The sequence below is a fragment of the Toxotes jaculatrix genome, chromosome 4 (genome assembly GCF_017976425.1).
Source record: "Toxotes jaculatrix isolate fToxJac2 chromosome 4, fToxJac2.pri, whole genome shotgun sequence".
NCBI lineage: Eukaryota > Metazoa > Chordata > Actinopteri > Toxotidae > Toxotes > Toxotes jaculatrix.
In genome coordinates this window covers 7002033-7140750 of record NC_054397.1, presented here as the reverse complement: position 1 = coordinate 7140750, position 138718 = coordinate 7002033, and the positions used below count along the sequence as shown (strand labels likewise).

Below are 138718 nucleotides of genomic sequence, written 5' to 3'. Positions count from 1 at the left end.
TGTATAAATGGCACCCTGCCTGACATGAGGGTGCACAGGCTCTCGGGCCTGTTCGGGGGACATTGCACAGCCTGAGAGAGGAGCATGAGAGTGCCTGGAGGCTATGTGTTGTCAGCCACAGTACTCATTGTTGCATCACCTATTAACCTGTCCATAATTGTTGGCTGTGTGCGTTGTTCTGTTTGAGTGTCAGCCACCATGGGGAAGTTGTTTAAGTCCCCTGAGTGAAGCTGCAGCTCATCAACAGATCTGTGAAGCATGCTGTCCTCCTCAGAAATTCCAACGGTTGAGAATAAATGCAGTTAAATCACAGAAACTATCAGGATTTCAATGATTTGTTTTGGGTTGTTTTTTTTTTAAAGCAAACTTACTTTTCTTGTTATCTGTGAAAGGAATCTGCTGGCCAATGGGATGATCATCATATGATTCCTCCTTGACAAAGATGAGATCAGGTTCCCTCTCCATCAAGTCTATTTGGTCATCTCTGTTCACTAAAGAAGTTATTGCACTGAAGCTGAAAACCAAAACCAGTTGGTAAATGATCCACTGACCTGTACTCCCATGCTTGTCATAGCAGCAGGCTCCATTGTGTCTTTACTGTGAGAGAGGTGTTTCTCTTCTCTCCAAAAGTCCATACATGCAGAAAATGGGTTGATTTGGTGATTTCCAACCGCGACAAGGGGGCATGGTGCCCTATTGGACATTACTGTACAGAGGGGCCCCGTGACCCCAGGGGGCATGGTGCCCTATTGGACATTACTGTACAGAGGGGCCCCGTGACCCCAGGGGGCATGGTGCCCTATTGGACATTACTGTACAGAGCCAACCAGTAGTCGGAACATTTTTTTTATCCCATAAAATGCAACGTCAGCGTACCACAGCAGCATGTCCTCGCAGCTGCAGGTGGCACAGAGTGGAACGCACTCGATCCCACCACGTGATTCACATGACAAACCGAACCAATCAGGTAATTCGTATGACGTCTGAAACACTCACCTGCTTCAAACGTCACTCAAGTGTTTCAAATGTCAGTGACCAAACCACACGTTGGTACAGTGGTTCAATACAACTGCCTCATGCTCTGCCGCGCATGTGTCGGAGCGCCGAGTGTTAAAGGACCATCAGTAGGGACGACTCCCACACTCTTCCAACCTAACCACCACCTTCAGTCAGGGTGCCGTTTCTACATGCATATGCTAGTGGTGCATGCAGGGAGATGGGGACGGCGCAAACTGGTCCATACATGCAGAAAATGGGTTGATTTGGTGATTTCCAACCGCGACAAGGGGGCATGGTGCCCTATTGGACATGACTGTACAGAGGGGCCCCGTGACCCCAGGGGGCATGGTGCCCTATTGGACATGACTGTACAGAGGGGCCCCGTGACCCCAGGGGGCATGGTGCCCTATTGGACATGACTGTACAGAGGGGCCCCGTGACCCCAGGGGGCATGGTGCCCTATTGGACATGACTGTACAGAGGGGCCCCGTGACCCCAGGGGGCATGGTGCCCTATTGGACATGACTGTACAGAGGGGCCCCGTGACCCCAGGGGGCATGGTGCCCTATTGGACATGACTGTACAGAGGGGCCCCGTGACCCCAGGGGGCATGGTGCCCTATTGGACATGACTGTACAGAGGGGCCCCGTGACCCCAGGGGGCATGGTGCCCTATTGGACATGACTGTACAGAGGGGCCCCGTGACCCCAGGGGGCATGGTGCCCTATTGGACATGACTGTACAGAGGGGCCCCGTGACCCCAGGGGGCATGGTGCCCTATTGGACATGACTGTACAGAGGGGCCCCGTGACCCCAGGGGGCATGGTGCCCTATTGGACATGACTGTACAGAGGGGCCCCGTGACCCCAGGGGGCATGGTGCCCTATTGGACATGACTGTACAGAGGGGCCCCGTGACCCCAGGGGGCATGGTGCCCTATTGGACATGACTGTACAGAGGGGCCCCGTGACCCCAGGGGGCATGGTGCCCTATTGGACATGACTGTACAGAGGGGCCCCGTGACCCCAGGGGGCATGGTGCCCTGGTAGCCAACTGATGGTCGGAACTTTTTTTATATCCCATAAAATGCAACGTCAGCGTACCACAGCAGCATATATAATAATACTGTCTATATAATAATAACAAATATATAATAATAATAATAATAATAATAATAATAATAATAATAATAATAATAATAGAAGACCATGTTTGTTACTTTGCTTGGCTGATTGTGACCCTACATAATCTTCACTTATATTTTGTGTTGTGAAACATTGAAATGGTACGGGTACATTCATGAGATGTGCTCTACAAATACAGATTGATGTCATTTTCACATGGTACTGGTGCAAATACAGATTATAACATGGTATGTTTTGGGCTTCATTGGTAAATAGGTTTATGTGTACGTGGGTAAAGAGGGTGTGCTTGAAGAACAGGGCAGTGACTGTGCTTGTGTAACTGTTTATTTGTAACTTAGTTTTTATTAAGAAACAACAGTTTTTGGACTCAATCGGTTTCTTCTTTTATAAACTATTTCCCCAGCCTTTGAAAAAACCTGTTCAGACGGCACAGAAGAGGCTGGGGTGTGTGTGTGTGTGTAACGTCACTCTAGTGCTTCAAATGTCAGTGACCAAACCACACGTTGGTACAGTGGTTCAATACAACTGCCTCATGAGCTACCGCGCATGTGTCGGAGCCTCGAGTGTTAGACGACCATCAGTAGGGACGACTCCCACACTCTTCCAACCTAACCACCACCTTCAGTCAGGGTGCCGTTTCTACATGCATATGCTGGTGGTGCATGCAGGGAGATGAGGACCGCGCGAATTGGCCAATTTCCCACACAGTAATATGATAGATAATAGAAAACAGCTTAGCGACGCAGATGATTTTCACACAACCGGGCTTTAAGGGTGTGCTTGAAGCCCGGTTACAATGTGATGCCGCCCCGGGCGGCTGTCAGGTTCGCCCGTGCCAAAAACCGCCACTGATGTTGACGCTTAACACGGCGGAGTCTCAGACGGTTTTTAGACCGACGGACGGCACAAAATCCTTGTCCCCGCTGTCTCCTCCGCACACACCGACAGACGTGTCCGATCCCCCAAAACACCGCTCAGCGCGCTCTACTAAATGTGTATTTATAGTAAGTGACCTGCGTGCAACTCTTTGTTGTCAACAGCTGTTCTTTTATGATTCAGATACTCTCTTACTGTAGTCTGACTGCGTTAAGCTGAGACCTTCCAGCACCTCTGGAGTCACTTTTAACAAGAGAAACCCTCGTTAAATATTTTTTAAAATGAGACGTTTAAATGAATAGCTGTTCTGAGGAGACTTACCGGTAAACAAGTTTTCAGCGGAGAAGAGTGTATTTCGTCACAAACGGTAACCTCTAAGAAAAAACAAAATGTTTTATTTGCTTTTTTTGTGTGTTTTTTAAAAGCCGTAGGACCAAGCTGATAAATTCGCATTCCTGTCACAAGTTATCTTGCCGGTGTAGTCCGATCCCTATGTACCGACATACCGACTACTTTCTCACTTGCACAACAACCAATGTTTACATCAAGCACCCAAATGTTCACATCAAGCACACACAAATGTTCACATCAAACACCCCTATTTATTTATATGTATTTCATGTTGTCTTGAAGGGAATGAAAAACAATGAAGGGGGTAGGATGAAGGAAGTGATGTCAGAAAAGAGGCGGGGGATACAGTGGTAGTGAACTTCAGTAAATGTACTTAGTTTAAAGCACTGATATACACAGGATAGACCTAAATTAATAAGTGGAGCATGCAAGGAACAAGATATGAGATTTAGGACCATAAAGACTTAATACACTAAACTCATTGGTGCCATAACCTGACCTTTAGGGTGTGTGTTATAATGGAGCACGTGTCATTCTGACACAATTAACTAGGCTTACATGATTTTACAGCTGCAGCCACCACTAAGGTCACCAATTAGATGATAAATTTCCAGCTGCAAATACCAAGTCGTAAAGGTTAATTCATCCAATGAATAAAGCGGAGAGTGTGTGTGTGTGTGTGTGTGTGTGAGAGAGAGAGAGAGAGAGAGAGAGAGAGAGAGAAAAGGAACCAGGCGCACAGGGCAGGGATAGAGTTTCTCCCGGTAAGAGATCTCTTTGACCGTCATAGATTCGGTTTCTCCTCCCCTGTGACTCATGCGTCAATACATGCAACATTTCACTAAGAGAAACAGAGTTTTTGTCGGATTATGATTTTCTTTGACTTTTCAAACTATAGAATAAACTCATGGTGATCTCCGCGTGCGCTCCGCGGTCGCTGCCCGGCGTCGTGTCACCGTCCTCGGGGCAACATGGGCTCGTAAGATGCCTTCTCTGTGGAAACGGATAACGTTCTCTGTGGCCTCGGTTCTCTGTGTCGGCTCGGTGGTCCTCTTGATCGTGGCCCTGTCCACGGAGCGCTGGGTCACCGGACGGATCCTGTGTAAAACAGGGGCGGAGATAGTGAACGCGTCCAGTCCGGAACTGGACCAGTTCATCGGGGACATTTATTACGGCTTGTTCCAGGGAGGAAAGAGCAAGAAGTGCGGGCTCGGGAAGAGGCGCTCCAAAATATACAGTAAGATCAAACAGAGCACATCAGCCTTCAGAACCTATCTGTTCAGTCGTGTTCAGACTTATACCAAAGCTCATGTGGAGAACCAAACGGTTTAAAAACAAACATGCTAATTATATGAATACAGAAAAAATATGTAACATAACCACGAAATTGTGGAATGATACTTTTTAACGCAATCAAATAAACAATATTAGCTACTGCATCCACAACAATAGAAGTTCAGCAAAACAGGTCTTGGATATCACGAATTACCAGTATTATTTATGATACTTGTAATGTCTTTTGTCTGTGCCTATAAAAAGTGGATTAAAATCATTTAAGATGTGTTGAATTTCTGCATTGATCTTCTCATTCAGAGGACATTATTGTTCATTTTTATGTCAGTCATGAAATATGTGCGATAAGCACCAAACAAGAGACAGACTGCATCCACACATTATACTTACCTACAAACCAACTCACAGAGCTGATAATGTGTGTGTTCCTCTGCTTCTGTCTGATTGTCCAGTTTTCCCAAAGCTCATACGAACATTGAACGGTGGCCTTCACATGATGGTGATCCTCTTCTTGCTCGTGGCCATTGGCTTTGCTCTGGTCAGCCTGTCTTTCTGTATTTACAACGCACGCAAGGTTCCCTACCAGAGCATCAAGGGGCACAAGGGACTCTACCTGTGGAACTTCATTGCTGGTATGTGACGGGACTTTGTCTTGTTTTTCTTCAAAAGCTCGCACAAATATTGGTTTGTTTTGCACCTTCTTTATTCCCAGTTCTTGGCTTTTGAGCAATCCATTTATCTCTCACAATTTCTTTCCCATTTTCCGTATTTCCTGACTTCTGCCCACCCCGCCCGTTTCCAGCTCTTTTCGGTGCCCTGGGTGTTTTGTGTTTCCTGGCAGCCTTGAGGCACCACAGACTGACCGAGCGGGTGGCAAATTATCAGGAGAACCTCTTCGTCCTCGTCGTCCTGGATGACAGCCTGGACTGGTCCTTCTGGCTGGGTGTAGGCAGCATTGCGACTCACTTTGCCGTCTGTGGGGTGGTTGCCATGAGCCGGATCAAGCTTCCCAAACCGGAGATCAAGAAACCTGAAGAACCCACGATCTCTGCTCTGGACCTGCTCTACTGAAGGACCAAACAAGACACGTCATGTTAACACTTGCATACATCACAAGTGTTGACTTGCTTCCTCAGAAAGCTACCTGGGCTCTAAGGCAGCTATGTGAAATGATGGAGTGGATTATACTCCTGGAATAAATGAACGGTCTAGTCCAAAATTATCTAACATTACATCCTCATTTCAGATGACTAAAAACTCTTTTAAAAAAAGAACTTAAATGGAAAAAAGGGAGAAACCACAGGAAGAGCAATAGAGAAGTATGGATAAACAGAATAATAATATTAGGTAAATAATGTACAAAACTAAAATGTTAGGTGGTGAACTGTATATTGTCCTCTGAAATGATGCCAAGCAGCTATAATGTACTTCACCAGAGGGGTCACAGGACACAAGCAAACACAGAAGACACTGATCAGAGACTGTGGACAAGGCTTCCCCACCACACTGCAGACAATGTGAAATCACAACCAAACTCAATACAGATTTGACACTATTTATGACAGATGGCTACAAATATCCAGTCACCTCTCACTTGCAGTCTCAAATACTACTGACAGTTGTGACCACAGACGAGGCCGACAGCAACTGTTGGTCTTCAGGTCTGTTTGTTTTTTCAAAGAGGATAATATTGAACTGAACTCGTGCATCCAGAACTTAACCTTTGAGCTCTGAACACCCTGTGCTGTATATTCTGTCTATAGCTGCGTGTGTAAATACATTATTTTTTCATTGTAAAAATGGAATGTCAGGAACAGAAATGTTATGGTTCACAGAATAAAGTCTGAAGGATCTGAAGTTAATCTTTAACAGTAAATATCTTCACTGTAATTTCTTGTAGTAAGTTAGCAGCAACAATGCAAGCATGAACATTTATTTCATAGTGAGTGAAGGGCTTTTATATAATCCTCTTCAAATGAAACTTTAAGTAAAGATGTTTGATTTTCATTCACTTTGACCTTAGAAAATCAGTCTGAAGCAAGTGGCTGCTGTGCAGTTCAAAGTAAGAATGATTTTGTGTATGCTTTAAAAAGTCAGTGCAAATAATTGGTTTGATCACAGTAAAGGGACATTTATGAAAAATAATAGCTTGGTTAGACTCTGGTGTTTTGAGTTGGCTGCATGTCTTCTCTTCTTTAAGAAACTGGAGCTGGAAACTAAAAAACCTCTGACAAACATTTATTGTATCAAACATCAAATAAACAGTTGCTTACAGTGTGAATTTCTTCTTGATGTGTGTTTTGTTAGATTTATAACCTTCCAGGGCTGTGAAGCTTTGGCTTTGCTGCTTCAAATTTCATGTATATCTATAAGGAATTTAAACACTGCCTCTCCCTCAAAAAATGAGAAATTGAAAAGCAGATCTGAGCTGAGTGGCAGCACACTTGCCTTTAAGTGGCTGATTGACTGACTAAATGTTTTAATTGTGCCTACTGTGGTTTTCACTTTTTTTAAAATGACACTTTATTGAAGTCAAATATTGACAAGCATGTTGAAAAAGTGATGAAATAAAATTTCACATACCTATAGCACGTTATAACCTAACATATAAGTAAAACAGAGAAGTTAAAATAAATTATAAAGACAAATAGACATTTGTGTAAAAATTACCCAAACGTGATTTTTAAAAAATGAAAAAATAGATATTCACTGAGACCAAATAAAGTGGAAAAACATATTAACGCTAAGAGCAATTAAATGTTTCAATACGCATCTGCCGCCAGGTGGCGACAGTGACCCACCCTCGTCGCTTGTTGGTGACATAATAAAAACGCGACGGTGTCACGGTGATCTGCTGCCTGTCGCACATGTCTGCGACCTTTAAATCTCTGCATCAGTAATTAATTTGTCTTTGCCAGTTCATACATGTCCAACAGATGACAATGCTTCTTCTGAGGGGAGCTGTGCAGGCGGCGGTGCGGACAAACCGCTGCAGGTCATTTTCTGTCTCACAGACTCACCTGAACCAGAGACAGGTGAGAAGCCTGTCAAGCATTTCCTGAGAAACAGCTGAGAGAGAGAGAGAGAGAGAGAGAGAGAGTGTTATATCAGTGACTTTAAGAGGTTTCAGTCCATGTGTTTATGTCTGGGAGCTGTGTGTGTTTGTTCAGCTACATTCAGAGCATCAGTGTGTGGGTGTTATATCCTTGAGTGTGTGTTTCCCTGGTTAACCCATTGTGTTTTGTGTGTGTGTGTGCAGGGTTTGGTGTTGGGAGTGTTTGAGAAGGAGGGAGCGGAGGGCAGCCTTCATCTGACAGAGGCAGCTGCAGGGTTTGACCAAACTCTGTCTGGAAAACTCTCTGAACTACTGAAAATGTGAGTCTTCATTACTGACAGAAGACCTTAACGTTTTATTATGCTTTTTAATTTCGTGAGCGGAAAGAAATTTAATTGGGTGAAAGGTTTTTGGCACCCCCTCACTCCAAACACTTTTTGTTGAAAGATAACAGACTTTCTATTCTTGATTTAGGAGTTTTCAGCCACTCTATCTCACAGTTCACTTCAAGATCTTGGATATTTTTAGGCATTATTGCACACACAGCGTGTTTAAGATTTACCAACAGAGTTTCAATGATGTTCAGGTCAATGGACTGTGAGTGTTGTTTCAAAACCTTCAGGTTGTGTTGTTGTAGATGTAGATGTAGAAGCCAGTTCTCTTTCCAGGACATTTCTGTGTCAACAGCTGCCATAGTAACATGGCAGTCTTTAAATTTGTCAGGGTTGTGTGAAGACTGAGATCAAAACACAACTAAAGTAGTTCCACCAAGGGAAAATATAATAGTGCATTCCTAATAGATAGGAGGAAAACACTATGTCTAAACTAACTTGTTTCAGACTGGTGTCTATTCTGTTTAACTTTTTTTTTTTTTTTAAAGCTCTGGACCTGCGCTCAAGAAAGGCAAAAGCAGAATATTTTATGGACTCCACAAGGTAACAGAGTGTGACAACAGATTCAGAAAAACACATAACATGACAACGTCTGAGTAGTTACATCTATTCTGCATCTTCTCCAGGACTTCCCCTGTGTCGCAGTAGTAGGACTCGGTAAGAACAACGCAGGAGTGTGTGGGGCAGAGAACTGCGACACCAGTAAGGAGAACATCAGAGAGGGAGTGTCAGGTAAGACACATAACCACTGCTCGTCTTAGTGTTGTCTATGTGGAGGATTTGACTGGAGTCTGGTTGATATCTGTGTGTTTTTCTGCGTGTGCTCAGCTGGCTGCCGGTTACTTCAGGACCTGGAGGTGAACCATGTGGAGGTGGACGGCTGTGGTGATGCCCAGTCAGCAGCTGAAGGTGCTGTTCTGGGCTTGTTTCAGTATGACCAACTCAAATCCAAGAAGAAGACCAAAGTAACTACACAGCTTCATGGAAGGTACACTGACAAATGTAAACTTAAAATGTTTTTGGAACGCTCATATCAATGCACTGTCATGTTACTGTGTGTTTGTCTGTGTGTAATTATTCTTAGTGCTGACTTGGCCGGGTGGGAAAAAGGAGTTATGTATGCAGAAGGCCAAAACCTGGCACGGCTACTCATGGAAGCTCCGGCAAATCACATCACTCCCACTGCGTTTGCCAACACCATTGAAGAGAAACTAGCACCACATGCTGAACGAGTCACAATAAATAAGAGGTTTGTGCAACGTTCATCATCATTACTCATCATCACTGGCATTGCTTTAGACAGTACTCAGAAAAAAGAAGTTACAGTCTGATCATGTATGATTTATCTACTGTGTATGTATTGTGTTAGTTGAAGTGGAATCTAATCTTAGTAGATTATACCCTTAAGAAAAATTAATGAAACTTTTTTCTTTCAAAATTGTCACTTGTTTGACATGAAAGTTTGTGTTTTTTATCCTTTTGTGGTCTGGGGGTTGAAGAGGATTTGTCTAATAATTAATGTGTTAATGCAGATCCCAGACTTGGATTGAGGAGCAGCAGATGGGAGCGTTTCTCAGCGTGTCTAAAGGCTCAGAGGAGCCTCCTGTCTTCCTGGAACTACATTACAACGGTTCACCTGACAGCACGCAGGCCCCACTGCTCTTAGTGGGCAAAGGCATCACCTTTGACAGGTAAAGCACAATACATGCTCCCATTAGGGAATCTAATGGACCTACTCTTACTCACTTCGTTTAAACCACACAGTGCTCTCATTGTGGTCACCTGTCCCCTCTCTCTGTGTTTGTAGTGGTGGTATTTCTCTGAAGCCATCTTCTTCTATGGATGCAATGAGAGCTGACATGGGCGGAGCCGCCACCGTGTGTGCGTCCATTGTCACAGCAGCAACTCTGAAGCTGCCGCTCAACATTATTGGTGAGTTTTGACACATTTAATTAGCCTCTAGCACATTTGTTTGTATATTGAGTGTGCTTATATTATTCATTTAATGATACTAGAATGCCTATAAAAAGTGATCACGACCCATTTGGAGTTTTTTAAAATGTTTTTACTTAACTTTTTATCAAAGAAAATGTCTAAACTTGTCTAATTCAATCAGGTCTCGCTCCTCTTTGTGAGAACATGCCCAGTGGAAAGGCCACTAAACCAGGTGATGTTGTAACAGCCAAGAATGGAAAAACAATCCAGGTGGGCGAAATTGAAGATAGAAACAGTGATCAGAATCAGAATCTGAGTGTGTTTGTACTTTTGTATGTGGATAAACAGATGAATAGATTTTTACTGTTCTCTCCTCATACAGGTTGATAATACAGACGCAGAGGGTAGACTGATTCTTGCAGACGCACTCTGTTATGGACACACCTTCAGCCCCAGAGCCATTGTCAATGTTGCCACACTAACAGGTGGGATTTTTTATTATTATTGTTAGTTATTGCTTTCATTACTGACTTGTCTGGCACAGTTTGAACAAACTCTGGGGCATGTGCTTGTTTGGTTTGGTCATTTTTTGGTTGTTTGGTGTGGATTTGTTTTTGTGGTGCTAAAACAAAGCTGACGAACCACAGTTTGTGTGATAGCAGATATGATATTATCATGAATTTTAAAGCTAAACTGACATTAAATCCAGTCAGAAACTGACAAGCCGTGTTGCACCTGTGTCTCACTTTTCATTAAAAAGTGAATGAGTGAACGTAGCGACACCCAGTAACTGAGCTCCCATACCAAGGTCCATGATGTGAGAGTCTTATCTTAGTTGCCTTCTCGACTGTTAATGCTCATAATGATTTATTTCCTGAGCTCTTTGTGACACCACAGAAGGTTAATAAACACATAAGGCACAGGCAAATGCATTTGTGTAACTTGCTGTCACTCAGTGGAATATTATTTCCCTATGTGAGTTCATGTAGGGCTGATGATTCCGGGTGAAAGTCACTAAATTCAGTCACTGAGTCACCTTTCAGTCTGTGTTACTTCATGTCCACAGCTCTTGGTTTGTTGGTAAAAAGTTGGTGTGATCACAAAATGGACCATAACTAAAAGACAACAGCTGTTACGGACACACTTAACTGAACCACAGGTGTGAAGGCGATCTTATTACATTGCACAATTGAATGAAAGGTATCAGGTAATTAATAAACATTGAATTGTGTCTTCTTGTGTCTTCAAGGTGCCATGGATGTAGCTCTTGGCTCAGCAGCAACTGGAGTATTCACAAACTCTGACTGGCTCTGGGAGCAGCTGCACAAGGTATTGTGTATGCTCCATAAACACACACACACACACACACACACACACACACACACACACACACACACACACACACACACACACACACACACACACACACACACACACAGGCAGTGTCTTAGTCTCTCAGGTCCTGTGTTGATGAATAGCATGCATCTGTGTGTCTCTGTGTGTGTGTTCTAGGCCAGTGTTGTGACTGGTGACAGAGTGTGGCGGATGCCTCTGTTCCAGCACTACAGCAGACAGGTGACTGACAGCCAGCTAGCTGACCTCAACAACATTGGCAAGTACAGCCGGTACGTATCTCACTACACTCGGTTAGCGCCTGCAGCTGCTGCTGGAGGTGTCGGAGTATCAGAGGAGTCTGTTCATGGCTTTATTTACCTGCATTTGAGTTGTTATGTCTGTTGTTTTCTGTCTAGTTCTGGTGGTGCATGCACAGCAGCTGCATTCCTGAGAGAGTTTGTCACAACTTCTCATTGGGCTCATCTGGACATCGCTGGTGTGATGAGTAACAAAGATGAAATTCCTTACCTGAGAAAAGGCATGTCTGGAAGACCAACACGTACGCTGGTTGAGTTTGCTGCCGGGCTGGCCCACCACAACTGAGAGATGGATATGAAACCTGATAACATACAAGACTTTCCAACCAAGTTCTGGAGGGATTCAGCAGCTTAACTCCAGGGGTCAAACTGTATAATTCCTTCGAAAAACTAACAATCGAAATATTATATACCAATATATTGTGAAACAGTTTAGTTAAGTAAATTTTCTTGAGCCCCAAATTAATACACATTTTCTTCCCCATACAGTTGTGATTTCAGCTGAAAGACTTGAAACTGTGTAGAAACTACATAGTAGATCAGATAATTTATATGTTGTATAAATAAACTCTGTACGTCTATAATTAGGTGACTGAGGATGTGTGTTTTTTACAATTGGTGTCTCTTTGGCTGTGTTGTCAATGCACAATAGATTTCCATTAAAAGGCCAAAAGTATGTGAACAGACTGTTTTAGTGAGGCAGGACTTGGATGTTGGGGGATGGTGCCTGGCTCACAGGCTGTTTTAAATCATCTCAGAGTTGTTGGATGGTGCTTACATCAGGGTGGGAAAACCACAATTGTATAGACCTCGTTTTGTTGACAGTAGTATTGTTATCAGAGTATAGTATTACCAGAGAAGGTAGGATTTATTGCAGCACTGTTCTATTAGACTGCATTAGCTTGTCAGGTCAGCAGGGGGCTGTCCATATACTTTTGGCCAGGAAGCGCACACATCAGCTGCTTGTGCGCATGTGTCAACCAAGTGGAAACAAGAATCACGCAGATCAAGATGGCATCGTCCATGAGTGGGATGTTTCCCGGTCAGCAGCCGCCCAGTGCGCATCCCGTGGGGGGTCCCGGTGGACCCGGGCAGTCGGGCTTTCCCGGTACCACTCCCAGGGCTCAGGGAAACAACACGCTGGTGGATGAACTGGAGGCTTCTTTCGAGGTAGGAGACTGTTGTGCTAGCTTCCGTTAGCTGTGTGTGCTAACTGTTGTTAGCCAGCGTCAGATGAGGTTTGTTGTTTTGTTTGTTACCTGGCGTGACTGCAAGCCCAGGAATGCAGTGTCTCTGTCTCTGTCCCTGTCCCCCGTCAGAGGGATGAGAAACACCGGTCTCATTTCATGTTGAAATACGGAGAAAAACACACTCAGACAACTGTAGTCTTTGCTAGCGTTAATGCTAAGTTTGATATATCCTCCTTTAAAATCCTTATAACACCAAAGTAGCCAGCTCCCCACGTTAAACCAGCTAACCATTAACAAAACACAGTGGCTCAGGCACATGGGTTACACTGGTTATTGTCAGCTAACATTATTATGAAATTTAACCTTTTCTAATTGTGTGTAATCCCTGAACGCATCACAAAGATATGGACAACAGTACAGTTACATCTCTGGTTCCCTGCACCCACAGCTTTTTCCTTTTGCACAGTAGGAATCACATACTGTGGTTCTGTCCACAGGGGCTGTTTTTCATGGTTTGGGCTAGGTTTGGACCAAAAACAAGGACAAGACCAGATATTTGAAGATGTCATCATGGACTTTGGAAAACTTTACACAGAAATTTTCGGTCAGGTTTCAAAATCTTGTGGAGAGCCTTTTCCAAAAGAGTTGAACCTGTTAAAGTAGGATATTAACAGCCTGGGTTTAGAAATGGCATATTTGTGTGTCCACATTCTTTTGGCCATATCATCACTTGTCCTCTAATAAAGTAATTTATTAGTCTTTATTAGTCCTCTTGGTTTAATGTGTGACATATGGGATCAGGGGTAATTTTTTGAGGTTTCTTTCTCTCAGAATATCTTTATCTGTGCTATGACTTAGACTCGATTGCTGGTGTCTTTCATGGGGAAAACAGTTCTCATGGTTAAACAGCATTTGATATGGCCTATTCTCAGAGACTTGCTGATTCTCGTGGGTTAGAAAAACCCCCTCTACTCAAGCCCAAGGTTTATATCCACTCAAGCAGAAAAATACAAATTTACCAATGTTGCTCTCTGGTTGTATTCTGCAGGCATGTTTTGCATCCCTGGTAAGCCAAGACTATGTTAATGGAACAGACCAGGAGGAGATTCGAACTGGTGAGTGAAGCCCTGCATTTTTTAGTTGATTATGTTAGCTTCAGTTTGCATCCATGCACGTGTCATTTTGTAGTCTTGTAACTGATTTACAATATACATAAAAAAAATACTGAGCACACCCCTGGTCAGTACATATAATTGTTACTTATAAAGATCAAATATGCTACACTTAAAAAATAATAAATAAAAATAATTCATTTACTGTAAGACAAACTGTCAGTTTTGAATTGTTTAGCATTTTAGTGAATTTTCACACAAGTGTACACAGTTTTGTTGTACTGTCTATGTGTCTGTGGATCGCAGGTGTCGACCAGTGCATACAAAAGTTTCTGGACGTGGCTCGACAGACAGAGTGCTTCTTCCTTCAGAAAAGGCTTCAGTTATCTGTGCAGAAACCAGAGCAGGTGGTGAAAGAGGTAAATTATCAGACGCACTTTCCTCCTCTTCGATCTAAATGGCTCCTCTCGACCTCCCAGTTTTTACCCACAGCTGTTTGTGTCCTTGTAGGTTTTGGCTTCTGTAAAAACTGCTCAAGATTCCCAGAGTCCTTAGCGAGAACCACTGCCTGTATCTTATCCAGAGTTTCCTGGCCTTTATTTCTTAGGCCCTAATTTGCTACATGCTGTCAGTGTTTATGAATTTTTTGTTTTTCTTCTATCCCTTCTCACATTTTTTTCTCACTTCAGGATGTGTCAGAGTTACGTAATGAGCTACAGAGGAAAGAATTGCTGGTTCAGAAGCACTTGTCCAAATTGCACCACTGGCAACAAGTGCTCGAGGATGTGAGCGTTCAACATCGCAAACCCACAGACCTTCCTCCTCCTGGACCACTGGCCTTCCTGGAGCAGGCCTCTGCTAGTCTGCCCCCTGCCACTTTAAAACCAAACTAACACACAAGCGCTGCAGGAAAGTACACACCATGTATGTCATGTGCTGCCCATTATAAACCTGTGAGGAAACTGGAGAACAGTTTGGAGTCGAGGAAAATCCTTCACACAGATTGTTTTGATTAATGTAAATATTTCTGCTCGTGACTGTTTTTTTTTACTGTAAAGTTAAAATAAAATTTGTGTGTATTTTGAATCTGGATTGGAGCCTTAATTATGTTTTTCTTGTCTTATGTGTACAGTGCGTACATTTTGACACCTTTGTCAAAGAAAACAAGGTCACACTCTGGCTGTACAGTTTAAAAGGGCATTCCACCAATTTTGCACATGAAGAACAGTTTACTAGACTGAAAATAACTGTCTGAAGTCTTCTGTGACTGAGGGAGACATTTAAGTCTGCCAAAAACAAAAACAAAAAACCTTGATATCATCAGACATGGGCACTGAGAGGAAATATATTCTACCTTCTATTATAGGAAGTGTATGATTCAGCTTTTTTTGAAGCTTGACCCACCCTTGCTGATGCTAAAAGGCAGAATATCTACTTAAATTTTGACCATTAGTTGTTTAATCTGTCACTTTCAAGTCCCCCAAATGTATGGAGGTGTAACACTAAATCACTGGACTAACCCCTTTAATCACCACAGCTTGTCCTTCATGTGAAAGACTCACTTACAAAATTATTATAACTATGATGCATGATTTAAAAATATCCACTTTAAACATCAAAGTGGAATTTTGTCATTAGAGGTAAAAAACAAGACCTGCCTACAGCTTTGATTCCATGTCATTTGTATTAAATCATGACAGAGAAGTGACTTCTGAGAAGCCATGACTGAGCCTCCTGACAGCCTGTTGTCTCTAATACATTCAGTGTCTTCACACCATAACAGACTTGTTCTCCCCAGCTTCACAGCTATTGCTTGTCCACTGAGAGCACAGCCAGACACAGATCTTTACAGATGGGCTCTGGGAACAAAGCTCTGTACGAAACAGGGGTCTTGACTTGAGAAAAAAATGGGAACTGTGGGTTTACGATTACATTAGCAAACCCCCAAACTAGCTCCCATTCTCTATCTGCACCCTCTGTCTAAGATAAGATCTAATTTACCGAATTACTTAAAAATTAAAATTGACTGACAATGAAATATGATGAAGTGATCAATGCTCAGTTCATCAGTTGAGAAATATAGCAAGGTTTCTAGCTACTGTGTCAAAATTACAAGTGAATCATTTAGTGAGAGGTAGCTTTTGACTTACAACTTCAAAATTATGAAAGACATAAAAATTTCAATTTGAAATTTGACAGTTAATGAAACATTTCAGTTACTAACACAAAATTTAGAGCTTTTAACTATGGCATCTATCAGTCTATGTTATCTGTCAATATTATAAGATAGCAAGTTATTATTATTATTATTAGTAGTAGTATTATTAGCACGTCTAACTTTTCATGTACCCTTGCTCCCAGGGCCAGTCTTCCACAGCTAGAGGGAGACAGTGCTTTCTTCTGGGACGCCTTGGCTGCTCAGAGGACCGTCTTTCCCGACACGTCCTTGTTTGTGCGTTTTAATCAGCGATTGGAAAATAGCAGGTAGCCTTGTCTGTCCGCCTCTCGCACCCATATACACCCAGGAGGGAAGAGGGAGGGTGGGTGCAGAAGCAAAATCATAATAAACCTCATTCGACACGGTGGTTGGCTCCTCTCCTGTGCATTTTTCCTTTTTTTTCTGCCTTTTTTTGGTGTGTGTCTCGCCGACAGAAGAAGCAGTCCGCTGGGTACAACAGCCGGGTTGAATCGCAACGTGTTTGTACAGAGAGCCACCGCAGTCGGGCTGTGTATTTATGTGAAACAGGCTGCTGTGGTCGGGCTGCCGTCAGCCCCGTCTCGCCGCCTCTGGACAGACGGTCGCCGTGATTCACGCTCGAATTTAGACCCATTAAAGACGACATTGTGGATATGGAATGGTGCATGCCGCTGGGCCAAGTGTTCAGCCTCTGAAAAACACCGGAATCATGGACAGTCATCCGCTGTAAGTGCAAAAAAAAAAAAAAAAGCTGTGTGTGTGTGTGTGTGTCTGTGTGTTGACGTTTCCCAGTGGCTGCTTGACTGATGGTGCCGCATTGACAGAGACAGCGGCCAGCCGGTGTGGCTGCTCGCTGACCGGGGGTGGGGACCGGGGACTACTGATACCCGGCGACTGATACCGAGCCTGTCGGTGCAGGAGCCAGCTGGAGGATTTTCTGGTTCTGTTTGCTGGTACTAACGGAGGTGTTTTTTGTTTGCGGTAGTCAGGATGTGTGTTAATTTGCCATAAAGCCATGTGTGTGTGGGTGTGTTTGTGACAGAAAACAAGGGCCACGTGATTTTTGCAGTGAGCAACATGATTATATGCAAGTGTTGTATGTTTGTATCATAAAAGAGAGAAGCGAGTGGTGTGTGCTGAGTGGTGGTGGCAAACAGTACATTTACAGTTTTGAGGTACTTGAGTATTTCCTTTTTTTTTCTTTTTACTCTTTTATATTTCTGTCCCAAAACACTCCAGAGGCAGATATTGTACTTTTTTTACTCCACTGCATTTGTTTGACATCTGTAGTTACTAGTTTCAGATTAAGATTTCACATACAAAACATATTTAATCTTATAAAATGAATAATCTTATTGTTCAGCTTTTAACATAACAGACACCCTTCATGCACTAAAAAGGTTATTGTTCTTCAACCCTTTCAATTACAGTCATGACCCTGGTCTCCTTTGAAAGGTGTGTCTTTAAATTTTACAACCAAAAAGTCAGAATGACACAGATATAGAGATGAAGAGGCATAAACATGGTAGACATGTAAGTTTTTTTTGTTTGTCTAATTTTTGTGGGTATAAAGAAGGAATATACTGCTTGTAGTACTACCTTTTTGTGTAGAAAACACTTTAGAGCTGTAGCCACAAGAGTCTGAACCAGTTCTGAGGCAACAGCGTCCCGTGTGTTTTAAAAGGTTGAAGATCAAACCAGTGGTTTCCAGACTTTTTGGCTAATGATTCTGTAATGAGCCAGTGTAGAGCTGCAGTGATTAACTAACTGACTCGACAATTGGCAGAAAAATTATCATTTTCTTTGTTAGTCTTTGTTTCTTTTTTCTTTGTTGTAAACCAAGTATCTTTGGGTTTGAGGCCGTTGGGCGGACAAAACATTTGAAGATGTAAAATTGAACACTGGGAAAGTGGAAGGGGCAGTATTCATGTTTTTCAGACATTTTATACATTAAATGTTTAAAATTTAATTTATAAAATGATTAATTATTATTAATACAGGTACGATTAGAGAGAAAAAAAAAAAAAAAAAAAGAATCTCTGTATTAGAACTTGATCTTGATTTATCTTGTGAGTCTTAGGAAGGGCCTGACACCTAGGTTGGGAACCACTGAACTAAACTATCCAACAGTATGTAAAGTACTTATAATCAGCTCCATTCTAAAAAGCTACAACAGTAAAGTGCTATTGATGCATCAGTATTAATGATCTAATGATATGCAGTACAATAATAGATCAGTCACAGGAGCCACGTTTCTGCTAAATGAGTGTTTTTATTTTTATTCCATTACTTCTGAATATAGGTAAAATGTGTTTGTGTATTTGTAGTTTAAAGCACTAAAGATGTGCAGCATCCACAAACTCAGATCTACTGTACTGTATATTGCATATTAAGCTTCATGAAGGTGGAATTTATGGCAGAGCTTTTGGATGGACCTGCCTTGGATTGTGCAGGTGTTCCTTAGACATTGGATTAACCTGTTAGAGAGTCCTGGAGCTGAAGAGATTGTTGTTAGGCTCATATTGACCACGCACCTCCTGGCTGAGTTTTAACAGTTGCAGCCATCCTGGATCTGCCCTCTGTGATGGGCAGTTCAATAAATAACTCTACGTAGTTGTTCTCTGTTATTGTGTGTGTATGTTTGTGTGTTTGCTTCATTAATATGTATCTGTGCTGTCGCTCTCAGGTGCACTAGACTTTGTCCACACAGTCTGGACAAAGAAGATGGAGTCGAGAGGCAAGGTCCTGTCACTTTCAACCATCGGCACATGAGGAAGGCGTTCAAAGTCATGAATGAGCTGCGCAGGTGATGCTCACTTTTTCATCTCGGCTTTGTTGTCTTGTCATCCCTGAATCCTTTGTGTACCACTGTCTAAACTTTAACTGAACATGTTTCCTCCCTCTCTCTTTCTGTATCCATCTCCTGTATGCGAATGCAGCCAGAATCTTTTGTGTGATGTGACCATAGTGGCGGAGGATGTGGAGATTGCAGCTCACAGAGTGGTTCTGGCTGCTGGGAGCCCTTACTTCCACGCTATGTTCACAGGTAAGGACAATTTTCCATTAAAGCTGCACGACATCTGGAAGTAATGTTACCTGTGTGGTGAGGGAAGGCTAATGCTTGTGTGTGTGTGTTTACTAACAGGGGAGATGGCGGAGAGCAGGGCGAAACGAGTGAGGATAAAGGAGATGGATGGTTGGACTCTGGGACTGCTGGTGGACTACATCTACACAGCAGAGATACAGGTCACAGAGGATAACGTGCAGGTAAACACACACACACACACACACACTTATACTCACTCACATTATCTTAAAAACTACGGACTCTTATCACATTGAGCAGACTCTCACAACATTTACATAGTCACACTGCTCGATGCAAACACAGCCAAATCAGTTTTTAACTAACTTTTAGTTTCATAGATTTAATTTACATTATGTAGTTTACATTACATAAAAACTCTTTCTCGTTGATTGCTGTGTTTACATGCACACAAAAAATAGCATATTAGGTCAAGATCTGAAATTGACGGTCAGACCGTTTTAAATATGAAATGGGTACTTAGACTCCTGGGAAAACAGTGCATCTTTAGCGGTGACCTAATTCCACATCAGCAGTTGTAACAAAAAAAAAAAAGTAATGAAACTCATTACACATTTTTTTGAACAGTCTTGTTTCCTGCCTATATCAGTAAATCAAACTGCCTATGTCCTTCCCCAACAACCTGTTTCAACTAAAATTATGTCACATTAGTTTAATAATAAGGAATTTCAGAGTTCTTACTGCTGTTATTTACAGCACAGCATGTAACGCAGACATGTGCATTTTACCAAACAGGTCTTGCTATAGCAGCAGCCTCAGACGCAGCAGTTTAGTGTCCTGCTTAGGGAAATAGTAGGGGCCATTTTGGGTGATTGAACCTGTGATTAAATTACTTAATTAATCTTCATCATATACTGCCAAAATGACTACTTTACGCAGGATATTTTGTGTGTGTGTGTGTGTGTATATGTGTGTGACAGGCGTTGCTGCCTGCAGCGGGCCTGCTGCAGCTGAATGAGGTGAAAAAGGCTTGTTGTGAGTTTCTGAGCTCTCAGCTTCATCCGTCCAACTGTCTGGGAATACGAGCCTTCGCTGACCTACACGCCTGCTCTCAGCTCCTCGCGCAGGCCAACAGCTACGCAGGTTTGTGTGCGCACATCTCTGTTTTTGTACAGTGCCTGTAAAAAGTATTCACCCCCTTGGATGTTTTTCCCTTTTATTGCCTTTATAAATAGAATCATGGTCAATATAATTTGGCTTTTTTGACAAGGATTTACAAAAAAAAAACTCTTTAATGTCAAATTGAAAACAGATTTCTTTAAATGAATGGCAATTCATTAAAAATATATAATGTAAAATAAGTGATTGCATTGCACTGTATGTGTACGTGTGATAGATTAACTGTTTTTCATTGCTCCACTTAAACAGGTTTGCACGTCTCCTGGAGGATGTGGGACAGTGAATGAGACAGAATGAGAACAGGCTTAATTAGTGAAAATGTGGAAATTAGAAAGGATAAAAAAAAAACTGTGTTCACCTGCAATCATAATTTTTTTTTTCACTTTATGTTTATGCTGGCAGAGCAACATTTCACTGAGGTAGTTGGGAGTGAAGAGTTTCTAAATTTGGGCATGGAGCAAGTGTCCAGCCTGATCGCCAGCGACAAGCTCACCATCCCCACAGAAGAGAAGGTACACACACACTCACTCTGCTCAATATGTTGTACACCATGGACCATATTTAGTGGGGTTTTTTGTTTGTTTTTTTCTTGTTAAAGTGCCTGTGTTCATTCTTGTGTAGGTTTTTGAAGCAGTGATAGCTTGGGTCAACCATGATAAAGATGTCCGCCAGGAGCACTTGGCTCACCTGATGGAACATGTCCGTCTGCCTCTTCTCTCCAGAGAGTACCTGGTGCAGGTATGAGTGGGCCTGCCTGCTTTTGTTGGAGCTCTTAAACTAACTCACATGAGCTTTGTTTGTGGTAGTCGGCTGTTTAACATCACTTAACTGTGGCTCATGTCTCTGGTGAGATCACACCTGTACTTTGACCACAGTATAACCATCACCAGTGCTTAAATGTCATTTTTGTTTTAACACCCCGGGAGGCTAAACGCTGTCTCTGTGTTTGCCAGCTTTCAGCTGAGCAACATGTTGCTACATATCCAGTTTATAGTAGACGTTGTCCAACTAGTTTTTTCTGCTTTTGTTGAAACGGGCAAGGTGGCAAAAACATCAGGTGATGTCTTTCTTATTTTTTAATAACTGATCATGTTCTTTTTGGGTATGAAAGGAGCGAAAACAACAAGAAACAGACAAGCAGACCAGAGTGTTTGTAAATTTGACATCCAAATTTGAATTAATTTTTTTACAGTGGCTTCACTTTCACAGAAGAACCTATGAATAAAACTAAAGTATATTATCCATTGTGAAGAGAATGTGGGCAGTGCTTTGCTTTAAAAAAAGTTTATTTTTTGTTTCTGATGTGAAAAAAAAAAAGACAAAGCAAGCATTCAGTTTGTCAGTAGAATCAGTTCGAGTCTTGATTCATGAACATATCCTGCCCAGAGTTTCCTTTGCTTTTAGTTAAAATATGTCACAACAGAAAGACATTTTGCTTAATCAGAATATGTTGTGGCATTTTGTAAATCCTGCTTGCTGATTGGCTCCTCTCCTACTGTTTGGTTGTGTCAGCGGGTAGAGGAGGAGTCTCTGATTAAGAACAGCAGTGCCTGTAAAGACTACCTGATTGAGGCCATGAAGTATCACCTGCTGCCAGCTGACCAGAGAGCTCTCATGAAGACTGCACGCACACGCATGAGGACTCCAGCCTGCTGCCCTAAGGTATAAACACCATCAGTGCTGAGTTTCTACCACAGCAGCGGGTATGAGGACTTAAATAACTAAACTGCTGTTTTGGTTGTTTTCAGGTGATGGTGGTGGTTGGAGGCCAGGCTCCCAAGGCTATCCGCAGCGTTGAATGTTTTGATTTTGAGGAGCAGCGATGGTACCAGGTGGCTGAACTCCCCACCAGAAGGTGCAGAGCAGGTAGGAAACCTTTAACAACAATAACATAAATTGCATCACAGTTACGGGGCTGGATCCTCTGAGGAGCTTGGGTCCATCAGAACCTGAAGGCCAGACTAAACCATTCACCTAATGGAGCATTCAGGTGGTCCTCATCAGCTTGTAAATCACACAATTCCAGGTCTGTTACCAAAGTGTTTCCTTTAAATTATGCTCACTCAGGTAAACAGCTTCAGTTTATCTGGTTAATTCCCATCAGTCAGCTGGTTATGTTTCTATAACCAGTTTGTTTGTGCTTTGCTTCCGTTGTTTACCTGGGCACTATTTTAGAAAATGCAGCAGTGCACAACATAATGTAAGATACTGATTCTAGTAAAAAAAAAAAAAAGAAAAAAGAAGGCTGTATTTTTCAGCAGTGTATAAAAATGGAGCAGGCCTTTTCAGCCTGATGCATTCAGTCTAGAAATGCATCTTTTAACTGGGGCACAGCTACAGACTGGGGTAACTTCTGTTTTTTGGCACAGCCTTGTGGCACTAAAAATGAGGTGTGTACCACATGGATATCCATCTCTGTGCACCATTTCCACTTTGAGGCTCCTTTAACTTTCATCCTAATAAAACCAGGTTGTTTATGTGTAGCTCTGTAGTTAATTGTGTGTTTTTGTTAATGGTCTTCTGTTTTTGTCTTCAGGTGTGGTGTACGTGGGAGGTTGCGTATACGCAGTTGGTGGTTTCAACGGTTCTTTGCGTGTACGGACGGTCGACTGTTACGACCCGATGATGGACCGCTGGACGAGTGTGAGCAGCATGCAGGACCGTCGATCAACGCTCGGAGCAGCTGTGCTCAATGGACTCCTGTACGCTGTAGGAGGCTTTGATGGCAGCACAGGTACACAACTTAGTTGTGTTGGTGTGTGGCTGTGACCTTAAAACAGGCTTTAAAAGTTTGTGTAACAAAAGAGAAATATGAAATATGTGACTGTTTATGTTGTTTTTGATACATGTTCTGTGTGTTTGCAGGTCTGTCGACAGTTGAGGCGTACAATGCCAAGACAGACGAGTGGTTCCATGTGTTACCCATGAGTACCCGACGCAGCAGTGTGGGAGTGGGTGTCGTAAATGGTGAATACAATTCCCAGTTTGGTTTCTGCAAAATAATAGAAATGCCCAACAATACAATACCATAGCCTTGTAATCAACAACAACAACATTGTTTTTCTTCACCTCCATTAGTTTATTCAGGAAATATCCTGTCACATCATGTTGGTGAATGTGTGCTTGTGATTGCTTCTTCTCATTGCCAGTGCAGTTTCTCGATGTTTTGTCGTCATGTTTCTTTTACTCTGTGATTTAATTAGCTATTGTCTAAATTGCATGTGTATTTTTCACAAAAAACAGAAAAATGAGGTAAAATGCCAAGGTGTAAATCAAAATATTTATGAAGAAAAATTACAAGAAAAACACATTCCCATAGTAATTTTTAACTAGACTGTCATCCACACAGAATAAGAGCAAATATATAAAACAAGTAGAAATAAGCATATAACCCATAAAATAAGTAAAAATAAGTTATGAAATCAGGAACAAATCAAATACTTAAATACAAAAATACTTTATAGCAAACCACTACAAAATATGGGTGCATCAACATTATGAGCTTCACAAAATTTACATTCCCTGCATGGCTACTGTATTAATGCGTTTCTGTTATTTTGTCCACTACTGTGCCTCATTCTGAGTTATGGACCACGTGCCTTCTCTGTGTGTTTCTCAGGAATCCTGTATGCAGTCGGAGGTTATGATGGAGCGACCAGGCAATGTCTGAGTACAGTAGAAGCTTATAACCCAAAAAGCAACACGTGGAGCTACATCGCTGAGATGGGCACAAGACGCAGTGGAGCAGGTGTGTGTCTGTGTGTGTGACCTTATGGTTGGTTAACTGTAAAATATTCTTATAAAATTTTCAAAATATGCACCAAAACATAGATAAATGATTCCCACAGATTTGCCATCAAACAATACAAAACAAACTGATGGTTACAAATTTAAAAAACATTAAAGAGACAAATGAAAAAGATGCATTTTGTGCTATAGTTAGAGAGTAATTCATGACCTAAACGAGACAGAAATATTTACCTGCTCCTACAAAAAATATTATTAATCACGTGTACAATGTCTTCTCAGGTGTGGGTGTGTTAAAAGGTTTACTCTATGCCGTTGGGGGACACGATGGTCCGCTGGTGAGGAAGAGTTGTGAAGTTTATGATCCGGCCTCCAACAGCTGGCGACAAGTAGCTGACATGAACATGTGCCGACGCAACGCAGGTAAGTAAGACTGGTCTGTCCGCCGGAGGTCCCAAAGTGTGAGATGTTTCTCTGATGTCCATTAATCTTTATTCTGTGTTTGTGTATGTGTGTTTTCAGGTGTATGTGCTGTAAACAACTTACTGTATGTGGTGGGAGGAGATGACGGCAGCTGTAATTTGGCGTCTGTGGAGTTCTACAATCCAAACTCGGACAAGTGGACACTACTGCCGACCTGCATGAGCACAGGGCGCAGTTATGCAGGTGTGAACATGCACACTGACAATAGCAAACAAACTGGTCATTAGAAATGAACAACATAAATTATTTTAATTTCTATGTCTGATCTGTAATAACAGTGGAACATATTCATTGCATAACATTGAGCAGTTTGCCATTAGCATACATCCACCATAAAGTGATATATGTCAGTACTAAAAAAAATATTCTTACTAATTTTGTATCACTGATTTCAGCCATATTGCCCAGTCTCATCCCAGGACTCATGTCCAGTAATGTAGCATTTGTATGCTACACAGCATACTCATGTTTACCAAATGATACATAATCATAGTGGATCTAATTTTGCTGAGCCAGCTTTTGCCTTACTGCTGTTCAGAAGATGGTATCTTTAGTCTGATGTGAGACAAAATAAATACACCCAACACTGGAAATTTATTTTGGGGTGAGCACAGGGATTACTGGGTTTTTTATGCTGATGCTGATCGTGATATGTGAGAGTTTAAAAATAACATAAAAACATAAACATTTTTGATAAGGATTCCCTTGTACTGTTGTGAGCAAGGTACTTGCTGAGCAGGTTATTTAATCTTGTCAGTGTTTTCTGCTCAACTGTGTAGAGGCGACACTTTATAAATGACCTCAAAAATATCATTTGGACTTAGATACTGGAATTTGTGGTTACTTATTGACCGACAGACGCAGACATTGTTATACAATACCTGTGTTAAGCTAAAACTGGTTAAGATGCTGTTTTCTCACCTTGTCATTTAGATGGTCGAATAATGTATTTATATTAAGACATTTTCAGTGTATAATGTATGAAAATTATATGTGTGACAATAGTAATGCACTATCATAATTTTTTTCTTTTTTTGAGGACAGGTGTGACTGTGATTGACAAGCCCTTATGACTGCTCTTGACACCTGCCACTTATTCGGAGCAGAATGTATTCTCCTGCTGAATACTCATCTTGGATCTGTCTATGACGCCAATGCTTGGATGTTGGGCAGCATTAGCACAGGCACTGACGCAGATGAAGGAAATGACAAGATTGTTGTTGTTGAGAATGGTGATGAAGATTTTTGCACTTACCTGAACGGGAGGAGCTGTAATAAACGGGTGGGGCGGGGCATCGAACCCGCGTTTTAATCCCCTCCTGCAGGACTGCAGCAGCGACTGGACAAACCAGTTTGAAGCACCACTGTACCAATGCAGTGCCATTGAAACGCTACTGAAATGAAGCTACTATAACTGCAAAGTTACTTTAACATTACTAGTGTTAACACGAATCAGCTCTGAGAAAGACCACTGTTCTAATTTATGTGAGAGGAAGGCAGAGAACGACCTTTTGGAACTGAGATCTTTGTTTCTCCTTTGTTTTTATCCTCTTGACAAGTGTGCGTGTTTGTGTGTCTTGAGTGTGCGCGTGCGCTTGCATTTAAAGGTGCTCCATAGCTTGCACATGTGAGCATGTGTGTTTGTGTGCATTTGAGTCTCTGTGTGGTGACGCCTGGTCCGACGCCGCATGAATGCACTCTGTCTGACCTCTGACCTTTACAGTGTTGCCGTGTGGCTGTTCAAGAGTGCCTGAATGTCAAACTACACCCCGCTTCCTTCTTTTTCTCCTTTGTTGAGCCTCGAGTACTGTTACCGGACGGAGCACAGCTGGATTCGGCCGCCGGAATAAGGAAATACATTTTGACAACTGACTTTAGATCGGTGTGTCGGCTGCATTAGCGCACATGAATTCAGAACAGCTATGTGAGGAGCAGTTGTAGAAAATGTACATTTCTTCTTTAAAAAAAAAGATAAAGGAAAAAAGAAGACTTTCACTGGAATACTAACTCTTCTGCTAAAGGAGAAGCCTCGTTTCATTTTGCCAAAAACAGTGACAGACAGAGGGAGAAGCTGTTGGAGATGAAAAACAGTTGGATGTATCAGTGCTTTACCGTCACCTGGCAGCCGTCTTTACTGTGGTTGTGACCACTAATGACAACGACAGCCTGAACTCACTGCATGGTCCCCATCTCTAACCTCTTACCCTTCAGCAGTACCCTCTCCTCCCTTGGTGTAGCAACCCTATTACCTACTGCACACCCTGACGTACTATGAATGTGCCAATTTTAATATGTCTCTTCTTTTCTGTCTCTCTTTATTACTCTACTAATCTGTTCTCTCTTTCTGGAAAGTGACCAAACCTACTCTTGATTTTCTTTTTTCTTCAGTCTCTTTCTCTTCCCTCTGCTCCTATATTGAAAATTGCTATAATAGTAACTGGTATCGCTGTTTCTTGTCAGTGTATTGAGGAATGTCCTGTAGGCTAATGACTTTGAAAATGTTTCATTACTTGTTTTATATTATCATTAATAAATATGCTTCTTGTATTTAAAGCTGTGAAATGATATAATCTGTTTTTAAAACTTTGCCAAATCAGTAAAACATTGAAATGGAACATGCGTGTGTGATATTTAAACAATTTAACAGTAACTCATTTGTTATAATGTCAAGAAGGCTGTGTGTTTAACCTCTATACTTCTTTTTGATACCTGCCAAAATGTGTCCTTTGTAACGAGTATGTGTGTTTTCAAAAGCTGGCATCATTTGCTTGCTCAAGTTTAAGTTTATACTTTTTGACATTTGAGAGTTTTTTTTTTATTATTGTAAAAGGGAAAAAACTTCATTTGTAGCTGCTTTAAACTGTAATCGTTAAGATTAATTCAGACATTTTATTTGTCAGAGTCTCTAAAACATTTTTAAAAGTTGACTTTGGAGCTACAATCTCTTATAATGTACATTTAAGATGGACACATGTATGACTCAAAGTTGTGTGACCACCCCATCTCTCCTCTCAGGCACTCCATTCAACTCCGCAAAGGTTATGAAAGTGGAGCTCGCCTCTGATTGGCTGTTGCTGCAGAAACCTTCAGTCTCACTATCATCACTCCATCACGCGAACCAATCGGAGAGGCGGCTCGGCCCTCCGACGTCAGTCTCCTCTCCTCCCGGCCAATCAGATCGTTCGATGGCACTGTACTTCACCCGGCCGTCCGCCTCTCGCTCAGGTAGACGGGACGCACCGCGAAGAGGTGAGAGTCTAACGTTGTTTTCGGCTACAACGGAAATATTTAGCGGAATTTCCAGCTGTAGAAGCAAATGCTGTATGTTATTCAGGCATATGAACCGAGAATGGAGGCAGAAAGTTGGGCTGCCAGCTGTTTGGATCGTGTAAAAGAGATTTAGGCCTGTGCTATCTGAGACAGACGGTTATTAATTATTAAAAACTTAATCAAGCCAGTGTGCAAGAACGCGTTACACACTAACCATTATAAGGGATGTTGATGTTAGCATGGCTGAAACAGAGAGGGGTAGTGGGATGTTTTATCTGACGAGGTCTTTTGTATGAGACTGTAACAAACTGTCAGCAGCTGTGTGTGTTAACCTGCATTGAAGTGTATGAGTAATTGCACAGTCTTCTGCCTGCTTGTAAGTAGTATTTACTGAAGTGAACAGTTTTTATCATTGCTTGATGATATGACTCATGTTGTGTTGTTTTTTTGTTTTTTTTTTTTTAATGTTATGTACTTTATCTATTTTATTGTTTTCAAGGACTTTCTGTTGCCAGCATTTTCTTAATTCAAGAAGATTTAATACACTTTAAAAGAACTTACAATGGAGTTACATGTTATATTACATGTACATTAGTACGGCACATGTAACACTGTGTACCTGTTTTACAGCCCTCTCTCCAGACCTGCAGTCACCTTAGGTTGTCCATCATGGCGGTGAACGGCACAGCAGACATCTTGAGCTCTGCCTACCTTGCAGTGGAGTATGTAGATGCAGTGCTACCAGAGAACCCCCTCCAGCCCTCTCTTGAACGGGCCTGGGGCTACATGCTGGACAACTACACCAAGTTCCAGATTGCCACCTGGGGGTCACTCATTGTCCATGAGTTCATCTATTTCCTCTTCTGCCTGCCTGGTTTCCTCTTCCAATTCTTGCCCTTCATGCAGAAATACAAGATCCAACAGGTTTGTGTGTGTTTTTGGTTTTTGGATGTGCTTTTGTTTTTACAGTCTGAGGTTGCTCTCGATAATCCTTCCCACTGTGTGTGCAGGACAAACCAGAGACCTGGGAGAAACAGTGGAAATGTTTCAAGATGCTGCTGTTCAACCATTTCTGCATTCAGCTGCCTTTGATCTGTGGGACTTACTATTTCACTGAGTTCTTCAACATCCCGTATGACTGGGACTCCATGCCACGCTGGTCAGTGAGATGACAGTAATACACACCCCAGTGTGTCATATTCAGAGTACCCTGGGTAAACTGTAGAGTAGTTTCACAATTGCTATACACACTCATTTACAGTTGTCCTAAACAGACAAAATAAATGTTGGTTCATTTGTAAAAGTCAAAAGATTTTTCAATAATAATAAAATATAATACACTGTAATTCCTTATACATGCAGTTCAACTTTTTTTGTGGATAAGTATTATAATATAGCCAATTATTTATTATTATTATTTATTTTACAGTATGTATCATGGTGTATGTTGTTGCTCGGTTCTGTGGTCCCTTGCATTAAAATGCTCTTCTCCTTGGGGGGGATGAAAAAAGCATTTTCAACTGAGCTAATGGCTTTGTGGCGTCTGATTGTTTTGTTTGGTTACCGAGATCTTCTCTCCCTCGCTCTTCCTCCAGGCCATACCTCCTGGCTCAGTGCTTTGGTTGTGCTGTTGTTGAAGACACCTGGCACTACTTCCTCCATCGCCTGCTGCATCACCGCAGGATCTACAAATACATCCACAAAGTCCACCATGAGTTCACTGTGAGTAAAACACACAATTGATAAGATAAATAAACACAATCACTCCGCCTTCTGGTTAATCTCTTAACAGTATAGTTAGTTATTAAACACGCTGTAGCTCCCATTCATATGAAAAAGTGAGTACAAACACAACATGGTATGTAACTGTCTCCCCACTGTGCTTCAGTCTCCGTTCGGCATGCAGGCAGAATACGCCCATCCTGCTGAGACCCTCATCCTGGGAGCTGGGTTCTTCATTGGCATCATGATCTTCTGTAACCATGTGTTCTTCCTGTGGGCCTGGGTGGCTTTCCGCCTGCTGGAGACCATTGACGTCCACAGGTAGGACACAGTGACAGTTTCCACATATATGTGCACACACTCTCTCTGGGTCATTTTGTCAGTCGCCCTCTTCGTCCCTCTTTGCAAGAAGTAGTAGTAAGTAACAAGTAATTGTCCGTTAATATTAATAAGATAATAAGAAAGCCTATTTTTTTCATATGTTTGTTGCATTAGTTGTATGACAAAATAGCAACTTTCCACACACATTTACTTCAAGCACTAGAGAAAAAGAGCAGCAGCAGTAGCATCACTGCATACAAGAAACAGTGAAACGATAGTTCATGTGAAGCTGCACGTTTCTCATCATGTTTTCTCTGTCAGTTGACCTCTAGGGGGCCCCAGAGCACACCAGATGCTACTGTCATACTGCGCTATGACGTGACATTGACCCCCTTTAGCTTAATATGGGATTATTTTTATGCTTTTATACTTTAAGTTTTGCAAGAGATTTAAAAAGGTATTAAATATAAAAAACTAGAAAGGCGCTATACAAGATGTGACCAACTTCAAAGACTCTGGTTGTATAAATAATATTAGAAATGTTTGGTTGATGTTTGGTTGATCAAATGAGGAAGCTCTTTGTCTTTGATTATATGTCTTTTTAAAACATTATTTTAGACTTACCTTTTCTTATATTGCTTTAGTCAGTGTCTCTATGTGCTTTGTTGCTTTCTTACCCTGATATTCTTTTATGTTAAATAAGAAACTTGTGCTTTATCTATTCTCCACCTCCAAAGCAAACAGAAAATAGATGAAAGAAAAAAAAATAAAGAAATTACAAATCACAGGAGAATACACAGAAGAGAGCAAGGGAAAAAAAGAAAAAAAACTGGATCCTTTTCTATATTCCATCTGAAAAGCATTTGTCTTGTTGGAAAATCCCTGTGCATATAGTAATTTGTAGTTGCAAATATTATTTTTGAATGAAAAACTGATTTACCTTCATTCCCTTCTTTCTCTCTCCTCCCTGTCAGCGGTTATGACATCCCTCTGAACCCTCTCCACCTGATCCCGTTCTATGCCGGCGCCCGTTTCCACGATTTCCACCACATGAACTTCGTCGGAAACTACGCCTCCACCTTCACCTGGTGGGACAAGCTGCTGAAGACAGACAACCAGTACAACAACTACATGCAGAAACAGGGCGACAAGAAGCAGCAGTAAACCACTCACCTCCTTTCACGCTCACACACCCCGTTTGTGGGAAGGAGGAAAGAGGCAGTGAGTCTCACAGTGAGCACACAGTCACTGCTTTCCTCTCAGTACACTTAATAAAACACACACTCACTAAAGGTGTACTTCAGACGAATCAGCTCTGCGGTTTGATTCTGAATCGGACTGCGTGTTGACTTCAGTCTGCCTTCTGTGCCTTTCTGCAAGAGAAGTATTGCTGTTTGCTTCTGTCAACAGCTGCTTGCTGAATAAAAACCATCAACATCCTCATTTTGATTTGCTGCTTTGCTTTGTCATTGAATGAAGGAAAGGTTGCGCCGCAACTTTTCTTGTGAAATGCTTCTGTATACCTCTGAACGTCTCAGCACTTTAGCGCTTCAGTTGAACTGAGTCATGATGACAGTTTTTACTCTCTTAAGCAGGAACTGTCCTAACTCAATGCTGACTTCTGAAACAAGTCAGACATGATTGATGCAGACCCATGTGAATTTTTGATGAAAGGGGATTGGCTCACATGGAACTTCCAAGTTGTTAAAGCCTATTTTGTTTAATACTGTAACAATAATTAAATGCTGTTTTAATTTTTACACAAAAGAAACCTTGAACATGTTTTGTTTTTCTCTGTTTTTGTCACATTAGAATAAAATATTTGAACAAAAATTTAAACAGAAGTTTGGTTGTGTTGAGCAGTTTTATTGACTGATTAACACTTGGACACATTTCTACAGAGACAGGGATCGCTGACTCTTCAGGCTTGGATGTTTAAGATTAACACCACAGATCAGAATGTTCTCAGTACGTGTTTGTGTTCTCTTGCTGTACATTCAGTAAGTGTGGGTTGATCTGGAAGTGGGTGATTTCATGAGTGTAAATACAGTAGGTTCCCTGCATCTCCTCTCTGCTGCACTGTGGACACACCCCTACAGTCCCATCCATCCAGCACACACAGCGGCATCAAGCCAGACAGCAGCAGCTGGTACCAAACAGGAAGCGCTTTATATAAGGCCAAATCTGACAAGAAAACATACTAATGAATCAATGGGCAAAATGTTCCAACTCAAATGTTGACCCCCTCCGAGACCCCCCCCCCCCCCCCCCCCCCAAAAAAAGAAGACATTTCACACAAACAGCAGTCCAAAGAACAAGTTTAACTTTTGTCTGTTTGATGGATGCTTCTCAAGGTAAACTATAAAAACATAGGAAGAATATTGTATGCATAAACTTGTAATGGTGACGTTCAGCCCCTTGGCTCTACGACCAAACAAGGGCCACGCGCTGACCACAAAATGCCACAAAGGACCACTAAGCTAAAAACTAAGCTGAGGTTGGGAAGGCCTGCAACTAATGATTATATTTTTCATCGATTCATCTGCTGATAATTATTTTCAATTAATCAATAAGGTGTTTAAGAGACAGCTGAAGTTTAACCATTGGTTATTGGTTATTATGGTTATATTGGACAGTTTGTAACTTTACTATTTGTTTGTCTCATTTATTAATTCATTTATGCTGAACGCTTTTTACAGTCTGCACTGTTCTGAAAGTATCCTCTAGAGGTATAAGTATATCTTCCTAAGACCTTATTTAATGCCTTACATCTTAAAAATATAAAATACCGCAGTCAGTCTGTGACTGAAAAAAATCTATTTATTTTGAAAACCGTGGCCGGATATGTTCATCTTGTGCCTGACTTTACGCTGGAGTTTGGCAGGGAGTCTGCGCTCAGGTACGGCAGCGCATCAGAGAGGAGGAGAGAGAGAGAGCAGAGGGAGCGATATTTATAGCCTAAAGCAAGGCTGCAGCACAGAGATAAGGCTTGGGACCAAGCCGCAGGCAGACAGGCAGACAGGGCTTAGGGAAAAAGAGGACACGCCAAAATGAAACAGTTCCTATCGGTAGTTTTATTCGGGGCCGCAGTGGTCGCCCTGGTCAGCGCGGCGGGTACCGACGGGGAGATCTCCTTCGAGTACCACCGTTATGAGGAGCTGCGGAAAGCGCTGGTGTCGGTGTGGCTGCAGTGCCCGACCATCACCCGCATCTACACCATCGGGGAGAGCTTCGAGGGCCGCGAGCTGCTGGTGCTGGAGATGTCCGACAACCCCGGGACGCACGAGCCTGGTCAGTTTTACGCATACACAAAGTATGCTTCATAATGCGGCGAGTGTGCACTCCATCCCCGCTCCCTTTGTCCCCGCTTTCCTTCGCGGTAGGAACCCATCACCACACGTTGTGATAACACAAACACATCACGCACTATTGCGCATAGCAGCTCGGCGATGCTATGCTATGATTTTTGTGCGAGGGTCATAGAGAAAGGTGTGTGGCTGATGCTGCTCATACGACCAGAAAACAGCAGGGGGGGGGGGGCGCAGGTGTGCCGTGCTGTGCGTAAAACGCTGAGCGAAGGGCCTGCTGCATTACTTCAGAGGAATCTAGATGATAGATAGTGGGATCAGCCACGCAAAGCCGCCATTTTGCTGGCTGATAAGTATCTCTTCGTGCTTATCCCGAGTCGTGATTCTGAGAAAACATCCCGAAGGCGGTGGTGGATCATGCCACGGCTCAGTGGGTCGCGTTTTTAATTAGCGATCCTTTACAATCAAAAGCAGATGTATCAGCAGTGTTGGCCGCAACATCTCGGAACAACGAGTCACACATAGCAATCAAGGGAGGAAGCATTTGAATGAATATTAAATGAACCTGTAAGTCCTGATAGGTTCAGGTCAGTTATGATCGTGGGCTTGAGTTATGTCATGACTTCCCACCATCTTCATCACACTGCTCCATGTTCCCAGGACTGGACTGCAGACGGTGTTGTCAAAGGATGTGAGACCTTTTTGTTTGAGGGACAGAGGAAATGAAGATGTGGGGAAAGACCACTGCTGTTTTAAGATGCAGTGCACCTTCTTCTTCTTCTAAAGACACACCTGATTACTAAAAAAATTAAAAGAAAGAAAGAAAGAAAATCCACTTACAGCCTATTTTGATGAGTTGATTTCTTCAAGGTCCATTTTAGGAGAATGGCTGTATCCTGAAATTCATCAGATGGTATCAAAATATTAGTTAAAGGACAACTGGGAGCAGAAAACTGTAAAATGTATCTTAAAAGACACCAGACAATATTAATATCTTCCATACACCTTTGAAAGAGCACTTTTTGTACCTGGACTTCAAAAAGCGTTTTGTAGATGGAGGGTGGGCTAGCATTTTCTTAAATTGTGTGACAGAGACAAATGCGTCTTCTCTCGTGTTTTATTTCAGGCTGGGATTAATTCAGACTTTTGATTTTTTTACTGTCTGTTTCTTCACATCTGACATCCAGTACCTGTCTCCATCTTGATAAATGGCAGACTGTAATAAAAACGTCAGGGATGGAAATAAGTCCAGAACTATATTAAATATATTTAAAACATATTATATTTAATATATTAAAGTGTCAACAAGCGAAACCATCTGTCCTCCAGGTTTTGAACCCCTTTGTCATAGTGTTTCAGTCCATTTAAAATAAATAGCCTCAAAATTTGGTGCACAACCCAGAAAGATTAGTAGTGTAAATGTGAAAATGGTACACTGTGTACTCCTGATAGTGAGAGGAACACTGTTGACACCAAGAGCCATAATGCAACCTTAATGGATTAGCCTTTAGTACATTTAACCTTTCAGAGGAACCTTTAATGAATGTCCAAGAACGGGTCAGTGACTCTAGTCCAGCTACCCAAACAGAAGCAGACATACAGCAGGAAGTGATTCATTTCATCACAGTAATCCTGAGGCAGAGTCCTCAAAAGAAGGAAGAAACTTTGCCTGTAATTACTGTATATATAGTTTACAATGTAGTTTGTGGGATTTCAACTATACGTCTCGTGTAGCATTTTTGTGTAAAGGTGTATTTTCTTTTCTGGGTGTATTTGTGTGGTCTTAATGGTCCACCGCAAGTTCTGCGTGTTTTGCAGCTCGCCTGGTCACAGAGCCTAATGACCATACGTACGTACTAAATAAGCCTGTAATAGTCTGGTGGGTGTGCGCAGGCATGAGTCACAGTAGCGATGTGGAGCCCTTATTACTACCAGATGAGTTTCCAAGCCGCTGCTTCCCCAACAGGGGTAGCACCTCCCTGCCCCCCCTCCTCTCCCTCCACCTCTGCTGAGCAAAACATCCACAGCAAGAAGGAGGGGGATGAAACAGAGAAGGAAACAGGGAGAAGAGCTCCAGAGAAGAGCTCCAGAGACTGACAGGGCAAAGGAGAGTGAAGGAAGAATAAGATGATGGTTTCAGTGTGAGGGAAAGAAATGATAAATGTGTGTGTGAGACAAGAAGAACAAAATCTGCAGAGACCGGAGACATCTTTAAGCTTCCCTTTAAGGTGCCCTGCCTAATATTTTATCTGACCGTGCAGTGTGTTGAAACTCTAAGGTGGAGCCGAAATAGCGGTTGCCGGGGCAACAGATCGGCTTAGTGCACTGAGCTGACTGGCAGCTCGTGGTTGGCTGGCTGGCTGGCTCCGGGGGACAACGGTCTTGAGCTCATGCATCTGTCAGTAAGCAACCATCTGTCATACACTGCGGCACAGGAAGCTGCCTATAGCCAAGAGTGTAAACACACTGGTTACGTATTAATATACAGTGTGTGCAGTGTAGGGCATGGGAAGTGGTGGAAAGTAACCGAGGATATTACCTCAAGTACTGTACCTGCTGATGCTATAATCATTTTCATATCAACAATGGTTCATATGACTAGCTGTATCTGACGGGGGTCAGTCGTAGTGATGAAACACACAGAGAATTATCACTCACTGTGCAGCCCCTTGGCTCTATGGACTGTGCCATTTTACTTTAATGTTATGGTACATTCTCTGTGCTCTCATCAGTGTTATAAGATGCAGTAGGCAAGTGTTTCCATTAAAAAAGCTCTAAAAACAGACTTCTTCTTAGTAGTGCTACCTGACAGCAACAAATTTCATGTTGGTTACCCCCCATTACTAGCCTGGTAGTCACATTACTTAAACAGCCTAAATTAGCTGGCTGGTTGATACCACTGCTGTCTGTCTGTGAAATAAAAGGCTACAGCCAGCACCAGCAGCTGGTTAGCTTAGTTTAGCATGAAGAGTGGAAACAAGGAAACGGGCTCCTTGGTTCCTTGCTCTGTCCAACAGTAAAAAGAAATGTCTCTTCTGGCACGTCTACAACCTTCCCATAAAATGGCTAATTGATAAGCCATCAATGGTTTTTGTTAGTTTTGGATGGAGTCAAGCTAGTTTCCCCTTTTTTCCGTTCTTTGAGTTTGCCTAAGCTAAATGGCTGCTAGAGTGGTGTGAGTCTATGAGTGTATTCTCCAAAATGTCTGTGTTTTAAGTACAGTTTTTGGATGCACACTTGAGTATCTTTGTTACTCTCATTTCTACTCTTTATCTGACAGCTAGTTACTACTTACTTTACTGATAAGCAAATTAAAGTCATTAAACTTAGCTCCCCCTTCACCAGCTACAGGATTCAAATCAGCAAAAAAAAAAAAAAACATAACTCAATAATGTAATATATACAACAATACATCTGTGCAATGAGGACTTTTACTTTTCATATTTATAGTAGGTTTGATGATACTAGCCTACACATAAATGTTTCCCTAAGTTAGATTTTGAATGCATTTACGTGTAATGACTTATTTTTAAAGTGTGGTTATGTTACTTTTACTAAAGTAAAGGATCTGAATACTACTTCCACCACTGAACATGGGCGACATGTTTTTTCATTTGAATGTGGTGTTTACATCTCACAGCTGGATCATATTTGAGTGTACAAGACCTAAAAAAGAGGGGTTCCTCCTCAGTGAAATGGGCTCTAGCTAAACTATTTTGACTCTCAGGTCTGGAACTATTTACAAGGCTTCTAATATGAAGACAAACTCTATCTTGAAATAGGTTTGACTTTGTGTGAAGGTAAAAAAAAATCATGTCAGTATGAAGCACTGCTTCACCCACCATCCTGTAGTCTATCTCATGTGGTGGAGACTGTCATATGACTCCACGATGGACTGTTTTATCAGACAACAGAGGAAGTATGTAATCCCCAGTGAGCACGCACACAGATGCCCAGTTAAAGTGAATAGCAGACTCTGCCTGCTGGATACAGTCATATCAAATGACATATATGGTATATTGAATATAAAGTGGGTTTAAAAGAAACATGTTCCTAGTAGAAGACAGAAAAATAAAGCCCAGCAGATGTTTGGACAGTTTAGCTGTGAGACGTCCATCCTGCAGAGATAGCTGAGAGGAAGGAGGAGATAAAAAAGAAAGGAATGATGATTGAAAAAACGGGAAATGTTTAGGAGTGTGAAGATGACGAGGCTGAAAAAAGAGAGGTGGTTGGAAGAATGTGCAGGGAATAAAGGAGAGGGAGAAACGGAAAGAGGATGAGAGAAAGGCCAAGGCATCAGCCAGAAGTCATTTATAATACATCAGACACTCACATGCATCCTCCTTTACCTTCTGCATCTCAACATGCTGTGTGTTGGCTGTACAAGCAGTAGTCTACACTTTAAATCCTTACCCGATTGTGTGACTGAACCACTGTTTTTTAAATTTTAATTTAATTGTCATTTTGTGTGCGTGTGTTGGTGTTCATTTTTAGTTGTTGCATTTCTTTATTTTTTTTAAAACTTCGTTTTAAAATGACTTCATAATGTTGATCATTTGCTTTAATGGTAATGTTAGGCACCTGTATCTACCACTGTGTGCTATACAAATAAAACTGGCTTGCCTTGACTTGACTTCTGTAACGTACTGGATAAAATTACAGGAACTAACCTCTCATCGGATCCAGGGCTTTGTTTATCAAGGAATTTTAATAATATCAGGGCACATCTAAAAGAACCTTGAAAAAATCTGCAGGATATAAAGAACAAATATAAGTATTGCCAGAAAATGTATAACAATGAAAGGAAAGGGGTAGAACTGTTATAGAAATGTATGAAAACCTTTAAAAAGAGACATCTCTTCCAGTCACAGAGATAGTAAAACAGATAATAGATTTTACAGATAGTAAAACAGAGAGAAATAGAAGGTTTGGGGACTTTGGCTCCTCATAAAACACGTGTCATCTGTTTTATGATCCAAAAGAGCACCTATAGGTCTCAATAGTGTTTTGAAATGTTTCTGTTTCCGCCGTATGTGTATGTGTATGCGTCTGTGTGATATTAGATGACAAAGCTGGCAGTCATTCAGAACTAACATACTAGTTGTATGTGTGTGTGTGTGTGTGTGTGTGTGTGTGTGTGTGTGTGTGTGTGTGTGTGTGTGTGTGTGTGTGTGTGTGTGTGTGTGTGTGTGTGTACACGAGCACGAGACAGGCAGACATACGCGAGTAAAAGTGTGTTTACTCAAGCTCCGAGCTCATTTGTCTCCCTGAGCACCTGCCCCTGTCAGGGTTGCCACGACAACTGAGAGCCCTCTAATGTGGCGCTTCCTTAATGACGTTGCAGCTGCAGTCATTATTACGTGGTCGCCTGGGAGACCGTATTGATCACCTGTCACACACTTCTGATAATTCCTGACAAAGCGTATGATGATGCAGTGGGTTTCGTCTGCATCAGTATCATGTTGAGCAGAAATCAGCTGGAGTTAAAGGACCTGTGCTACATCGCTCTGTGCATCTACCTCATTTTAAATTTGATTTTTTACACAACAAATTCATCTGTGAACTTTGCAAATGTGAAATTATCCTAGAGTTGAATGGAGGGCAAAACTGAAGAAGAAATTGTGAGAGTTCAGAACTGAAGAAGCCTCTTGGATGAGAGGTAAAACATCTTTAAGATCTACAGTGAAGGCCAGTTTCCCTCCATTTAACTCAACAATGACCTGGAGGACCGCAAATCTTCAGAGATGAATGGGAAATTTTATTACTTTTTCTTTTCCACAAAAAAATAAAAAAATTGGACTGTCATCTCAAAAGGGGACAGTCCAAAAGAATAAAAGCTCAGTGAGATGCAGACAGTTTGACAGAGAAGAGAAAAGAGGGAGACAACAGCAGGCTTGAAAGGAGAAAGGACATTTTGATTTGTTCCACCTACGCAGAGACACATCACACTTAGATCTGTGTACAATGCATCCTCTGGTCAAAAATGTGTGTGTATCTGCACAAAGAGTAAACAGAGCTCTTACACAAGCGTCAGTTAGTGAAAATGATAATTAATGATATTAATTCAAATGACAGAATTATTCATCATTGAGAATTTATTATTTATTTATCATTGGCCCTGTTACTTGCTGCCCTTTATATACACATAAACCCAATACCCACCCAAACACATTTTAAATTCACAAATGCTTACATGTGTTGACCTATACAGTAACTATAATCGTTTCTGTGTATGTCAGCAGTTCTACATGTGTGAAACATGTACAGCTCTGTATTCTGTCACACACTAACATGGACATCGACGACATGAAAACATGTTTCTTAAGGGAGAAAGGAAAGGTCTCTAGATACCGAGCATCTGTGTAATAGCTTGAATCACAGTAATGTATTTTGGCGTGCTTCAAAGTGTGTGTGTGTGTGTGTGTATGAACTTATGCATATGTTTGACAGCTCTGTCAGGTCTCTGAAGCCTGTAAAAACCATTCACCAACGTCAGGACGGAAAGAGTTAATTGTAGTCTTGAACTCATTAGTAGCAACTCAGAGAGGGACTAGATTCAAGCGTTTAAAAATAACCTGACTACCAGATGTGTGCTGGGCAGTGTGTGTGTATGTGTGTGTGTGTTACTCACTCATGAAGCCACTGGGATATTTTTACATTCAAATACACAGAAATCAGCTAAATATTTATTTAAAAAGATAAAAATGTGAAAATCTTGGCACGTTCATGTAAATTACTTTTAATGAAGTGAAGAGAAAGAAGCCCTGAAAATGGTCAAATCAGAGTAGAGTTAAATAAATAAATAAATAAATAAAACCAGCAATAAAAACACACGCAAAGAGCACCCAATAAAAGTAGAACCCCTGCTACAATTTGGCTTTACAAACACACACACACACATAAACAGACACACACACTCCTCACCATCTGCCAATCCTGAGCCACATTTCACGACTTGTAACTGATCTGAACAAAAGAATTTTTTTTCTCAGTGCTCAGAGACGTTCTTTGTTGTCGTATATCCACGGAAAGCCACCAATCTGTGGTTTCTAGTTGATCAAAAGAGTGTAGACTGTAGCTCAGTTTTATCCATCCTCTTTGTCATTTTGTTAAAGGACTTTTTATAGCTCCTTAGTAGCTTTACTTTATCGTCTACTATTTCTGTATGTGTATACGTGAAGAGAAGACAAGCAAGGCTAATTAGTATATGAAACAGATGGCGAGAGCCCCAATCATTAAAACACAGCTTTACAAAACACACTGCTCTTAAATAGCTCTTAAATATAAAACACATATGTCCAAGATGAAGGAAAGGAAAAGTGAAGCAGTCTGGTTATGTTTTATGCCTGCGCACTGACATGGACAACATAGGTTTATGCACAAAACAGTACAATCTGTACTTTCATGCTATACTGTCCAAGGAACATAAAGAACTGTTGTAGCAGCAACTAAACACTTTGGAAAACATAAGCATAAGTGGCGTTTATTAGGGGTGGGCAATACCATAAAATCAGGTTTTGATCAGATTGCAAATTAATCACAGGGCCACACTCACCAAAATCACTACAATACTTCTTATTATAAAAAGTGGCAGATACTTTCATGCAGTAGACACTATAAAGTCACCACTTATGCCATGTATCTGTCATTAATAGACTTCATAACTACCAAATGATTTGTCAGACAGTACTATTACTTAATCACATGCATGTTAAAACAGTCTTATCTGTACTAAGTGATCCTTTCACTCAACAGCAATGGTGAAAGCATCAAAAGTGAAGCAGATCTTTTTTTGTACAAATTCTCTTAACACTTAACATGACTTGCTAAAATCTCCTTTTTATTGCGTGAAACAGTATTTCACATATTTTTTTGTGAGGACGTTGACAACATGAAGGCTGAGAGAGCGACTGATAAGCTGTGATACAAGTGACACCCAGTGTCGGATTTATAAGTTGTTATAGTGTCCAGAGGATCCACCATGTCCTGGAGTCACACTCTCTGTGATGCAGTCGAGTCTGACCTTAGACCTGTCACTCCAGCAAGATGCAGGCAGAACAATCTGTGACAGTGTGACCCAATAATCCACCGTCTCTCAGTCATTATTGTCCAAATGGAGTCAGTGTTCAATTCTGTTTAACCCTTCAGCTGATGAGTCAGTGTGTTTGTCACTGCACTGTGAAAGTCCAGCGTTATAGTTGTGTCCAGGGCAACCTCCATAACAAAGGAAAATGCTAAGTCAGTGACCTTCTCTTGGTCCAAAAGAGATAAAGGAAATGTTTGTTTCCATGACTACAGACTAAAATTGCTTCTTCTTACAAAGACTGTGACGTATTGTGATATTACTCTGTGGGATTACATGACCAGTTGTGCTTTGGGAGGCTAAGTGTGAAAAAAAAAATCCTGTGTGTCTCATTCAGACTCTCTTCAGCCTCTCACTCTGAACCATAACCACCAAACAGATGTTGAATACATAATGTCGAACAATAGCACTGTGCGTGACGCAGTAACACAGCAAGTGTTGTTTTTTTTATTTTTGTTCCCTGCAGGTGAGCCAGAGTTTAAGTACATCGCCAACATGCACGGCAACGAGGCGGTGGGCAGAGAGCTGCTCATCTACCTGGCTCAGTACTTGTGCAACCAGTACCAGCAAGGCAACGAGACCATCATTGACCTCATCCACAACACCCGCATCCACCTCATGCCCTCCATGAACCCAGATGGCTTTGAGAAGGCCGCTTCACAGGTGACAAAAACAGACAGTGTAAACACAAACCTGATCCAAGGATTTAACTCCAGACAGATTAAGCTTACAAGACTACTAACACTGACACAGTAACTACAACTGTAAGCTTTAAATTACACATATGATTACACATATGCTGCATTGAAGAATGGCAATTTTCAAGCTCAGCACAATCTCTGTTCATCTAAACACCCTCTCCTATTTCCTGCTCAGCCTGGAGAGATTAAGGACTGGTTTGTGGGCCGCAGCAACGCGCAGGGTGTGGATCTGAACCGTAACTTCCCCGATCTTGACCGCATCATTTACATTAATGAGAGGGAGGGTGGAGCCAACAACCACCTGCTTCAGAACATGAAGAAGGCTGTGGATGAAAACACCAAGGTACACAAACAGACACACTGAAAAGACTGTATAAGTGATTTAGGGATAAGTTCTTGGCAAAAGTTATCAGAACAGGAGTAAATAGTGTATTTGTGACTATTTTCAGATGCAGATTGATGCATGATTGGTTCTCTAGTGAGTATTTACACCCACAGGTTGGTGTATGTGGGACTTAAAGCTATAACCAATATTTTTTGAATAACAGTGTATCAAATGACAATGTGAAAGGGGTCCCAAATCTGCAGCTCCCCTCGGCTTTTCGAAAGCTTGGTTTAGCTTCTCTGGCCTGCAATTTGACTGTTTTATTTCACTCTCTAACACCATACAGCAACACCATATCGACTTAAACCATATGTCAGTGTTGTGTTCATAATCTGCCTCTGCAAAAAAAAAAAAAGTTTTTTTTTCAGTATTTCAGACACAGAAATGCCTCGGACTTGTCTGCAAGTGCAGCATATATGTTTTAGTAATTTATGATGTTTTGCCTTTGCAGCTAGCTCCAGAGACCAAGGCGGTCATCCACTGGATCATGGATATCCCCTTTGTCCTCTCAGCTAACCTGCATGGAGGAGATGTGGTGGCCAACTACCCGTATGATGAGACCCGCACTGGTGTGTAAACACACATGTACACAAAATCTCACACACACCTGTTTTATGTTTGGGTTGTTAAATTGTATATAAACTGTTCCCCTGTATATGAGAATTTTTTCACTGATTTAATGAGATAAATATTTGACCCTTAACTGAAACAACAAAGATTTTATTAGTTTTTCTTCAGAATGTTGTACCTCTAATTTAATTCAGATGGAAATTGTTTCGTTCTATGGCTTCCTGTGCATCATTACACAAAGTAAACAAAATGTGTTTGTGCAAGCTCAGATTTAATGTGTTGCAGATGCAGGTGTTCAATTAATACTTTATTACAGCCGGTGTCTAAACAATCTGCACTTGTTTGTTACCTTTTCTCTAATTTCTCCTTGAAGGATCCACTCACGAGTACAGCGCCAGTCCAGACGATGTGATGTTCAAGTCTCTGGCCAGAGCTTACTCCGTTTACAACCCAGTGATGTCCAACCCTCACCGCCCCCCATGCCGTAAGAACGATGACGACTCCAGCTTCAAAGATGGCATCACTAACGGAGGGGCCTGGTACAGCGTGCCAGGAGGTAAGAAACAACAAGCTCTCACCATGTGTGGTTTTTATGATTTATAATGTGAGAAGACACTTGGTACTGTGAGGTACTGTGTCAAAACTGGGCAAGATCTGGTTATAACTGTGAAGTTTTTCTTTCTTCTAGGTTACATATAACCATGGTTTTCTATGCCTCAGTGACTCAATTTGAACTTGAAGTAAATTTATTATATCAGCTTGTAGTACAGTGTTTGTTTTTACACCTAAACACAAAAAGGATTCCTTAAATCTGGTATTAAAGAATTGTATCCAACAAATGCATTGAGGGGGATATTTTTCAGATCACATTTTAAGTTTTTAGTGCTCTCTGGTGGACAGTTTAAGCAATGGCAACAGCAATATCTGTTGTCTTGTACTTATCATTGAGCATTTACAACAGTACAGGTACTGTATATCTGTGTATATAATCTAAAATTGGTATAATTTATGTGTTGGTCAGGCTTTACTTAAAATGCTGCCTGCTACTTTTTAACAAAATATCATAATTTTTTTACCGGAGAAGCCTACCTGTCTTCTTACCTGAACTTACTGGGCTTTCATTTCCTTCAAAAATGTGTAACTATGTATGTTCTGTACTGTCACAGGCAACGTCAGTGTTCCTGCTGCTTTCACTCATTAAAGTTAGTCACCTCCTCCATCCTGTGTTTTTTTTTTAATGTACCCATTGCAGGAATGCAGGATTTCAACTACCTCAGCAGCAACTGCTTTGAGATCACTCTGGAGCTCAGCTGTGATAAATTCCCTAACGAGGACACACTGAAGACCTACTGGGAGCAGAACCGCAACTCACTTGTCAACTACATTGAGCAGGTAGGCAGTATACCAGGACTAAAAATAAAGTCCAGCATGCTCATTTGTTTTCATCTGTGTCTTTGATACGGCTAACCCAAAAAACAAAACCAAGGTGCTCCATCTTAAAAAAATGCTAATGCTCAACAGAAAATGAAAAAGTGCACATGTACAGCAAGTCCCCCTTTAAATGACTCAAGCTGCATTTTCTGATTTGACACCTTTGTGGGCAAAGTATGGTTAAGTTTAGCTACCTAAAGCTCCTTGGTCAAGGTTGGGGAAAGATCACCTTGATGGTAAAAAGACACGAAGACACAGGTGATGGGACACAATCCATGGTCTCACTGTGTCAAAGTCACAACTACTACAACTACTACCACTACTTCCACCCTGGACAGTGGATAGTCATGATTAGCATAAACACTAGAGGTTCCCTTGACAAGGAAAGGTATGATCGGTTGCTTTAAGTAATGAGCAGTCAGTCGTTTTTCACAATCACAAAAAAGGATCCAAAACTTTGTCATCTTCCCCTTCAGAGATCACTGTACCATTTTTAAACCCCAAACAAAGATTCATCTCATCCTTTCAATCCAGCTCAATATCTCTCTTTGTGTGCGTGTGCCAACGTGTGTTGGATGTAGGTTCACCGTGGTGTCAAGGGCTTTGTGCGTGACCTCCAGGGCAACCCCATTTCCAATGCCACGATTTCTGTGGAGGGTATTGACCATGACATCACCACAGGTATCAGCATCCAGTGCAAATCAGGATATATGCACACTCCATTATGCTGCTAAGAGGCTTGAAGTGAAATGTGTGATGTTAATATTCTGTGATGCCTCCATCTTGTGGACATAGTGGGTACTGCAACAATTCTCATTTTCTCTAGTCGCTTGCTATGGTGCCTTGCTACATATATCAGAGTGATAGTAATACGTTGTCAAATTAGTCAGCTGTGAGTGTGATTATTTCCATAGCTGATCACAAGTTGGCTGCTCTGTTTGTTGCTTGATTACATGTATTAATAAGATGATCTGTATTCTGTAGCCAAAGATGGAGATTATTGGCGCCTGCTGGCTCCAGGAAACTACAAAGTGGCAGCCTCTGCTCCAGGATACCTGACTGTCATCAAAAAGGTGGCAGTTCCCTACAGCCCTGCAACCAGGGTAAGACTCAGACAAAAATCAAAAAAGTTTGTGAACATCCAGTACACATAGCGGTTTTAGTTTAAACTACAAGTAAGCCAAACCACAAATGTATTGTACATATTCTCATATTGGACCCCATCAGTAAGAAATAAGTATAACAAATTGAGGAATTTTTGGGAAAGACTTGAACTGGAAAAGATGTAAACTAAGCATCCGTATACATATGCGTACTGAAAAAGGCTGGAGCAGTGGTAAAACAGCTCTGTGAAAACAAAGAAATCAACATGCAGTCTTTGGAGAAAAAAAATTGACATCTATTTGTTAAGTTTAGGCCTTCAAAAGACACAGTTTGATTGCCATGCCATTGACCCATGGCTTGTATCATATCCTATTAGCGTACAATGGCTTGGCATGTGGGGGGTTTGTACTCAGAAAACATCATACTAAGACAATTAATACACAACACTGTATACAATTTGTATGTTGTCTTTTTACTTCTGACCTCTCATCTGCGTCCCTGTCGTTCTCTGTTTCCCTCTCAGGTGGACTTTGAGCTGGAGTCTCTGATGGAGAGGAAGGAGGAGGAGCGGGAGGAGCTGATGGACTGGTGGAAGATGATGTCAGAGACATTGAACTTCTAATACGTTAGTCTGGTTAATGATCGGACCGTCCGCACATCGATGTAATATATTCAACATTCTGTGTGCCCGTCCACTCTAAAAAAGAAAAAGAATATATTGTCTCTTATTTGTTTTGTTCTCTTTCAGTCATTATTTTCATTGATTATATTGTTTATCAATGTAACGGTTTGCCTCATACTCCTGTAGGTTGTTTAAATATCCTGCACACACACTGACAGACACAGGATGAATTTGCAGGTAGCTTGATGGCAGTGAGATTGGTGTTGATTTCTGTGGTGTTGTGTTCTTTATCGTACACGTGATTGATAACCATAGCACCCATCTATATAACCAATGAGTGACTGAGTAATTATGTATGTAAAAGAGCTGTTTACATCATTACCACATGACTCTGTTCATAAGACTTTGTCATTTTTCCTGTTTTAAATGTCTCTGTTTCTCCAGGCTTTAGTACAAATACACAAACTCTCAATCCTAGTGCACACAAAAACACACAGACTTCACTTCCCAGTAAATGTAAACACACACTCTGATAAACACTGTTTCTTTCCTGTAATATAAAAAATACAACTATGGTTTTGAGATAATCAGGGACATTAAAAACACTGTAAAACCACTGTAAACATTATATTATAATCAATCTATACAGGCAGTCTCATTTCCTGTTATTGATGTTGAGATTTTTTTTAATTGACTGCAGCACAGCTTTGAATTTTAGCACAAGGTGAATGGTTATAATATATACTGTATTTATGAAGTAGGTTTAGCAAGAACTGTCTGGTTTTTGTAACAAAAAAAATCAAAGAAAACAAGGCCATACCACATATAAATCAGTCCACCTCAGTCTACCCAAAGCCATTCCTTTGTATGTGCACTACACAGGGAAAACTATAATACATAAGGGACTGTGGCAGAAGTTGTTTTACAAGGATAAATTAACACTAATATTATGAGTTTTAGCTAACTGTATGAATGCAGTTCACCTGGTTTGAGACCACAGAAGGAATTTATTGAATGTATAGCTATTGAAACATACAAAATGTAAAGAATGAACTGATCAATAAAACTCCCCTCTTTATGTTGTCAAACTGCAGTGCTGTCGCCTTTTCTTTCAGGAGCTACCCCAGACAAAAGCACACCATTCGAGATATTTTATTAATGTGTCATATAGACACATTAGTAAGTATTTGCAAGTCAGAGGGTTCACATGGTTTTTGTTGAATGGCGGTAATGAAATGACATGACTATTTTTGTGACAATGTAGCTTTTATTTTTAATGAAGCCAGTGAAATGTACAGCGGTGGAAAAGGGTTTTTGGACACCCCATGCATTTGTGCCCACCCACAGCCAGGGGGAGGCCAAGATGAGCCTGAGAGCGAGTGTAAAAGAAAAACCACGAGCCAGGGGGCTGTGGGTGGGCACAGGGGAGGCCCAGGAGAGCCTGAGAGCGAGTATAAAAGAAAAACCACGAGCCAGGGGGCTGTGGGTAGTGATGGCTGATCAAGGCTTTGTTGAAGCTTTGACACCTGATTTAAAAAAAATGGTTCATTACCGGAGACTTCAATGACACAGTACTCGAGTATGACATCTAGTGGTCAATAAAATGAAGTGCAATCAAGATGTCATTTATTGGTTCATGAATTGTTTGGGATGTGATTCGCCATGCACATTCTTGTTCGACTACACTACATGTTTGTATGGTTTCAAGCTGACACAAAAAAATACAAATATTAAATATATATATTAAATACATAGCTCTGACAGGAATTGAACCCACGCTACATTGTTGCAAGACAACTAAACCAAAGAAAGCTGGCATCATAACTTACTGGCGACCGCAGGGCCCGGTGGCTTACTGTATTGCTGACATGTACTCCCATGCTTGTCATAGCAGCAGGTTCCATTGTGTCTTTTCTGTGAGAGAGGTGTTTCTCTTCTCTCCAAAAGTCCACACACCAGTCCTTTCCAAAAACTCCATCGATGGCTGGAGCAGGCTGCTGCTGTTCTGAAAGAAGAAGGAAATGTGAAATTGTAGGATCCTATAGAATGTTATCATAGTGTAAATATATACACCAAGATCAAATAAAGGGAGCTTGTGCAGAAAGGGAAAAGAAAGCAGTTTTAGTTCACTGTTCACACTGTTCATCACACACACACAGAGGCACAGTACACAATCATTTAAAAGCTTGACTTGGCAAACTACTTACCCTGTTGATTTACATATATCTGCTAATTTTTAAAGGCAATCCATACAAAAATTATTTCAATATCATAAAAAAAAAATTGAAAAAAAACACACGCTCAGGCTCTCGGGGGCCGGCTTGGCCCAGCACCGTGAGCGAGAAGCTTGTTCACTGTGAATGCTACAACATGAGAGCGCTCAGTCTCTTGGGGGCTTGTAAGAAGCCTTGGTGGGGTGTGACCACTGGGCAGCACACAAACAAAAACAGAAATACCAATATGTGTTGTAAAAAAAAAAAAAAACCTAATGAAGAAGAAAATTGATTTTCCCTGAATTTATTATGTGACGGTTTTTGAGGAGAAAACCCATCAGACAAACTATTTTTCAAAGCAAAGTATTTTTACATGTCTGAAGGGCACCTTTAACTTCAGCAGGCTATAACATGAGACATTAAATGCTGACTTTTTCACATCTGTCCCAGAGATATATATATATATTCTATTTATCATATTACTGTGTGGAGAATGGACAAATTGGCGCCCCCTGCAGCTGCAGGCGCCCTTGCTTGCTGAGAAGGTGCCGTGCTCAGAAGCTGTGTGTGGGTGCGGGGGACAGTTCACCTCTGGGTCTCCAGACAAGCAGTGAAGAACAGATGAGAGGAGGCAAGAAAAAGCAAAAGCGGCTGAAGAAAAAGAAATTGGAGGGATGGTCACAAAGAAGAGAGGGGTTCAGGGTTTTAAGGAGTGTCAGAGGAAAGGTTTCATTAATTGTTCACAGGCACAAGCATGTTTTTCATTGTTCATTTAAAAAAAGAAAATTAAAAGTTTTCATATGAAAATTTATACGGGCACAAGGGAGGCCCAGGAGAGCCCGAGAGCGAGTATAAAAGAAACACCACGAGCCAGGGGGCTGTGGGTGGGCACAAGGGAGGCCCAGGAGAGCCCGAGAGCGAATCAAATCCCAAACAACCCATGAACCAATAACTGATACATCTTCATTGCACTTCATTTTATTGACCACTAGATGTCCTACTCACACACTGTGTCATTGAAGCCTCAGGTAATAAACCATTTTTTTTTAATCAGGTGTTGAAGCTTCAACAAAGCCTCGATCAGCCATCACTGCAAGGCCCAGCACACAGCCTCTCTCTGTTGGGTTTTTGCTTTTATACACTTCCTCATCAGGTGGCCATCACTTCTAGGCCCAGCCCTCTTCTGACTCTCTCTTAAGAGCAGACTGGGTTAATTAATGCAGTTACTGCACGTAAGGCCTTTTTCACATGGCACTCTTTTAAGTGGGAAAAGCACAGGCGTAAATAATAAAAAAAAAAGATGCCTGAATTGCTTTAAGCTGCTTTGGTTTCAGGGTCCTGTTGTCCTGTCAATGTGCAGCCAGGCTCACTGTAACACTGCAATGTTTTACTGGAACATTTGAATAGAAAAGAGGTGTTGTCAATGTTACATGTGCTTTTCCTAAGATGACAAATGTTTGCTGTGAAGGCAGCCTATCTCAGCTACAAGGAATCACTTACTATCTTACTGTTGTGTAAAAAATTAGTTTGACTTTAGCTTTGCATACATGTGACTGTTTACTTCTACATACTCAATACAATAAACCTTCAGCCTAAAGCAGGGATGCATTGTTACCTAACTATTCACTCCCCAGTGTACACACACACACACACACACACACACACACACACACACACACAGAGCAAGGGTGGCACTTTTAGTTCAACTATGGGGTTGAATCAGCTGTTTTAGCATTAGATGCTAACTTTGCAGATCAATGGCCCTCTAGGTCTATTAGTCATACCGGCCCTATTAGCATCAGCTATTAGCATCTCCTCATCAATACCATTGATCAAGCTGCTCTGGCTTCAGGACAGAGCAGGACACCGGATATTAATCTGATCAGTCAACATCAGTCAAATCTGATGCTAGACAACAACAGGTGAAGCTTTACTGAATGACACATAAAAATCTCCATCCTCTGACTTTAGTCTCCAAAGAAGAAAACATTTTTTTTTTAAATTAGTGAAAACTTCTTGTCCTTCGAGCTGAAACAGTTTGCCAGTTGATTGGGTTGCCAGTTGACTGATTAGGTGATTGTCATTAAGGGCTTGCTGCTTTTCCCAGTTTTGATATCACTGTTAATTAAGTGTTTTATAACAGAACATTTTAAAAGGTGAATACAATACAAATAAAATGATTAAATAAAATTACATAAAGAATGGTCATAATATATATATATATATATATATATATAATTTCCCCATTGTGGGACTATTAAAGGTTTATCTTATCTTATCTTATATATATCACTGGTGTAACACTGATTTCATGAGAGGGATGATATTTTAGTGAGGTATTGTTTCATAAAATTGCACTGCATCATTGCAAGGGACAGTGCTCAACAGTTACATTTTGGAGGAATAATATGTCAGAAATTTTGCTTTTGAAATATCAAGCAAATAAGATTAGATATGCCTATTCTCTGCTCTCAGTTGAAGCTGTCATTACTCTTTCAATCCTGCAGATGACAGTAGTGTGCTGATGACCTGACAATCACAGAATAAGGTTTCAGCACAGCTTTCTGAGAGCCCCTTATCAGCCTTTGCGGCTCCTCTGTAAGGATCCACCGCCTGGTCCCGGATCATTATCTATATGTGTATTTGAGCTCTTGCATCATAGGAAGTGGCTGTTGTTAGTTGTGGAGTTTGTGGACTGTGAATGTTCCTCATTAGACAGTGGTTTCCCCTTCGGAGCCCACCGACTCCCACAAGATCAAAGTGGCTGTGGGCCACAAGCTCATATAATTGGAAAATTGTACTTATTTGTGCAAGAAAGCGCATGTAATCTTTTTCATCTGATACGTAAGAAAAGAAGCACAAAGCACAGTCACTGGCCATGAGAACATCAACAACTGTTGAGAACACAAAACAGTACATCCTCTCATCTGTGCTGTGTGTGTGTGTGTGTGTGCGTCTGAGTGTGTGTTTGGTTACTTTACTTTGAGCTAAGAAATAAGTGAGGCCAAGGATCAGTGGAGCAAACTATTAACAAACAATGACACAAGCATCCACAAAAGCACTGAGTCATCAAAGCAAATGGTTAGTAGTTAAAAGTAACACATTTTAATAGCTGTAGTCTACTTATATTATTATTATTATTTGGTAGATCCCATGGGGGGAGTTGTAGGTTTCAGCAGTGAGAATCATTTCCGCTTTCAAAAAGGTGCAGTTCCTCGGCTGCCGCTGGGGGCTGGCTCCGGAAGTGAGCAATTTTCCATTCACCCCCATGTTAAAATAACCGAGTTTACAGTTGGTGAGGGGGTTGTACCACAACCGTTTTAGTGTTATTTAGGATTAAAATTCTTACATAAATTGGGGGCGTGGTTACGTTGAGTTATAGCTCCATAGACAGGCACTGGCAGTTAGCTCGGCTGGGCTAGGCGGTTGACAGGGGCTGCAGTGTCTGTTTGTTTTCCAGTGTTCGGATAGATTTTTGTGACAATATGTGACAATATGACAATATTGTTGTAGGGTAGACTGTACTAACCGACCGTCGAAGGAGTCTCCGTTGCAGTTTTTAAGGTAAGTAAATTTCTCACTATTTTACCTGGATGTTTGCACTAATTAGCATGTATTAGCATATTTTGCTGCTGGCTTATGACTTAATTGCCGATTTATGGTCGCTGCTGATACAGATAGAGGACCGGAGCAGCTAATGTTAGGAACGCTGTTGCGGTGTGTTCCGTGCTCTCAGAGTCCGTTTATTGCAGGGTACAATTTTATTTCGGTTCATTTTTCTGTTTAAAAAGTCAGACGTTGCATGGACAGAGCAGCTCCGTCAGTGTGTAAGTTTGTGTACTTCTGTAACTGTAAGTGGATAGTGGAGGCAGCGGTGAAAGCCGGTAAATATTAAATATTGCTCCGAGCTAAGTGGGCGGGTTCTCGGCCGGCTGACCCCGGCTGACCCGTAGAGTAACCACCTCTCCGCAGAATATGGAAAATACGCTCCCACTAAAATCCAAGATGGCGCAGCTCAAATGCCCATGGTTTGGTCACCAAACAGACTCCCCGAAACCAATGGGTGACGTCACGAGTGCTACGTCCATGTTTTATACAGTCTGTGGTAGATCCTTGATTAGTTTTGGTTTAGTTTCCCTACACTCAAGTAGGATCAGTGTCCATATGTTTAAATACTTAGCTTATTTGAATAAAATAAATCTTATGCAAATGATTTTTAAGTTAACGTTCTATGATGAAAATGTTTTAAAATTGCATGATGCAGATTTGTTTTTATACCTGCATTGTAGAAGAGTAACAGGTCTTTCTAATCTTGTTCTACCCATTTTATGACAGAGGTGCTGATGAGGGGATAACTGATTCTAAAACTCTGATTATATCAACAATGGAAGACGGTCACATGGCAATATAGAACGACAGGAAAATAATCAGTGAAGCTTAAAAATATATGTCTTGTCTTTGGTGCTGATTATTTGCACTGTGAAATCATAAATTTCTTTGTCAGCAGTTAAACACGTCTGGTGGCTAAATGTTTGAAAAAGCATAAAGTTAAAAGCGCACTCCTTGTCACAGTCTGGTGAATACATTACCCACAGTACAACATGACCACTGACCATTTGGTGCTAATTTTAAATCCTGTAGTCATGTTGGATTTCACTCAACCACGTAAACTGGAGGAAAAGCTTAACATCATGGTCAGTGTCTTCTAATGAACCCTAACATATAGCTGCCAGGGCTTGAATAGGAAAACAATGAATAAAATACATTGCCCCTTTCTATCTGTATGTGTGAATGCACTGTAAGTGTCTGAAAGGTCACTGATGATACCTTCATCTCTTAAAGGTGGTGCAGGCCAACAGGTGTAGAACAGCTCTCCCCCTGTGAAGAATCTGCTGAACGTGACTGAGTGAATCTGTGAGTGATTTACAAGAAGAGAGGTACTTTGCATAACAAGAAAAGCTTTTAAGCTGATTCAGTCCTACCATTTTTTTTTTTCATGAACTGGAGGAAGACATCAATTTTCACACACACACACACACACACACACACACACACACACACACACACACACACACACACACACACACACACACACACACACACACAGAGTCTAAGGTCTTTACTGCTTATTTCTACAGTCTCTCTGAAAGGAAGCATATCTGCAGGGAGCAGAGGCCAGGGCACACACACAATCCCAAGTTCCTGAAGAAGTGCTATGTCAGCAAGGGGCTACTGTTTACATTTACACACACGTACACAGACACACACACATACAGCATCTTCAGCTCTCAGAGCAGCGATGTGGTGTGAACAGGAGAATTTAGCCTGTTGTGGAATTTAGATTCACATAAATCTAACTCAGCATCATTGGTCTTTTATGCAAGCGCTCCTTTTGCAGCAATGAAAAAAAATAAATGTCTAGATCAATTAAAAAAATCAGTCCTTTTTTATCTTTACTTCAACTGTTTTATGTCCCTAACTGCAAAATCTGTCAAGGCCAGTGAACTTTCACCATACAATAACCTGAAATGGTGAAGCGTCAATACAACACTACATGAGATTTTCATTGGAAACAAATATACTTCTACATCAGTGTTTCCTCTTTCTTTTAAGCAAATAAAGGCACAATAGTTTCATTAAAATTACTTGATAAAATAATCATTTTGTATTCAAATCAGCAACATCTCATCTTAGGACTGCTGTATATGGGAGTAGAGACAATACATTTGTCGTTATTTCAGGGCGCACGCCATAAATGAATATTTTGTACGAGTTCAATCAGATTAAATTCTTCAACCCCATCACTACAAACACCTGTTATTGTGATATCACAGGGGTGTACTTAGTTTTATTGTACACCATAGAATTGCCAATGTCAGTGCTAGGATGTTGGTTATATAAGGGTGTAATAGTTCAAGGGTCTAGTACAACTACCCCTCTGAGTACAGTCATTTTACAATCAAGCATTTAATCAGAAGCATACTATATATTGTCACTGGGACAATGTCCATCTCATCTTCCCTGTCACCTTTTCCATTATTCCTCTCAATGTTTTTCCATCTCTGTCTCGTTGCAGCTGCTGTCGCCTTTTCACGTCAGCATGCATCCTGCATTTTTCTCCCCTGCCGGTAAATTCTGGTGGCATGAAACCAAAAGCGGCCCGTCTCATCTTTCCTGACGCACGACCGTGATCATGAATGTGAGCCCCAAGCTGGCACGTGCAAACCCACACGGTCACGCCCACATGCACGAACACACATCAGGCAGCGGAGGAGAGATGAAGGTGGAGAATCTGAGAGCCCTGAGAGGTGAAAAAAAAAGAGGAAATAAGAACAGGAGAGAGAGAATGGCACGCACAGCTTGGCATTTAAACAGAGGATTTCCTCTCTGTACCTCGTCTTCCCTCTGCACTTTCTGTTTACAGAAGGAGAGACTACTTCACATAGCTTGTATGAGTATCCATGAGTGTTTGTGCATATGTGTGTGCGCTAGGAGAGTAACCTCCATTACTTATAACACAATCAAACCTAAAAATCAAAACATAATGTTTCACACTTGATCTTCATGTGATTACTGGAGGTGTGACTCATTGACTTCCTTTAAGCTTTATAATCCCACTAAGCTTTCCTTTAAGTTGCTTCAAAGTAAATACCTTCTAATTGTTTTTGTTTATTTTACACCAATTAAATTTAAGAAGTAACAGTGATGAGGAAATGAAACCTCATAGACAATTCTGAAGCCAATAAACAATATCCAAGTGTTATCATCCTCTGCTGTGCTCCTCTGTGGTGTCAGCAGACTGTCTTCCTGTGGCATTTTAGCCAAAAGGTGATGGATGTCTCTGTCCACCTCTTTGCTCCCTCTGGGGTAGTTTCATAAAACACTTAAGACACTATCACAGTCAGCAGGCCGAAGAGAAAACATAATATTTCCTTTTTTTCTTACCTCAGGTATTCTTATCATTTTAGCTTTGTCTTTATTTTCCCTCCTTTGCCTGATCTGACTCCTCTGTCCCAGTCTTTTATCAGCTGTCAAAGTTTTTGCTTTTCTCTGACCGTCTTATACACCACGTCCTGTCAGAAAGGTCTGGAGGTCATGGTAAGCAAGGACCTCATATTGCAATATAGGTCCTCATCTTACCCTCAAGGCTCAGCAGAGTTTAATGAAGACCAAAGAATCACAAACAATGACATTTCAGTTCTCAGATCTTTATTTTTTGTTTTTTTACTCTCAAGAGTTTTCAATCTTAGTCACCCATCGCCAAAACTTTCTGGTCTGTAAGATCTTTATTGTAATTGTGCCAGTGGAGTTAAATTTACCAGCTTAAAGGTCCATCCATCCATCAAACAAACACTCTGTAGACTTGAAAAGTTTGAGAGTTGCAATAGCACAACTGAGAGGTTGAGCATTCAGCTGTGCAGTTAATGAGTTTTTGAGGTTCAAGTTAAGTGTCAAGTCATGTCAGAGCAAATCGTATGTCATGTGCCAAGTGTAGGGTCCTTGAGGGCAAGTCTAAATCAAATCATAAGGTTTCATAAGGAATTCAGTGGCTAGTCCTTCTGGTCTCTTTATTCAGATCCTTAAAATTAGACATCACTTACCTTTGTGTTAACAGCTAAGACCAACTCAGTGCACAGACTCAATATTGAAACATTCAGGGTGTATATGCAAGACCTTCCTGAGTGAATCAAGTGTCAGATTTCAGAGATTTTTCAGAGATGTACAAGTTCAAGTAACATCAGGCTGAAAGCAGACTTTCACTGCCCTCTCCGATTCACAGTTTCAGGTCTGTTTCACCTCTGACCACACCCTGTATCACTGATGGGTGTGGTTGGGTGTGGGCTCTGTTTTACCTGTAACCACACTCATATATCATAGTGGATTTCCACACCCTACTCTACATTACTGCAGTAAGATGAGGAAGCAGACTGCTGGAGGTCAGGAAACTTAAGTTTGTATTATTTATTTCTTTATTTATTTTTGGCCACCTGGGGGCAGCAAAACAAGCTAGAAACACAACACCGGCACACATATACAGTATATACAACACATAACACCTTGTAGAGTTGAGGTGGCAAACATGTTTGCAAACTGTTGTTCATCCAGCAGATACACAGCATCATAAGCATTCATTTGGAGTCAGTGTAAGTTAAATATTCACTTTCCTTTTAGCTTTGTAAACTCCAACAATTTACTGTCTGGCTCTTTAGCTGCTATCATTCTTTACTGTGTTCACCAGCTAGTGCCTAACTTTGTGGCATTTGGCGCAAGCAGTGTATAGTGGATATATCACAGCTTGTTGCTAAAACAGCTGCATGCTGCATCTGGAAGGTTCGAACTGGACCAAAAACAGTAAAGCAGCGAGTTATAAAATCAAAACAAGAAGCTGAAAGACAAATGCTTTGAAAATGCTCCATGACACTGAGCATAGCTGGGTGATACTTCTGTATGGGTTTATCACTGTGAGTGACCCCCCCTTTCACATTGAAGCTAGTCATCTGATCCATTGTTAATTGTTAAGAACATTGCTCAGTGACGCTTTAAATCTTGAACTGAGTCAAAGTTCAAGTCCATAGCTCCGGTAATTAGTTATATTTTGGCAAAATTATTAAGGTTTTGTTTTTGGACACGAGCAAACGGGGAAAAGTGATGATTCATAAGAACATGGTGGGAATATGGATGAGCAGCAGAGAAGTGAATTTTACTGTGGATGTGGTTTGGTTTTGATATTAAAAATTGGACATTGCTGGAATCGATTGCAACTGGCTGAATTCATTGTGTAGGTACAGCAGTCATTAGAAAGCTACAAAGTTTTACAATAAACATTCAGCTACTCAAAAGACAGGTTTTGGACAGCATATAGCTTTGAAATTAAAGTACAGTGCAAACCTTGTGGAGTTGAGTTACTGCATATAGAATTGATGGGAAAGTGTGTTTGAAGAAAACAAAGCTAATAATAGTGCTCCAGTACCTGCAGACCACAGCACTTGGGGGAGTCTCGAGGGGCTGCTGCTCGGACTGAGGGTTCCTCCTGGTGTGTGTGTGTGTGTGTGTGTGTGTGTGTGTGTGTGTGTGTGTGTGTGTGTGTTGTTTTGGGAGTGTTGGGGGGTGGTCAGTGTGCTGGGTCAGAATGCTGGCGAGGTACTTTCACAGAGTTTCAGAGACGCACTGATCGATAAATGCTTTAAATAGGGACACAAATACCCGCACACAGCATTAATCTCAATAGCTGGATCCTATTTAAGAAGGAAGCATTTTGCTGAATAGATTGGCTGGATGGCAACCACACACAGGCTCAGTAAGTGGTTGGAGAGGCCCAAACGCCACTCAATAACTTCCCCATTGTTAATTAGCAATTGCTCAGGAGGGAAATCCAGGCCACAAACACGCAGAGATACACACTGAAACACACAAATAAAACCAATATCTTTGAAAACAAGTTTCTAAATCTTTCTGTGGAGCAACTTGGCATGAATAAATAAATAACCACTAACACACTTAACAGACTACTAAAACCACAAATTGGGGGATATCCTTCGAAACAAAGTATGATTTGAACTCTCAGCACTCTTTCTAATGAATCAGGAATCAAATTATAAAACCAGCCCTTTTAAAAAAACGTTTTCATCCTGCTCCCATCACCAGCAGAAACACTGTTACCCCAACTGATTTCTCATCAACCTTGAAGGACCTTTTTTTTGTACAAACATTCATGGTTCCCAGAGAACAAACTACACTGACTTTGATGATCCCCTGACTTTTTGTATAGTACCACCCTTGAGTTGAAATCTGATGAAATATCTGGATGAAATATCTCAGCAACTATTGGATTTAATAGTTAATTTCCATTTTAGAGCTGCAAGTCTTTATATTGCCCAGTGCTTAGGTTTATGACTAAATACCTGCAGCCTAAGATGCACTTTGTGATTAGTGCTAGTAAGGAAACGTTAGCATGCTTACATACTAAATTAAACCAGTGACTATGGTAGACATTACCTGCTAAACATCAGCGTGTCAGCATTGTCACTGAGAGCATGTCAGCATTTAACCCGAAGCACAGCCTCATAAAGCCTACGCATGGCTGCAAACTCGTGTTAAACAGCATATTATCATTCGCATCAAATTAACTTATAATAATAATAATAATATATAGATATTTATATAAGAAATTTATTTATATAAGAAAAGTAAAGTAACTGCTGATGCCTCTTTCCCTTTCCACGGACCAGTAACTGGCTCCTTCCTCTTATAAAATGAAGGTTCAGGTTGTCACCTATTTTTGGAACAAAAATCAGGAGTGTGTCGACCTACACCGCACCACTGTGTGTGTGTGTGTGTGTGTGTGTGTGTGTGTGTGTGTGTGTGTGTGTGTGTGTGTGTGTGTGTGTGTGTGTGTGTGCGTGTGCGTGTGCGCTGCCTCCAGGGGATTTGTGTCCATGGCCCGGGGCGTGTATAGTGGACAGCTTGCTGCTGGATTGATAGAGTGACGTCAGCGCGCCGCTACCTCTCCCCGAGGGCAGGATTAGTCGGGAGCAGCAGAGACAGCGCTCCGGTAATCTCCCGGTAATAAATGGGGGGAGACGGGCACGTTCGAAACTGCCAGTACCGACTGATACCGGAGGCCCCCTGAGACTCCTGAGAAGATCCCTGCATTTGAAGCGTGATGGGTTGCTTCATGACGCCGCAGCAAACCGACGCGCCCCGGGCAGGTAAACACAGCAGGTAAGCTGTGGAGACGCAGGGTGAACTCGTCTCAGGAGGATTTACCTTGACAAGGTGTTCACAGGCTGCACTGCTTGTCTGTCAACAACTGCTGCAGTTTTATTTTTACTGCTTGTGCCTGCCGTGTGTGAGAGTATTTGTGTGCGTGTAGGTTGCACTTAGGAGATTATGGGCGGTTGTTGACAACTTTACAGTCCGTGCAAAATTAAGGAAAAGACCGAAGTTAAACTGAGTGTAAACAATGTTTTCTTTAATTTTAATTTAATTAAACGTTCTTCTGCTTCATGCACTCACACAGACACACACCAGTCGTGTGGATGTAAAGGTTCCTCCACTGAACTTGTGGGTGTCAGGGATGCAGCGCAGGATCATGAACCCACATGAACCCGGTTCACTCATCTGTTGTTGACCGACCTACTGCTGGCAAGGGTATTTATGACAGATTAGAGAAGACATCATAGGTGAATGACAGACCGGCGTGGCTCTAAATGTCTGTCTGTCTGTCTGTCTAAAAAAATATTAGAAACAAAACTCAATTTCGTTCATTCAGTTCATTCAAAGACTGCTGGTTTAAAATAAGTGATCGGTGCCTCATGATGAATACCCACTGAGTGTCATAGCTAATTTTAGATTCTATTTCCCAACCACCTTACACTGTATAGTCAGGCTGGTGCGCAGGGAAGCCAATATACCCGCCTAAATCTCCACCTGGACTGCTAAATTGATGGTGTTCAACGTGCTGAGGCCTGAGACTCGCCTGTTTTTACGCACCAAGTCCAATCAAGCTTAACTGTTTTTAATAGCAGCTACTGTTAGTTTGAATCTTTTTTTTTTCTCAATTTCACTCATTCTGTAACAGAAAATGAGGAGAACAGAGGTAGTGTAAGGACCGACTTGTCATGTCACGGCCATAAAAGCTCCCTATTCTATATAGAAGTACCTCTGGGCATTTATGGTTTGGCTGTCACCTACTTGGCACCTGCCTCTAAATAACCACATAACACCCACTATGAACCGGGTCTGTAAGAGGTGATGGATACTAAAACCCACAGGCAAGTTTGTAACCGCCGTGCTACTTTTACCGCTACCGGTTTTTACTGTAAATTCACTTTACTTAACGGATCCGTGTGAGTTGAGGTCCAATAACCTCTAATGATCAGTGCTCGCTTCCTCCGCTGTCACCGCGCTGAGATGAGAGAAGAGCCTCAGAAGTTTACGCTCTTTGTTAGGTTATTCGACTGTATGCATCTTCTGGAACATTCTCTATTTTTAATGTGTGTGTGTGTGTGTGTGCGTGCGTGTCTTTGTACACAAACTTTAAATGCTCAATGAAAACTCAATGAAAAGGGACAAAAGAAGACAATGAAAGTTTTGGTTCTGCGCCACTTGGGTCGAACAGTGCAGGTATGTGGCGGTGTGCGTGTGTGTGTGCGTGCGTGCCTGCGTGTGTGTGTAGGCGGTGCGCTGAATCGGGTTCAGAGAGACAGTACCACTACCGGACACGAGTGAGCGAGAGGGGGAGAGAGAGGGAGTGAGAGAGATTACACTACGCGAGAGAGCGTGAGACAACAGTGCTGCTTGGAAATATGCGAGGCGGATGATTCTTGTGTGAGCAGCACACACGCCGTCGTGCGTCTTTACGCTCAGAGATCATCCAGTCCTGATCCCCCTCTCACCGCTTCTCTCTTTGTTTGTCCCACAGCAGCCTCACCTGCGAAGCCACAGCGGAGGACAGCGGAGCTCCTCAGCGGACACACTGCTGACCGAGAGACACCGGGACGGACAAACACATACCTCAGCGTACTTTTAACATGGAGGAGAGCCCGGCAGAATAACTTCCAGTCGCTTACAGTATCCACAACCAGACTGTCAGAGAGGAGACCGATCTTTACAATGACCCGTTAAATTCCTGCTGCCGATGCTTTCTTTGGAGAGTGGATTGACAATCTCCTAACAACTGAGGAGACGAGCAGAGGCCTTTATTCCTTTATTTCAGTCTTCAGATGGACCGAGTGCCCTCGGCACTGGCCGCTAAGATGCGCTGGATCACGCTGGTGCTTGCCGGCTTGACTTTTTGGGGCAAAGTGACTATTTCTAACTGTTTCGACTACGAGGAGCCAGACTATGACTATTACGAAGAGGACAGAGCGGAGACCATTGACTACAAAGACCCATGCAAAGCTGGTGAGTCCTGTATTTACTTGTTTTAGTTTTTAGTTATATGGAAATATGAGAAAATAAGTATTTTTGTGCGTCTGGTCGCTGTGATCATAGCCTCTTACCGAGAGCGCTGGTCCTGAGATGGCACGTGTATGTGTGTACGAGAGATGACAGAGCGCGCGTGTGTGTGTATGCACCGGTCCAGATGTCGCTCTATCCCCAACCTTCATATCGAATAAGCCATTGTGCGTGGTGATCATGTGGATGGATGCCACGTGCAGCCCGGTGACGGTCCTTCTAAGCCCTTTTCCTCCTCGAGAGACACTTTTCACCGCACGCACACTGAGCGCGTGCATCACCTGTGGGTAAAATTTTGGTTCAGATAGTGGCAGTGATGCAAATGGATAGGCTATGCATTGGCGTGTAAGCATGTGTCTGTTTGCGCGCGTCCAGATGTTAAATAAACCATCAACGAAGATGAGAAACAGCTGGACTTAACTGTACCAAAAGATGCTTGGTACTCTCTCTCTCTCTCTCTCTTTGTCTTTGTGTATATTTGTTACAGCCAACATCTATGCAGTTACATTATAATATGTCCACCGTGTCGACAAACTGGGTCGACACACTGTTTTAAAGCGCTTTATATACATTAAAAAAAAACGTATTTTCTTCAGTGTATTATAGATCTTTTATAGGTGTGTGTGTGTCATGTCTGGTGTCTCTGTACACTCCACCCAAATGAACTCATGTTTTTGACACAAAGCCTGGAGATTCACTTAAGACTTCTTATATTAAAGTAACCTTCCTTTCTTTGAGTCTTTAAGGCACATTGTATGTTTCAGTGCCATCTGTCTAATGTAGTCTGCCAAGGAGTGGGCAAAACAGTTTTCCAATATGTTACCAATACTTTAAACCAGTACTTTACTTAAGAATTTCATTTAAGAATCATTTTCATTTCATGAAATATGCTTAACTTCTCAGTGCAGCACTGTGTATCCTATACAAGAAATTTGCCTTAGCAAACTGCAGGCTGAAATTGGAAAGGTGTCATGATTCAGAGCAGGAAACAGCTGCTCAAAGAACAAATAAAGAGGACCAAGAATAAGAACAAGCATTCAGTGTCAACTTGTGATACTGGACAGGTTTTGATAACATAGATACTGTGTTCGTGGCAACGAAACGTACAGCTACGGATGCCGCTTGCCTTCATTTTGTGGTTATGTTACTGTGTGTCAGTCCCCCTTTACCATAAAGAACTGTCTTTTTCCAATCACAGTTCTTTGTCCAGGCCATGTAGGAAAGCTCAGTGACCCCTGAGGATTTTTATCACTTTACATCCTTTTATACGGTCTATGATTACACCTCGTTAGGTGGAGGAATCATCTCCTCTCCTCTCCTTTCTTCTCTTCTCCTCTCTTCTTTCCTCTCTTTCCTACTCTGTGTGTGCGAGAGAGTGGCTAGAGAAATATTGTGGTCTTGTAAGACCAGTAAGCATCTTCTAAAGAATCTTAAGATTCTTGTTTTGGTTACACCCCTTTGACTTGGCGTGTCTGTGTGCACATGTGTTTGTGTACACATATGTTCATGTGTGTTTTAATGGCACTTAATGTTGTCTGTGATGACACGTTGGACTGATAGGAACTCCACCCAGAGCACTGAGCGTCCACACATTGACCGACACACATTCCTCACATACCAAATACACAAACCTGACAACCCTGGACACTGGCCAGTGTGTGTGCGTGTGTGTTTGTTCGTGTGCACGTTACACTGATCGCTGTGTGGGTGATTTTTATGTTGATACTGCAGTCCCATGACTCTGTGGCTTTTAGTTATGCTGAGAACTTACTGTGTATGTGTGTGTGTGTCCATGTTTGGATGGGAGCCCGGCAGGTTACAGGGAGACAGTAAGTCTACATATATTTGAGTAACTGAGCGACTCCTGTAGGTTAAAATAACACAGGCAATGTTTTTATTTGCTGGAAATATCAGTGTACATAAGGAATGCAGTTACAGTGGCAAGGAAGAGCAAGTGAACCCTCTGGAATTACCTGAATTTATAAATAAAAATTTCTTAAAATATAGTTAGATCTTCATGAAAAAACACAAACCATTTAAACCTATAACATACAAGCTGTTGCATGGTTCTTGTTCATATTGAATACACATTCACAGTGTAGGCTGGTAAAAGCATGTGAACCCCTCGGCTATTGACATTAACAAAAGATAATTGGAGACAGGCGTTGGTCAAACCAGTGAAACAAGACTGAAGGTGTGTGTTAGAGCTACTTTGACTTGACTTACAAAAAAAAAACAAACGCTCAAATATTATGAGTTTGCTGTTCACAAGAGGCATCTACTGCTGTGAACCATGCCTCGCAGAAGAGATCTCAGGAGATGTAAAATTGTTGATTTGCATAAAGCTGGAGAGGGTTACAAAGAAATCTCAAAGAGTTTAGATCAGGCCACAGTTAAACAAACTGTCTATAAATGGAGACGATTCAGTGCCGTGGCTACTCTCTGGAGAAGTTGGCGCCCAGCTAAGATTTCTCCAGAGGCACAGTGTGTTAAAAAAGAAGCCCAGAGTAACAACTGAAAGCTCAAAGGAATCACCGGAGCTGGTTAACATCTCTGTGCACAATTCGACATACGCAAATCATGGTGTGAGGAGGAAGCCGCTGCTGATCAAAAACCTTAGCAGTGAGCCTGAAGTTTGCCAAAGAGCAGCTTGACACTCCGCAGTGTTACTGGGAAAATGTTTTGTGGACTGATGAAGGTTGAGCTGTTTAGGAAGAATGTGCAGCACTACGCATGGCGTAAAAAGGGCACTGCATACCAACATGAAAACATCATCCCAAAGGTGAAGTGGTGCAGATGGAGGTAGCATCATGATTTGATCCTGTTTTAATCCTGTTCCCCTGTCCCGACCACACAATGAGTTCAGACAAGGAAAACATGCCTTTTGTAGTGGACCAGTCAGAGCTCAGACCTTAACCTGGTAGAGGTGTTGTGGAATGACCTCTGGAGAGCTGTTCACACCAGATGTCCTAAGAATATGGCTGAGCTGATGGACTTTTTTAAAGAAAGAATCGTCCAAAAATTCTCTTGAATGTTGTGTGGGTCTAATCTGCAGCCATTGGCAGCTCTTGTTTGAGGTTTCTGTTGCCAAAATAGATTCAACCAGTTATTAAATCCAGGGGTTCACTTACTTTTTCTATCACTGTGAATGTTCAGTGGGAGTGTTCAATAAGAACTATAACTGTACATGTGATATTAGCATAACCGTATTATGTTTGCTTATACTTGTGACTTAAGATCAAATCTTAAGGGAAACTGAAGGGCAGAACTCAACAAAGGTCCCTGTCTGGACTTGAATGGGGAAACATCAGTGTTAAAGGGCATGCATGTTTTGTTCAGATTAAACACAAATCAAAGGTCTTTATTGGTGCCAGTTGGAATGCTTGGGCACACGTTCCTCAACATTTGTTGTAGATTAACACTTAATGTTTTGCTCCTCCCTCTTTACATTAACGGAGTCTTACACCTCAGGATAGTCACATATGTTTCTGTTAAGCTGAAATATTTTCAAATAAAGTGGCAATGTTTTCATTCAGACAGCCACACTACCTGGATCAAATATGTGTCTGTTTGGATCCTTCCATTAACTTTTTACTTTGCGTTCCATCCAAATGCACCAGCAGATTAGTGCCTTTCAGGATTTACCTCATATTCACTTCATTTTCATTCACCTTGTTCACTTTTGCCTTCTTACATGCTCTTATATCAGGACAAGCTTCTGAATTAGGCACCTTTATTGCATAATAATCTGTATGTACATGGGACTAGTGCTGAAATGGCTACTTGATAAGTTGCCAGGCAGAAAATTAATCGGTTGTGTGATATGAACGCACAATTGCATCAAGTAGAATCTGTACATGCACACTTATGGATTTGCAAAATTCATAGATGTCTGCGTAAATATACAACCAAAAGAACCTTCTTACATGCACACACAATGAGCATTTTCACTATTTTCTGAACAGATTAACCAGTAATGAAAATAGTTATAAGTTGCACCCTTATCAGATTCAACTGTCAGATTCTGCTGTCAGTGTGTAAAGAGCTGGTGACTGTGTCTTTGTATGTGTGTAGCTTGTAAGAAGTGGAAGCGCGGCTCATTCCAGGCCTGACCCTGTGGCATCAGTCTGAGTGGTTGGTATTCCGCCTCCTGTTTTTGCTGGGAAAACACAAGGGGAATATTTGGCTGGCTGCTTATCTCCTCTGAGTCCCGCACTGGTAGACAGGAGAACACACACTTCCAGGCCTTTGTGAAGTGATTTCCCTATGCGAACACACACAGGCACACATACGCACACACTTGCTACACACACATGCAGAGCTCCCTCCATTCACCCGTGCTTATCTCTTCCTGGTTGTCTGCATCCTGCGACTCAGCTGGAGATGACACACACGCGCGCGCACACACACACACTCATACAGATGCGCACAGGCTCTTACGCTCACTCAAGAGTCATTCATGCTTCCTTCCAAATCACTGTTCTCATAAAATGCTCACACACACGGAGCGAAAGCTAAACAAACCTCAGTGTCCGAGTGAAGCTGTGGGCCGTTTCTTCAGGAGTGACCCAAGAGACCGACGGCTTGTTCTCTTCTTCAAATACAATGGTGGTGTATCATAGGAATGTGGACTAACAGTATGTACAATACATAATGTACATTTTCTCATGAACACACATCTCTGAGCTCACATGTTGCAGCCCAGAAGAGATGGATAAGAAATTTGCATCTGGGCTCTTTAATTTTTGAAATAGTGGTTTGTTAGGTTAATTGGTGACTCTAAATTTGCTCATAGGTGTGAATAGTTGTCTGTCTCTGTGCGCCAGTCCTGTGACTGCCTGGCAACCTGTCCAGGCTCGTGCCCAACATCAGCTGGGATAGGCTCCAGGCCCCCCCGTGACACTCAAGGATAAGCCTGTATAGCTGATAGATGGTTGGATGGATGGGTAGAGGTTTGTTGTGTTCATGTTGTGTAATGCCTGGGAGTTTGGATTCAGAAGCAACAACAAAGCTTCCTTCATGAACGCAATACAGTTTCCCCAGATCCTGGGTTTTCTACACAAGGACTTGGAGGACAGAGTCAGGTTAAGAGTTAATAGTGATTTAATGTCAAGTTCGTGAGCACTTAAGTAACATTACATCACAGTTTCCCTGAGAAGCTTGAACCAGGACCTTCCACTCCAATTGAGGGTCGATCTCCACCCCTCTGCCTACATGAAGAGGTTCACGTTGGCTGAAGCTCATTCTGATGTGGTGTGAAGATAAAATCCAGGTGCTAATTCTTAGTGGAGAGTGGGGAAGGAAAATGAAGCACTTTTATTGTGACTGTTCCAGATGGAGGCTCAGTGTCTCATTTAGTCAATATATGTGCACAGGTAGTAAGTTAACACATTGAATTTGAGGAAGCATTTTAAAGTTTATAGCTTATGTCAATGGATAGAGAGTAACTTGATTTTGACAGCAAGAATCAGAGCAGCAGACCAGCACAGCCCACCAAGCGAACTTTAATGTTAATGTTTAAACAGATGCATTGTCATATTTGATCCTTGGCAGAGTCTGGTGGATAAATTTATGGTTATGGTTGTTTGAATGATAACTATGGTAAAAACACTTTCTAAATCCACAGCAGTGGTCACATTTGGTGTGTACAAACTATTTAAATGTGAAGATTTAGCTCAAAACAAACATTTCACCCTCATTTATTTTCACAAATTTGACGACTTGAGTGTTTTTGCAGTCCGTGTTTACTTAACACAGAGTTTGCGACTGAGCTGTTGGTATGACAGCTCAGATTTTCTCCTCTTCTTTCTCTTGTCTGAACATAATGATTATGTGAAGTTATATAGTGCTGTGGTAAGAACACATTTTTCTCTAAAGCTGAAACATTATCAACTCACACGTCTTTTCCTCAGTTTGTGCTGTCTAGAATGAATCTGTGTGAACATGCTTTCACTAACCTTGTATACAGTTTGCATTTGCCCTAAAAAATTTACTTTGCATTTAGTCTGAACCTTTATAAGTTCAAAAGGTGTATTTAGAGTCTAGACTAATATGCTTCATAAATTATTAAATTGTAAAAATGTTTGTGACAGCACTGTGAACTACATAGAGATGCTGACATTGTGGGTGACAGCTGGTGTCGGTTTACCAAAGTTAGTGGCGGTAGGATGTATTTCCTATGAGCTTCAATCTGTTTTAAAGCAGAAAATGATTTCAGGGAACGCTTCAAAGAAACAACACACAACCAGTAATTTCAGCCTGGATTTCTGGATTCAGGTGTCACTTCAATGACCATCAGGTGGTCAAACAGCTGTTTTGATAGAAGTTTAACCACCACTTCCATGGACCAAGTGTATCTTAAACAGGTGTATGTACAGTGAACGTTTGCTTTGGGTTTTTCAGTCAGAGACTGAAGCCCACCATGTCGTGACAGTGAGCTGCAGCTACTGTTCACCCCTTCCCCCATTCCTTGGTAGGAAGGAAACTAGAGCAATGTGTGTACGTATGTGTGTTTGACACTGTGGCTGCGTTATGTGTGTGTGTGTGTGTGTGTGTTAGTGAGAGATGAGCGGTCTCACTCATATTATATTAAACAGGATTTTCCCGAGCAGAGTGCTCCTGCCACTGAGCTTCCGAAGTCTTCCTCAGGATTCCCGCCTCAGCACAAACTCTGCGGCCGTGCTGAGAGCCGACTGTTTGTTTTGGACCGTCATTGTTCCGGAGCTGCAGAAGCCATGAGTCAGCACCACCGCCACTCCGCCCACCTGCCATGCATTGCTCAATTATTAAATGTCTGGGTGCTTTTATGTCACCTAGCTTTTCCTGATGGTATTTATAGCAGCAAAACTCATTCAGATACACCCATTATTGGCTGAGGAAAAGCCACCTGCTCCTTACAGTTAAACTCCTCTTTTTTTTAATCTATTCCAAGTTTTGTATGAACCCATGTATGGTCACAGCCTCCCTTGACAGTGTGACTCACAGCTACACATTTTTAGCTAGATCCACTACGGTATTTATCTACTATAGAAGTAAATGTTTGTTCTCATTTGAAAGAAACTTTATTTCTACTTACTATGGATTGTTAGTAGCAACATTAGCCCCATAATGTTACACTGCTCATCGTAATACCAAGTTATTACAGTTTACAGAAATGCTTATGCTGGTAAGCTGCTGGTAAACTACTCACTTTTTCCTTTTGAAATTGCTTTATCTTTTTACAAAACTTAACAAACTCAACTGGGATTCAGGCAAGAAATTACTGGAACTCAGCAAGTTTCCAACTGTTGTGCTCCTGCCCAGCCCAATCTGTTGGCTTTCAGGAGGTAGGGCATAGAAAGAGCATTAAGTCAAGTGTTATCCATCCTATAAACCAGCTAATTAGACTCCCTACAGAAAACACTTGAGTGTTAAGAATCACTGTATATGTTTTGATGCAGAAAAAAAGAACCGAACCAGAGCCAACATGAAGATTTCGCTGTATAAATCATTCTGAAACAAATGCGAGCATGTATCTGCTTAACAAGGTTTCTTAGCTGTAACATTATAATTTACAATGATTATCACCCAGCCTTAGATGGTATGATGAAGGCCTATAGTGCATATAATAAAATCAATGATGGCTGAATTTTATTTAGCTGTTTCAGTTTCAGGGTCCCCGTGTTGTACATACTGGCCCACTGCCATGACTTTCTGGGACACTCGAACAGAATGGAGCCATCATTAATGTTATTGGTAACACCTGTGCTTTTCTGCGTCTGCAGTGAAAAAGGTCTGTTGTGAGTGAAGGCGGGAGTGCTTGACCAGCGATATGAAAAATATTCAAAGAATGTCAATGAATGGTATCTAACGTGCATACTGAAACTTTCCACCACTTTTAGACAGTTTGAAACTGCGTAAATGTCAGACAGCTGTGTCAGATTTCATGTCTTAACTTGATTTATTCACTGTAATCTGTCATTACGCCGAAATCAGTGTTACCTCAAACCTCAAAAAAATTTGTCCTCTAACAAGTGAAGACATGCAGACGCAACTGATGTACCAATGGGATGACTTACAGAGCAGAACTGTACTCCATCATCACAATGAATAACTCTAATAACCTTACCAAATAACTTTAATTTGATCTTTGGACAGCCTGTTGACATGCTGGACCACTGGGTGCACACTCATGACACTCTGATGGTAAATCGAGACACAATCGTGTCCCCGTCGCAATGTCTGGCCAAACCCATGACCTGCTGGAGAAGAATCTCAGTATAACAGTAATGTGATTAGGAGGTTACACCAGTTCTTTCTGTGTGTGTGTGTGTGTCATATGATATTATGTTATCCTGTCTCATACCGAACATTTCTTTGCCTGTCATCCCCTTCGGTCTATGTGGCAGAGCACCATTTACGTGTGCTGTTCTTTTGAAGTTGCAGACGTTCCCTTTACTTTGTTCCGACTATTATAATTATCTACATTTTATTTCAGTTATGGTGCCACAAACACAAGGACTGTGATGTTTCGGAGCTGTCCACCTCAGGGACTCTGTATCCTAGTTCTTTGCTTGTGTTTTTGATTGAGAGAAAAATTAAAAAGATGAATAGTTCTACTTGGTAACTGGTGACAGTCTGACAGTATATTCCTGTTAATTGGATTTGTTTATGGTCAGTCTGGGCTTTATTTCCAGGTCGTTTCAGAGGTCCAGTTGTTCGCCTGACTGCTCTGCCATCTGTTTTTAACCGTGTTCATGCATGAAGAAACTTGGCCTGCCCTAGTCTGCAGACACACACACATAAACACACACTGTGCTGGAGGTAAACACAATGATGTGTTGGCGTAGAGGTGTGTAATTGGGTCATTGTCGGTGTCTGGGACTGTGTTTAAGCCAGTAAAAACATATGATTAGTGTGTGTGCGTTAGTGTGTTTCAGGCTTTGTGTACCTGTGACATCACAGACACACTGTCCTTAACTCCTCAGACACACATTGAACATCTGTTAGAGAAAAATTGTGTCAGAGCTAAGCTTGTCTTTGTCTCAGGTGATTTGAAAAGTTTGTAATTGTCACGGTTTTACTCTTACATCCTCATACACACTCACAAGCCCTACTCTCTTCTGTTCATGATTATTTGATCTTATGTCACAGAAATTGAGATTGTCTCCTCCTCTGTCGCTCCTTTACATACATACTTGCAGGAGAGCGGGAGTGTGAACTTTTTGAACTTGGACTAAGCCTCTAAATTTCTGACCGGTGACATTACCGACTTCAGCATCTCTTTACATTCCAACACCTTACAAAGTGAAGTAGCACATCATTATTGCGTCTTAAATACTCACAAAGAAAACTGTGTGGTTGTTTCCTTCACAATGGACAATTGAGGCTGTGGACAGCTTGGTTTCACAGCAATTATTTTGGATTTCAGTATTTATGAAACATTCATAGAAACCACTCATATAGCATCATTCAGCTCAGTATCTCTATGAATTGCTACACCTAACTATGTACGTCCAGTTCCAACATGCCAAAGCAGAGAGTAGTGTTTGGTGCATGTTGTCTCTACGTACTGCATGGTAGGAAAGTTTGGTTGTGATGGTTGATTTCTGAAACTTATCACTATAAGAATTAATTGAGAACACTGTGAATTCAAGGTGAACAAATACTATGTTTGATGTAAATTACGATCCCTTTACAACCACCTTTCCATCTGACAGAGATGGGTGTATCATAGTGAAAGCACTTTTGTGTAGAGTATCACTTTAATTTAATTTTAATTCTGTATGTATTGTACAGTTTTTGACACAGTACACTGTAGGTCTACTGCGAGTTCGACCTCCAGCACCTGCTCACAAAGTGTTAATATGGATCAAACAGCTTGCACAATGATTACTTTCGGAGAAAATCTTCCAACAGGGCCGAAAGCCGAGATAATCTCTTTTTAATATTGCTGTACGTTCACAGCCACAGTTATGTGCAGTATAATAATATCACACAAGTGGATCAGCTCATGCACATGTCACACACACACACACACACACACACACACACACACACACACACACCTTAGCCCACCTACAGCGTGACCTTATATTTGCTTAATGAGGAGCTTAGTGATGTGTGTTTGTGTGTGTGTGTTAGATACACCCCAGTGACTACCTCATGAGAGCATAACTCAGCAGTGCATAATTCTCTACTGTTCTGTACTGTAGTGTCTGTAAAATGTCAAAAGGAACAGAAAACGCCACAAACCTACAGTAAATAAGGGAAATGATAAACAGCTAAACAATGTTGTTTGTGTTTGTTATTATGTTTTGTAGATACATTGTGTACATGGCAAAACCTCATGTGTCCATTAGCATCTTTTCTCCTGCGAACTGTGACCAGTTCAGCTGTGGGAACACTCATTAAATTAGTGCGTATCTGACTGATAAAAAATGGAGTCTGGATAGTGCCAGACTTTACAAGGTTCACATTATGGAGGGTAGTTTGAGGGAGACCAAAATTCAAAACTGACCCAACTGACAGCAACTGCAACCCCCCTCCCCCCCAAAAAAATGCAACACTAAAACTGCACACATGGACACAGACTGTCCTTTTGTTTTTACAAAAAATAAAATGTCTTCCATCAGAATAATGTAAAAGATTCTATAATAAACGATCCAAATGTGATTAAAAAAACATACTGTAAATGTTCTAGCAAGCAAATAAATTTTGAGATTAAATATAAATGTCATTAGTATATGTAAAATGTAAAAAACATAGAGGTAGAGTTTAACAAAAGTGTGTGTGTCTCACAAAGACAGTCCCACTGAGCCACTGTTGTATGAGTATTTGACATCTGTTACCGGGCTGCAGAGTAAACCTGCAGAAAGCTGACATTAGTCCTGTCTCCCGGAGAACTTGATCAATATGACACAAACTGGTCTGCTCACTCTCCTAAAAGCCAACATGGTGGGAGGTGCTGGATGCATATGAAGGAAAATCGCCTCTCAGTTTATGTTTGGTGCATTACTCCTGTGTGTGTGTTTGTGTCCCTTTGTGCTGGAGTGTGTGTGTGTATTTGCTGCAGTGCCCCTGCTGAAGGGCATACAGTAAGGCCCTGGTCAGCATGATGTAGGTCTCCTGGGATGTCCTGGGGTTTTTGGATCAATACTTTTCCTCCTGCATCTCCCTGCCTCACTGTCCTCACCCCTCCACACCCACTGGCTTGACTTTGGGCTATTTATGGTATCTCTATGGATTAACAAGACCCCAACAATCAATGGGCCAAACTTACTATCACTGTACTCTCCCTCCTCTTCTCGCTTTGTGTCTCTGCTTGTGTCAGCTCCTTTTCTCTGGAGAACTTTTGGTCCTTGTAGTTTCCCTTGCTGTCCTGAAATATCTGAAACTACTAGAAGTGGAAAGTCAGTGCACTGTCGCAAACACACTATCCCATAAATGGTAACAAAAGCAGAGTGAATATCATTTCAAATGCAGGTGCAGTGTGATATGGTGTGTGTTTATATGAGGATTCACAAAGATAAGGTGGTGAAGGGGCAGCTTCCTAAGGAGTGAGTGGATTTTTTGCACCCATTTGGTAGTTTTTGTGGCTCAGTATGACAGTGTGTATGCACAGTGTCTGTGGAAACTATCACCCACAGTGCAATTTGGTGTCAGAAATAACATTTGTACCAGCGCCTGTTCAGACCACATCTTAGTGCAAGTGTTGGGGTAATTGTGTTATTTTTGTTGCTTTATATGTCCAGGCACACCCACATAAACCACTTCAGAATCAAATAAACCTCTTTTATATATGTCAAGTTTGATGGTTCACTTTTTAACCAGTAACTCACTGAATGCAGACCTTTTCTTAACTTTTGCATACAAAAAAGCACACAAGGGAAACTCATTTAATTTTGTGAAAGCTGCTATTGTGATCCAAATCTTTATTTTACTGCAAAGTTTGTCATATTGTACATTTAATTATAATGTAAATTGTTTTCCTACTGCCAATGTGTCACAAAAATCTGTATTCATATTACAAATCAGACTGTATTCTGCAGAAACAGTAATTATTTAATGATAGCAAAATGCTCTGAATGCCATCAGATGGATTAAATGAATATTATATGAATAATAATTAATAATAAATGAACCTTTTTTTAATCAAATACATCACAGATGTCCAGGCTATAAAGGTATAAAACACCATTTTATTTTAACACAAAGGCTGAACAATTTTTACTTGAAACTATGATTTCTTGAAAGTCAAATAGTTTGACAGTTTATAAAACACAGTGATTTCCTTTTTGGCCAAGCGTTCAATGAGAATATTGATACCACTCTCAAGTATGTTCACCAAATACAAAGCTACAGCTACCAGCCGATTAGCTTAGGTTAGTATTGAACAAGAAACAGTGGGAACCAGTTAAACTGGCTCTGTCCAAAGGAAACAAAATCCGCTTACCAGCACCTCTAAATATCACTAATTAACACCTTCTTTTCACCAAAATGTCAGACTGTATGTTTAATAAAAGGTACAACATTTAAGTAATTATACATTGTAAAGCTATATGCATTTGAAAAACACCATTTTACTTGAAATGCATAATGTTTTGTAGTAATTATTTATGCATGAATGCAACCTTTTATGTTTTAGAGTGAACCCTTCATTTTTACATAGTAAATACAGTAGATACATTATACATAATAATAAATAGATTACAGCAACTCCACCCTCTAAATCAGTCATTATCCTCATTTCTATCTAATCAAAATATCATACACCACCATTCAACAGCACACACTCCTAGTCTGTATCTGATACCATGATTTGTAAACCATCTGCAGTCGTTGTGGTTTGCTCCTATCTCCAACAATAGCACAGAGTTGAGCACAATGGCACCCTGACCCCCCATTTCCTTTAGTGGCAATCCTGATTAGCTAAGTGACAAGCTTCTCCCATGCCATTGTTAATGTATCAGTGTCTTGAGTCCCTGTGGAGGGCAATAACTCTGCTCTGCTAATCATTTAGTGATGATTATCTTTCAGTTGTTCATTGTTAGAGGCTGTGAGATATACTGTAGATATGGGGGGAGAGGAGGAGAAAAAGAAACTGAGTAGCAAGAGATGTGCTTTGTCTGATGTTGAAAGGTGCGTGATAGAAACACAGCCACATACGTAGTGTTGTGAAGCATGAGAGTCAAAAAAGCTTGAGGATGAGGGTTGAAGAATACGTACTGAGTAAAATAATGAGGAGACCTGATTTGTGACTATGGGAACAACAATGATTGTAAGGTTCAGAGGGAAGGTTTGTTATGAGCACTGCATGCCTTCTGTGCTGCTCCATGTGTTCTCTTGCATGCTACCACAAAACTACTGGAATTTGTCCCTGTGGTCCCTGACACACTGACCGCTGGCTCCTGGTCCGTGTGACCAATAGTCCTAATCAGCTTGTGTTCACAGGACTTTTATCCAGCTCATTATTTTGCCCAGCTCATGCAGGAACGTGATAATTCTTTTCTAGTAAGATTTTATTTACTTACATAACAGGGCAAAATATTACAAATGATACAACATACATGGACACAACAAGTGTTTTTAGGGGTACATTATATGGCACACTGAAGTTCAGCAGTGCAATGGCTAAGTTAAAGTCAGTCAGTTTTATGGAAGAGTTTGAGCCCCTCTGGGAAAATTATATTTTTAGTTGATTTTTAAAGTGAAAAGAAGTAAATACAACCTCTACAGTAACTGTACATTAAAAAAGTGACCATTCTTCAAATATCAAAGAACAGTTACCTATTATTTCATTAACTTAAAAAATAGAAAAGTGGAAATATTCTGCAGTCAAAAATATTTTTGCAGCCCGTGGACCAGGAAACACTGCACAGATAGAGGGAAGAATGAATTCCACTTCATATCAGCAAATTGTGGATACAGATGTTCTGCAGTCAGCCATGAAACTGAAACTAAAAAGAGGGCAGGCTTCCATGACAGGACAATGATCCAAAGCAGACCTCAAAACCCACCATGAACTACGTCAAGAAACACAAGCTGTAGCTTTTGGAGCAGTCCCCTGACTTGAACATCATTAAAGAAGTAACAGTGCACCAACTTTAAGTCTGGTTGTTTCAGGGGTTTTTTGGAGGGTCAAACAATTTGTACTTGAACCATAGACTGTACAGAAAATGGACATCAACTCCAGATCTGAAAAATGAATCCCAGTACCTTGAAGTGCAATACCACCAAAGGCCGCTAGGGGCTGACTTCCAAGTCTGTCATGAAATACTAGGTCAGTAAATTTTTCTCTACAAGTCATCATAATGTCATTGGCAAAATTTCCCCCGCCGAATCCGAGTTCTGATGGTCCATCTAAAAATAATTCAATAATTTATTAAAAAATTGGGCCTCAAGGAGCGGTGCATTTGGGGGCGTGGCTGGTTTGATTGACATTCCTGGTCGGGAGGGATTGACAAACCGTTTGGACGAAGGACCGGTGAATTCGCGTCGTGTACAGCGTTTGATTCATTTGTGTTATAATGACTGATACTTGTCTTTATTTGTCGGTGGAGTAGGAATCATGAGACTGTAAAGGTGTTCGTCAGCTAGTTTTCGTACGTTTTTTGGTTTAGCGTAATTACGGCGTGCTCTTCGGTTAGTTGGTACCAACAGCCCCTATGCGGATTCTGGTATCCATTGTTTCGGTAAGTAAATGTTTATGTCCTTGCTGGTTTCCAATTTTAATGAGCTTTACATACAAGTTTGAGTTAAGTAAATATGTACAGTGCAGCCCAAATGTTGGTGCGGTTTTCCTTTTGTGCTACGACCAGAGAAGTGGAGGCAATTAGCATCACAATCATATGTTTCATGAATATGCTAATCATGTTAGCTAACTAATATTAGTGCTAGCGTTAGCACTAGCGAGCTAACGTTGGTGCTAGCGTTAGCATTTGCTATGCTAACGGGAGCTAGCTCCGTCGGACTGGTAACCACGGTTAACTGGTGTTAACCATTGTTGACTCATGCGTTAATGGAACAACGTTTGTTTTGTGTTTCTGCCATATGACGTGACGTTTCAGTGTAGTGTGGTACTGTGTAGTGTGCTGCATTAATGTAGGTCAATGATACTGTCCATAAGGACGTTGTGATATTTCAGGTTTAACGTATGTGATTGAAACAGTAACGCTAATTTCCTCCTTCCGGTGTCATTAGTTAGTTATGAATGTCTGTTGTATCTCTTAAGATAAACAAGTGAAAAAATGTATTTGCAACCCTTGCACACTCAAATTGTTAACGTTTTGTACAGCCCGCCGCTCATGTACTGTATAGCTCTGTAGTGTAGACATCGAATGATCTTGGCTGAGTAGGAATGACATTAGGAAATAAGTTTACAACATTTCATGAACAGATCCTCAGTTTACAAGCGGTACTGGCAGACAGCCAGTGGGATTAAAGCTTTTTTGGATATGTCCTTTTTAATTTACTCAGATACTGCAGTTCATTCACACAATGATCATATCAGAAAAGAGTTAAAAGTGTGTTCTTATGCACAGTGCACATTGCATAGAACAACATTTGTCATGTCCAAAATTGTTCATTTAATACTGTAAGTTCATACACTGAAGCAGACATGCACGCACCTGTCCTGACTATATATGTGATTCACTGTGGTCCACCATGTCTTAACTAAAATTCTTTTCTTTTACTGTTATTCAGAAGGTATCCACACTGAAAACTGAACCTCATGCATGGAGCAGTGTATTTGATGCCATTCATCTGGTTGTGGGGAAGGGAGACTGCGTGGACTGTATCCTTAGTTCTCAAATGGGTTGTGATACTGATGAAAACCAGATCCTTACTCTTCCTCTGATGAAAGGAAAGCCCAGTGTTTTAGAAGTTCATGTTCTCTGTCCTTAGTATTCACACGTTCAGTTTTATGCCTTGGACTTCATCTCTGTTTTGTTAGAGGTGATGGAAATAACATTAAAAAAAAAAAAGATTTTAAAAATATTAAACTGGAATTAAGTGATGGATCAACTCTGGCACAGTCATGGCCTTCACAGGTGAAAGTATTTCCCAATTTGAAATCTGGAACTGGCCAACCAGAAGTGTACTGCTGTAACCACTTTTGAAGTATGTGCTAGGTAGACAGCCTCTGTGTACTGAAGATTTGACAGGGCAGTTAAGTAGCTGTTTATTGCATTTCCTTGTATGTTTTTTATTTGATGGAGACTTCCAAATGTCAGTGTAGTATGGCTCATGCACATTAGTTTTATTCCTAACCACTGTTATTGTATGTGAAAATGTGTTTGTGTTTCTTTGTAATATGTGATCACAGGTTTTTGTTATATTGAATTTTAAATAAACCCACTGTAATGCATGGAAGAACACTCGCCAGGTTTTTTTCCCAAATTTACCATGAACCTCATAATTAATTAATTAAAATTCTGGCAAAAGCCTCCATCAGTGTGTTCTTGGATGATTACAGACATGGTATGGAAAACAAACATCAAGAAACTTAGATTCATATAGAATAAACCTTAACAGCCTTGACAAAACAAGACATTGTTTGGAAAAAGACTCTAGTCAGTTAGATCCAATCTTGTTTGGGTCCAGTGGTTTCAGTGCACGCATTTTTTTGAGGCAGCTACAGTACACACTTGCATTTGTTCGCTAAGGCACTGCTTAGAAAGTTTTTGTAAATGTCTCTGTGTGTGACTAAAACAATGCTTTTATTGTGGTGACATTTGATCACTAAGAAATGTCCTTTTTAAAACCTTTGTTTAATCAGAGAAGATACACTGAAGTAGACACTCTTCTTTTTAAAAAGTACCATGATCACGCAGTTAACACACATTCTCACCTGGAACCTGATCCAGTATGCCCACAGGTGGATTTGTTGGTGACTGAGCAGCTTCAGTAGAACAGTTGAAGGTTAAATCTGTTGCTTAAGGATGCCTCAGTGGGTGAAGCAGCAATGAGTTATGCTTCAGCCACTCAGATTTATCCTGATGTTTTTTTTAATAGGAATTTTAGTAATCAAGTAAAGTGCATGCAAAGAACACTAGGTAAACAAGTTCAATATCTGTCCTTTTGTGGTTCCTGTTGGATTTCATCCAAATTTTCTTTTTTGATTGCACAGACCTGTGCACAAACAGTGGAACATAAAGTTTGGACCCAAGATTTGACGCAGGTTTGGTGGGGGACTTGGGTTTAAAGCACTGGTGAAGGTCAAAAAGCTGCACGCAAACCTGTCACTTCACGTCTTGACTTATGTAATGTGCTTTTTACTGACATTAGCAAAAAGTCCCCTCTCGTGTCTGCAGCTTGTTCAAAACTCAGTGCTGGATGGGCAGAACAAAGAAAGACCTTCACATTTCATTTATCCTCACAGTTACTTTTAAAATTGATTATAAAAGTTTATTGACAACTTCTAAGGCTCTAATTAGGCTTTCACTTGGTTATATTACAGTCCTGTAACCTTCTTTTGTATATACACGTTCTACATAAACAAAGTTTATAATTGCTTGTCACACTTTTAACACTGCTTATGAAGAGAAATATTACAGTTTGAAAATAATAATGTGACAATTCCCAGTCATGATGATGACAGCGATGATTATGATAATGACACTGATGATTCTAACTGAGGTTTTCTCTTATTTCCAGCTGTATTCTGGGGCGACATCGCTTTAGACGAGGAGGACCTGCGAATGTTCCAGATTGACAGGACGATAGACCTCACACAGCACACACACATGCACTCACACTCGCGGCAGGGGCACACATCTGGTGAGTGGACTCAGCGTCTCAGTCATTCAATAATCATCATGTAGTGCTCTCTGTTATGGTTCCTTTGAAACTCTCTCATTACCCATCAGGGGAAAGGAAGGAAGTAGACAGCGGCCCACTTGAAGATATCATTTATTGTAAATTGTTTGTGTTTGTGTCTTGGCACTTGTGTGTGTGTGTGTCTGTGTGTGTGTGTCAGGTGGCCAGGAGGAACAAGAAATTGCAAAGAAGAGAGGCTCGTTATACCTGCTGCTGGAAAGAATACGTAGATTTGGCTTTGGTAAGGACCCTGAATATCACCACCAGCTTTGATTTATGTTACCAAAACCACCACTGAAAGAACCATACTGGTGGTTTTGTGTGTTTTAGCAAATTAACCACAAATAGTATGTTTTACATTACTGCATGCAATTTCCAAAGCATACCATAATGGTATCCCAGATCTTAATTTTCATTAGACTTCTGTTGCGAGTGAGAGTCTTGGTTGCTGCTTGCAACTGCAACCATGTAAACTTCGATGACAAAGGTGATGAAAGTTTCACTGTGATGTGTAATAATCTCAAGCAAGTTTTAAGTCTCTGCTAGTTGATTGTCATTAGATTGTGAATTTAATGTATTTGCAAATTGCTACTAGCTAATAATAAACCTTCCCAGACTCAACCATTATCCCCAAGAATCCTGTGCAGAGCCACATGCACTAAGCTTGTGTTTGTCTGTGATGTTTGATGATGAGAAAATCAGACACATTTGAAGCATAATGAGACCACAATAAAGGCTATAGGCTGAAAGATGTTTTTAGTGTAAAGTTCTTCTCAATGCTACAAGTGTTGCTGGACTTCTGACAATTCAAGATTAATCCCATTCTCTATGCACTTCACATGTAGATGATGTTGAGCCAGAACCAGAAGCCCTGCTCAGCTGAAAGCAGCTTAGCTCATGCTGTATAGATTATAAACATCTTTAAATTAAATGTTTAGTAAAACAGTAAATTGCACTACCAGAGCTATTTCTGTTTGAGTTTTATTACTTTCGGAGCTGCGAATAAACTCTGAAAGGTCATGTATAATAATAAGTGGTGCAATCAAATAATATGGGAGCACATTTATAAACTGATATTTATTTAGTCCTGGGGGTGGAACTGGACCCTCTGTATGTAGTCACGAAGAGGTGGATGTTGTCAAAACTCATCTCCATCATGTACAACATCTCCCACCCTCTACATAGTGCTCTGGTTAGACTCAGAATGACTAAGTGCTCCACTGAACGCCACAGGAGGTCCTCCCTTCCTGTGGTCATGCGGTTATATAACTCTTTCTGCACACCTTCATCAGTACTTTGCAGTTAAAGTACTGTTAAATTACTGTTGACCCACTTATTTACTTCCTTTACTGAGTGAGTGCTGAGCGATTGTAACAAAGAAATTTCCTTTTGGGGATCAGTAAAGTTATTCTAGTTCTGATTCAGATTCTGTTTGAACACAGGTATTTTGATTGTGGTTTCTCCTTCCCCACTCTGTTAGACTATCTCCCCAAGAATGTCAGCAAGGGAGCTGCCAGTCCCAAGAGCCCAACTGGGAAAGGTGGGAGGGCTGGGAACGTTGTGAAGAGCCGTATTCCTCGAGCAGCCACATCCCGAGCTGAGAGGATATGGCCTGGAGGAGTCATTCCCTACGTCATAGGAGGAAACTTCACTGGTAAGCAAGTCCACTGGCCTGCTGCCCGCACTGCTCAGCAGTAAAATACACACCGATTGTGATTGTGTGAAAGTAGGATGTAAAATGTGTGTGTTTCAGGTAGTCAGAGGGCCATGTTTAAGCAGGCCATGCGTCACTGGGAGAAACAGACGTGCGTAACTTTCATTGAGAAGACAGACGAAGAAAGCTACATAGTGTTCACCTACAGACCCTGCGGGTGAGTTTGAGCGCTTTGTATATGTGTGATTGTGTTTGTGATTGTCTGTGTACCTAGAGTTCAGTAGTGGCCTTGTCACAGCGAGAGACGATGCGGTCACTCAACAATGGCTCCACTTTCCTTCCTGTCCTCCTTCTGTTTCCCCATCCCACCAATCACAGTGCTTGGTTTAAGTGTTTGTATGTTCGTGCAGTTTTTTTGTTCATACTCTGCAGAAGTGCATTGTTCTGTCGAGTGGCAGCACGGTGGGGTCAGAGTGTGTTTGTACAGTGGTGCCACTTTACTGGTTGTAAGTTGTAAGGTTTCAGAGTGGCTTAGATCAGGACGTTTGGGTTTATCGCCCCAAGATTGTTGTGCAAGTGGTTGGAACATCTTTGAATTTCCAGTATTAGCACTAAAATAATAAGTTGATTGACAAAAAAAATCAACCATCAGCACTTTTTATTTAATTAGTATTTACCAAGCAAAAGTGCCAAACTGGCTCCATCTTCTAATAAAATTAGAATTTTCAGCTTTTTTCTGTTGTATTCTGTTGAAGTTTAGTTCTGTCGGAGTTTTTTTTACTTTATAATTTCATAAGTGTGCCCCCATATTAATTTTGAATGTTTTAAACTAAAGTACTTGCATATTGTCCCATTATTAGGACTTCTGTGGAGTGATAGTGAGACAGAGAATAGAGAGAATTAATTGATAATGCTGCGGCTGAAGAAGTTCATTTAGAAACAGATACTTGCAGCCATTTAGATGAGCTACAGATCTGCGTGTTAACTGATGATGCCAGTTGTCTTGTGTTCTGTGATAGGCTGGCAGCATCAGCGATTAGACACTTTAATCTGATGTATAAATATCCTGCAGCTTGGATTTGTGGCTTGTGTGACCAGGAGACACAGAAAATGAGACAGAAATGCAAACATTGCTGATATAAAATACAATCAGAATACATTTGTGGCACCTGTTGTGTGTTTGTGTGAAGCATTTGTTCTGATACAGGTGCTGCAAGAAAACTCTATCTACTCCACTGACTCCTGATCCTTACTCTGCAATCAGCTCTCTGGATAACTTTAATCAGATTTGTTAGCCTGGCACCGATGTCTCGGCTAACCAGAAAAAGAGAATGAATGTGTGTGTGTGTGTGTGTGCTTTGTGTGTTCTGTGAGCAGCCATATGTGAATTCTCACAGCTTATTCACTTTGGGGTTTGAAACGGCAGCATTATTGGAGTGTTGTATGTAAATAGATCCTGCAGCTTTTCCTCTGGTGGATGTACTACTTGGCAGGAAATCCTGAAAAGACTTTGTGTTTTTTTTTGTGTGTGTGTGTGTGTGTGTGTGTGCTCAGTGTAAATTGAATACAACACTGCTGATGCTTTTTCCAAATGTGTAGTAAATGTCATCTGCCTATCTCCCTGCTATCAACTTCCTACTAATCCTTATTAGGTGTTGTTCCTATGTGGGTCGGCGTGGCAACGGGCCCCAGGCTATCTCCATAGGCAAGAACTGTGACAAGTTTGGCATCGTGGTGCACGAACTGGGCCACGTCATTGGCTTCTGGCATGAGCACACACGGCCTGACCGTGACGATCATGTGACCATCATCCGGGATAACATCCAACCAGGTGCGATGAGACATGTTACCCAAGATTCACCTGGGTTTCTGCTTGAATCATTCAGTGCTGTTTTTATCTGGAGACAACTAAGGCTATTAACAGACAGCGTTTGTGTATGTTTTCAAATTCACACTCGTGTCGGGCTCTGTGTGAGTGTGAATGAGGTTTTTAATGACTGTGAAGTCACCTAGACCCCCAGACTGTCAGTCACTTTTCCTCCCACACACTCTTCTGTACCACAGGGCATTCACAACCTGACAGGTGTTAAATCCAGTGACATAGCAGTGTATCAGACCCGACCCAAGTTTTTATTCAGAAACTTATCAGAGCTCTCAACTACAGCTTCAAGTATTTTAACAACTGACCTTAAAATGTCTTATCTACTCAGACTCAGTCATTCAGATGTTTTACGTGTACAGTGTTGGGTAAAGAACATATTTGTGTATGTGTTTATAGCAGCACGCTAAATGGCTACAGTCGGTTAATGTGTGATAAAACTAAACTTTCTCATGCTGCGGTCTGTGTGTGTGTGTGTGTCTGTGTATGTGTGTGCATATGTGTGGTTCCCAGGCCAGGAGTATAACTTCCTCAAGATGGAGCCAGGGGAGGTCAACTCTCTTGGGGAGCCATATGATTTTGATAGCATCATGCACTACGCTAGGAACACCTTCTCACGGTAAGCAACGCCAACATCATCTCATCTGTTGACTTGTTTTGAACTTACGAAACAGATTAGATGCATGGTCTGCCAAAACAGATTTTTCTAAACTTTAATGTCAGCTCTGTATTTTGTGAAACAGTGACCCTGATGATTTTTTGTATGTTGTTTGTATGTTTCTTTTTAAGTTGTGGGTTATTGTGGAGCTACCCATGACCAACAGGCTCCATGCCTCATGTTAAAAATGAATATAAATAGAGAGCAATTCTGCTGTGTCCTTATGAGTTACAATCCACTCACATTTATATCACTAACTGTTAAAACTCTGCATGAACAACACTATACCCCTCTCTTACTAAGTAATGTAACAAACAATAACACGTGAAAACAATAAAAAATGAGTAGGTATTATTTCCAAGAGACAGTAGTGAAGGTGGTGTAGTTTGTTTGCTATGTCAGTGAGTATTGTTGACTGTATAATCAACAAGTTTAGGCTTGATAGATTGTGTAATCAGTTTAATCAATTCACAGGTGTACAAACAACATAACATTGGCACTTATAGAATTGGCACACATTAATGCAGATGCTAAGCTAATGTCTCACTCAGGAAACTGTTAATTACATTACGCGCTTGTGACCCCTCAGCACACTTACATAAGTCTTCCACTTGTGACCAGTGCAACCAAAAAGTGATTTTTTGTTTGTTTTATCCTCGAGTTTTACATTTTTTTTAACAACCTGTAGAAAACTATCAAATTTTTCAGCATCATGAAATTCCTTCCCAGTTTTTTTAGACATCTGCACCATCTGAAGTCAGCCAGTTTAGATTTGGCAGTGAGAACGGTCATGGGTTGACTTTACATGCTTTCTATGTGAGGATGATTTTTAATTTCTGACATACTTTCTCTCATAACCTGTCCCATTCCCCAGTCAGCCCAAACTCACACATAAGAAGAAAACACAAAACACAAACCTGGTTTGGCAAACAGAATTTGCATGGAAGTCTCAGTTTTTTGAAATTACAGTGTGTTCTTCGAACATATCAGATGAATATTTTTTTGAGGATAAATTTATGTGTTGTAATGTCATATCTAATTTCCCTGAAATCAGAGCAGGATGTGTTTATTAAATCTCTCTTCTTCTCCCTGTAGGGGGATGTTCCTTGACACCATCCTTCCATCCAGAGATGAAAACGGGGTCCGGCCTGCAATTGGCCAGCGGACCAGGCTCAGTAAAGGAGACATTGCACAGGCAAGGAAGCTGTATAGATGTCCAGGTACTGATATATTTACTATGAGACCACAGTATGTGTGTGGGTGTATTGGTGCATGTGTGTGCTGTCGTCATAACTAAGAAATAAGGGATGACCTCTGTTTATCAGCTCATATCTTTGGTGTCAAATTGGCCTGCCCCTTCACTCTCAAAGGCACAGATGTGAAGTTGAGTAATTTGTTTTTCCATGTGACCCTTCCCTCTCTGTTTTCGGGTCTGAGACACATTACACATACACACACACACACACACTTTTCCCATCAGTTCTTGCGCACACCCGTGCTGTTCTGTCGTTCCTCTGGTCCCTAGTGAGCCGCTCTGACGTGATCTGGATCTGCTCTCAAAACGAACTGTGCAGTAATGTCGCAAAGGTTTACGATTGCAAATGCTGCCATCCCTCTTTGGCCCACACACATACAGTTACATCCTCAAGATGAGTGTAGACTCTAGGTCAGTGTGTGTGTGTGTGTGTGTGTGTGTGTGTGTGTGTGTGTGTGAGAGAGATGTGCTGTATGTGAGACAAACAGATTAACATTCTGGTCCATTTGAATTCACTAGTAATTGTGACAAATTTTATTCTGTTAAATTACTATTTATCTGAAAATATGTAAGAATTAAATGTATTTGTTAATATCCATAACAGTATACAATGCTTAAATATATATTCTAATTATAATATATGTTGTTCTACAGAATCCATTTTGATATTGGAGAGAGAACAAGACAGTGTTAGTGTGTCTCAGCTGGAAATAGATACAACTTCAACCTTATAAGGTCATATTTGAGTGATACCATATTCACTGACAGATGAACAGAGCCCCAGGGCATTGTGGGGGGAAAGCAGCATGCATGATGGGATAGGAGGGGCACATTTGGCTAACCTCCTTTTGAAAGGGAGCGACAGCATTAAAGTCAAATTGAAGCATAAAGAGAGTAACATTGTTTGAAATTTTTCCATGAATACCCATCCAGCTGTGTTAGTTTTTTTTCCCTTGTTGTCTCCCTTGTGCTGAATTAGAAGTACACCACTCTTGTTCACTTACGGTAAATAACTCTACTGGGGAATGTTTAATGCTGCTAAATGGTGACAGGGCTTAATGACTGTGGTCAGACCTCACAAGCATACTGATTCACACAGGAATAAAAACCTGCATACTGTAGCCTCCTACATGTAAAACTGAAAGAAGCCAAAGACAACTTGAAACATGAGTTTGTTTGGGAGGGTAATTTTAATTCCTTTACTGTTTTCTGACTCAGAAATACATCTCAAACAGTTTCCATATGGACAAATCAGATAATGTAGACATAAACATTGGCACAAAAGAATGTATTAGGCTGTTGTTTTTACAAAATAGTCTGTAATTTATTTATTTTGATAAATCTGCATTAAAAAATAAATAAAAGAATTTTGCGCAGATTGAGAATAATAATAGAAATGGGAGCCATGTGTTCTTTAGTAACATACCAATTTTAAGTCATCAGCACACAGCTGAAAGGATTATACTCAACAGCAGGACATACCACAAAAATGTAACTCCATCTGTGTGTTTGTGTGTGTGTGTTGCAGCATGTGGAGAGACGCTCCAAGAATCAACGGGCAACTTCTCGTCTCCTGGTTACCCCAACGGATACCCTTCATACACACACTGTGTCTGGAGAATATCTGTTACACCAGGAGAAAAGGTACACACACACAGTCACGCACACAACCACACACGCACGCACACAGTAGCACCCTGCGGTGTAGTGAATGTGCATGCATAGCCAGTAACAATAAGAGACTGCTGACAGAATGACTGTATACTGATTAAGTCCTATCACTGCAGGTACCACCCTCTTCCTCTGGTCTGATTCCAGTCATCCAGACTGGATTAAATGTATTACATATGTGTTTTTACTCTTCCAGATTGTTCTTAACTTCACCACCATGGATCTGTATAAGAGCAGTTTGTGCTGGTATGACTACATTGAGGTTCGGGATGGATACTGGAGGAAAGCTCCACTTCTTGGTAAGATCAAGGGACAGTCAGCCAGGGGTGACCTGAACTAGGGGCCCAGATGAGCACCGATTACCTGTAAAGGATGGTTCACAATTTTTCAAATCTGTCTTAAAACAAAATTCAGGTGCTCATATGTACAGTGCAACAACTTTTTCTTGTTCTTGTGCCATTAAAATGTCCCTTCTCTTAGGTGTTGCAGAGCGAGTTTTTTTTTTTTGACATCGAGGGCTGTTATGACAGTTATGACAGTGCATTGTTCTAATTGAATCAAATCATAGTGGTCTTATGAGTTTGGACGTGGTCCAAAGACTTGCTACAGAAAGACTCACTTTTGATGCTCAATAATTTTCATTGGACAAATTTTCATTGGACAACACACAGTATGGTCCTCACAAGGTTAATGTGTGTGTGTGTGTGTGTGTGTGTGTGTGTTTTACAGGCAGGTTTTGTGGGGATAAAGTTCCTGACGTCTTGATTTCCACTGATAGCAGAATGTGGATTGAGTTCCGCAGCAGCAGCAATTGGGTGGGAAAGGGCTTTGCTGCCATTTATGAAGGTAACTCTTTTAATCAATCAATCAAACAAATAAAAAACAGGTAAATGCATAAATATACAGATATTTATGTTTAGATTTACTGATTGCAAGCCCAATGTGTATGATGAAACAAGGAAAGGCTCAGCTTAGGTGACTTTGTGACTTGTGGGCAACATTTTCTTGGTGCTTTCATTATTCATTGTATACACAGAATGTGTTTCAGTTGTTTTGGGCCACTGCAGTTAATGGTAACCTATCCTGTCCTTTTCTCTTTCTTTCTTTCTTTCTCTCTCTGTCTGTCTCTTTCCCTGTTTGTCTCTCTCTCCTGTGCAGCAATCTGTGGGGGCGAGATCACCAAAGACTCAGGACAGATTCAGTCTCCCAACTACCCTGATGACTACAGACCTTCCAAAGAGTGTGTGTGGAGGATCACTGTGTCCGAGGGCTACAACGTCGGGCTCAGCTTCCAGGCCTTTGAGGTGACTCACTGTGTGTGTGTATGTGCGAGATCATGTTTGTGTGTGTGTTCCTCTTTCTCTCTCCCTGTGTGTGTGTGTGTGTGTGTGTGTGTGTGTGTGTGTGTGTGTGTGTGCGCGCGCTTAGGAATGTCTGGGTCAAATTTCATGCTCATATAGCTGCTAGAAGTTAATAAAGGTAGTGGTGCGTGTGTGTGTGTGTGCGTGCGTGTGTGCGTGTGTGTGTGTGTGTGTGTGTCAGAGTGTAGAGAGACACTGAGCAGGCAGTTGAGGATTAGTTTTGTAGTAGTTGCGCTGTAAAAATGTCAAATGTAAAAATGTGCTAAATGACCTAATCTGTACCCAACTTGACTTCACACATGAAAGGTCAAAGTTCACCTTCTCACTTGTCTCTCACGGTGTGTTTTTTACGTACCCACATGAATGCTTGTGTAGATCGAGAGGCACGACAGCTGTGCATACGACTACCTGGAGGTTCGGGATGGCCCTCTGGAGACAAGCCCCCTGATTGGTCGATTCTGTGGCTACGACAAACCTGAGGATGTGCGATCTACATCACACACACTCTGGATGAAGTTTGTCTCAGACGGGACGGTGAACAAGGCCGGCTTTGCTGCAAACTTTTTCAAAGGTGTGTGTGTGTGTGTGTGTATAATTGAGAGAGGTTGTGTGCGTGTGTGTTGATTGTGTTTTCGCACATGGCTTTTGGACCAAAGCATTCTTTATGTGTGTGAAAATGTGCTCTGACGTATGTGTTTTTCAGAGGAGGATGAGTGTGCCAAGCCGGACAATGGTGGATGTGAACAGAGGTGTGTAAACACTCTCGGCAGCTTCAAGTGTGCCTGTGACCCGGGCTATGAACTAGCTCCTGACAAGAAGAGCTGTGAAGGTAACAGTGTGTGAGCGTGTGAGTGTACTAGTGTGTTTGTCTGATATGCTGAACTCATAATTACATGTGCATTCCTTTGTGTGCCGCTGTGTGTTTCTGTAGGATATGAGTCTAACTCTTTAGAAAAAAAAAACATCCTAACAGTCTCTATCAACAGGAAAAAACATCTTTCTGACACAAAGCCACATGCCTCGTTGTTCCAGTGCCACAAACGCTGTGAAGGTCCTTTAATCCCACAGAATAGATTAACTACCCATAATGACCCACATACTGAAACAACTCAACAAACCACCTCTGAGGCAGAGAAAAAGCTCTGCTATTGAAATATCCAAACTGTGGTTTTGCTGTATTTCTTTGAAGAGCAGTAGTTACTTTGGTATCCTCAGTGACTTAATGTGTGGGAAAATTATGTACAACGTGTATTTTCCAAAAGAAAACAAAGGGTGTCGAGACCTATGCGTTTAAAAATACATTGTCGTACACTAGGTAGATAGGTAGCTGTCTAACACTGAGCCTTGTGGTCAGAAAAGGGACAGGAGGAATAACTGGGTAAGGTCAGGAAATGTTTTGTGCTGTGAGGAGAACCTCTCGTGAAAAGGACAGGTGTTTTGCCCCCTTAGTAGCAGTGACATTTCCTTTTGGCTAAATCTCGTGGTTCTGGGAAAAAATATTCCCACTGGGATTGGTAGAAGCGGTGGCTTTCCTCATTCCAGCCATAACTTTATCAGAAATATCAACTTCCTGACCAAAATTAACGCTATGCACAGGTGTGGCAGTAAAATCTCCTTGATGCAAAACCAACCACTCAACCATGATGGCTCACAGCTGTGTTGGAAAAACTATGGACATGACATGCTGGATTTTTCAGGATGTCATGTCCATGACATGTTTTCAGCTCTAAAATAAAGGAAAAATCCAACAACAAAGAGAAATTTAACCAATAAAGCAGGAAAACTTAAGGACCATAAAAGCACTCAGTCACTGTCCCAAGCTGTTTTTCGCATCTCTGTTTCTGAATGGTGTGTATTTGTGTAATTGCAGCGGCGTGTGGCGGCCTTCTCTCTAAGTTGAATGGGACCATCAGCACTCCAGGCTGGCCTAAAGAGTATCCACCAAACAAGAACTGTGTGTGGCAGGTGGTTGCTCCCACTCAGTACCGCATCTCCATGCAGTTTGAGGCCTTTGAGCTGGAGGGAAATGAGGTGAGTGTGTTTCTGTGTTTTTGAATGTAAAGCGTGAATTAGAGTAAAAAAGGAGATACTGAATGTGGCAGCCATCTTGTGGGTGTGTGTGACAGAGGCCTTACTTGTGTCTTTAGGTGTGTAAATACGACTACGTGGAGGTGCGGAGCGGCCTCTCATCCGACTCTAAGCTCCATGGTAAATACTGTGGCACCGAGATCCCTGAGGTCATCACCTCCCAATACAACAACATGAGAATTGAGTTCAAGTCCGACAATACCGTCTCCAAGAAAGGCTTCAAGGCTCACTTCTTTTCAGGTAAGACAAGTGTATGTGTGTGGGCGTGGGTGTAAATGTGTTTGTTAAGGGTGTACAGAACCATGTTGGCATATCTTTGCAAAGATGTGAGTGTGAGTGAACGTAGTGAGCCTGAGTACGGACAGCAGAGTAGCTGATCATGCTGCTGGAGCAACTTGAGAATTTGCTATGGACGTTCTGATGTTTCACAGTTGGAATTCATTTTAAGTGACATAAAACCAAACGGACTGCAGCTGCTGTCTTCCACACTATAAACCTTTTAAAGCCAAGAGAGTGTAAAGCAATTTGAGTGGAGTATGACTAATATGAGATGCTTGTAACAGGTGAAAATTATTTTTGAAGTAACTTATCAGTTGCTCTGAGGTGTCATTCACCCAGAGTCTAAGAGCAGCTCTTACCAAATTTCCACCCAGCACCAAAGAACACAAATATTGGATGGCATTACCCCAGTAATGTCAGTAAGTTTTATCGCCGATATTTTGTTAATTTGTTTTAATTGACTGCATTTTCGTAATTTAATACGTTTCGTGGTTTAATAAGTTCCTACAGTTTCCATACACAGTGACAGCTGCATGGTTAATGTGGGAGAATTCATTAGCTGAACATAGGGATGCCTGGACCAAATATTTCATGTCAGATTTGATGTCTTCTGCCCAGCTCTGCTTTGTGTTATTGTGTTTGTGTACATTTGCCTGCATTTGTGGAAGTGTCCATACATATGTGCATACACCTCTGTGCATACAGTATCAGTTTTTCTGCTTGTCTACATGTGCTGTGTCTGTCTGTCATGCTGTATCTCCTGAGCCTCTGCCGGCTCCCTGGCCTCCTGCATCCACCCTGCGCTGTGCCCTCTCTCCTTCAGACAGGCTGGCTCTGTGTCAGGAACGTATGTTTGTGTTTGAGTCATGCCAGGACATAAAGCACGGCCGCTCTCCCGCTCGTGGCCGTATCAACAACAAGCTGGCAACCTCATCAAAGGTCAGAGGTAACATGACCTCTCAATCGGCATCTCTGATTGGCTCAGGTCTCCCATGGTATTTGAGGGAATGGATGGATCCTGTTTAAATGGTGTGGATCACTGTTGAATCCATTCTCCTCCAGAGGGAAATGTGCTGTGTCCCAATTGCATAGTGGGTACTATTAATACTCAGTATGTTTCAGTAAAGGCAGTGACAATAGTAATGTTTGACTGTCAGCAGAGTCACATTGTGAGAATATAGTGGTATTATTTTATCGATCTACAAATTTCTGCTGCCTGAATTAATGATTCAGTGTAAGCTATAATCAAAAGTTTTCTGAGATGTTTCAGGAATGTCACCACTGTCCACAATTTGCTTTAATTGTTTTGTAGCTGTTAGAAACTCTTGTGCATTGCATTATAGGACAAAAGTGTCCATCAGTGCCACACCCAAAAGTCAACTGAACATGTTGTGCATATTGTTTTTTATTTAAAGTCTTTACCATCCAAGCAAAATGTACTGAAAAACACCAAGAATTAGTACTTAGTATGGAATTTGGACACAGCTATGATTTTCCGGTAAAAACACAACAAATATCCCCTACTCGCTGCAGCAGGGATGAATTTGTTGGATGTTGACATCAGACATCAAGATCTAGATTTCCTTTTCTCTCTGCTGAAACTAATCGGCTCTGAAAGGCAACTTCATTTATGCATTTAGCTACTTCCTGCTGCCGCAGAGGAAGTAGATCTGTCCGCTGGTTTGCCAGAATTCAGCTACCTGCAGAACACCTGGAGCGCACAGTCAAACCGCTCCATGGAGTCCGGTTGTAAAGAAATGTGACTTCATCAGATACAGATCATATGTTTGTGTGTACATGTTAAAAGTTGCCATGTGAGTGGCTCGGCTATTGTCAGAAGCTTCCAGGGATAGCTTTTGGTTGGCATCAAGCCAGCAGCTTTAGGGAGGTCCCTCCAGCCTCCCACACACTACTAATCCATGTGAGTGTGTGTGCGTGCGTGTGTGTGTGCATGTGGACATTGTGTGCTTGACCTGAAGAAAGCTACAATGAACACTGTGTAGCATCAACCGCAAAGCTTCTTAGCCTGTGATAGGGTGAGACTGAGCCCACAATAGCACTGTAATACCACATCAGACACAGACAAACACACACACACACCACACAGAGCAGGAGAGAGAGAGAGAGAGAGAGAGAGAGAGAGAGAGAGAGAGAAGGATTTAGGGGTTTGATTCACAAGCTCTTGAGTTGAGGTGAGACTTGGTGTCTGTGTCTTATCTCACATCTCTTCATAGGAATCTGTCCCCACACTCAGTCACAAACACACCCCACACCCCACACACACACACACACACACTGCTTGGCCTCCCACACTCTTCACTCTTCCTGTGCGGTCATGTGTCCATCTCCACCTCTCTCTTTCTGTCTCTGACACCATCACTGTTGTCAACGTGGCAGCCCCACACAGAGCGAGTCGTCCTTGCTCCTTGCACCTCCACCCAGCGATCCGCTCGGTTCCCCCTGTGTTCAGCCTCAATAAAGGGCCTTTGTCATCACCCAGCCATCCTGAGGAAGAGCCATGTAGTTAGAAAAAGCCACAAATTAGAGGATGAGGGATAGAAAATGAGTGAGAAGTGAGAAAACACCTTTGTTGTTTTGTCAGTCTATCATTGTATATTCATGTTGTGCAGCCAAACATTTTTCATATCCACAGAACTTAATTATAAATTTAAGATGCGATCCCAAAGTTTCTAAAGATACCAAATATGTCAGTCTGAATTTTTGGGAAATTTGCAGTAATATGAAACATGCAGTGTGGGGTTTGAAAAAAAAAAGTTATCTTTATTTTTCATGTAATGCATCCATTTTATAAACAGCAGTAGGGAGTTATTGTACTTTCAAGAAAATCAGTTCTCCTTGTTAATATGCAAATTTATGGAGCAAAGTTCTTCAAGATCTAATCAGTTTATTTATAGGGAGAATTTGTGGTCTACATTCAGGCGTCACCATGACAACTTAATGTCCCACATATCCCACCATATACTGTGGTGGTGGGACATAAAAGTCACACAGAAGTAGGTCTCCAGTATCTTTCCAGATTCATGACACAAGGCTTATGGGATTCAAATGTGAAGACAGACCGAAGCTCTCATCAGGTTTTACGGCTCCTCTTCAGTTGGCGGGGTGAACACGTCAGACTGATATAGCAGTGGTGGTCTGGCCCGAGGAGAGCGCAGCTGATCTGAAAACAGCTGTTATGGTCAGAGACATTTTTTGGGCCAAGGTAGAGTTTGACCACAGAGCAGCAATAGCCATGACCCTGAAGGAGGCCAACTGAACCAGACACAGACTTAACACACACAAATGTACTTAACTCTTTGTGGGTGTCTTTTGTCTTTTGAGGTTGTTTTTCTCAATGCCTATTCATGCTAATGTTTGTAGGTAATTTCTATTATTATACCTTCTTTTCTTCTAACCTTTCTATTTCTATAAAACTTTAGATTTTAATATGGTAACAGTTTGGGCTGAAGACAGTGTTTAAAGCTGCAATGGTCTTGCTTTTTTGACCATCTTGTTGGGCTTTAACTCTGAGTCTTATCACAAAAAGTTTAACTTGGCAGTTGAATAAAGTTCAAGGTGAACATGTTAGCTATCACTCCTGTGTTTTGTGCATCTTTATTTTTTTTTTTTCACTTTTTCCTACCGTACTGCATCTTTTTTCCTCACTGATCTTACCTTCCCACTTTGATTTGATTTCCTTCTCTTCGTATCTGTTTGTTCTCTCTTTTCTGCCATTTTCCTGCTGTCTCTCCCTCCCTCCATTACTTATCACCTTCTTTTCTTTCTCAAAAATTCCCTGTCCTTAAGGTCCCATCTTTCCGCTCCTCCTCCCTGCTTGACCTCTTGATTCCCTCCACCCAGTCTCTTTGCTGTTTCCACGTGAGTGATGTGTTGCATGTGTGTCTCTCACAGACAAAGATGAATGCAGCAAGGACAACGGCGGCTGCCAGCACGAGTGCATCAACACAGTGGGCTCTTACGTTTGTCAGTGTCGCCATGGCTTTGTACTGCATGAGAACAAACATGACTGTAAGGAAGGTGGGTTTCACGTACATTCACATCCGCACACACACTGGCATAAAAACACTGGAGTGCACGTGCACGTCTTTACACATCCACACAAGCATGCGATCATTCATAAAAACAATCATCGTCCATCATATAGTCCCTACTCTGTCTACCCACATCAGAGCCCGCATGACAACAGACTGGCCCTCTCCATTTGAGGGAAGGGTTTTTTTTTTAATTTTATTTAAAAAATTTTTTTTTACTTAAATGTATTTCCACACTTGGAGCCTGCAGGCAGAGCTGTAGACTTGAGGCTTTGGACTTTGGGCTGGAGAGTCACAAAAATAAAAATTTGATACTTGACTTTGTCTCGACAGAAAGACTAAAGACTTCACTTAGACTTTCATTTTACCATGGCTGTAGACCGTTCAGTGACAATGATCTTATAAGTTCATTGCACATTACGCTGTGCGAGATGGGTCTAAAAAGTCAAGTTCAACAATAACAACACAGCAGACAGTGTATGTATTCTTGCTCAATCATATTGTTCCTCGTGACCCCATAGAAAATGCTTTGTTGGTCGGTCCATGCTGGTCAGTACTGGTCTGTAGCTCGGGGGTTGGGAACCACCTCTCTACAGGACTTCTGAAAGACTTTAGACTTAACTTGAACTTGTCTCACATGACTTGGGATTCGACTTGAACTTGCTTCGCTGTCATGTGCGGCTGTGTTTATGTGTGAGAAACAGACACACGGAGGGTGGGGGTGGGGGGGGGGTTCCAGTTTGACAGAAAACATTATTTATTAAAAGCTATCAGCCCGTTCTCATGTGCGCGCACGCACACACACACACACACACACACACACAACTGTTGAATTGACATATTATACTCAGCTCTTTGAAGTTGAACTTTTGAACGTGTACACACACACCACATCAATACTCACGTACACACCTCACTAAAGGCTCCCTGCGCTGCTCATAAAAAGACTCATGTTTCAAACATCTGGGAGCTTGAAAGCTCTGCATGTAGCACTGTCTTCCTGTGTGTATGTGTGTGTTTATGTGTGCATTAGGCCAGCTTGACCCAGTGAGCTTGCAGATTCATGCAAATCCATATTCCCATCACACAGCTTGTATCCGTGTGCGGATATGTACTGTACATACATACATACTGTATGTGCCTGTGATAGTTTCAACATGTGGAGAGACACTTTGATAGCCTGATACGTGCTGTCAACATGTTGGATTGATGTAGCTGATATTCATCACCTGCCAGAGGTGTGTAACACTATGAGACACGAGCAGTAGGGGAAAAAAAAGAAAAGACAAAAAAATTAAAATCAAAAGTACTGAATTATTTACCTAATATTGTTTAGACTGTTATGTCAGTTACACTTCCTGTTTCTGACATCAGCTTGATGATGTGAAAGGTTTTGAGAAGTTTGCTTTTGATGCGATGGCACGATTCAGTGTCAGAACTAACGTCTATATCATGCAAGTCGTTTTTTTTTTTAAACTGCTGACAGGATGAGGCTCTATAAAGTCTCCTGTGGCAATAGTTTGTCTGGAATATGACATCTGTATTCACTACATTGCATGTTAGAAAACTCTCTCTTTTTTTACATTCATGCATTGTTCTTGTAAATCCATCCATCTCATTCTGTACATGGGTTCAGTTTGTCTGACTCTAAATAAAAACTGTCACTCTGGAACACATCTTGTTGTCTTATAAATGCCTCCTGCCTCCCATCACCTTCATTGTGCCGCCCCATTCACCTAACCTACACTATACCCAGAGACACACGTACATATTCCCTCACTCTCCGTCTCTGAAAACTCCTTCGGATAGCTTTTGGTGTAGTGTGTAACTGATGCAAACTCTGCAGGAGGAAAGCATTTATGGAGAGTCTTAACTTCAACATAAACAGTTGTTAGCATGCGAAAAATATTATCCCACATCTGATGTGTTATCACGAAGTACAGTATAACAGCTGTCGTTAGTGACTTGCCCATGAGTGACTGAGACCCAAAAAATTGTCCTTTTTTTTTCTTTTTTTTTTAAATGGGGTTCTGTTCCAGAAATCCAGAAAAGCAGCCAGTGTCAGTGACAGAGTAACTGTTTCCATAGTGTAATAGAGAAGCGAAGTCAGCACAGCCATAGGGTCAAGAGGTGTCAGAGGTGCAAATCAGACTTGAGACTCTTTGTCCTTCAGTGGGGAGAAAAACTCTGCAACCTTGCCAGTGAAGATATCCAGAATTAATCCACAGTGGCCTGGAACTGATGACTGTAATTTAGTTTTAGAAAGAATCCAATCCCAAACATTCAGCCACCAAGGCTTAGGACCTCAGACTGAAGTCTTTGTGATAAAAGCTGTGCATGTAGGAATACTTAAGAAACAGATTTTGTCAGTCTGTAATGGGTAAATATAATGGGTTGTTGCTTCTACAATTAAAGGTGGCTTTCAAGCTTCACACAACATACAGAAAAATGACATGTAATTCATTTTAAATCCTGCACACAGGTAATGGCTGAGTTAATTTACCATTGAGTTATTCTGCTTTTACCACTAATTGTAATGAAAATGTTAAATTTTCTTATTGTAAATGGGTTAAGATGTTGTCAATACGAGACAGAGAGTAAATATATCATTGTTTATTCTTTCGGTTCTTTTTCTGTACACAATGTTGGCACAGTGCAACAACTATGTGAAGCGCAGAAGTCTTTGTGTAAAGCATGCGTGCATATGAAATTCACGCCAGACTTGTCACCAGGGTGTGTTTCTTTGAGATCTTTTCCCTCTACTTTGGTTCTCTCGTTTCTCTCCTTCCTGTTCCCTTTACATTTCCTCTGACCTTTTCCTGTGCAGCCACGATTTTAACTTCCTCTCCGTGTGTGTGCTTGCGTGCGTGTGTGTGTGTGTGTGTGTCTGTGTGTGTGTCTGTGTGTGTGTCTGTGTGTGTGTCTGTGTGTGTGTACGTGTGTCCAGCTGAGTGTGAGCATAAGATCCACAGCCCCACTGGGACCCTGAGCAGCCCTAACTGGCCAGACAAGTATCCCAGCCGTAAGGAGTGCACGTGGGACATCACAGCCACGCCGGGGCACCGAGTCAAGATTGTAAGTGTGCCTCAAATGAAGCAGCTAACAAATGATTCTCCCTCTCTCTCTCTCTCTCTCTCTCTCTCTCTCTCTCTCTCTCTCTCTCTCTCTCTCTCTCTCTCTCTGTATGTGTGTGTGTGTGTGTGTGTGTGTGTGTGTGTGTGTGTGTGTGTGTGTGTGTGTGTGTATATAGAACATTTTCTTGAGCAGTATTGGCGTTATTCTGTCTGTGGGGGTCATGTAGTATGTAAAAGCCTCAGGCTGCCCTCCCCCCTTCTTACATGATGATCTTTCTTTCCCATGTTCCACATATTGAAACCAAAATGCGAAGAGGGGAGAAAGTGCATGGCTGTATATTCGGGCTAGCTTCATGCATGTGCTCAAGCATTAGAAAGAAGCCTTGGGCAGTGGCCATCTGTGTCTGTGTCTTTGTGTCTTTGTGTGTGTGTGTGTGTGTGTGTGTGTGTGTGTGTGTGTGTGTGCAGGCTGCGTATGCACACACATGCATACTTTTGACCGTGTAAGAATTTACATGTTGGCACAGATAGTTACTGCAGTTGTATTTATTTATTAATAAACTGAATTGGTAACACATTTATAATTAAGGTCCAACAACCTTTTTGATGAAGAGTTTTGCTTCTGATAGAGAAACTCAGAACATTTCCAAATTCCCTCTGTAGAGAAGATGCAGCGTCAAGTGCATTATGTATAATTGAGGTTGAAAATTTCCAGCTCAGATGTTCATGGTTATTTATCTGAAGAAGAGAGAAACAGAGAGACAGAGAAGCAGAGAGAGAGGGATGAGGAGATAATCTAAACTTCTGTGACAGTACATTAGCTCAGACAGATGATGTTTAAGTAACAGTTTTAGCAGCATGTGAATGGAGAATCTCCTGTCTCAGGTGCGTTCACGGAGGATGCTCAGCGCCATTTGCACGCTCAGCTTGCCGAAGTGATGGAGTGCTCTAGACACACACTTACACACACACACACACACACACGTATATACATCTGTGCTTGTCAGGACCATAACCAACCACATTTAACCTTTTCTCATACAGAGTATGTAGGTTGAGCATGTATGCTCTCTTATGGCAACACGCTGTTAAGAAATCAGCAGAACAGGAACGAAATAAAAACAAGGTTAGCACAACACTGACAATAAAATATAAGCTCTGTAAGAAAAAAAAAACAAAAGGCAGGCAGAGAGTGATTATTGAGAATGGTCTTGAACTTATAAAGAAAAAAGTGCTTGAGACGCCAAACCACAACCACCTTACTCTCATTTTAATCTGAAGCGTATTGTAACCGTAAACCCAACACCCTCAAACATCCCACTGAAGAAGTGAGAACCAGATAAACTGACCTCATTGTTTCTTTGTACCAATGCATACACACCGACAACCGGCTGCAATGTGAGCCACATTATTCACATACCTTGTTGCGCACTTTGCGTGTATCTGAAGGATTAAAAAGTATATCCACTTGGCAGGAGATCAGGACAAAATCATCCTTAGTCTACGCCAGAGTATTTTCTTCCCGAACTTAAACCAATCATTCCAAGACTCCAACAATCTCTGTTAGTTTCTGTTTAAAACTTTCTGCTATTATTATAGTAATTTGTTAAGAGTCTGCTGCTCCCACTAGATTAATCAACTACTCATTCCAGAGCTAAAAATGCTTGTTTATCACAAGCGTAAAAGTCAAATTGGTCCTTACAAAGATACAAGTGCAGGAGCAGTGCTCACATTCACAGAGCGTGCTTCAGGTAATCCTCCTCAAATCTGCTCATGTTGCCATGCAAATGGTATCTCACACACAAATACAGTGCAATCTTTACACGCACACGCGTACTGTGATTTGGCTTCTCACCCCACTTCCTCTTTGCAGCCACATGCTGAGCTCGCGGCATGGTATCAAAATTGTCATCAACTGTCATTTAGTTTTGATAATCTCTTGTCACCGCTTACGTAACCAAAACAAAAACATATTACATCATCAGCTATGAGAACACATTTACAGGTTTTTGCACCATGTAGTCACACCTTTTGGATGTGTGACTACATGTGAGTTGCGCACAGATTTGGAAATGCGGTATACTTTGAGTGCTGCTTAGAAATGCTTGTGTTTGTGTGTGTGTGTGTTGAGATTAGCAGGGGTACTCTCTATATCCACAGTAATGACATCACAGCGGGATAAATTTAATACCAGAAATCTGAACATAGCCATGAAGGTCATTCTGTTATTGCGTCTTCACTCTCTGTCTGTCTCACACAAACACACACACACACAGAGAATTCACTTGGAAATAGCAAACAGATCCACAAACCAGTGTCTCATCCGAGCTACAGTTAGAAACATCTGGAAACCATCGCCATGCCCAGAATCAAACACTTGCCCTCTCAGTAATGACATCCTCACATCGGCCCACCTTCGCTCTCCTCTCTCCTTCCGTCGGGTTTGTAAAAATCAATGTGGTGGGCTGGTTTGTGGTGGTGGTGCGATGGAGCCATTGGATGGAGCACAGCTCAGGAGACAATCAGAGAGGTGTGTGACTGTGTGTGGGAGAGAGGCCTGCAAGGTGTTATGACTCAGCTCACAGTGACTTGATTAGATTATGAATCGTGACACTGTGTACATGCATGTCAGCATGTAAGCAATGTGTAGGCGAAAACAGAGGGAGGCAGGGGGGCTTCTTCTCTGATGTGTTAAAAAACATGAAATGCTTATTATTTATTAGCATAACACCAAGAGAAAATCCTTAATTTTGAGTTTGAGCTTTCTTTATTCCCACAAATTACAATGAAACTAATTAGGTTAAATAATAAATTAAAAAAATCCAATATCTGTGTAAATAAAATAAAAATTTAATGACATTAAAAAAAATCATAAAACACAGATTAAAGTATATTTTAAAACATGCTTTATTGAACATTTAAATGTAATTTTAACCAAATGAGAAAGAGAGTTTGAAAAGTTAAGACCCTTATATCTTACTGAAGATAGAGCTCTGGTAGTGATGTTTGATGTGGTAGAGATCCTTTAGTTGACTTTTTTTTCCCCCAGATAGAACATATAATTTGTACATTTTTTTCATAATTGCACAGTTGAAACTGTACAGTACAGTTCTTCATGTACAAATTTAAACTGCATGAAACAGGGAGTGCAGGTAAAGCTAACCTGTCAGAGTTTCCTTCAGCAGCATTAGGTTGAACAGGTGAAAGACATTTTGTTTGGAAAAGTGACTTTTGGATTTCATTCTTGTTTTCTAACTGACTGTACTCAGACAGACCAAGGAGGAAGCTGTCGTCTTAAAAAAAAAGAAAACAAAGCTCAGACAGTACTTCTGTAAAACAGAAAGTTTAATATTTTATAGTTTCTTACCAGATTAACACAAATTTATAACACATGAATGCTCCATATGCCTATCCTTATGGCTTTAAAGGGTAATTTCACCCAAATTACAAAATAAATAAAACTTAACAGCACAGTGTCCTTCACAGACCTCAGATTAAAAGGTTTTCATTGGATCTTCTTTCTACCAAAAAAACAAGCAGTTCCTTTGAAAACGGGTTAACAGTGAGGTCAACGGATTCAACACCCACTCATATCTCATTCATTCATTTGTCTCTGTCTCCCTTTGTCAATCTCTCTGCCTCCACCTTTTCAGACCTTCAACGAATTTGAGATTGAGCAGCATCAGGAGTGTGCGTATGACCATCTGGAGGCCTTTGACGGGGACAGTGACACGGCAGCCATCCTGGGCCGACTGTGTGGCAGTAAAATCCCAGAACCGCTGGTCTCCACTGGAAACAAGATGTACCTCCGCTTCATCTCTGACGCCTCAGTACAAAGGAAGGGCTTCCAAGCTACGCACTCCACAGGTGTCTGTCTATGCAGAATTCTACTGAGTTTGTGTGTATTATTGATTTCAAATGACTTGTGAGTTTTTGTGTCTACGAAGAGCGTCACCAGCTTGGATTTCTCAAGTTTGACTAGTTTTTTTTTTTTTTTTTTTTAAGAACAATGTCTCCCTCTAGTGGTTTTTATCAGCACATACATGATGAAAATCATTCATGAAACCTTATGAATTTTATTACTGTCTGGATCAACACAAAATCTACCAAACGCCAAACTTTTGCAGGTCAGAACTTTAATATTCCAATACTTTTTCATTCATCTGTCTCTCTGCAGAGTGTGGAGGTCGTCTGAAAGCAGAAGCTCGTCAGAAGAACCTCTACTCCCACTCCCAGTTTGGAGACAATAATTACCCAGGCCACACAGACTGTGAGTGGCTGCTGACGGCTGAACAGGGTTACGGCATCGAGCTGAGCTTCATCACGTTTGAGGTAGAGGAGGAAGCTGACTGTGGGTATGACTACATTGAGCTGTACAACGGGTACGACGCTAACTCACATCGACTTGGTCGCTTCTGTGGTTCAGGGGTAAGGCTTCACGATTTCATTCAGTGCTGAATCTTTAACCTAAGTTTAGAAAACTGTTAAAGACTCGTGCCAGTGTTTGTTACACGTATTAGGTTTTCAAATACAGTGGATCCTTTACATTTTTAAAGACCATTGTCAGATGCATGCCATACAGTTTTAGCTTTTTGGATGTATTTGTCCTGCTGCTCCATTCAGCTGTTAGTTTCCATTCATTTCCATTTGGTGTGAAAATCTGTTTGCAGACTTCGAAAGCATTAGGCTAGTGTTATTCAATATTATTAAAATTTCCTGAAAACATCAAAACCAATAATTAACTGATCCCACTGACAAGCCTGATACTCACTGCACGGGTTAGTATGTTCCTTCACTACCATGAACGCTGTCCGACTTCTGTAAATACTCATTAACACAGCAAATGTTTATTAAGCTGAAGCTTACCAAACATGTTAAATACATTTCCCTCTTCACAAAGCATTTGACTTTACTTGCTAGCTGTCTTCCCTCTTCTCTTTGTTGGCATATTGCTGCTTTTCTTGACATGTTACTGCCCCCTGTAGGTCAGTGGAATGGCATGAAACTACTGGTAGGTTTGTAACCTGTTGTGCACATTAGTCCTTGTGATGTTCACTGTAACGCGTTACACAACTCAATTCACTTTTAAAAGTTTACTAGTTCATTGGCATATAGGGCCTGGATAGAGAGAAAATAAGGGGTGTCTGAAAGGTGGGAAAAAATATTGAAAAAGCTAAAAGACAAAAGCATGGTTTAAAACATGGCTACCTGTGATGTAAAGACTGTGATATGTAGAAAATGAACTAAAACATGCAAAAGCTCTGGTATGAACCTTTAAATGTCTGAGCTTCACATGTCCCTCAATCTTCCCTTCCTCAGCCCAGGGAAGGGATTTACTCGCCCGGAGATGCCATGCTGATCCGTTTCCATAGCGATGACACTATCAGCAAGAAGGGCTTCCACATCCTCTACACGAGCACTAAGTTCCAGGAGAGCCTTCACACCAGGAAATGACCTCACACGCAGCCCGCAACCTCTGACCTCTGTGCAGCCCCGCCACTGTTACCCTGACCTTCACCATGGCAACGAGAAAAGTACAGCCTGTCCCCCCATCTCGGACACAGGCAGATGAGGAAGACAGTACTTTCGTGAACAGGAACAACAACGAGATATCGATATGAGTTTCAGCAGACGTGGGGAAATGCGCTGACGACTGAGTGAGCCATTTTCGTGGAGGAGATGGTTTTCATCACCGCACATCAAGCTGCCCTCGTTCAGTGTGAAAAGAGGGTTGCAGCAGATCCAAATCAGTTTACTGAGATACTCATGGTTGCACAGCAAAAGATTACGAACACAAATACACACACACACACACACACCCTAGATTCATATTCAGAATTATAAACTTTGGATGCTAAAGGAACTAAAGAGCTACAAGGAAATGCATCCAGGAGTCTGTTCTGGCTCCTTAATCCTTGAACTATGCGACTTACTGTGATCAGACGGCTGCTTATCACCCACAGTAACTGAGAGGAAACACTAAACAGACATTTTTATTGCCTTTGATGCCTGGGAACTGGTCTCTTCAACCCAGCTCAGAACGGCTGCAGATGATTTTATTTCATGTCTTATTGTAAAACCCATTGTGTTTACTGTATGTGTGTTTACGTGCGTGCGTGTGTACAGAGAAAAGAACAAACAAAAGGCTGAAGTCCGTCCTTTACCCTTTTTGCTTAAAGCTTATGCAGATGACCATTGTGGAATGGAAAAAAAAAAAATAAAAGATGCAAATGGAGAATTTCCAAATGATCTGTGATGTTAATGTTAAGCCTTGCATTATGTTGTGTGTGTGTCCATGCTGTTTTTGATTTTCAACATCTTGTAACAAACTGAGCAACTTTCATGGATGTTTCCAGTTTCTTCCTCAACTCTAATAATCATAAGATTTTTTTTTTTGTTATTATTATTATTTGTTGTTTTCAGTGGATATCGTAAGGGAATATTTTTCACAGCTGTCTCTCTGAGTGGCACGATTCTGACTGAACGAGAGATTCCCATGGTGCTAAAATAAAAATACACTGAATGATTGAATGAAGGTTTTCAAATGGAGACACAGTCAGCGTGCAAACAGCACACTGCGTCAACAGCACTAGTCCTGTTGAACTACAATATTGCCTTAGAACCAAATGTATGCTATCGGAGGTTGCTCCTGTGCTCTTGCATAGGTGTCTTGTGTCATCAGAGTGTTTTCAAGGGTTTTTTTGGCAGCGTATTTCATTTGTTTGAAGATCTTGAATGGTTTTATTGTGTGAAAAAAAAACATAACATGGGAAATGTCGCCTGTGTGTGAGATAGTGTCTACGGTGCATGTGTATTTGTGTCATTTTTGTAGCTGCTCTCAGAGATACATACACACGTGCTTACACATCCACAAATACACAAAAAAAACCACACACCTCATGTTTGTGCATTTTCCCAACCAATATCTGAAAACACACTTCCTCTGTAAACTTGGAGCGTGGAGAGCAAAGTGCTGTAATGTTGAAGGAGTATCAAGTGCATACAGGCTGCATTGTTTCTGTGTTAAATGCATTATGTGTAAGTGTGTTATAGGGGACTATAGAGAAATAATGTGTGTATGTCTGTAAGCTGCATGTTTTTAAGTTGAATCATTCACTGCTGTATGTGCCAAGCTCCAGGTGACCCTGATCCACTGTAGTCTTTGTTTCATCATTCCACCTCTGTGTCTGAAGTCCCAAGACACTGACAAGACGTCCTCTGCATCAGTCATTAAAATACACACAGGTAAAAACAACACGTGTTTCATATATTATTGCTATGTTTTGCGTTGTGTATGGGTTCTGGTTTTTTGACTTTCTTAGATAAGATGAGTACTACAAGTGTCATCTATTGATCCATAATTCAAATCCTGGCATTTACCTTTGTTAAAGCACATTGTTTTCTATCCAGTGATGAATTATGGGACATTGATGACTCAGATGTAATGAAAGTCACTCAATTTCCTAGTTGTATGATTGTATTTCTACAATTATTGTGTGTTCTTCTTTGAGTCTAGGGAGTGCCCCCTGAATCATTTTTGACAGTGTTAAGTTATAATTAATGAATAAACAATAGCTGTTATGAATTTAAATTTTTGACCAAAGAAAAATGTCCCCACTGTTCAGTAGCTTTCCAGGATCTTTTGACTATGTCACATGATCTTCCTCAGCAGATGGAGTTTGCCTAGTTGTCATGGAATTTTTTTTTTTTTTTTTTTTGCACTCACCCATGTTAACCAAAAAAAAAAAAAAAAAAAAAGTATTTATTTAGAGCATGTGAGTTCATTCTTCACCTTTGGAAACACTATGTACCACAAAATATTCTTAATTCACAGGCCTGTATTAGCTATTAGCCTACTGCACTTTGAGATTCCACTTAGTTTAAATACAGCTCTCTGTAATTTAAAGACGCCCAAGCAGTGTGCCACTAAAATATTAACCAACCCTGAGGGCAGCAGCAGCAGCAGGAACTCTGGCCAGCTCTTACCTCACACACAGCTCCTGCCAACACCACAGATCTGACCACATGTGAACGCTGTCCAACCAGATCCCCTGTTTCTGCCCTGTCAACATTTGCGATGCAAATTTAATTTATCCATTTTCAGTATAAGTCCATTTTATAATTTTATTAGTTCATTACAATTAAACGCTGATTCTATAATTAACACCAGTGGCAGACTTCAGACTCTACATCAAACCCCTTAGATCCAACACTGTTATCACACTATTGCACCGTGGGTACTGACACACTTTCTTATGATAAATTCAGTGAGGCTATCAAGATTTATAATGTGTCAGTCCAGGTGGGTTAGAAGTGAAATCTTAATTGAACAATATTGAATGCATCGTTACAGTTTTGTGGCAAGTAACAATAAGGTTGGTTTTCTTATAATCTAAAGTCTTATTTCTGACGTTGTTGACGTTCTGTGAACATATTTTGACCCATTTTAAACACCACAGCTTGTTAGTGTATGAGGACAAGCCGCTTACCTTTATAGGATCAGTTTGACGGGCTTCAGTTGTCACACATTTGGTGCAACACACACACACACACACACACCCCGAGCTGTTAGAAACGATGCTCGTACCACCAGCTACCCACAAGAGGGCGCCAAGTTTGAGCTTTTCAACAGTCAGTTTTCTGAAATGGAGCTTTCCAACAATTTGCCATATTTCTACTGCTTTAACTTAGAATTAATCATTGTAGGTTTTTCATGAGACCATGAGCTTTACTGAGACGGATACTGAACACTGATTGAACATGTTAGACACTCTTATTTTAAGCAGATATAATTCTGTTAATTAGAGCTTTTATTATTAGAGAAAACTTTGTGGTATTGATGTTGTGTAACATTTTTGTACTGTACCCTGTTTACCATATATGGTAGGGCTGGGTCAGGTCTGCAGTCAGTTAAGGACCAGTTCACCCAAATTACAAAAAAATGCCTTGTCTCACTTACCTCTAATCGAATGTACACACAGACCCCAGTGTCACCAGTTCATTAGGAACTGTTTCCTCTAATGAAACTAGAAACAGCCTATTCATTCTGCCTACAATTCCCACAGTGCACCATGGCACCAATTTACTATCACAGACAACTAAAAAAGCAGGAAATATTCACATTTGAGAGGCTAAAACAAATTAATTTTATGCTTAAAAATTACTTAAGGGAAAAAAAAACATGTGACATTCAGAAAACCCTTGAGTCAACTCAGTTGTCATCAGTTATAGTGACTGGTTACACAGTCTGCTCATTCTGCCTACAGTTCCCACGATGCACCATGTCTACACTGTCTCAAGACCTAGAGAAGTGAAAATCAGAGATCAAAGAGAAGCAAATCCAGCAAGCTCAGTGTCACCAACGTAAACCTAAACTTTTCATGTTAACACCATGATTGAGACCTCACAAACCTCTTAACTTTAAATCAATTACTCTATAACCCAGTATCATTTATGATATGGAAAAGTTAATTCTTAACCTTCCTTGGAAAGAGTAGTTGACAAAAAGATCTCACAACAGCATCTACATTACCATGACAACTGAGCAAACTCAGTCCACTGAGGAAGATCACATAATATGATCAAAAGCTCCAGATCAGCTACAAAACCGACCTTGTGTTGAGATTTTTTTGTGGAGTACCTGTGATGTTCTGTAATGTCCACGTGAGGGGTGAGGTGCAGCTCACTTCGTCCAAACATCATTTTGGTCACATAGCATCTTTAATACCACCATTATAATAATTAGGATATCAAAAGTATCGAGTATACATACATCATTTGCATTGCGGTACACAAATCTGAGCTGATTTATGTTTTTATATCTTTCATTCGTTGTTCTCAGGATCAACTTTTATTGTCTCGACATTGTGCTGATACATTGAATCGTCCTGAAGAACTTGACGCTATTTCAGGAAGAAGAACATTTAATTGGACATGTATTGTTAAGTAATATAAAAAGTTTTTGATATTTCCAAATGTAACTTGAATCCTATAGTCTACTACTTTCCAATACCAGTAATCAAGAATCTTGATATAAGCCAAACTAGAGTCCATGTCACCAAAATCAAAGTACTTCAGGTAGGTTTCTTCACCTACTGTGGTCTTGATATTCTGTAGTTTTTCTTCTCTTTTTTGCAGTAAAGTTCTTGAAGCTGTGGGAACAGTCTCTTGAAGCCATGCCTGTTTTTGTAACAGTCCCAGTAAATGGATTCTCAGGAGTCTGAAGATGTGTGTGTAAGTGCGTGTTTTTTATGTGTATGTATGTTTGTGTTGGTTGAGGAAAGTGAGGGTCAAAATGGTGAAACACCTCGCTTCCTCTCTCCTCCACCACTTTCATGGTCTCAGTCTGTGCTGCCCGTCAGACGCTGGTGATGGAGGCCAGGCAGTTCGATGACTTCTGGAGTTTTTCAGGCTGTGTGGTGGGGGGCTCTGGGATGGCGCGAAAGCTGAATGGCAGTCCGATACTACTGGTGCCAATGTGGCCTGGGCTCAGCGCTGGATTCTGCCGTCTATTGCTTTCCACAATGCTGGATGTGTTGGATGCAAGGCTTTCACGTGTCCTGGCACAAAAGAGGTAACAAAAGTCAAGTTTCTGGTTTCAAAATACGCCATGAATTAAAATACATGATGACAAATTTCATATTATGTACAGCATACGCAGTGGTTGACAAGAAAGGGGAATACTATTTTAAAGCACATTTTGACTGAAGAAAGAAGCAGATAAACTGGAGTTACTAAGAATAATGAAAAACTGAAAATTCCTTCCAGAAAATGGGAAGGCAGCACACAAACATTTTAATGTCATTTATCTTGAAAATACGTGCAAATATATAGAAAAGAGATGCTAAAAATAGATAAAGCAAGTTTGAGTCTTAAACCTGCAATAACATTTTTTGCCACTTGGGGGCAGTGGAAACGGGTTATGAGCACAACTTTGACATATTTACACATCCAGCAGTTGTGGAGCAACATTATCATTCATTTTAAGTTATGTTTCTGACCACCTGGTGAATACCAGTACAACAGTCACTCACTTTTTGCTCTGTTTTTGGGCTCTACCAAGTCTTGAGGGAAATATCTGTCAGATATTTTGGGGACCAATGACAGATTAGGATTAGGGCTAACAGGGTTGCATTTTGGGAAATTTTTGGAGCTAGGCAATAGTTATCATAGGTTGACTGTGGCTATTAAATCCAACAAACTATTGCCTAGCTGCATCACAAACTGCTGCTCTGTGCTCATGTTTCACAGCTTCCTGGTACATTTGTTTGTCTGATGAACAGATATTTAAAGTTGTTAAAGTGAAGTTAGAACAATTCTAAAGTTCATGTGCACTTTACTTTTATATGCTTCTTACTTAATAATATCACAGTATTGTTTAAATTTGGGGAAAAAATTTATTATTCGTCATTATTACAATCAAACTTCCAAAAGCCATGTATTGCCATCAAGATAAAACAAAAGAAATTGTTGACACTAGTGTGTCAAAACTCAATGTGATCCACTGTATCTGTGAATTACTAAAGTTTACATGCCATTCCAAGTAGACCAGTCAATAGAATTAACAGAATTAATCAATTATTTGCATGCTGACTTATTGTTTTGCATCATGAATCTGATGGTAATGGAAGATTTTTTTAAGTCTTTCATCTTTGTAGTGAAAGTGGTTGGAATCTGTGAATCTGATTGTGAGAGTGGTCACTCTTCAGTTTACATATTTACAGTCATAGGAGTGTACCAGGGTTGAAACTGGTGCAGCGGGGTGTGAGCATAAAACTGCTGTACACTTTTTATTGAAAAAAAAAACACGCTGTATGTCTACTCTTGGGAACTGTCATTGGTCTGCTGTTAAAGCAGGAAACTGGTGCTTCTGGACAGGAAACATGGGATATGGTAGAGGGGGTGACATGTAAAATATGTCCCCGCATGGACTGGAACCATGGAAATTGGTACTGCGTGACATGCCTCCTAAGCACTAGGCTACCAGGATGATTTGATTTAACTTTTTATGTGATAAACTGGCACAACCGATTCTGTAGCATCAGACATTAGTAAGTTAAGCCCTGAATTGTACTGTAAGTACATAAACCATCCTCTTTATCCTTCTTTTGTGATAGATGGATCAATCATCTCACTTTGGGAGAATCCCCAACTACAGTGAAGGCATTTTTAAGAAGGCAGGTTAACAGGTGGATAAAAAAAAATATGGATAAATTGTCAAAAGCCAAATAAAAGTTACCAGTATGACACCTTTTGTTTTGCTTTAGCTACATTTCACTCAACTATAACTGTAGATATGTTAATACCTGGTTTGAGAGCAACCCAAACATTTAGGAATATGTTTGGCCCAACTGTGTTCTCCCTCAACATCCATTTTTTTTACTGTACAGTTCAATTTTCCACATACCTGGGGGAGTTGAATCCACTGTCCACCGTAACACTGCTGCTGTCCATGCTGTCCAAACGGGCAGAGTGGGCCGACTTCTGGCTGCTGCTGTTCTCTGTCTCCTTGGGGCTGAGTAAGGTCAGATTGGTCTCCAGTTTCCGCTGCAGATCATGGTCTTTCTCCCGCTCCAGGAGCCACTGCATTGTTCCCTCTCCGCCACCACCACTGCCTCCACCGTTACCACCCCCTTCGCCGTGGTCTTTGTTGTCCTCTGTTGTCGCCAACTCTTTGTGCGAGTCCTCCTCTGCCTCTTCCTCCTCCTCATCATCTGATACATTATAATAGTCAAAGGAGGCGGAGGGGACTGTTGGCTCTAAGCAGCCCGGTAAAACTGCAGGTGACGCTGAGGAAGTGGCTGAATTGGAAGGCTGCTGGGGCTCAGGATTGTCTAGGGCCTCTGTTGATTTGGCATGTGAGGCTTTCCGCAATGTGCCGGACTTGGTGTAGCTGCTGTCCACATAGCCTGTGGACAAGGCATTGTGTGGAGGTTTGAACAAAGTGTCCTTGCTGAAGATCTCTTTCCTCTTGATCACCATACCGCCGCCTCCCCCTCCGGGATCTACATTGTGTTGGTGTGGCGTCAAACGGGCATTTTGCACCGGCTCTGGTGTCTGGCTTGGTGTCAGTCGCACCGAGCCGTTCTGTCCCTTTGCTGCCGACAAATCCTCTTTGTACTCCATCGTGTGAGGAGAGGTGAGGTGAGGCGTTTGGCGGTCAGCTGGAGAGCCCTTTCGGAGTCCCCCTGTTGAGGTTAATGTGTCATATTCTGATTTTGCCTGAGGCGAAGGGGCAGTTAGGATTGTTTCATTTGATGTATTGCACTGGAAGTACTCATCTGTTGAGGGCTTAGGAGAAAGTCCCATTAGCTCATTGTACGTTGGCAGGCTGTCTCTGCTTTTGTTCCTCTCCATCGTACTCCGGATCCTTGACTCATCCAAACTCCCTTTCCCCAAATCAGGCACATTAAAATCAGAGTGGAACTTAGCAGCAGAGAACATGATCCTTGAGTAGTGGGAGGACTTCTGCGTGGCCCGCAGGGTGCCGTCATCAGTGTAGTAATGACTACGCTCCTCCAGACTGGGTTCAAAGTCTTCTGGTGCACCCAGTGACAGGCCTTTGAGGGAGTTGTCCATGGACCGAGATCGTTCTTTAGCTTGATCTGACCTCTCGTGACGCGACTTCCTGTCCTGATTGTGACTGTGACTTCTTTGCACTCTCGACTGGCACGTTCCACGTGACGGCTCGGGGAAGGGCATCTCCGTCCGTCTCTTGGCCAGCTCCCCAGATACGTCCCACTCAGGGGTAACAGGGCAGTACGATTCCGTAATGTTGGGGTTGCTGTGGACCAGGTATGTTGCACCTCCACTTCGCCTGCGCTCTAAGGTGTACATGGCCTCCCGAGGAGAGCGTACTAACGAGTGGCTAAAGAAGCGGTAATCTCTTTCCATGAACACGAGGTCCCAGTTTGAACCCTCAGATGGGTCTCCCCTAGAGGTCCTGGGTTTGCTATGAGAACGGGACTTACCATGTGGAGCCCTCCGGTGGCCCCTCCCCCTCCTGCTGCGTGCACTGTGCTGGGCCGAAGACCCCGCCTTGTTCTTCTGTGTACGCTCTTCCTCCAGCCTCTTCATCACAGCTGTGTGCCTTGCCACATTCTCCACTGTTAGGTCAGGGTTGATTCGGCGGATAATCTCCATCTCCACCTCGCGGGGAATGGGCGTGGTTGGAACATCCTCGTCACGAAGAGGCCACTCCTCTGGGGGGAACTGGGCTGAGAAGGTGGCCAGCTGCCGCATTTTGTCCTTCTTGAAACTCAGTCTGAACAGCCTGAGTCCAAACCTTTTGGATTGCTTCTCGCCACTTCCGCTGCCACCACTTCCTTCTTTCTTTTTGGTCAGAGTGTCAGTTTTATAAGGGAAAGAAGTGATGCTTTTGCTCTTGTCGGCTGGATCTTGAGGCGGCGGTTGCTGCTGGACAGGAGGGGAGGTGGGAAGTGGGGGATAAGGATATGAAGGCGGTTCTCCTCGGTGCTCCTTGGCTGATGTGCTCGGTGGAGGTTCCCCGCTGTTGTGATCCTTGGGTGGCTTACTTTGATAGGAATCTCCCCTGTGCTCCTTTGGTGACTTGCTTTGGAGCGCAGAGGCGTGAAGTCTGGAGGGGTCTTCACGATAGGAATTGTATGAGTCATTGTGATTCTTGCGAGGAGGTCTCTCTCTCAGGCAGCCTGGTGTAGATGGTGTGACGTTGCCAGACTGAGGCGAAGTGCACTGCTGAGGTTGCTGCTGCTGCTGTTGTTGCTGCTGTTGTTGCGGTTGGCGCTCTGGTAGCCGATCGTCCAGGTGATACCACTTGTTGTTAGTTCTGATGAGGGAGGGAGTGATAAAGTAGGTCTGGGGAGTGACAATGAAGTAGCCCTCTGGAGTTGGGTAGATCTTCCTCTCTCGCACCAGCATGTTCAGGGTATGTCGCAGAACCTCTGAGCTGGGTGTAGGCACGCCTGCAGGAAACAGATTATACTAAGTTGATGCACAAATCTACCAACTGTATGACAGTATCACCTACTGCATAAATAATAAATATATCTTCTATTCTGACACTTTAATTGAACAGCATAGAAATATTCTAGATGTTTCCTGGTACATTTTATACATACTTCCCTGAAATGAAGCCTTACGTATTTACTATATTTTTGGAAATGCAGGGATCTCACTACTATTTTTTATATTTTTATTTAAAAAAATGTCATTTTATTTTTTTCATAATCCTCTAGAAATTGCTGAGAATGATCAAAATATTTTGTGCTTATTTTACAACATGAAGAGGGTTTTTCTTTTCATTTTTTGTTTACTAAACTGATTTTTCCCTAATTTACCCCTACCTTAGCTCACACAGATCCACATCCTTTTTAAGGAACTCCCATGGCTTGTACAGCTACTATAGTAACAATATCCTATTACTATCCCATACCACATATTACAAGATGTGTTTGAATAAATTAATAAACTAATCACTCCAGTTCCCAGATTACTCGATTGACAGAATATTTCATCAGCATACAAAACGCTATTATTCATCTGACATGATGTTTTAATATACTGTAAATTACCAAATCAACATTAAATAAACAACACCATTCATAACCATTGCCTTGCAAGACCATGTGTTGCCTGACATTACATCACCCCTGTGTAAGTTTTTTTTTTTTCACAGAAATGATGAAATCTATAAGTTCACGCTGATATTGTATAGAAGTAAAGACAGATCTGAAGGACACACTTCCCATTAAAAACTAACAACTTGACTACGCAGTGGTTAAACCTGTGCTCTTAAACCTTGTTAAGGAGCTGAGGATGTTCCCTGCGTGTCAGTAGATTTTACAGCTCAAAGTGACGTCTTCAGATTTTATTCCACCAGCAGTCTAAGAATCAAAGATATTGCCATTCACAATGACACATGACAAAGAAAAGCATCAAACTCTTGTATTTGAGAGGCATTTTTGCTTGAAAAACGACAAAACGATTTTGTCGATTATCAAAATATTTGCCAGTTAATTTTCTGTCGATCGACTAATTGCCTATTTGACTAATCATTTCCGCTCTATTCCTGCTGAAGCATACTGATGCTGTTTTAAGCACTGAAATATCTCAGTTCTTAATTAATCTTTGAAATGTGTCAGGAACCGATTAAGTGAGATCAATAGATGTTTAAAGGCTACTTAGATCTTTATTCTGCTCTTTGAACCTGGCCTCTATAGTAGATGTATTTAAAATATAAAACTTAAAAGTGTCTGAATCTTTTGCTCAGTGAATTTTGTAAAGGGATGATTAATAAAAATGCTGTTAACAGGCAACAAATTAGAAAACGAAGGTAACCAATGTATTTTAAAAAACAGTTTCTGCATGCTTTTAGTGCAGTCCCATTTTAGGAACGAGGTAAGAGGATTGTACCTGGGAAGCTGGCAGTGAGGTGCTCCACCAGAGCCTCCTGGTTGACAGGCTTGTGGGCAGAGTTCATAGCAGAGATGGCCAGACACAAGATCTCCCCCAGCGGGATGAACTGTGACTGGCTGATGGGTGACATACTGATCGGAGACACGTCACCTGCAGGAGGAGGAGGAGTAGGAAAAGGAGGAGGAGGCACAAGCACAACTGTTAGATCATGAATGAACAGCAGGCGCAGCGTGTGAAGCTATGATGTAATGGTCAAACAGCAGCAGTTTGCATGCTGCCTGGAACGGCTCCACCCCTCCTCTCTGTGCTTCCTTAGCCTCTCATTCCTCCTGTTTCTCGTAGGTTAGCAAAACGAGGCAGCTGCTGCAGCAACCGTAGCCGTAGTGTGAGATCACCTGAATCTTTGCCACCTCTTTATCTGATTCACATCATCTGACAAACAGAAAAGGAAGCTCACACAAACCCTCAGTGAGTCAAAATCAACATGTTTGAAATTTAACAGAATATAACTGACTTTAGCACCACATTCAGAGCTTACACACAGAAATTCTGTTTGCCTTTGTCGAATTAAGCTGGCTTTGCTGTCAGCAGTAGTGAGAAGTGAGATCATCCCACAACCAGCACGCCTGGCTTCAAGCCCCTCTGAGAGCAAACATCTGCCCTACTGAAAGGCTGTAAAGCAAACGCACTGAATCCACTGCTGCAACATCTGTGCTGTAGTGACCCTTTCCCCTGACCTAAATCTGGCGATCGATAGAGAATCACACAATTCGATGGACACACCGTAACATCAAACCTTCCATTTCTGATCTAATTCTAATCTATTAATAATTATGATTTATAATAGTCAACTTATGTTTTCTAAGATTCACAGGTAGTTTACAGAATTAATTTTACCTGAGTGATGACAGTTTTAAAGTTTTGCTGTCCATTACGGCACACGGCTCTTTTACCTGTCGGTGCAGGGCCCTGCCTCCTCACCACACTCAGCTGAATGGTCAGTTAAGCAACACGATGACGTTATCTCTGCTTAGTATCACAGCCCCTTAAGCTTTATGTAGCTCTACAGGGCTTTACTCGGTTTCTAGTGAACATGAGAAAAGCTGGATTGGTACAAAAGAAAATCACCCTGTCTTTCGCTTTTATAGTATTTTTCTTTTTTTTTTTTGGAGCATACAAATCTCCAAGGAGTGTGGGAATGAGGTTGTAGTGTTTATGTTTCACATCTTACAATGAATCAAGACAGACTGCAGATATATATGCAAATATTTATAATAAAAAGGACTGAAAGGATTATGCTTTTCATATCAGGAAGGGAAAGGCTTCATGATATGAGATGGCCCCAAAGCCCTTTTGCAATCTCAACAAACACAAAATATGAATCTGTGACAAAATCTGGCGCAAAGGGGATGCAATACTACAACTATTGAACTTTGGGGAATTTGAGAAAGTATTACACATCACAAACTACATTTAAATGGTAGAAAATTGACAAAAGTCCATTTTTTCAGTGTTTTACCATTGGTTTGGAAAGTTACAGAGATTTGGATTAAATATATTTTTAAAGAAAAGGGAAAGTTATCAACATTTTGGACTTGAAAACATAACATAAACTATTGTCCACTTTGAACTCTGCCTCAAATCAAACTATGTCTTTGGAAACTCTGAACAGCTCTGCGTAGAGAGGGTGGAGCTTGTCCTGGTGGGAGTGTCTGACTCACCTGGCGCACGATAACTTGGCGGGGACGGAGAGAAATGAGGAGGAGGAGGGGGAGGAAGATGCTGCTTCTGCACACGGATGTCTTTCTCACTACGGGAGAGACTGTGCTCCAGCGGGCGTTCAGTGAGCTCCGAGCTGGGCCAGGCCCGCCGCAGATTGCTGCTGCGGTTCTTCTTCATTGTGACCCCTTTACCAGGTGGCCTTCACCCCCTGGGGGCTTCCGAGGTAAGGTGGGGTGGTGGAATGGGGAGGAGGAGGGGGAAGGAAGGAGGGAGGTGGGGAAGGGGGGAAGGGGGTGTGCAGGGGGAGGTCGACCAACCTCAGGCTCAGTGCCTCCCCCGCATCAGTAAGAACGTCCCGCTAGAGCGATCACACACCAGACATGGCAGGAACCAGTGTGCACCTTCACACACATACACACGTCTCATTTACATCCACGAGCAAGCTACAAACGACTGTGTTCACACTGTGGGTGGTTGTCATCGGCTGCTGGGCTCTCCCAGGCTGATCTGCAGCAGTGGCAGCGGTGGCAGAGGTGCAGGTGATTGCGCGAGGCATCACCCTTTCATCGGCATCAGTCCCAGCCACCATTTGTAGCATCCCCATTTGCATGCGTAGGGAGGCACATTACGTAGCCGCTCTGATGTGGGAGGAGGGAGCAGGAGAGAGGTGGGGGGGCAGGGGTAGAGATGAGGGAAATGGGGCATTGGAAGTAAGGAGGACGGTGAGGAGAGATTTCAGTAGAGGTTTTGGGATCCGCTTGTTCCTTTTGAGTAGAAGGTAACAGGGGAAAGAAGGGAGGGGATGGATGGATGGTCAAAGATTCAAAGCTTTAGGAGGCCCAGTCTTCGACAATAGCTCAATTCACCACAGGAGTGCTTGGCCGATCCCCGGAAAACAAAAGAGCCCACTTAAAAAAAAACAGAAATAAAAGCTCCATTCACCCTAATGGGCAGTGAAACCTCAATAGTATGCCACGCACCGGAGACGCCACGTTCACCTCCATCTTTATCCGATCAAGCACAAGACCCCATCGTCCTTTCGACAACAGCACACCAGGAGAGGGTGGGGAGAAAAAAATGGAGAGCATAGAAATAAATAAATAAATTCAAGAATAGATATCCACCGTTTCCCGCAATCCAACGGAAGAAGCTCCTGAGCCGATCACCGTAGCATCCATTCATTAACAGGGGGGATGCAAACTCCAGTGAACGGCAAATCTCTTTCAACGCTAATGCTGCAGCTGCTCCCAGCACCTCCAGGAAGGGTGTGTGAGTATGTGTGTGTACGTGTATGTGTGTGTGTGTGTGTGTGTGAGAGAGAGAGAGCGAGAGAGAGAGAGAGAGAGAGAGAGAGTGTGTATGCGCGCATCCGCCTGCTGCGCGCGATTCTGCGTGAGCATGCATGCGTCTGTGTCTGGGTGATTGAGGCTGGGGGGGCAGGGGGGCGGGAGGAGAGGATGCAAGAGAGAGAGAGATTGAGGACATACATAAGGCAGAGAGGAGAGCAAATATCAACAGTTCAAAACACACACACACAGACAAATAAAAAAGAAAAATTTCCAGCCCTCAGGTGATGTCCAGGGAATGGGAAGAGCTCTGATTCTTTGGCTAAATTCCCATCCTCACCCTCCTTCCCCCTTCATGTTCCCTCACCCTCTCTGTACCTCTGCTCCTGAAAGATGAGCGGCCCCTTAAACCACCATCCTTCCTCTTTTTCATGTCTCACCTAAGTGTAAGACCAAATCTAAAGACTTGACAGGGCCACAGCCGAAGGGAGTCATTGTAAAGGCGCTGATTTGTTCCTTTCTCATCAGTGCTTTCCACCGGTTGATTCAGTAACTAAACTGTGTGGATAACAGCTGAACTCCCCGTAGAAAAAAAACCTAGAAGCATCGCCTTAATCATGTCCGGAGTGGCAGCTCCTGCTCGCTGCGGACTCCTGCTGACTCACATGTGTGGAGTGTGAATGGACGGTTGGAGGGACAGAATAAGGAGCAAAGTGAGAGGGCAGGACGGGGCACGGGTGGAGGGGGGACAGTGTCACAACCAATCTGCTCCAGTTCACTGATACCAAAGAGAAAGAGGAAAGGAAGGGAAGGGAAGGAGGGGTGAGGAGGAGGAGGAGGAGGAGGAGGAGGGAGAGCGACACCACGCCAGCCATTTTATTTCTCAGTAGTGCTGCAACAGCCTTTGTTGCCATGACGACGCAAGCCGATGATCTCATAGCTGTTACCTCTGAGTGCTGTTCCCTTAAAGAGCCAGTTACTCAAGACAGAAAGCAGACAGACACCACATAGAAGAGGACTGACTGTCATTTACACGGACAGAAAATACTCCTGCATCGCTGCTGAAAATTAGACCTCCCTCAGCACGATTTGCGAGACACAATTATACAAAGTGGGGAGAAAAAAATAGTGTCATATCCTGGTAGTGGGAAGAATTGATAAACATACCTATCTGTGCATAGTGATCACAATAGTTTACATTTTTGCTAGAAAATCCTGGTTGAACCAAAAGTGAGCCAATTAGAGCTGGAAAGAACTGTGGATTCATTGATTAATTGATCAATAGCAACTGTTTTAATAACTTATTAATAATCTCAGTCATTGCCAATCACTGGTTCCAGCTTCCCAAATGTATAGATTTGCAGGTTTTCTTTGTCAGATAAGGCTGTGAACTAAATAGTCTTTGGCTTTCGGACTTTTGTTCAGATCAAACCAGCAATATGAAGATATTGAATTTGGGCTACAGGACCTATAATATGATTATATATATTTTCTGACATCTTGTAGGCAGAAACCTTAATTGATTGATTGAGAAAATATTCAGCAATTTGACTGATGATGAAAATAAAATCGCTGCAGCTCGAGAGGGGATTACTATGATTTATTATTGATGTGCACCATCATAGGTTTACCAGGCGTCATGGTCTTAGAGTCCATGACCTACTTAAAAATGAGACTAAGAGTGTACAGCGGCACGCTAGCAGCTCCACGAATCTGTATTTAGCCACAGCTGTGGGGTTTGAGCTAGATGCTAACATGAGCATGCTATGCTCACAGTGACAATGTTAACATGCTAATGGTCAGCAGGTATAATGTTTACAATATTCACTATCTTAGTTTAGTGTGTTAGCATGCTAACGTTGGTTAATAAGCAATAAAGACAAATTAGGCTGATGTGAATGTCACCAGTTTTAAAAGTATCTGGACAAACTGAAGATTTGACCTGATGACGGTGCTAGATGAAGAGTAGGGATTACTAGGGCTATTTGCGTAATCCTCCGGGGAGCACAAATATCTACTAAACTTCATGGCAAACCATTTAATGGAGCAGACCAACTGAGCAATCAAGACTACCATCCACAGTGCCACATCACTAGGTAAACATCTGTTTAACATACAAGTTACATGTTATTGAATTCTCATGAAATGCTTTTATACTTGTGTAACAAATGTCGTTTAGGTTCAGTACATCAGCGCAGAGTAAAATAACACTAATCTAACTGTGCATGCATAATGATTTAAGCTACATATTACCAGCCAGAACGTATTAAACTCTGCCATTAAACATACCCCGAATGCATGATACATATAACATACGCCTATGGTAAATTGTGTTTAGATTAACATAATGACAGCATAAAACTATCCTTCTGTTTATGGTAGCAGTTAGCCAGAGTGAGTGGTCTAACACTTAACGATTTGTTACCCATTACAACCCCAACCAACTTCCATTTTTTGCCGGTGGTCTGCCCTCCAGTGGACCATTAATGAAAACATGCTTGATGAAAGTGCACTCTTTAGGCCAGACACTGTACAGAGTGACAAAAGCCACGACAGCCGACATAACACATCCTGATCTGACATTAAGATATACGGCAACAAATCTCTCTGCTGCGTCAAACATTTCCCTCCATTCTCTGCTGGGACCCTCCCTTTCCTTCCAATGGAGGAGTCGGCTAAAGCAGGGAATGGAGTGCAGTAGTGTTTTCCTGAACAAATGCTCCACTTTTCCTTCCTTAGGAGCACACACTCCTCCCAGTCCATTGTTTATAGTCTGCTAACGGATACAAAGTCCCTCAGTTAATCAGATTGAATTGTCAGTATTAAAAACACTTTGTTTCCACACAGTTGAAAATCCACAACTTTTGCATAAATGTATTAATCCAGCTACTTTTTCGCTCTCAGCCCTGATCAAGCATTCTCAGGCAGTCTGGTGGAAAATCTGGACAGTGCAAAACTGTAGTTCTTTTATAGTATGTGTAACAGTCTGACATCAAAATGAGACTGAGACTTTACACAACTGTGGTAACTAGATTTTTTTTTAAGTGACAAAGCTTTTAATCAGTCCCTGTTTCCCTGCAGCCTCAATAATACCTGTGACTTTGTGTTTTGTTGTTGTGCAAGGGATATCCATTTCAAAATTGATTAATGAAAGTCAATTATTATTATAGTTATTCGTGTGATTTTGCAAGTACACATTATGCCAAAAACATAGTTAATAAATAGTCTTTGGTGAAAATTTGTCTGAACTTTGTCTGAACTTGTCTCGCAAACATCTTGACACCATGGCTAAGAAAATGAGTCACACCACGACTTGCAGCTCACACTAGAAAATCAATATTGCACTGCTTTTCATCTGTAGATTAAAACGTTTCCATCAGAATAAAAACGGCAGCTGGAACTAAAAATATAAGGACTTATTTATGCTTTAAAATGAAAAAAACCAAAGAGATCTGATTTACAGAAACGTTTTGCATGTGGGAGCTGTTTCCACTGATCTCAAAGAGGCAAAATGGTTAACATTTAACTGCTAGTTAAATTCATATGAGCTTACTATTAAACTAAAGACTGATTATGCTGCGCAATAATGCCAGCGCACAGGTGAGTATGAAAAACACCTCCAGTCTTTAACATGCATTGCAACATAACAAACTGACTCTAAGTTGATTTCCAGGTTATTATCTATCCTAGATTATGGGCCCTATTGTGAAAAACCTATACCAAAAAAATATATACCAGTGTCTCATTTGCATCTGCACCAAGATCATATAAGCTCGGCTGGTTTAGGCATTATAGAGTCTGGTGAGTTATTAGCTATACAACAAACATTCCAGAGCTTATCAGTGTTTGCTTCAGTAGTGTTAGTGAAGCTATGTCACCTCTTCTGATGGGCAGACACAGAAACAAATGAACCTCACACAATCGCAGTCTATCTTAAGATATACTTTGGACTATAACAGACCCTAAGGTACTGCAGCTTTTCATTTCTAAACAATCAGCGTCTAGCAGCTCAAATGCAGAAATCTGATAACGTACACAGAGCCACAGAAGAGTCTGACCATTCAGTACACCTTCAGATTTCCAGTTCAGACAAAACACAGAAGAGTCTAGTCACTGTTGTGCCTGTGCAGAAAGTACACAGGTTGAGTTGACACAAATATAAAGTGGCTAATCCCAAATTCTTGTTGGAAAATAATCTGTGAAATGACTTGCAGATCTGTAAAAAACCAATTCAAAGGACACACTGCAAAATTTCCTCCAGGAAACTGTTTAGCTGAAGTCATAAGATCCTGACACAGCTTGAGACTATAATTATTGGGTTAAACAAAAGTCATACTCCTTTAACCTGAACTAATTGTTTAACCTGTCGTTTGGACTGCAAAACACCGTAAACACAACACTGATATAGTCTCATTATGAAGTCGTTTTGGCTTTTTTTTTTGACAATGTAAGTCCAATATTCAATTTCCTTTTAGCCCTATTTTGGTATGCACCAACTCCTGGACTGTTGTGAAACTGAGAAAATGTCTGGCTCTTTAGCTGCTAGCTAGTCTCTAACTTTGTGACTAGCAGGTTTTGGCATGGAAAAAACTTCCTGTTACTGCTGTAAACAACAGTAATTGTTAGTGTGAACCATGGTGTAGGTTGTAAAACCAAAACAATTAGCTGAAAAATGCTAAAAGGCCCTGAAAAGTTGAGGGGAGCTGCAGAATCGAGTGATAATTTTCCGTGGCTTTGTGACCACAAGCAACATCTTTCACATTACACAAACTCATTTGATTTAAAAACATTGATAAGTACAGCTTTAAATATACCTCATTTGCTGAATGTGATAGCACTGCTGTTCTTTTCTCTGGAACGCAGCTGTTGCTTCTCATAAAAATTGTATTAATATTTTCCTCCCCTATTAAACATTGCTGAAAACCCTGCTAATTTTCCCTTCAATTGTAGGACTAATGCATTAGGTAAACTTTAATCATGTTGACCATGCTCTCATTTAGGAGCATTGTGTCAGTTGCATACAAAGACCAATGTACTGAACAAACAAGTACTAAAAATGTAATACTTCCACATGTCTTCATTATCCCTCCCTTCTGCTCCATAAGCTTTTCTCTGCTGCAGTTTAATGCTGTTCACTGATGGACTAGATGATCTAAACCAAAACTCTATTATGAAACAGACATAAATAAGATGATCTATGACAGGCTGCACGCCTCTCTCTCATTTGCACACACACACACACACTCAGACAGGGAAAGCTGTGAGGGCAGTATGATGGGTGCAACGGTTAGACGTGCTGAAAACCTCAAGTTGTCCAAACCTGTACCAGCACATTCAATGAATTATAGCCTTGTCAGAAGAGGATGAGTATGAGTGTGGGAATGTTGAACTGTAGTATAACTGGGTTTCAGTCCTGGCTTTTCAATCTGAATGATTAAGCCTACATGACACAAAGTAGCTGAGGTTATAAGGCAGGATGCTGCCTAAACTCCTTTTTTACTCAGACTAGCTTCAACTGGCTTCATGCAACCTGCCAGCAGGACTTCTATCATCACTTACAGACTCATGATATGTAAAAACCTCAGGTATTTTAACTCAACCCTCCTTCAGTTACAAAGGAGGGTCATTTAAGGTTCAATGCCAATCATCAGCATTTGCCAGCATTTAAAGAGGTGTGGAAATCAGCATGAAACAACCAACAGAACTCTTAAGAGCCACCAACTGCAGGTAAATAAATTAATAAAGATGTGTAGTAGTTAATAGGCTGATAAACTATGACAGCAAATCTTAATTTTTAGTTCAGCATGAATGAAAAGTCCTACAAAGTCCTAGTTAATAATGTTTTTTACTTCAACCAAGCACTTGCAATGCACAGGCATAATAAATAAATAGGCAGCTATGTAAGGCCTCCCTGATGTTGTTTTATTTATCTTTTCTTGTTTCTCTCTTGGACTTTATGGTGTCAGAAGTAAGACTTTCAATTTTAATTTCAAGTCTAAGTCACTGCAAGTCATTTGGGAGTAAAGTCTCAAATAAGTCAGCAAATCCAAGACCTAGTGTCAAAGCTCTAGACAACTATACATGCATATGAATATGGCCTGACAGTAATCACATTTTTTTAGTCTACTCCCTGCAGACTTTGAATGGAATAGAGGCCAAGACTTAGCAATTTTGTTTAAATCTTATACTTCCTGAACACTCATTGTGATTGTTTTTTTTTTTTATATATATATTTTTTTAGTCCCCTTCACTGACAGAGATCTGTTTTGATTCTGCTTTAATTAAGCTTTTTGGCCATCCTGTAGGCCAAATTTCCAAACATATGAATAACTCAGACTTCTCAGGGTCTCAGTGCTGTCTCTATAATCCAAGCATTTTTCCTCATGATTTCAGAACACATCCACGTGGAATGAAGATAAAGAGGAATCACCCACTTTCTGTTAACGCCAAGGCAACGTTGGACACTGTAATTTTTCCAGTTTTGGCTAAATGCATTGTCACTGTTTCATATTTACACTTGAATGACATGATGGACAAACATACCCACCTATGCACTTGATGTCAAAGCCCTGCGGCGGTTTTAGTGTCCGCCTGGTCCACCCGTTCCTGAGGACTTGAAGGTGAACTTCTTTGCCCTGGATCAGCAGCACATGCTCATCTATCCACCCGAGGAAGAAGATCTCGGAGAGAGCGTGTGTCAGCGCCTTGTTCCAGAAGTGCTGCATGTTTACGGCTTTGAAATTGGCGAAGACCTCGTAGCCGCTGTGATGCTGTAACTTCACGGAGAGCACGGCCGGTGATGATGGTGAGTCCTCTTCATCTGCTCTGCCAACCTGCGACAGCACCAGAGCCAGAGAGTGCGGAGCTATCTGAAGGAACTTCTCCATGCCTGCTTTCACTCACAGTTTATCCGCATGGAAATCGAAGAAAACTACAACAAGTGCACGACATTGTTTATAGCACGCTGTTTTTTTCCCCAAGACTGCCTGACAGTCTTAGGCTAGTGTAAACATATTAAAGACAGGGTAAAAGAAACACTGTGCGCTGATCCACAGTATGCAGCGCGACGTTAGAAGTGTTAAACACAGGTGCGACATACAAAACCAGGGAAATCAGCAACCTGACACGCCGTCCACTGCAGCCAACTATCCCCAACTGTCAAAGAGTATTAGAGCCTATTTCTAGCGACAAAAGAGGCGAGGACTTGTGCTGCGTTCAGGTGTTACTCGTAAAGCCCTATTTTCGATTTGGAAAATCCACCAAAGTCAGCCTTTTTTTTTTAATAAATTGTGTTTACCGGTCTCTTAACACTACTTAAAAAAAGAAAGTTTGGCGAAGGGTTGGCTCAACACTAATATGTCCAAAAAGCAGCCATAAAAATAGAAACACCATATGATACAATGCAATATCAAGTTCAAGTCTAACTTTACAGTCACCGAGAAGAAAGAGCACACACAAAGATGAATGGAAATCATAATTAAGAACAAAAAACACATAATTAAGAACAAAACACACACACACACACATATATATATCATATTTAATCGACCAGTCGTTGATTGTTATTTATTTTTAAATCACAAAATTTAATAGTTTAAATCTAAAAGCTTTCTACTTTTCTTCTTGGTCTTACAGTACATTGAATATTTTGGGGTGTTGGATTGTTGCAAGACACAAGATGTAATATTAATAATATATAGAATAACAGAGAGTTAAAGCAGGTCTAGACCTGCTCTATATGAAAAGTGTCTGGAGATAACTTACGTTATTCGGCACTATATATATAAAATTGAATTGATTTCGATGAAGTCACCGTGGGTTTGAGGGCATTTTCACTATTTTAACATCAGTGTGGTTTCAGATCAGTGTTCACACAGTGGTTTGTTTGGCTTGTAGCTTTCACGGGGGACCACTGGATTACAAGTCAGCCCCCAATTAACACTCACTCTGGTGCATTTATCTATTGCCACATTGCTGCAAATAGACAATAGATAAATCCACCAACAACCATACAGTACAGTTAACACAATCATGTTAGCAACAAATGATTTACTTGATTGTTTATCCTGTAGATTGTTTCCATTCCTAACACCATATTCGTAACATTAATAGGGGTGAAGAAAACAAATGCATGTCATGTTTGTATACTAGTGGTTAAAATCAAACTCTAATTTAAAGGTATATTATTGGCCACACAGGTGTCAGCTGTGATTCTTTGTATTCAGAACATCCAGTATAGTAAATGGCTTGTTTGTGGAAGCAGGTTTAGGTAAAGTGCTTCAGTGCTGGCAGTGAAGGAATCTGAGGCCCAGTTTAATTTGGCTCTGGGCCTCAGGATCTGGTGGCCCAGTTCTTCTCACCTCCAGGCATGCCAAATCTGGAGTAATCCTGCCCTTTCACACTCAAGACACAGGGGCTGGGGTTGAAATTCAGCCCGTGAGCTTGGTTGGGAGAGGCCTTTTACCCAATCGCACGATGGATGTAAGTGGAACTATGGGTTAGGGTTAGGGTTTTTTTGGCCGATTTTGACGCCCTACTATACTATGACCATTTTTATGAGATTTTGAGGACAAAAAAAAATTTGACTTCTTTTGGCCGATTTTGACGCCTTACTATACCATGACCATTTTTATGACATTTTGAGGCCAAAAAAAAATTGACTTTTTTTGGCCGATTTTGACGCCTTACTATATGACGTTTTTTATGACATTTTGAGGTCAAAATTTTTTTTGACTTTTTTTGTCCGAAAAAAACGCCCTACTATACTATGACGTTTTTTATGACATTTTGAGGTCAAAAATTTTTTTGACTTTTTTTGTCTGAAAAAAAATGCCATACTATACTATGACGTTTTTTATGACTTTTTGAGGTCAAAAATTTTTTTGACTTTTTTCGGCCGATTTTGACGGCTTACTATACTATGACGTTTTTTATGACTTTTTGAGGTCAAAAAATTTTTTGACTTTTTTCGGCCGATTTTGACGCCTTACTATACTATGACGTTTTTTATGACATTTTGAGGTCAAAAAATTTTTTGACTATTTTTGGCCGAATTTGACGCCTTACTATACTATGACGTTTTTTATGACATTTTGAGGTCAAAAATTTTTTTGACTTTTTTTGGCCGATTTTGACGCCTTACTATACTACGACTTTTTTTGTGTGAAAAAAATGCCATACTATACTATGACGTTTTTTATGACATTTTGAGGTCAAAAATTTTTTTGACTTTTTTTGGCCGATTTTGACGCCTTACTATACTATGACGTTTTTTATGACATTTTGAGGTCAAAAATTTTTTTGACTTTTTTCATTCTTTTTTGATGGCTTACTATACTATGACGTTTTTTATGACATTTTGAGGTCAAAATTTTTTTGACTTTTTTTGTCCGAAAAAAACGCCATACTATACTATGACGTTTTTTATGACATTTTGAGGTCAAAATTTTTTTTGACTTTTTTTGTCTGAAAAAAAAACGCCATACTATACTATGACGTTTTTTATGACATTTTGAGGTCAAAAATTTTTTTGACTTTTTTTGTCCGAAAAAAACGCCATACTATACTATGACGTTTTTTATGACATTTTGAGGTCAAAATTTTTTTTGACTTTTTTTGTCCGAAAAAAACGCCATACTATACTATGACGTTTTTTATGACTTTTTGAGGTCAAAATTTTTTTTGACTTTTTTTATCTGAAAAAAACGCCATACTATACTATGACGTTTTTTATGACTTTTTGAGGTCAAAATTTTTTTTGACTTTTTTTGTCTGAAAAAAACGCCATACTATACTATGACGTTTTTTATGACATTTTGAGGTCAAAATTTTTTTTGACTTTTTTTGTCTGAAAAAAACGCCATACTATACTATGACGTTTTTTTATGACTTTTTGAGGTCAAAAATTTTTTTGACTTTTTTCGGCCGATTTTGACGCCTCACTATACTATGACGTTTTTTATGACTTTTTGAGGTCAAAAAATTTTTTGACTTTTTTCGTCCTTTTTTGATGGCTTACTATACTATGACGTTTTTTATGACATTTTGAGGTCAAAATTTTTTTTGACTTTTTTTGTCCGAAAAAAACGCCATACTATACTATGACGTTTTTTATGACTTTTTGAGGTCAAAATTTTTTTGACTTTTTTTGTCCGAAAAAAACGCCATACTATACTATGACGTTTTTTATGACTTTTTGAGGTCAAAAATTTTTTTGACTTTTTTCGGCCGATTTTGACGCCTTACTATACTATGACGCTTTTTATGACATTTTGAGGTCAAAAATTTTTTTGACTTTTTTTGTCCGAAAAAAACGCCCTACTATACTATGACGTTTTTTATGACTTTTTGAGGTCAAAAATTTTTTTGACTTTTTTCGGCCGATTTTGACGCCTTACTATACTATGACGTTTTTTATGACTTTTTGAGGTCAAAATTTTTTTTGACTTTTTTCGGCCGATTTTGACGCCTTACTATACTATGACGCTTTTTATGACATTTTGAGGTCAAAAATTTTTTTGACTTTTTTTGTCCGAAAAAAACGCCCTACTATACTATGACGTTTTTTATGACTTTTTGAGGTCAAAAATTTTTTTGACTTTTTTCGGCCGATTTTGACGCCTTACTATACTATGACGCTTTTTATGACATTTTGAGGTCAAAAATTTTTTTGACTTTTTTTGTCCGAAAAAAACGCCATACTATACTATGACGTTTTTTATGACATTTTGAGGTCAAAAATTTTTTTGACTTTTTTTGTCTGAAAAAAAATGCCATACTATACTATGACGTTTTTTATGACTTTTTGAGGTCAAAAATTTTTTTGACTTTTTTTGTCCGAAAAAAACGGCATACTATACTATGACGTTTTTTATGACATTTTGAAGTCAAAATTTTTTTTGACTTTTTTTGTCCGAAAAAAACGCCATACTATACTATGACGCTTTTTATGACTTTTTGAGGTCAAAAATTTTTTTTGACTTTTTTTGTCTGAAAAAAAATGCCATACTATACTATGACGTTTTTTATGACATTTTGAGGTCAAAAATTTTTTTGACTTTTTTCGGCCGATTTTGACGCCTTACTATATACTATGACGTTTTTTATGAATTTTTGAGGTCAAAAATTTTTTTGACTTTTTTCCTCCGATTTTGACGCCTTACTATACTATGACGTTCTTTATGACTTTTTGAGGTCAAAAATTTTTTTGACTTTTTTCGTCCTTTTTTGATGGCTTACTATACTATGACGTTTTTTATGACATTTTGAGGTCAAAAATTTTTTTGACTTTTTTTGTCAAAAAAAAAACGGCATACTATACTGTTACGTTTTTTATGACATTTTGAGGTCAAAATTTTTTTTGACTTTTTTTGTCCGAAAAAAACGCCATACTATACTATGACGTTTTTTATGACATTTTGAGGTCAAAATTTTTTTTGACTTTTTTTGGCCGATTTTGACGGCTTACTATACTATGACGTTTTTTATGACATTTTGAGGTCAAAAATTTTTTTGACTTTTTTCATTCTTTTTTGATGGCTTACTATACTATGACGTTTTTTATGACATTTTGAGGTCAAAATTTTTTTTGACCTTTTTTGTCCAAAAAAAACGCCATACTATACTATGATGTTTTTTATGACTTTTTGAGGTCAAAAATTTTTTTGACTTTTTTCGGCCGATTTTGACGCCTTACTATACTATGACGTTTTTTATGACTTTTTGAGGTCAAAAATTTTTTTGACTTTTTTCGGCCGATTTTGACGCCTTACTATACTATGACGCTTTTTATGACATTTTGAGGTCAAAAATTTTTTTGACTTTTTTTGTCCGAAAAAAACGCCATACTATACTATGACGTTTTTTATGACATTTTGAGGTCAAAATTTTTTTTGACTTTTTTTGTCTGAAAAAAAAACGCCATACTATACTATGACGTTTTTTATGACATTTTGAGGTCAAAAATTTTTTTGACTTTTTTTGTCCGAAAAAAACGCCATACTATACTATGACGTTTTTTATGACATTTTGAGGTCAAAATTTTTTTTGACTTTTTTTGTCCGAAAAAAACGCCATACTATACTATGACGTTTTTTATGACTTTTTGAGGTCAAAATTTTTTTTGACTTTTTTTATCTGAAAAAAACGCCATACTATACTATGACGTTTTTTATGACTTTTTGAGGTCAAAATTTTTTTTGACTTTTTTTGTCTGAAAAAAACGCCATACTATACTATGACGTTTTTTATGACATTTTGAGGTCAAAATTTTTTTTGACTTTTTTTGTCTGAAAAAAACGCCATACTATACTATGACGTTTTTTTATGACTTTTTGAGGTCAAAAATTTTTTTGACTTTTTTCGGCCGATTTTGACGCCTCACTATACTATGACGTTTTTTATGACTTTTTGAGGTCAAAAAATTTTTTGACTTTTTTCGTCCTTTTTTGATGGCTTACTATACTATGACGTTTTTTATGACATTTTGAGGTCAAAATTTTTTTTGACTTTTTTTGTCCGAAAAAAACGCCATACTATACTATGACGTTTTTTATGACTTTTTGAGGTCAAAATTTTTTTGACTTTTTTTGTCCGAAAAAAACGCCATACTATACTATGACGTTTTTTATGACTTTTTGAGGTCAAAAATTTTTTTGACTTTTTTCGGCCGATTTTGACGCCTTACTATACTATGACGCTTTTTATGACATTTTGAGGTCAAAAATTTTTTTGACTTTTTTTGTCCGAAAAAAACGCCCTACTATACTATGACGTTTTTTATGACTTTTTGAGGTCAAAAATTTTTTTGACTTTTTTCGGCCGATTTTGACGCCTTACTATACTATGACGTTTTTTATGACTTTTTGAGGTCAAAATTTTTTTTGACTTTTTTCGGCCGATTTTGACGCCTTACTATACTATGACGCTTTTTATGACATTTTGAGGTCAAAAATTTTTTTGACTTTTTTTGTCCGAAAAAAACGCCCTACTATACTATGACGTTTTTTATGACTTTTTGAGGTCAAAAATTTTTTTGACTTTTTTCGGCCGATTTTGACGCCTTACTATACTATGACGCTTTTTATGACATTTTGAGGTCAAAAATTTTTTTGACTTTTTTTGTCCGAAAAAAACGCCATACTATACTATGACGTTTTTTATGACATTTTGAGGTCAAAAATTTTTTTGACTTTTTTTGTCTGAAAAAAAATGCCATACTATACTATGACGTTTTTTATGACTTTTTGAGGTCAAAAATTTTTTTGACTTTTTTTGTCCGAAAAAAACGGCATACTATACTATGACGTTTTTTATGACATTTTGAAGTCAAAATTTTTTTTGACTTTTTTTGTCCGAAAAAAACGCCATACTATACTATGACGCTTTTTATGACTTTTTGAGGTCAAAAATTTTTTTTGACTTTTTTTGTCTGAAAAAAAATGCCATACTATACTATGACGTTTTTTATGACATTTTGAGGTCAAAAATTTTTTTGACTTTTTTCGGCCGATTTTGACGCCTTACTATATACTATGACGTTTTTTATGAATTTTTGAGGTCAAAAATTTTTTTGACTTTTTTCCTCCGATTTTGACGCCTTACTATACTATGACGTTCTTTATGACTTTTTGAGGTCAAAAATTTTTTTGACTTTTTTCGTCCTTTTTTGATGGCTTACTATACTATGACGTTTTTTATGACATTTTGAGGTCAAAAATTTTTTTGACTTTTTTTGTCAAAAAAAAAACGGCATACTATACTGTTACGTTTTTTATGACATTTTGAGGTCAAAATTTTTTTTGACTTTTTTTGTCCGAAAAAAACGCCATACTATACTATGACGTTTTTTATGACATTTTGAGGTCAAAATTTTTTTTGACTTTTTTTGGCCGATTTTGACGGCTTACTATACTATGACGTTTTTTATGACATTTTGAGGTCAAAATTTTTTTTGACTTTTTTTGGCCGATTTTGACGCCATACTATACTATGACGTTTTTTATGACTTTTTGAGGTCAAAAATTTTTTTGACTTTTTTTGTCTGAAAAAAATGCCATACTATACTATGACGTTTTTTATGACATTTTGAGGTCAAAAATTTTTTTGACTTTTTTCGGCCGATTTTGACGCCTTACTATACTATGACGTTTTTAATGAATTTTTGAGGTCAAAATTTTTTTTGACTTTTTTCCTCCGATTTTGACGCCTTACTATACTATGACGTTCTTTATGACTTTTTGAGGTCAAAAAAATTTTTGACTTTTTTCGTCCTTTTTTGATGGCTTACTATACTATGACGTTTTTTATGACATTTTGAGGTCAAAATTTTTTTTGACTTTTTTTGTCCGAAAAAACGCCATACTATACTATGACGTTTTTTATGACTTTTTGAGGTCAAAAATTTTTTTGACTTTTTTCGGCCTTTTTTGATGGCTTACTATACTATGACGTTTTTTATGACATTTTGAGGTCAAAATTTTTTTTGACTTTTTTTGTCCGAAAAAAACGCCATACTATACTATGACGTTTTTTATGGCATTTTGAGGTCAAAATTTTTTTTAACTTTTTTTGTCCGAAAAAAAAAACGCCATAGTATACTATGACGTTTTTTATGACATTATGAGGTCAAAATTTTTTTTGACTTTTTTTGTCCGAAAAAAACGCCATACTATACTATTATGTTTTTTATGACATTTTGAGGTCAAAATTTTTTTTGACTTTTTTTGGCCGATTTTGACGCCATACTATACTATGACGTTTTTTATGACTTTTTGAGGTCAAAAATTTTTTTGACTTTTTTTGTCTGAAAAAAATGCCATACTATACTATGACGTTTTTTATGACATTTTGAGGTCAAAAATTTTTTTGACTTTTTTCGGCCGATTTTGACGCCTTACTATACTATGACGTTTTTAATGAATTTTTGAGGTCAAAATTTTTTTTGACTTTTTTCCTCCGATTTTGACGCCTTACTATACTATGACGTTCTTTATGACTTTTTGAGGTCAAAAAAATTTTTGACTTTTTTCGTCCTTTTTTGATGGCTTACTATACTATGACGTTTTTTATGACATTTTGAGGTCAAAATTTTTTTTGACTTTTTTTGTCCGAAAAAACGCCATACTATACTATGACGTTTTTTATGACTTTTTGAGGTCAAAAATTTTTTTGACTTTTTTCGGCCTTTTTTGATGGCTTACTATACTATGACGTTTTTTATGACATTTTGAGGTCAAAATTTTTTTTGACTTTTTTTGTCCGAAAAAAACGCCATACTATACTATGACGTTTTTTATGACTTTTTGAGGTCAAAAATTTTTTTGACTTTTTTCGGCCGATTTTGACGGCTTACTATACTATGACGTTTTTTATGACTTTTTGAGGTCAAAAAATGTTTTGACTTTTTTCGGCCGATTTTGACGCCTTACTATACTATGACGTTTTTTATGACATTTTGAGGTCAAAAAATTTTTTGACTATTTTTGGCCGAATTTGACGCCTTACTATACTATGAAGTTTTTTATGACATTTTGAGGTCAAAAATTTTTTTGACTTTTTTTGTCCGAAAAAAACGCCATACTATACTATGACGTTTTTTATGACTTTTTGAGGTCAAAAAATTTTTTGACTTTTTTCGGCCAATTTTGACGCCTTACTATACTATGACGCTTTTTATGACATTTTGAGGTCAAAAATTTTTTTGACTTTTTTTGTCCGAAAAAAACGCCATACTATACTATGACGTTTTTTATGACATTTTGAGGTCAAAATTTTTTTTGACTTTTTTTGTCCGAAAAAAACGCCATACTATACTATGACGTTTTTTATGACTTTTTGAGGTCAAAATTTTTTTTGACTTTTTTTGTCCGAAAAAAACGCCATACTATACTATGATGTTTTTTATGAATTTTTGAGGTCAAAAATTTTTTTGACTTTTTTCCTCCGATTTTGACGCCTTACTATACTATGACGTTCTTTATGACTTTTTGAGGTCAAAAATTTTTTTGACTTTTTTCGTCCTTTTTTGATGGCTTACTATACTATGACGTTTTTTATGACATTTTGAGGTCAAAAATTTTTTTGACTTTTTTTGTCAAAAAAAACGGCATACTATACTATTAGGTTTTTTATGACATTTTGAGGTCAAATTTTTTTTTGACTTTTTTTGTCCGAAAAAAACGCCATACTATACTATGACATTTTTTATGACATTTTGAGGTCAAACATTTTTTTGACTTTTTTTGGCCGATTTTGACGCCATACTATACTATGACGTTTTTTATGACTTTTTGAGGTCAAAAATTTTTTTGACTTTTTTTGTCTGAAAAAAATGCCATACTATACTATGACGTTTTTTATGACATTTTGAGGTCAAAAATTTTTTTGACTTTTTTCGGCCGATTTTGACGCCTTACTATACTATGACGTTTTTTATGAATTTTTGAGGTCAAAATTTTTTTTGACTTTTTTCCTCCGATTTTGACGCCTTACTATACTATGACGTTCTTTATGACTTTTTGAGGTCAAAAAAATTTTTGACTTTTTTCGTCCTTTTTTGAAGGCTTACTATACTATGACGTTTTTTATGACTTTTTGAGGTCAAAAATTTTTTTGACTTTTTTCGGCCGATTTTGACGCCTTACTATACTATGACGCTTTTTATGACATTTTGAGGTCAAAAATTTTTTTGACTTTTTTTGTCCGAAAAAAACGCCCTACTATACTATGACGTTTTTTATGACTTTTTGAGGTCAAAAATTTTTTTGACTTTTTTTGTCCGAAAAAAACGCCATACTATACTATGACGTTTTTTATGACTTTTTGAGGTCAAAATTTTTTTTGACTTTTTTTGTCTGAAAAAAACGCCATACTATACTATGACGTTTTTTATGACATTTTGAGGTCAAAAATTTTTTTGACTTTTTTCGGCCGATTTTGACGCCTTACTATACTATGACGTTTTTTTATGACTTTTTGAGGTCAAAAATTTTTTTGACTTTTTTCGGCCGATTTTGACGCCTTAATATACTATGACGTTTTTTATGACATTTTGAGGTCAAAAATTTTTTTGACTTTTTTTGTCCGAAAAAAACGCCATACTATACTATGACGTTTTTTATGACTTTTTGAGGTCAAAATTTTTTCTACCTTTTTTGTCCGAAAAAAAACGCCATACTATACTATGACGTTTTTTATGACATTTTGAGGTCAAAAATTTTTTTGACTTTTTTTGTCCGAAAAAAACGCCATACTATACTATGACGTTTTTTATGACTTTTTGAGGTCAAAAATTTTTTTGACTTTTTTCGGCCGATTTTGACGCCTTACTATACTATGACGCTTTTTATGACATTTTGAGGTCAAAAATTTTTTTGACTTTTTTTGTCCGAAAAAAACGCCCTAATATACTATGACGTTTTTTATGACTTTTTGAGGTCAAAATTTTTTTTGACTTTTTTTGTCCGAAAAAAACGCCATACTATACTATGACGTTTTTTATGACTTTTTGAGGTCAAAATTTTTTTTGACTTTTTTTGTCTGAAAAAAACGCCATACTATACTATGACGTTTTTTATGACATTTTGAGGTCAAAATTTTTTTTGACTTTTTTCGGCCGATTTTGACGCCTTACTATACTATGACGTTTTTTTATGACTTTTTGAGGTCAAAATTTTTTTTGACTTTTTTCGGCCGATTTTGACGCCTTACTATACTATGACGTTTTTTATGACTTTTTGAGGTCAAAAAAATTTTTGACTTTTTTCGTCCTTTTTTGATGGCTTACTATACTATGACGTTTTTTATGACTTTTTGAGGTCAAAAATTTTTTTGACTTTTTTTGTCCGAAAAAAACGCCATACTATACTATGACGTTTTTTATGACTTTTTGAGGTCAAAATTTTTTTTGACTTTTTTTGTCTGAAAAAAACGCCATACTATACTATGACGTTTTTTATGACATTTTGAGGTCAAAAATTTTTTTGACTTTTTTCGGCCGATTTTGACGCCTTACTATACTATGACGTTTTTTTATGACTTTTTGAGGTCAAAATTTTTTTTGACTTTTTTCGGCCGATTTTGACGCCTTACTATACTATGACGTTTTTTATGACTTTTTGAGGTCAAAAAAATTTTTGACTTTTTTCGTCCTTTTTTGATGGCTTACTATACTATGACGTTTTTTATGACATTTTGAGGTCAAAATTTTTTTTGACTTTTTTTGTCCGAAAAAAACGCCATACTATACTATGACGTTTTTTATGACATTTTGAGGTCAAAATTTTTTTTAACTTTTTTTGTCCGAAAAAAAAACGCCATAGTATACTATGACGTTTTTTATGACATTATGAGGTCAAAATTTTTTTTGACTTTTTTTGCCCGAAAAAAACGCCATACTATACTATGACGTTTTTTATGACATTTTGAGGTCAAAAATTTTTTTGACTTTTTTTGTCCGAAAAAAACGCCATACTATACTATGACGTTTTTTATGACATTTTGAGGTCAAAAATTTTTTTGACAATTTTTGTCCGAAAAAAACGCCATACTATACTATGACGTTTTTTATGACATTTTGAGGTCAAAAATTTTTTTTACTTTTTTCGGCCGATTTTGACGCCTTACTATACTATGACGTTTTTTATGACATTTTGAGGTCAAAAAATTTTTTGACTATTTTTGGCCGAATTTGACGCCTTACTATACTATGACGTTTTTTATGACATTTTGAGGTCAAAAATTTTTTTGACTTTTTTTGTCCGAAAAAAACGCCATACTATACTATGACGTTTTTTATGACTTTTTGAGGTCAAAATTTTTTCTACCTTTTTTGTCCGAAAAAAAACGCCATACTATACTATGACGTTTTTTATGACATTTTGAGGTCAAAATTTTTTTTGACTTTTTTTGTCCGAAAAAAACGCCCTACTATACTATGACGTTTTTTATGACATTTTGAGGTCAAAAATTTTTTTGACTTTTTTTGTCTGAAAAAAAATGCCATACTATACTATGACGTTTTTTATGACTTTTTGAGGTCAAAATTTTTTTTGACTTTTTTCGGCCGATTTTGACGCCTTACTATACTATGACGCTTTTTATGACATTTTGAGGTCAAAAATTTTTTTGACTTTTTTTGTCCGAAAAAAACGCCCTAATATACTATGACGTTTTTTATGACTTTTTGAGGTCAAAATTTTTTTTGACTTTTTTTGTCCGAAAAAAACGCCATACTATACTATGACGTTTTTTATGACTTTTTGAGGTCAAAATTTTTTTTGACTTTTTTTGTCTGAAAAAAACGCCATACTATACTATGACGTTTTTTATGACATTTTGAGGTCAAAATTTTTTTTGACTTTTTTCGGCCGATTTTGACGCCTTACTATACTATGACGTTTTTTTATGACTTTTTGAGGTCAAAATTTTTTTTGACTTTTTTCGGCCGATTTTGACGCCTTACTATACTATGACGTTTTTTATGACTTTTTGAGGTCAAAAAAATTTTTGACTTTTTTCGTCCTTTTTTGATGGCTTACTATACTATGACGTTTTTTATGACTTTTTGAGGTCAAAAATTTTTTTGACTTTTTTTGTCCGAAAAAAACGCCATACTATACTATGACGTTTTTTATGACTTTTTGAGGTCAAAATTTTTTTTGACTTTTTTTGTCTGAAAAAAACGCCATACTATACTATGACGTTTTTTATGACATTTTGAGGTCAAAAATTTTTTTGACTTTTTTCGGCCGATTTTGACGCCTTACTATACTATGACGTTTTTTTATGACTTTTTGAGGTCAAAATTTTTTTTGACTTTTTTCGGCCGATTTTGACGCCTTACTATACTATGACGTTTTTTATGACTTTTTGAGGTCAAAAAAATTTTTGACTTTTTTCGTCCTTTTTTGATGGCTTACTATACTATGACGTTTTTTATGACATTTTGAGGTCAAAATTTTTTTTGACTTTTTTTGTCCGAAAAAAACGCCATACTATACTATGACGTTTTTTATGACATTTTGAGGTCAAAATTTTTTTTAACTTTTTTTGTCCGAAAAAAAAACGCCATAGTATACTATGACGTTTTTTATGACATTATGAGGTCAAAATTTTTTTTGACTTTTTTTGCCCGAAAAAAACGCCATACTATACTATGACGTTTTTTATGACATTTTGAGGTCAAAAATTTTTTTGACTTTTTTTGTCCGAAAAAAACGCCATACTATACTATGACGTTTTTTATGACATTTTGAGGTCAAAAATTTTTTTGACAATTTTTGTCCGAAAAAAACGCCATACTATACTATGACGTTTTTTATGACATTTTGAGGTCAAAAATTTTTTTTACTTTTTTCGGCCGATTTTGACGCCTTACTATACTATGACGTTTTTTATGACATTTTGAGGTCAAAAAATTTTTTGACTATTTTTGGCCGAATTTGACGCCTTACTATACTATGACGTTTTTTATGACATTTTGAGGTCAAAAATTTTTTTGACTTTTTTTGTCCGAAAAAAACGCCATACTATACTATGACGTTTTTTATGACTTTTTGAGGTCAAAATTTTTTCTACCTTTTTTGTCCGAAAAAAAACGCCATACTATACTATGACGTTTTTTATGACATTTTGAGGTCAAAATTTTTTTTGACTTTTTTTGTCCGAAAAAAACGCCCTACTATACTATGACGTTTTTTATGACATTTTGAGGTCAAAAATTTTTTTGACTTTTTTTGTCTGAAAAAAAATGCCATACTATACTATGACGTTTTTTATGACTTTTTGAGGTCAAAATTTTTTTTGACTTTTTTCGGCCGATTTTGACGGCTTACTATACTATGACGTTTTTTATGACTTTTTGAGGTCAAAAAATTTTTTGACTTTTTTCGGCCGATTTTGACGCCTTACTATACTATGACGTTTTTTATGACATTTTGAGGTCAAAAAATTTTTTGACTATTTTTGGCCGAATTTGACGCCTTACTATACTATGACGTTTTTTATGACATTTTGAGGTCAAAAATTTTTTTGACTTTTTTCGTCCTTTTTTGACGGCTTACTATACTATGACGTTTTTTATGACATTTTGAGGTCAAAATTTTTCTTGACTTTTTTTGTCCGAAAAAAACGCCATACTATACTATGACGTTTTTTATGACATTTTGAGGTCAAAATTTTTTTTAACTTTTTTTGTCCGAAAAAAAAAAACGCCATAGTATACTATGACGTTTTTTATGACATTATGAGGTCAAAATTTTTTTTGACTTTTTTTGTCCGAAAAAAACGCCATACTATACTATGACGTTTTTTATGACATTTTGAGGTCAAAAATTTTTTTGACTTTTTTTGTCAGAAAAAAAATGCCATACTATACTATGACGTTTTTTATGACATTTTGAGGTCAAAAATTTTTTTGACTTTTTTTGTCCGAAAAAAACGCCATACTATACTATGACGTTTTTTATGACTTTTTGAGGTCAAAAATTTTTTTGACTTTTTTCGGCCGATTTTGACGCCTTACTATACTATGACGCTTTTTATGACATTTTGAGGTCAAAAATTTTTTTGACTTTTTTTGTCTGAAAAAAAATGCCATACTATACTATGACGTTTTTTATGACATTTTGAGGTCAAAATTTTTTTTGACTTTTTTTGTCCGAAAAAAACGCCATACTATACTATGACGTTTTTTTATGACTTTTTGAGGTCAAAATTTTTTTTGACTTTTTTTGTCCGAAAAAAACGCCATTCTATACTATGATGTTTTTTATGACTTTTTGAGGTCAAAAATTTTTTTGACTTTTTTCCTCCGATTTTGACGCCTTACTATACTATGACGTTCTTTATGACTTTTTGAGGTCAAAAATTTTTTTGACTTTTTTCGTCCTTTTTTGATGGCTTACTATACTATGACGTTTTTTATGACATTTTGAGGTCAAAAATTTTTTTGACTTTTTTTGTCAAAAAAAACGGCATACTATACTATTACGTTTTTTATGACATTTTGAGGTCAAAATTTTTTTTGACTTTTTTTGTCCGAAAAAAACGCCATACTATACTATGAAGTATTTTATGACATTTTGAGGTCAAAATTTTTTTTGACTTTTTTTGGCCGATTTTGACGGCTTACTATACTATGACGTTTTTTATGACATTTTGAGGTCAAAAATTTTTTTGACTTTTTTTGGCCGATTTTGACGC

The 138718-nt window shown here is 40.2% G+C and overlaps 8 protein-coding genes across 10 annotated transcripts; 7 read left to right on the top strand and 1 right to left on the bottom strand.

Annotated features, from left to right (window-relative positions):
- The first annotated feature begins 4104 nt into the window (after positions 1-4104).
- clrn2 (clarin 2) lies at positions 4105-6894 on the top strand. Its single transcript, XM_041036567.1, has 4 exons — positions 4105-4135; positions 4270-4608; positions 5117-5296; positions 5467-6894. Exons 2-4 carry the CDS (start codon positions 4356-4358, stop codon positions 5733-5735), a joined length of 702 nt encoding a protein of 233 aa, XP_040892501.1. The 5' UTR covers positions 4105-4135; positions 4270-4355; the 3' UTR covers positions 5736-6894.
- A 609-nt stretch (positions 6895-7503) lies between these two features.
- Positions 7504-12278, top strand: lap3 (leucine aminopeptidase 3). Its single transcript, XM_041036218.1, has 13 exons — positions 7504-7699; positions 7924-8039; positions 8600-8654; positions 8738-8843; positions 8940-9099; positions 9196-9360; positions 9644-9802; positions 9919-10043; positions 10228-10316; positions 10429-10531; positions 11296-11375; positions 11559-11671; positions 11798-12278. The coding sequence occupies exons 1-13, from the start codon at positions 7601-7603 to the stop codon at positions 11982-11984; spliced, it is 1557 nt and encodes a 518-aa protein (XP_040892152.1). The 5' UTR covers positions 7504-7600; the 3' UTR covers positions 11985-12278.
- A 391-nt stretch (positions 12279-12669) lies between these two features.
- Positions 12670-15092, top strand: med28 (mediator complex subunit 28). Its single transcript, XM_041036406.1, is given in 5 exon segments — positions 12670-12695; positions 12697-12868; positions 13937-14003; positions 14307-14419; positions 14690-15092. Coding segments are annotated over 5 exon segments (582 nt in total). The 3' UTR covers positions 14894-15092.
- A 1387-nt stretch (positions 15093-16479) lies between these two features.
- Positions 16480-27234, top strand: klhl2 (kelch-like family member 2). Its single transcript, XM_041036051.1, has 15 exons — positions 16480-16923; positions 18884-19003; positions 19137-19243; positions 19343-19464; positions 20224-20386; positions 20825-20934; positions 21044-21160; positions 21935-22084; positions 22171-22288; positions 22959-23156; positions 23288-23389; positions 24042-24170; positions 24452-24592; positions 24692-24835; positions 25697-27234. The coding sequence occupies exons 1-15, from the start codon at positions 16856-16858 to the stop codon at positions 25723-25725; spliced, it is 1818 nt and encodes a 605-aa protein (XP_040891985.1). The 5' UTR covers positions 16480-16855; the 3' UTR covers positions 25726-27234.
- Positions 27235-27866: 632 nt separating this feature from the next.
- On the top strand, positions 27867-31809 carry msmo1 (methylsterol monooxygenase 1). Its single transcript, XM_041036054.1, has 6 exons — positions 27867-27901; positions 28553-28846; positions 28933-29081; positions 29518-29644; positions 29811-29965; positions 30940-31809. Exons 2-6 carry the CDS (start codon positions 28592-28594, stop codon positions 31127-31129), a joined length of 876 nt encoding a protein of 291 aa, XP_040891988.1. The 5' UTR covers positions 27867-27901; positions 28553-28591; the 3' UTR covers positions 31130-31809.
- Positions 31810-32853: 1044 nt separating this feature from the next.
- cpe (carboxypeptidase E) lies at positions 32854-47262 on the top strand. Its single transcript, XM_041036053.1, has 9 exons — positions 32854-33256; positions 41823-42019; positions 42233-42400; positions 42894-43011; positions 43386-43568; positions 44265-44404; positions 45025-45124; positions 45428-45546; positions 46071-47262. The coding sequence occupies exons 1-9, from the start codon at positions 33016-33018 to the stop codon at positions 46167-46169; spliced, it is 1365 nt and encodes a 454-aa protein (XP_040891987.1). The 5' UTR covers positions 32854-33015; the 3' UTR covers positions 46170-47262.
- A 13631-nt stretch (positions 47263-60893) lies between these two features.
- tll1 (tolloid-like 1) lies at positions 60894-103220 on the top strand. The gene is made up of 21 exons (XM_041036005.1): positions 60894-61288; positions 78980-79102; positions 79302-79382; positions 80622-80795; positions 80895-81012; positions 82448-82626; positions 83188-83293; positions 84428-84552; positions 86116-86231; positions 86455-86557; positions 86988-87104; positions 87417-87562; positions 87995-88190; positions 88323-88448; positions 89490-89650; positions 89767-89947; positions 93899-94024; positions 96986-97113; positions 100766-100979; positions 101290-101540; positions 102432-103220. The coding sequence occupies exons 1-21, from the start codon at positions 61108-61110 to the stop codon at positions 102564-102566; spliced, it is 3087 nt and encodes a 1028-aa protein (XP_040891939.1). The 5' UTR covers positions 60894-61107; the 3' UTR covers positions 102567-103220.
- Positions 103221-106826: 3606 nt separating this feature from the next.
- stox2a (storkhead box 2a) lies at positions 106827-123611 on the bottom strand. Of its 3 annotated transcripts, none has more exons than XM_041035171.1 (4): positions 123063-123611; positions 113505-113657; positions 109519-112054; positions 106827-107671 (listed from the first exon to the last, which is right to left on the bottom strand). In XM_041035171.1, exons 1-4 carry the CDS (start codon positions 123400-123402, stop codon positions 107470-107472), a joined length of 3231 nt encoding a protein of 1076 aa, XP_040891105.1. In that variant the 5' UTR covers positions 123403-123611; the 3' UTR covers positions 106827-107469. The 3 variants fall into 3 exon arrangements, with proteins under 3 accessions (XP_040891105.1, XP_040891107.1, XP_040891106.1); XM_041035173.1 differs by lacking the exon at positions 123063-123611 and adding an exon at positions 114461-114475; XM_041035172.1 differs by lacking the exon at positions 113505-113657.
- Positions 123612-138718: the final 15107 nt, after the last annotated feature.

Coding starts and splice junctions, on each gene's coding strand:
- msmo1 (XM_041036054.1), top strand. CDS start 28,592: ATGGCGGTGAACGGCACAGCAGACATCTTGAGCTCTGCCTACCTTGCA. Junction 28,847..28,932: donor AGAAATACAAGATCCAACAG/GTTTGTGTGTGT, acceptor CTGTGTGTGCAG/GACAAACCAGAGACCTGGGA. Junction 29,082..29,517: donor TGGGACTCCATGCCACGCTG/GTCAGTGAGATG, acceptor CTCTTCCTCCAG/GCCATACCTCCTGGCTCAGT.
- klhl2 (XM_041036051.1), top strand. CDS start 16,856: ATGGTGCATGCCGCTGGGCCAAGTGTTCAGCCTCTGAAAAACACCGGA. Junction 24,171..24,451: donor CACAAGACGCAGTGGAGCAG/GTGTGTGTCTGT, acceptor ATGTCTTCTCAG/GTGTGGGTGTGTTAAAAGGT. Junction 24,836..25,696: donor CACAGGGCGCAGTTATGCAG/GTGTGAACATGC, acceptor TTTTGAGGACAG/GTGTGACTGTGATTGACAAG.
- tll1 (XM_041036005.1), top strand. CDS start 61,108: ATGGACCGAGTGCCCTCGGCACTGGCCGCTAAGATGCGCTGGATCACG. Junction 82,627..83,187: donor CCGGGATAACATCCAACCAG/GTGCGATGAGAC, acceptor TGTGGTTCCCAG/GCCAGGAGTATAACTTCCTC. Junction 86,558..86,987: donor GAGGAAAGCTCCACTTCTTG/GTAAGATCAAGG, acceptor TGTGTTTTACAG/GCAGGTTTTGTGGGGATAAA.
- lap3 (XM_041036218.1), top strand. CDS start 7,601: ATGACAATGCTTCTTCTGAGGGGAGCTGTGCAGGCGGCGGTGCGGACA. Junction 11,376..11,558: donor TCTGGGAGCAGCTGCACAAG/GTATTGTGTATG, acceptor TGTGTGTTCTAG/GCCAGTGTTGTGACTGGTGA. Junction 11,672..11,797: donor AACATTGGCAAGTACAGCCG/GTACGTATCTCA, acceptor TTTTCTGTCTAG/TTCTGGTGGTGCATGCACAG.
- clrn2 (XM_041036567.1), top strand. CDS start 4,356: ATGCCTTCTCTGTGGAAACGGATAACGTTCTCTGTGGCCTCGGTTCTC. Junction 4,609..5,116: donor GAGGCGCTCCAAAATATACA/GTAAGATCAAAC, acceptor CTGATTGTCCAG/TTTTCCCAAAGCTCATACGA. Junction 5,297..5,466: donor CCTGTGGAACTTCATTGCTG/GTATGTGACGGG, acceptor GCCCGTTTCCAG/CTCTTTTCGGTGCCCTGGGT.
- cpe (XM_041036053.1), top strand. CDS start 33,016: ATGAAACAGTTCCTATCGGTAGTTTTATTCGGGGCCGCAGTGGTCGCC. Junction 43,569..44,264: donor CTGGTACAGCGTGCCAGGAG/GTAAGAAACAAC, acceptor TACCCATTGCAG/GAATGCAGGATTTCAACTAC. Junction 44,405..45,024: donor TTGTCAACTACATTGAGCAG/GTAGGCAGTATA, acceptor TGTTGGATGTAG/GTTCACCGTGGTGTCAAGGG.
- stox2a (XM_041035171.1), bottom strand. CDS start 123,402: ATGGAGAAGTTCCTTCAGATAGCTCCGCACTCTCTGGCTCTGGTGCTG. Junction 112,055..113,504: donor CCTCACTGCCAGCTTCCCAG/GTACAATCCTCT, acceptor TGTTTCCTGCAG/GCGTGCCTACACCCAGCTCA. Junction 107,672..109,518: donor AGTGGATTCAACTCCCCCAG/GTATGTGGAAAA, acceptor CTTTTGTGCCAG/GACACGTGAAAGCCTTGCAT.